We start from the raw sequence: 143,770 nt of genomic DNA on the forward strand, positions 1-143,770 counted from the left end.
CCGCCGACCTTTCGATCGGCAAGCCCTAGGCGCTGAGGCTTTTACCCACAGCGCCACCCACGTCCCCTGAGAGCATCCTAAGTAAAGGTAAAGGTACCCCTGCCCGTACGTCCCCTGAGAGCATCCTAAGCTTACTCAATTGTCCTAATATCCATAGATTTGTATGGGGCAAAAGCAACACTCTGAAAGCAAGAAACATACTTCCTTTGCTTCTGATGCAGGTGTGGTAGCACACCATCCAAAGACAAGGGTGGGGAATTTGTCACCCATCACAGGTTACGGACTCCAACTCCCATCAGCCAGCATGGCCAATGATCAGGGATGGCGGGAGTTGTAGTGTAGCAACTTCTGGAGAGTCATATCTGGTCCCGCACACCTGCTTTTGGAGGAGATATTCCCTCCATTGCATCTGATCACTACGAGGGCTTTGGTGTTGAACTAAGAACAAGCGCCAAAGGATGCTTTTTCCCTTCTCCCAACCTCTTTCTGTTTTCATGCAATGTCTTTCAGAATGCAAGCCTGAGAGCAGGGCCTGTTGACTAAACCCTAGTAAGCTGATTTGGGAGCTTTTGCCGGAGCTGAAGGGGAGGTGGGCTGAGAAGGCCCTAAATCGGGGGGGGGGGGTGTGTGCTGGCCAGGGTGATGCCCCTCAGATACTGCGGACTCCCATCACCCCTCGGACCACACGGCAGCTGGGACTCATAGACATGGGGAATCCGAAACATCTGGTGGGCACCACCTTGGCTACGCCTGCTTTAAATTACATATATCATATACATTATGGGAAACAGGAAAGGGAGGAACGTCTCATTTAAGATGGTGCTTGCTTACTGCAGGGTTTTAAAAAAATTCATAATATGCTGCATATGCATTAAATTAATCTGTTGCTGATGATCAGAGGCACCCTTTCAATGCAAAGTTTCAAAATCGAGGAATCTGAAACGCTGCATTCCCCCAAAGGCGCCGTATGCACTCCTACACGTATCAATGCAAGTCTCTCTCTCTTCCACTCGCAGCAACTTTTCCTGGGATTTGGCCGCAGCGAGCAAATCCTCGGAGCCCCTCCTCCAAGCGACCCATCGATTAACTTGCACCTCGTCCTCGGAAGGAGCCGGTGCTAAGCTTTCTCCCGCCCCCGAGAAGCCGGGCTTGTGTGTCTGTGTGTGTCCCCCCCCCCCGCTCTGCCTCTCCCCTCCCCCGCCCTCCCCCGCCTTGTGACACGCACATTGTGCGAGTGTGTGGAGAGGGCTCTTCCCTCGCCATCCTCTCTCTCTCTCTGCTGCTGTTGCTGCTGCAGTAGTCATGGCTGCGGACGGGGTGAACGAGCGATCGCCGCTGCTGTCAGCCCCCAGCTCGGGCAACGTGACGCCGACGGCCCCGCCGTATTTCCCGGACAGCAGCCCAAGAGGTAAAAAACGGCGAGTGGGGGGGGGGGCAGCGTCGCCCCACCTTGCTGCCCGCACCCTAATCTCCAGGTTCCCTTTTCTACCCCCGAGAGGGAGTTTTATTATTATTATTAATTAATACGTATCATTATTTGCATGCACGTTTGCCCCCCAAACTCCCTCTCGCCCCGGTGCCAACTTGGGCTACTGGGGCGGGGGGGGGAGGGGAGGAAGGAAGAGATGGGCTTGTGCGGGTGCAGCTCTGGTTCGCTGCTGGGGGGGGGGGTTCGGGACCCGCCTCTGGGGTTTCGTACCATTGCAGGGGTCCCCCCTTTCTTTCCCTGCATATTCAAGGAAAGAGGGGGATTTTCTTGGGGTGGTGGAGGAATGAGTTTGCAATGTGTGTAGCTGCGTGTCTTTTCTCTGTGTGTCCCTCCCCTCCATCAGCCATGAGGATACATGGTTAATGGCAAGGAAAGAATCGATCACGCAGGCTTCCGCACTCTTCGCGAGTTGAGTGGGGGGCTTTCCCCCCCTCTCTTTTGCTTTTAAGGTGTGCGGGGGAAGGAGCGGGGGAGGCAGGGCAGGCATCGGCGGCCCACGTGGCTCTTGCGTCCTTGAGTGAAGGTTTTCCAAGAGCCTTTCATTCAGTCAGTCCGTATTGCTCCCCGCCTCTCCAGTTCTGCTGATTCAGGGGGCTCTTCCCTAAAGGACAAGGTCAGGCACACCAGAGACGACTTTTGAGGCTTGGGGGGGCCTCGATCTTTGATATAACATGTAGATATTCTCTCTCCAGCCTGCTCCCCAGCCTCCGCCTTTCTTGATTAAATAAAAACACACGCCCATCTCGGAGTTAGTAGGGAGAGGGCTGGCTTACAATGTGAGAGATGAGACGTGATAATGCATCTCAATACATTTTATTAAAGATTATGCAAGTATCAAAAAGGCTCCACAAAACTGGGATGTGGGCTATGTGTGGTTTCTGATAGAGATTTAGCAAGCTGAATCTGACACCTGTGCCCTTTGACCTGGAAGTGCTTGCTTCCCTTCTTTAGGTACATGGGGCTTGCCTGATTCTCATTTGCACTCTACATATGCCCATGAAACTCATTTTGATCACCACTCTGCATGTTTCAGTGTGGAGATCAGCTGTTGAAAATAGGTTCTGACGTGCAAGGATTTCCCTTTCCTTCTCTCTTTATCTCACCCTTGCCCTTCCACTTTTTATGATGGTGTGTGTTGGTGATTGCGATGTGGTTGAATAGATGGTTTAAATCACAGCTGACATTTATTTGCATAACTTGATGGCTAGCTGTATCCTTAAGAGTGGTGAATAGGGAGTAGGATTCGTTTAGGCCTCACCAAATGATATGTCAACAGCAAGGGTTAAGGACCTAGTAGATCCAGGCCTCTGATTCTGCCTGTTATTTACTGCCATGTCAGGGATGGGGAATCTAAGGCCCTCCAGACATTGTTAGACCATAGCTCCCATCATCCCTTACCACTCTCCAAGCTGACTAGGGCAGATGGGAACTGTAGTCCAACAACAACTGGATGGCCAAAGAGTCCTCAGCCCTAATAAGTGTCTCTTAAGCTCTGTAACAACAGCTAAAGTTATGTTGTTTGGTAGGCTCTTGTTTGAATGGTGCTTTGTGATTATTATTATTTAGTTGTAAGGCAGACTTGGAGCAGAATGAGTATAATGTTTGAAAATACATGCAACTGCTTAATGAGATTAAGGGGTTAAACCAAAATACACAGTTAAATTCAGGTACTGTAGCCAGCAGGGTGGATTGATTTGCAATCAAACTTCAGTCATAAATCATCAAGAAAAACTGCCACTTTCAAGTTGTTGATTTTAAATTAAGGCTCCCATCTGCACTATGCATTTAAATCATTTGGCTTTCTCCAAAGAATCCTGGGAACTGTTAAGGATGCTGGAAGTTTTTTTGGAGATCCTTATTCTTCTCTCATTTTCCAGAGTTCCCTGGGAAGGGGGAAAGATTGTTAACCCACTCTGGCCCTTGTAGCTCTGTGAAGGCAACAGGGGTCTCCTAACAATTTTCAGCACCCTTAACAAACTACAGTTCCCAGGATTTTAGAAGGGAAGTCATGCTTTAAATGGGCATTGGATGTGTTTTGATTATGTGTGGATCTGCCCTGAATGGGCTAATCTAACCAATTGCAACATTTCAATTTACTACAGAAACTGTATCCGAAACATGCTTCTTAGGCATTAAAACACTCTAGTAACTAGCGAGTAACCCTATTGAACACAGTGGGGCTTGTCTCTGAGGAAATGCACATAGGTTTGTGGTGTATTACCCCATATAGGATTAGGGTTTTCCTATTTTGGTGGAGAAACAGTTGTAACATGTTGTGATACCCATCAGAATCCCAAATCCCTTTCTCTGCTCCCTCAGTAAAAAAAGAAAAGAAAAAACTGCAAACTAGTTGAGACTCGACCAGGACACATGTTACTCATGGATAATTCGGGAGGTGAGGGCAAGTGAGGAAAGGGAAGGCCCTTAATCAGAAGCTTGCAAAACTTCTCAGAATCCCTAGAAGAAGGTTGTAGAACCCTGGGTGCAAAATACAGATATAAGAGAATGTACTTTTTTGTATTGCTCCTTCCTTTTCTTATTTAATTTAATTTCCACTCTGCCTCCCTGATCTCATTCACATCACATCAACAAAAAGCAGCTAACAATCCAAACCTTTTGCTCATTGCAGCTCATGTGGTTTTGCTCATGTGTTCCTATCTACTTAAGAGGCAGATGAAGCCCCACATTTCTAACAGAAGCAAGGACTGGTAGTTTTTGGTCAGAGCATTTTTCAGTGGTACCTCGGGTTAAGCACTTAATTCGTTTTGGAGGTCCGAACTTAACCTGAAACTGTTCTTAACCTGAAGCACCACTTTAGCTAATGGGGCCTCCTGCTGCTGCCGCGCCACCGGAGCACGATTTCTGTTCTCATCCTGAAGCAACGTTCTTAACCTGAAGTACTAGTTCTGGGTTAGCGGAGTCTGTAACCTGAAGCGTATGTAACCCGAGGTACCACTGTACTGTCAAGAGATAAAATGGGAACATCCTTTGTTGTATGGATATAGAGAATATATTTATATCATTTGAAAATGGAGCACACCGAAGAGTTTGTGTAGGTAAAGAACATGGACATATGGCAGATTATGTAGGTGAGCACTGTGGATGTTCTTTCTAGTGATACATTGGAACGGGACATAGCTCAGTGGTAGAGCATCTAATGTGCATACTGAAGGTCTCAGTTTCAATCCTTGACATTTCCAGTTAGGGCCTGGAGAAGTGAACCCCTCGAGAGCCACTGCCAATCAGTGTTGACCAGTAGTTTCCAATTATCTAAGTGCAGGCGCCGGGAAACAAACGAATAAACTATAACCTGAAATGGCGAGAGAGAGCTGGAAAGTCCTTGAGGCTCAAAAGGAGACCCTCTCCAAAGCCCGAAGAGGACGCCAGTGAGTCAAAATTACAGAAAAGAAGACTCCCAAGGACTCCAAAATTGCATGCAGGAGCTCTCGCTGTTACCCAGATCTATTGAATTCAGTGGGGCTTACTCCTGGGTAAGTGGAGTTAGGATTGCAGCCTACGATGGCAGCCTTCACCACAGCTTGAGATAGCAAAATTCCATATTTTTCACCATGAGCTATGTGAAAATGCCGTTCCTCAGCTTCACTAGATGACCTCAGGTTCTAATATTATGAAAGGGGGAGAGAAGAAAACATCTTATCTATTTACTTTTTCCACACCAGGCATAATTTTTTAATGTTTCTGTAATATTTCCTCATAGGAGAGATTATTCAGGCCCCTGATCATTTTGCTTGCCCTTTTTTTTAATCAAGCCCATAATAAGGAAATAGGACATGGCCTCTTGATATAGCATATGACCTCCTAGTGCCTTGTTTCAAATGCTTGACCTCAAACATATATTTTTCCATGAATATTTATTTTCACAGGAAAGCGCCTTTGTGTTTGATTGAAGGCCTGAGATTCAGTTAAGAGATGATGACTGCTGAGCCATGTATTAACGCCACAAGAGCAAGCCGACATGAGCCTGGGCTCACCCAATTCCCTCTCCTCTGCCCTTGTGGCTGGGAAGTGGGCTTCAGCCAAGTCTGGTTTTCCCTTTTAATGAATCCCACCTTAGCGTTGCATGGTTATCACAAACCTGGTTTGAAACAAACTGGCTAGTTTAATAAGGCAGCATCACAAGCCACAGCTTGACGTTGGCTTGTTATGAAACATGGCAGAGTTTGTTTTAAACCAGTATCCCTGGTTCAAGCATAACCCTAAACTGGGATTTTAGCAAAAGTGAAAGTAACTCCGCTGAAATCCACCTTGTGTCTGCATGGAAGGAGGGAGCATACAAGCTCGATGCTTTGCTCAGGCTTGGCAACATAATGTGGTGTATACAGACTTCACCAGCAGTACTGATAAGAGAAAACAGTATTCAGATTTCATGTAATTTAGGCTGCAGTCCTAACGCCATTTACCTAGGAATAAGCCCCAATGAAGTAAACCTACTTCTGAGTAGACGTGGTTAGAACTGCATTTTCCCCCTAATGAGAGATGTAGAATATATAAAGTTTTTTTAAAATAAATAAGGTTTAAGTCACCTAAAACATGCATTTAAAATGATGACCTTCAAAATATTTTTAGGAACCCCGGTGTCAAGTACAAAGAAAATCCTGTGGAACATAATAGCACTCCAACTAAATGAGGCTGTAAACCTGGAGAATGTGATCTGGCAGCAACACAAAAGTGAACCTTCCCTATAATAATAATAATAATTTATTATTTATACCCCGCCCATCTGGCTGGGCCTCCCCAGCCACTCTGGGCGGCTTCCATAAAAACCAAAAATACAATAAAATATCACATGTTAAAAACTTCCCTGAACAGGGCTGCCTTAAGATGTCTCTTGAATGTCAGGTAGTTATTTATCACTTTGACATCTGCTGGAAGGGCGTTCCACAGGGTGGGCGCCACTACCGAGAAGGCCCTCTGCCTGGTTCCCTGTAGCTTTGCTTCTCGTAATGAGGGAACCGCCAGAAGGCCCTCGGCGCTGGACCTCAGTGTCCGGGCAGAATGATGGGGGTGGAGACGCTCCTTCAGGTATACTGGACCGAGGCCGTTTAGGGCTTTAAAGGTCAGCACCAACACTTTGAATTGTGCTCGGAAACGTACTGGGAGCCAATGCAAGTCTTTCAAGACCGGTGTTATATGGTCTCGGCGGCCGCTCCCAGTCACCAGTCTAGCTGCCGCATTCTGGATTAGTTGTAGTTTCCAAGTCACCTTCAAAGGTAGCCCCACGTAGAGTGCATTGCAGTAGTCCAAGCGGGAGATAACCAGAGCATGCACCACTCTGGCGAGACAGTCCGCAGGCAGATAGGGTCTCAGCCTACGTACCAGATGGAGCTGGTAAACAGCTGCCCTGGACACGGATTTGACCTGTGCCTCCATGGACAGCTGTGAGTCCAAAATGACTCCCAGGCTGCGCACCTGGTCCTTCAGGGGCACAGTTACCCCATTCAGGACCAGGGAATCCTCCACACCTGCCCGCCTCCTGTCCCCCAAAAACAGTACTTCTGTCTTGTCAGGATTCAACCTCAATCTGTTAGCCGCCATCCATCCTCCAACCGCCTCCAGACACTCACACAGGACCTTCACCGCCTTCACTGGTTCTGATTTAAAAGAGAGGTAGAGCTGGGTATCATCCGCATACTGATGAACACCCAGCCCAAACCTCCTGATGATCTCTCCCAGCGGCTGCATGTAAATGTTGAAAAGCATGGGGGAGAGGACAGAACCCTGAGGCACCCCACAAGTGAGAGCCCAGGGGTCTGAACACTCATCCCCCACCACCACTTTCTGAACACGGCCCAGGAGGAAGGAGCGGAACCACTGTATAACAGTGCCCCCAGCTCCCAGCCCCTCAAGACGGTCCAGAAGGATGCTATGGTCGATGGTATCAAACGCCGCTGAGAGATCCAGCAGAACTAGGAAACAGCTCTCACCTTTGTCCCTAGCCCGCCGGAGATCATCAACCAGTGCGACCAAGGCAGTTTCAGTCCCATGATGAGGCCTGAATCCCGACTGGAAGGGATCCAAATGGTCCGCTTCTTCCAGGCGTGCCTGGAGTTGTTCGGCAACCGCTCGCTCAATCACCTTGCCCAGGAATGGAAGATTTGAGACTGGGCGATAGTTGGCCATCGTGGCCGCATCTAAAGATGGTTTTTTAAGAAGCGGTTTAATAACCGCCTCTTTCAGCGGGTCTGGGAAGGCTCCCTCACGGAGGGAAGCATTCACCACCCCACGAAGCCCATTGCCCAGTCCTTCCCGGCTAGCTTTTATAAGCCAGGATGGGCAAGGATCCAGGAGACAGGTGGTTGGTTTCACTCGTCCAAGCAGCCTGTCCACATCCTCGGAGGTAACAGATTGGAATTGATCCCACTCAACTTGACTAGACAGAACTCTAGCACTCTCCCGCCCTGGCCCTGCTCCCACGGTGGAGTCTACTTCTTCCCGAATCTGAGCGATTTTATCTGCAAAAAACTTTGCAAAATCATTGCAGGAGAACATGTGGCCCATACTGGGCCCCGATGTTGCAGGTGGTTCCGCTAAATTGTGAACCACCTGAAAAAGTCTCCTGCTGCTGTTTTCTGCAGATGCAATAGAGGCGGCGAAGAAATTCTTCTTCGCCGTCGCTATCGCCACTTGGTAGGCTCGACGTTGAGCTCTAACCTGTGTCCGGTCAGATTCGGAATGAGTTCTCCGCCACCGGCGCTCTAGCCGTCTCAACGATTGTTTCATTGCCCTCAGATCCGTGGAAAACCACGGGGCTGTCCGGGCTCCATGCAATCGGAGAGGGCGCTTCGGAGCCAAACAGTCAATAGCCCTGGTTAACTCCACATTCCAGCGGGCCACCAGGGAATCAGCTGAAAGGCCATCAACATGGGATAAAGCATCCCCTACCACTCTCTGGAAACCATTTGGATCCATTAAGTGGCGGGGGCGGACCATCCGAATTGGTCCCACCTCCCTGCAGAGGGGATGGGTCGCAGAGAAGTCCAGTTGCACCAGGAAGTGATCTGACCATGGCACTTCTTTCGTTTCGCTTTTACTTAGTGTCAGATCACCAACATCCATAGAGGTAAACACCAGGTCCAAGGCATGTCCACGGCTATGGGTTGGGCCAGACTTATTCAGGGACAGCCCCATGGAGGCCATGCTTTCCACGAAGTCCCGAGCGGCCCCTTGTAAGGTCGTGTCGGCATGGATGTTAAAATCCCCTAGGACGACCAAGCTAGGTGTCTCCAGGAGAACATCCGCCACGACCTGAAGCAGCTCGGGCAGGGAATCCTTGGTGCAGCGGGGAGGTCGGTACACCAAAAGGAATCCTGTACTGCCCCTATTGCCCAACTTCCAGAACATGCACTCAGAAAACTGGGTCTTCCCAACAGGACGCCTGGTGCAAACTAATGACTTCCTAAAAATCACTGCAACCCCCCCTCCCCGCCCACATGACCTGGGTTGCTGTGCGTAAGAGAAACCTGGTGGACAAGCAGCGGCAAGGACAGGCCCATCTGCTTCATCCAACCAGGTCTCTGTTATACATGCCAGGTCAAATCCTCCATCCATGATCAAGTCATGGATGGCAGTGGTCTTATGAATCATTGACCTGGCATTGCACAGCAGCACCTTCAGGTCATGTGGGTATCCCTTGCTGATTCTAGTATCCATCCGGTCAGGACCAGACCCGGAGGCAGGGATAGTCCTCAGACAACGACTAAACCTGCCTCCTCTGTAATGATAGGGTCTGGTCTTAGCGTAACTCCTCCTCCTACCCGTGATCACTGAGATCGGTTGTCCCAGTGCATCCCGCCCTGTGGAACATGCCCCAGCCATTTTATGGGCTGGGGCCCACTCCCCGGCAGCCCTGAACCCTCCCCCTAAAAACAAAATAACACCTTAAACAAACAAACAAAACCAATAAAACAATACAAACGAAAAATGTAGAAATTACAAAAACATCAAAATAATAATAATAATAAAAAATTCCCCAGGCCCAACCAACATCCATCCCACCCCCACCCCGCACATACAAAAAATCCAAAGAATTAAAAAACAAACAAAAAAAACACATTTTAAAAACACTCTGTGCCTCTCCGGCAGTAACAACTGTCCTGGTGAGGCCTGTCAGGCCCCGCCCTGGGCCAGATGGTAAGTGGCAGGAAGGAGCAGGGCCCTCAAGCACTCACTCAGGGAGTCTTCCTGGGCAGCAGGCCGCAAGCCGCACGCAGTCCTTATGAGGCTTCAGGCCCCGCCCCAGGCCAGATGGTAAGTGGCAAGAGCAGGACCCTCAAGCACTCACTCAGGGAGTCTTCCTGGGCAGCAGGCCGCAAGCAGCACGCAGTCCTTATGAGGCCCCAGGCCCCGCCCCAGGCCAGATGGTAAGTGGCAGGAAGGAGCAGGGCCCTCAAGCACTCACTCAGGGAGTCTTCCTGGGCAGCAGGCCACAAGCCGCACGCAGTCCTTATGAGGCCCCAGGCCCCGCCCCAGGCCAGATGGTAAGTGGCAGGAAGGAGCAGGGCCCTCAAGCACTCACTCAGGGAGTCTTCCTGGGCAGCGGCAGCAAGCAGCACGCAGTCCTTATGAGGCCCCAGGCCCCGCCCCAGGCCAGATGGTAAGTGGCAAGAGCAGGGCCCTCAAGCACTCACTCAGGGAGTCTTCCTGGGCAGCAGGCCGCAAGCAGCACGCAGTCCTTATGAGGCCCCAGGCCCCGCCCCAGGCCAGATGGTAAGTGGCAGGAAGGAGCAGGGCCCTCAAGCACTCACTCAGGGAGTCTTCCTGGGCAGCAGGCCGCAAGCCGCATGCAGTCCTTATGAGGCCCCAGGCCCCGCCCCAGGCCAGATGGTAAGTGGCAGGAAGGAGCAGGGCCCTCAAGCACTCACTCAGGGAGTCTTCCTGGGCAGCAGGCCGCAAGCCGCATGCGGTGCCAACTTCTGGAATGCTCTCCTTTGTGTGATTTGGGAGTGCACCCAAATTTCATTAAAAACTCATTTGTTTGTTCAGGCATTCTCTGACTAGTACATTGATTCTGCTACACTATACCATTAATGATACACATAACACTGTTTTTTTTAAAAAAGTGAGATGGTTTTAATGCAGTTTTGTTTCTATCTCTGTAAACTGCTTTGAGATTTAATTGTAATGACAAGCTGTATATATATATAAAAACCTATCTAAAGAAATAACCCTCACAATCTTCAACAGATAGGAAAGATGAAAGCCACACTTAGTTCATTATTTGGCTGCATATTTGGCAAGCAAGTACTTGTGGTGTGATCAAGCCAAAGTGAAGTACTTGAAAAACTACATGTGCTGAAATCTGGGCAGCTTGAAAAGTGCTAAATGTTAGCTGGATAATGCCCTTAGTGATTTCAGACAACAAGACAAGAAAACACATACACATAAGCTTCCTTCTCACTAGGAAGCACATGAATACATTTTTAATACTTAGCATTTAAATAAATATAGGACAGTAGCATTCAGTGTTAACAGGACATTCCCGAGCAAAGAAGTGTGTGTTGGTAAACACTGGACACTAACATACTTCTTGTGGGAAATTGCTGTCAAACATAACTATGCATGAGTGCTAGTTAGTGCATGAAAGGGTTAAGACCAGAGAGGTCTGTTCCTAGACTCAGCTAGGTAACATCCCCTTACCTCTGTGAGGGAGGAAGTGAAGCTGCTTCTCTTCTTTTCTGTCACTCTCTTCCAGCCATGTAACCAATCAGGACGGATGTGTCTGAACTAGCTCCAGATTTCAGACCAAATGTCTGAAACTATATTCAGTATTTTGTATTCCTTGTTTCTTCATGGAATAACACATGAACCAGATATTTGGATTTAGTAAGTAAAGCTTTTTAACTTACTCAACAGTGTGTGCGCTCTGATCATTGCTAGATAGGTAAAGAGAGGGGGCAAGAATTGTAAGCAGACTAACAGGGATATGCGAAAGGGTTTAACAACCTATATCCCATGCTATGCTGCTGGTTAACTCTGAGAGTGTATCTAACATTGTTGAGGGATCTCTCACACTCTTAGAGTGTGTAAAGTCCCATGTTTTGAATCTAGGCATCCAGCTGATACTTTTGTTAATTACTCACATGTGGGTGAGATCTTTTTCCACCTCCACATTTCTGACATATAATTACAAAGCAGCTCTTTGCTTTGGCATGAACACGAACACTAGATTCTACAGTCCAGTATCTCTTCATCTTCTAATAGTTGTCCTTTTAGGAAATGAGTTTAATGTACGTTTTTATGTTGTGAACCTATTTCAGATTTTCTTCACGCTAAGCAGTGTAACAGATATTTTAAATAAATAAAAGTTATTGCCAACTTTAGAAATGGATTCCCAAATTAATGAACTTAAATGTGTGAATAAAGGATAAGAAATGATAAACAATGAAATTGGTCAGAGCATATGCACAAAACAAGGACCGTGGTGCAGAGATAATAGTGAAATGTGATATAGTCACTGTGAGACAGTGATGACCATCCTCCAGGGATTCTCTTGTCTGTAAAAGCTTATACACAGCCATGCTGGTCTAGTGAATTTGTGGGTTACAGGGAAAAAGCCTTCCTCATTAATATCAATGACAGGGGTGGAGTTTTGCATGGATAATGAAGTGAACATGTGGTGCTGCCATTGATAATAAAGTGAGGAAGTCTGAGCACATGGTGTGGAGGTTCCTTCTGTGCAACGAGATGATAAATCTTTAGATCTGAGAATTGATGAGGAACGTGTGACATCTCAGATGTTGGACGTCCACATGGATCTGTGCCTTGAATCAAAGTATTTGTGGTGCTGACAAGAACTATGTGGTTTTTACTGGACAGCCTACCAGTGTAATACTTTATCTGATGGTGCATATTTTGGCTTCCCATGTAAAATCATGCCAATTCAAGAAGATCCATTTTAAGACTACTGGATCTGACTTCTACCCAGATATCATGGATAAGTAACAAGTGTCCGTGTGTGCATGTGTGTGTGCTTTCTGACCATCAAGAAAGGGGAGTGAGATTCAGGAGATGGGGGAAATACACAACCAGAGAGGGTGGTGCCCATAGCACAATCTCAAATTCCAAATGTGTTCACTTCACTGGCCTAAAAAGTGGCAGTCCCAGCTGGCCTTACTGCTTTTGGCACTCATACAAATCCGCCACTTAAAATCAGGTGGAGGACTGCTTGCCCCCTGCCCATGTCCTGTGTTGTTCTGAGGGTCCCCCAACCCTCTGGAGTGGATTTCTGTGGTGCACAAGACACAGTGGGACAGGAGAGGTAAGAAGTGTCCATTGCATGAGTGAAAATCTGCTCAGTAAAGTTAAGATCCAAGTCAGTAGCTGTTCCAAAGAGCTTTATAACTTGACAACATATTTGAACCTGTCCCTGCTACCTGCCCAGAGCTCCATCCATTACAACATCATATAGAATGGGGCTAGCTTCCAGTTTCCCCAGCTGAAGACTAGGTGTAGGATGCTAGGGGTGTTCTGTATTTAATAAATTCATGTAAATCGTGCACGAGGTACTGAAGTTTGTCTTGATTTATGTACAATTTTAAAAGCAAGCCTAAGTGACTAGCTGAAAGACTTATTGCGAAATAGGGCTCTGCAGCCTTTTTTTTTTTTTTATAAATTTTTTATTGCGTTTCTTTCCATAGTTTTATAGGTTACAAACAAATAACATAATTGCAAGAAACAAATTTTCCCTTTTTTTAACAACAAAAACAAACAAAAACAACTTGGACTTCCCCACCCCTTCCGATTCTGCGTTATTTAAATTAACAATGTCAGCATTTTGTTACCTTATTTCATGCCTTATTGTAACTTTCAAATGTTATGTACCCAGATTCGATATATTGTATCTCAGTTTCAATGCCTTTAAAATAAACATAACATGTTCGATTCAAATTGTCTCCTTTTCTCTTTTATCACTTATTTTACAATTTACTTAATCATGATTGCTAAAGCATAACTTTTCCTAATCATGCACTATCTTAAGATTCATACAGCTTGTAGTATTTTTGCAAATAGTCTTTAAATTTTTTCCAGTCCTCCTCAATTGTTTCTTTATCCAGATCTCGGATTCTGCCGGTCAGTTCAGCTATCTCCATGTAGTCCATCAACTGCTTCTGCCATTCCTCCAGCGTGGGCAAATCTTGTGTCTTCCAGCTCTTAGCAATGAGTATTCTTGCTGCTGTGCTAGCATACATAAACAAGGTTCTGTCTTTCTTTGGCATTTTCTGGTCTACCATGCCCAGCAGGAAGGCCTCTGGTTTCTTGGGAAAGGTATACCTAAATACCTTTTTCAATTCATTATAAATCATTTCCCAGAAGGTCTTCACTTTTGGGCAGGTCCACCAGAGATGGAAGAAAGTCCCCTCTGCTTCCTTACACTTCCAACATTTATTGTCAGACAGGTGATGTATCTTAGCTAACTTGACTGGGGTCATGTACCACCGGTATATCATTTTCATAATGTTTTCCTTCAAGGCACTACATGCCGTGAATTTCATTCCGGTGTTCCATAACCTCTCCCAGTCTTCAAACATAATATTATGTCCAACATCCTGTGCCCATTTTATCATAGCAGATTTAACTAACTCGTCCTGTGTGTTCCACATAAGCAGCAAGTTATACATTCTAGATAGAATCTTGGTCTTTGGTTCTAACAATTCTGTCTCTAGTTTCGATTTCTCCTCCTGGAAACCAACTTTTTTATCCATTTTAAAAACCTCTTGCATTTGAGCATAATGTAACCAATCTCGCACCTTGTTTTTTAGTTTATCCTGGCTCTGCAACTTCCAACTGTCTCCAATTTTTTCAATTAATTCCCAATATTTCGGCCAGTAGGCCTCCATATTGGGTCTTTTTCGAGCCTTGGCCTCCACCGGTGACAGCCACCTCGGTGTTTTACTCTCTAATAAGTCTTTGTATTTCGTCCAGACTGCAAAAATTGCTTTTCTGACAATATGGCTTTTAAACAATTTGTGAACTTTAGCCTTGTCATACCATAGGTATGCGTGCCAGCCAAAAGCATTATCAAAACCTTCCAGATCTAGGACATCAGTGTTTTCTAGCAAAAACCAATCTTTCAACCAGCAGAAGGCTGCAGCTTCATAGTACAACCTCAAGTCCGGCAGGGCAAACCCCCCTCTTTCTTTTGAGTCTGTTAATATTTTATACTTTATTCGGGGCTTTTTGCCCTGCCAGACAAACCTAGATATATCCTTCTGCCATTTTCCAAAACATTCCACTCTGTCCACGATCTGTAGGGTTTGAAACAAAAATAACATTTTCGGCAGCACATTCATTTTTATTGCTGCAATCCTTCCCAACAAGGAAAGTTTCAATCTTGACCAAATTTCTAGATCCTTCTTAACTTCCGACCAACATTTTTCATAGTTGTCCTTAAATAAATTCAAATTTTTGGAAGACAAATAGATCCCTAGGTATTTCACTTTTTTTACCACATTCAGTTCTGTTTCTCTCTGAAACCCCTCTGTTTCTGTAAGTGTCAAATTCTTGGTCAAAACCTTGGTTTTTTGCTTGTTCAACTTAAATCCCGCCACCCGACCAAACTCAGATATAAGTTCAAGAGCTCTTTTTGTACTGGATTCTGGCTCCTGCAGTGTCAAAACTAGATCATCTGCAAAAGCTTTCAATTTGTATTGTTTCACTCCGACCTCTATCCCTTGTACCAACCGGTCCTTCCTTATCATATTCAATAGCACCTCCAGCACTGAAATAAATAAAAGAGGGGATAGAGGGCACCCTTGTCGTGTCCCTTTTTCAATTTTAAACTCCTCCGTCACCACATTGTTCACTATTAATTTAGCCTTTTGCTCTGAATAACTTGCTCGTAACCCATTTTCAAACCCCCGCCCCACTCCCATCCCTTCCAAGTTTTTCTTCATGAACCTCCAAGATATATTGTCAAATGCTTTCTCCGCATCAATAAAAATTAACACCGCCCTTGTGTTCATGTTGGTTTGTAAAAGTTCCAAAATATCAATGATGTTTCTGGTATTCTCATATAAATGTCTACCAGGGAGAAAGCCTGCTTGGTCTTTGTGAATTACTTCATTTAAAACTTTTTTAAGTCTACTTGCCAAAATGTCTGCAAATATTTTGTAATCCACATTCAGGAGTGAGATGGGGCGGTAGTTCTTGAGCTGAGTCTTTTCAGATTCTGTCTTAGGTATCAATGTGATGAAGGCTTCTTTCCACGTTTCTGGTGCCCTCTTCCCATCCAAAATCTGGTTGCATACCTCCAACAAAGGTTGTATCAAATAATCCTTCAAAGTCTTGTAGTATTTGGAGGTAAGCCCGTCCGGGCCTGGAGATTTGCCTAGTTGCATGTTCTGAATGGCACCTTCAATTTCCTGAGTAGTTATTATAGAGTTCAAGATTGATCTTTTATCTTGAGTTATTTTTGATAGTCCATTTATCTTTAAAAATTGATCTATCTCAGATTCTTTCTGAGGCCCCTGTGTATAGAGTTCTTTGAAATATCTGTGGAAGCACTTCCTAATTTCTTCTGGTTTCTGTACCATCCTTCCTTCAATCTCTAGATTTGTTATCGTATTTAGCTTTTGTCTTTTTTTCAGCTGCCAGGCTAGCAGCTTTCCACATTTGTTTGCTGATTCAAAAGATCTTTGCTTCATCTGTTTTATTTTCCATTCAATCTCCTGGTTAATCAATTTTGAATATTCTGCTTGATGGAATTTAATTTCTCTCAGCAGCTCCTTTGACTTTGGTTTGGTTCTCAATTTTTCCTCTCCCTGGTGTATTTTCTCCAATATTTTATCTTTCTTTCCATTCCAGAGCTTCTTCTTAATTGTATTCTGTTGTATCAGAAACCCTCTCATAACAGCTTTGCTTGCGTCCCAGATTGTTCTTTTTTCTACTGTAGTGTTCAAATTTATCTCAAAGTAGTCCTTTAGTGTTTTTTGGGCCTTTTTCACAATCTCTTGATCTCTTAGTAGTGTGTCATTCATTCTCCATCTGAAGGAACCGGGTTGAGTTAGTCTGAGTTCTATTTTCAGAGCGTTGTGGTCGGAGCATGTTTTTGGGCAGATTTCCACCTTTTTGGTCTTGGGTGCCAGCCCCCTGGAGGTCCAGATTTGGTCGATCCTTGACCAGGACTTGCTCAGTTAATACAAAGCAACTGTGCCACATGGTTAACTGTACACAAAAGAGACACTTCAAAACAAATTATACTGAAGACAGAATCTGTGGGATCAGTTGAGGAGTGTTCTCATTTTTCAAAAACGAAAAGCTTACAAATGCTTTCCTCGCCTAGATGTCAACACTTGTGTCAAGGCTGTGGTTTCTCTGTAGCCATTTCGAATTCTCCTGAGCAGTGAATGCATCTAGTGGCCTTGATTGCAGGAGCCTTGTCTCTGTGTGTCCTGATAATAAGATTGCTAATTATTTTAATGGAAGCCTGTCAGAGCTGGCATACAGATGCTAACCTGTTTCATTCCGGTATCTCCTTTTCAAAATGCCGCTGTTAGTGTAATGAGTTCTGCCTTGTCAGAAGAATGAGATTGTCCACATGCATTTTCTTTCAGCAGAGATCCTGCTGATAGTGATGTGTCTTCCTGCAGCTGAGCATACCTGTGTACTTCATAAGTCAGTGGAGAATAGGTGGCGATAATGGAGAACTAGTGATAACTATCTATGGCCACCAGATAGTAACAGGTAGACCATGCTATGTTTTATGCTAATTTAATATTTTAATTGTTGGCATTTACATCTGCCACATTTTACCCCTTTAATCAAAATGGGAATCTATAGTATCCCACTCATGTGATTCCACCTAATCAAGGACCACTTACTCTTGTTATTGCTGATGAAATTGACACTCTGGTGTGGTTCCTGCCTGGGTAGAATTTTGGAATACTATTCTTGAAAACACTGGGTTTTTCTGAACATAAATCAAAGAAGAATATAGGTGTTTTGTATCTTCCATCCTTGGCTTCATATTTGACCAAGGATGAAAATGTGCACCCATTATTTAATTGGATCTAAGATAAAAAGAAGATGAGTTTTGGCTTTACTTCTTGCTTGACCTAATTATCTCCTACCTCCCCTTTTAAAAGAGTGGCTGATTGACGTCGATAAGCAGCTATAAATCTCTCCATGTTCGTGCCAATGGTATGAATCAAACTTTATTACTTCAAGGACGCTGGAAAGGCTTGTAGCTTGTAAAACTAACAAGACTTACTGGAAATAACCAGAAAACAGGGAACAAAAGGAAGAGTTTTATGCACATTTCATCCCTGCCAGTATATTCTCTATTGAATAATACATCGACCCATCTTTATGTCTCAGGTTACTGGCAAATCTTGATTTATGTTCCAGGAAGTGTTTGAAACAGTGGCAGGATCCTTTACTAACCTAGCTTCTACTTCTGTTTACTTGTCTGGCCTAATAAACTCCTGAAGTGCTACTAACTTGGTGTTGGAGATCCTCTAAAATGCATGTTTTACAAGGTTCTTGTAAGCTTGTGCTGACCTTTTGCCCAGTTCACAATGCACCTTGCTTGACTAAGCTAAATGCCACTGTTGCCTCCACTACTGCTGAAGGAAACCAGGTTTCCTTGTATCGTAACATGTAAGACCTGGTTCACATGTTATACTTACCATGACCACATGGATGCGCTGGCTCCTGGAGAGGAACTTGCACCTGTCTACTTTGGCCTCTCTGGGCTTTTTAGCTCTGCTCAGTGAGGCAGCTATGCCATGTCTGGCTTAGCATGTTGTCCGAACTGCGGATCATGGTGATGCTCTCTTCTTAATCATGATCTGCAGCCAAGGTCTGTCCTATGGTTATACAGTAGGTCATGGTTAAGTAGGAGAGATCTTAAGCATGATCACAGGCAGGTGGGAGAAGATGGCAGGGCAAAGAGGGTGAGGCATTGTCTGTTTGCCTTCACTCACCTGTGTTTCCCAGTTTGATGGGCCTGCAACAGCCTCTCCCCTTGAGCCAGAAAGCAAAAAGACTCCTTCCTCCCTGTCAGCCTGGATAGCTCAGTTGGTTAGAGTATGGTGCTGATAATGCCAAGGTTGGAAGTTCAACCCCTGTATGGGGCAGCTGCATATTCCTGCATGGCAGGGGGTTGGACTAGATGATCCACAGGTTCCCTTCCAGCCCCATGATTCCATGACTTGTGCAGAAATGTCTTTGAGAACAGCTGCCACTGTTGCCCCTTGGCTCAAGTTAGGAATTGCCTGGCGGAAACTTTTTGGACTATATTTGGATTCTTCAAGACATCAAGTGCTGGAGAAGTTTTGAACATATTTTGACGAATGTAGCTCTTCCCCCTATTTTACACAATCTGCAATATGCCATAAATTGCTCAGGTGGATTTCTTTAGGCTTTAATACTATCAGAGGTCAACATACTTTTCTGATAACTTTTATTGGCCCTATTCTGTAGAAAAGGGCACCTGGGAATCCAAGCCAAGGTGAAGAATACTTTCTTCAGCCTTCTCCAGCTGGCACATCTTTGGGTCTCTCTATGCCAATTTTGGTGACTTGCAAAAATAGTTGTTGGTAAACACAGTCACTGAGTATAGGCAGATACTTTTGATGTCTCACATAAGAGACACTTTTCTGTGCATGCAGAATTTAGATTTCTGAGAAATGTAGTGTCCTCTTGATGAAGGAGGGGCTGTAGCTTAGTGGTAGAATTCGGTCTCAGATTAAATCTCTGACCTATCCAGTTACATTTTTAAAAGCATTTTAGTAGAGATGGGAAAGATCTCTGCCTAAGTCCCTGGAGAGCTGCTTTGAATCAGAGCAGAGACAATACTTAGCCTGCTGTTCCAATGGCTTTGCTAATATAGTCCCTGTCCTTTATGAAAAATATCCATATGCAGGAAAGACTCAAGTGCTGAAACCAGAACAGAGCATGAACATGAAGAAATGTATACAGTCAGCTGTGGTGCATGTACCTGATGAAGTAAACTATAGTTCACAAAAGCTTATGCCATGTCAACATGTTAGTTTTTTAAGGTGCCACAAAACTTTGTTGTGCTTGAGACTATCTGTGACACGTTGGTAGGAGGGCACAGAGGTTAAGTTTCCCTACCTTTATCTGCTGGTACAATTAGCTCCAATCTGTACAGGGAGAACTAGAGTGCATCTTTCAAGTGATGTATGAAAATAACTTGAGTTTTCTGTTCTCGGGTTGGATGCTACCAGTTAAGTTATAGTTCGATTCATGTGGATATCATGTCAGTTGCTGGAGAAGCAGTTATAACATCCCATGATACCTTCAGCAGAAGCTGCCAAAGACTCATCAAAGCTGTTCATTGTGAGAACATCTCCTTTCCGAAAGCCCTTGTGTTGTGCTTATTGATGCTGTTCCTCATTTTAGACCTTAATCTGTGGTAAATATGTAGTCCGTATAATTATTAAGCATTGGCAGTGTACCTGACACTATACAGAACTTTGAAAGGACATAGAGGGCTTATAGTTGACCTGTGCATCTTCCTGAAGGGTTGGTCTGATGGTCTGGGTGTATGACTGACCTTTCCTAGCAAGGTGCTGTATTATAATCAATTGCTCCGCTTTCTGTTCCTTGTGATTTACACCGTAGACAAATCTTCACAAATGCATTTGAAGCTGGCAAGCGAATTCTCCAGAAGGTAAAGGACCTGTTTTTGCAAAGGAGGTTAGACCAAAGGTTTTGTAGGAGAAGTGAAAAGTCAGTTATGTTTGGGGAAAACGTTGCATAGGGCAGAGGGATGAGGGGCTTTAAACTGTTGCATAAAGTAAGAAGGAAGGGCTGTTTGGGAATCAGTGAAGCTTGTAAGGAGGGTTAGCAAGGAAGGCTTGGAAGACTATTTTTGGTATAAGAAGAAGCAAATATATGTCTGGAAAGCAGGCACTGGAGTGAATGAGAGGCACAGTTGGCAGAGCCCTGGGGAGGAAGGAGACGTCAAGGGTCTTGGACAGAACCGCACACAAAGCCTACTAACAGGAACATTTTGTACTGTGGGCAGTTCATACCCCACCCAATCTCATTTCACTTTTAAGTTGTATACCACCTTTCTCTATTACTATTAACAAGCACCGGTTTACAACGACAAAATATGCAACGAAGATCACACACCTTACAATAATCTGATCCAATACAAAAAGCTCATAATAAAAACATAACCTTAACATAAACTCCACTGGGAGGACTCACCAAACAGGCTTTGCTCTTGTGTCCATGATTATCTGCGGGGTCTGGATGGACTTTGCAGGTCAGGTTGGAGCTCCAGGAACACACAATTCACTTGTAGCCCTACAGAAAGGAAAAACTCTGGTGTACTGAAACCCTTGCATGCCCTCTGATTTTCCTCAAGCTCAGTTGTAAACTTATATTTTACTCATTGTTCTTCTATTTTTTAAAATTTATTTATTGATATCGTGATACATATATGAAATATTTACTTAGTATTGTTCTATATATTTGGTGGGGTGGTGGTGGTGATGATGGCAAGCATTATAAAATCTAGGCTTCTTTTTCTAATTTCCTATCAGAGTTTACAACGCTATGTTGCATCACAGGTTTGTTTGTTTTTATTAACCATTTTTTATATTAAGAACAGAATTAATGTTTGCCTCCTATACCTAGCCCTTCAGTAGTCCAACTGCCTCCCTGCTTGTAACTGTTTACAGTATTGCAGAAATGCTTGCAGTGTTACTGGAGCTGTTCTGTCACATCATATTGCTTTCCAGCTTAGTGATGGGATGTCCTTGCAGCTCCTGTATTCTCATGCCCTAGTTTTGTAACCACATGTGGTGTGCAACTTGGTGGAGAAAAAGAAGCTGCTTCAGCCATTCAAGTAAATGGATGGTACCGTAATAATATATCTTTGTGATGCAAGGAGTTGGAAATGCAGTGAGAAATGCTCAGGAGTTTATTCCTGACAGCATATTCAAATGCTCAGAAAAAGGACATAGTTCACTCCTCCTGGGACAGTATGAGTTCAGAATGGAAGATCATACACTAGCTTTTTTTGTTACCTGTGATTATTTTTGTGGAAGAGCCATATTTATTTTACCTAAAAAATCTTTGTTTTATTCTCAATTGGGGTACAAGCCAGGAGGAAAAAAAACCAACATGTTTGCATTTCTTCTTCTCAGATTTAGCTCAGGAGAGAGCAAGGGAGCACTTTGGTACCATGACATGCCTTCAACAAGGCTATTTGATTTCCGAACTGCCATTTAATTTGAGAGCTGGGAGGAAGAGTTCGAAATTTAAATAGGAGATGAATTAATCATCTGTGAGATGTTGCTCATTCTGCCTTAAGAGTAATTTGGCTTAGTCTGCTCGCTTCCGCCTTGCACTTCCTTTTGCCGAGATTGATAGGGAACTGAGAGGACTACTTTAGTCTCTGTTGTACTTTATCTCAAGTGAAACAATGTCTTGATTTCAGCAGTTGTCTGTTCCTTGATTAAAAGGTATTGTTTGGCACAATGGACAAGTGGGTTATCTGCAAGGTTGGTGTTATCTATTAGTTTAATGTTGCCTGTGCAACTGCATGTTGGACGCTCAGGACAGACCAAAGGAAGTACGTACTTAACACAGCACAGTTAAACTATGGAACTCACTAGCACAAGAAGTAGTCATGGCCACCAACGCGAATGCCTTTAAAAGGGGTTTACACAAATTTGCAGAAAATAAGGTTATCAGTGGCTGATAGCTTGTAAAGAAGTGTTGAAAGTGTTATTGCACTCCTATCCTGCTTACAGGGACGCGGGTGGCGCTGTGGGTAAAAGCCTCAGTGCCTAGGACTTGCCGATCGAAAGGTCGGCGGTTCGAATCCCCGTGGCGGGGTGCGCTCCCGTTGCTCGGTCCCAGAGCCTGCCAACCTAGCAGTTCGAAAGCACCCCCGGGTGCAATTAGATAAATAGGGACCGCTTACTGGCGGGAAGGTAAACGGCGTTTCCATGTGCTGTGCTGGCTCGCCAGATGCAGCTTTGTCACGCTGGCCACGTGACCCGGAAGTGTCTCTGGACAGCGCTGGCCCCCGGCCTCTTAAGTGAGATGGGCGCACAACCCTAGAGTCGGACACGACTGGCCCGTACGGGCAGGGGTACCTTTACCTTTTATCCTGCTTACCGACTTCCCACAGACATTTAGGTGGACACTGAGTGTAGGAAGCAGATGCTGAACTTGTTGGGCTTAAGAGTCTGATCCAGCAGTGCTCTTCTTACATTCTTATGATGCTTTGCCTTTCATTTTATTGCTAGGATTATTCTCCAACCCTTTCACGTGTTTGCTTATTCTGATGCATTTTACTTTACATCCTTTCCTTGCAGCAGAACTCCCGCCACCGTATACCGCCATTGCCAGCCCAGATGCCAGTGGCATTCCTGTAATAAACTGCCGTGTGTGCCAGTCATTAATCAATTTGGAAGGGAAGCTTCACCAGCATGTTGTCAAATGCACAGATTGCAATGAAGCTACGGTAAATGACTTTGCGGGCTTCTCGCTCTCGTGACATGTTTTATTATGCCCTTTCACAATAGAAGAGACTCACATCGATGTGACTGCTCAGCAGCTGAGAATTAGCATGCAGTATGAGGATCATTTGGATGCAAGGAAAGCCACTTTGAGTAGAAAACAGTAACCAGATGCTGATGTGACTAATTCATAGACGCTACATTTATGGAGATAGTAGTTCCCATGGCCTATGATTAAGTCCTGATTGAGTAGCTTCTCTATTTGCAGTCCAGTCCAGGTGTGGTCAGTTTCTGTATTCTGCAGCGCTTTATGCAGATCATATAGTTTGCCAAACCACCATTTTAAGAGCGTAAAATCCTGACTGCCTACTATTATCACTAAAATGTAAGAGAAAGAAAAAAGAGCATCTTCCACTCGCTCGTATTAACAATAAAAAATAATTCATCAATCCTGGCTTAAACATGCACATTAATATAAGCAGTCCATATGTCCAAATAGATAGCCAAACAAGAATGACAATTAGAAGATGCACTTTCAGATACAGAAAGGGAAGTGAGATCTTTGGACCGCTGGGTAATAGATGGTGGGCCTCTCTTTTTTTCTACTGTGTGTGTGTGATGGTGGGAATTAAAATTAAATTTTAAGTTAATTAAAATTAACTTGCTTACATTTCTATCTTTAAAAACAAAAAACCTGGATATAATGGAAATATAAAAACATTAAAATAAATGCACCCAGTCCATAAACTTTCTGTACTAACACATAACTGGCTAATGCTGGTCCAGCCCTTTGACACGGCAATATTTGATGCACTTGTTCTGTTGGGGCAAGGATTTAGACTTGTGCAACAAAACTCCCTCTCCCCCTCATCCTGTGCACAGCCTCCCCAAATCTGCTCCAGAGGGTTGGGGAAAACCCCAGAGCAGATTTAGTGGGAGGCATGTATGCAGGGAAGTTCTGTTCAACAAGCATAAATCCTTCCTGTAATGGAGATATTTAGAACAGCTTTGGATGCAATCCATAATGCTTATGTGTAATTTATGCTCATGTGGCTGGGATGTGCAACAAAAATCTTTATTACTGTTTCTGAAGTTTGCTATAGATTTTTATTGGTTATTTTATTGCTTTTGTTTTGTCCAGCACTTCCTTTAACCTGTAGTTAAAGTAGTATTGGTATGTAGGGATATATATGCGTGTGTAACAACTGTTTTCATGTGATTTGCACCTAATAGTACCATAAACAGCTTGTGGAGTCCAAACATCATCCTGTGCTCTGTCCATCCCCAGTGGCATGCTGCCTGTGGTTTATTTTTTAAACATAGAAGTACATTTTAAAAAAAATTTCATGCAGTCTGTTTTTCTTTTCTTAGCAGAATACTGTAATGTCCTGCATGCTAGCTATTGCCCTAACACTTCCCTCCCACTGTTGCAGTTTTTCTATTGGCTTTTTAAACTGGATTGTTCATATCCCATACCCTCTTCCACCTTGACTAATATTCATCACATTTCTGTTTTTTCCTCTCCCTAACACTGAAAAGGCTCAATAAGTGGTGGAATCCTCCCTTTGGCCCCCTCTATTTCAGCCTTGTAAAATCTATCATTTCTGCACATTTAGTTTTTGCTTAGTCTCAAGATTGCACTCAACACTAAAGAGTGAATGAAGAACAAAAAGAAAGTAAAAGCAATGTAAAAAGTGCTCTAACAAATAGGTGCTGGCACAGACCTACCTTAAATTATTTGAAATATCACCATGCTAGAATCAGTTGCTGTGCCTTGAATATCCATGTAGTCTTCCACCTTGAGTTTTAACTTTTCTGTTGGTCTGTTTAATCACTGTAGAATATTTTTCTTTTGACAGTCAGTACATTATATATGTAATTGCTTTTTCTTGTTTTGTGTAGCCAATCAAAAACCCTCCTTCAGGGAAAAAGTATGTTAGATGTCCGTGTAATTGTCTGCTTATCTGTAAGGATACGTCACGGAGGATAGGATGTCCAAGACCCAACTGGTAAGGGCAAACCAAATTATAATTTGCTTTTTCTCTTTGGTTTTTCACACACACAAAATGGTCTGACTATTGTGATATAAATAGTATAAAGAATAAAAAAAGAATATTGCCTCTGGCTATTTCTCTGTTTAATGTTTCACATAAATTTGTGGCTGCTAACCTCTGCAGAACTAAATCAATCTTTACCAAGGACGAAGAAGAAAAATAACTTCTGCTTCTACTGTGCTAGAGATCATGGGAAAGACAGAAAGATGGATGCCTCTTGCACAAGATAAAAGGCAAAAACATCATATTTTATTTTAGGAATGGAACAAGTAAAGAAGTGGCTGCAAAGGAACCACTGGGTGCATTTAAACCACACACCCAATGGTTTCTTAGCTGGTGGGGCTTGCATTTGGCACATTTTTTTATTTTGTACCAATTGCATGCCCTGCTGGGATTGTCTCACTGAGGAAACTTATGAAATTAAGGTCTGCAATTGGCACCAGTTGCACTGATTGTCACTGGCTGCAGCTGCTGCTGGGATTCACTGCACTCCAGAGTGCCTGGCCAGGAGCCCGCCCCCCTCTGTAGCCAGTCCCTGCCACCCTGGAGGTGGCTGTCAGTGCTGATCAGCTGATTGGCCCTGACTGCTGCACCTGCTGAGATTGTTTGCAGGGGTGTTTTTTGCAGACCAGCTAGGTACTTCTGTGGGAAACTGCTAGATACACAGCTATTACAGTATCGTGACTGCCTAACAACTACAAATAACCCATCTTTTCTCCAGTAAACACTTCTTATGTACTGAATGTAGTCAGATTGATTTAATGCTAATTTTATTCTTTATAACACAGAAGTAATAAGACCTCTCTTTGTAATAGGCAGTAATGGTGCAAGTCTATGAATGTTTGTTCAGAAATAATTTTCAATCTATTCAGTAGAGTTTTGGTCCCAAATGTTTAGTATTGCAGTAAATCAAAATGAAGAAGTATAGGAAAGAGGAGGGTAGTTCAGTATATCCAGGAGAAACACAGTCAGCCAATGTATTAGTGCACACTGCTGTTTTATGAAATGCCTAGTCCTATATTGTGTTGGTATAGGAGCAGCAGAATGTAGGATGTATGCTAGGAGCCCCAGTTCAGAACTGTGTAACACCTTACTCCCTACTTCCAGTAGTAGGAGCCTCTGTCGCTTCCTGCGCCAAGGACTGCACTAGTTATTGATGTGACACACTGATGACATTTGGGGAAACAGTGGGGCTCTGTGCTGCCCCAAAGTACCCATTTGCCTCTACAAATAATGCATCCAAGCACTTGAGAAAGGGTTCAGTCAAGGAGTAGAATGGTGGCTTATCTGTGTAATGTGGCCATTCAAGTTACCAGGTGGTAGGGTTGCTTGAGAAAGACTGGCTTCAAGGCAATGTATTCAACTTAGATATCAGTGCCTTGTGAGCAGGGTGATATATTTGAGGACTAATGCATAAAGTATGCATCTCTACAACAAAGGTTTGTATTGTAACCTTTTCAGTTTTGCCTTATCTGTTTTGCATCTTAAAATGTTGCTTGGGGTTTGATGCTAGAACAGGCCCATTTTAGGTGGGCCAAATCGGAACAAGCTTTCATTGTTGAAGATATATGGCTAGGGAATACCCTTTTTTCTGTGCTGTATACAATGACATGATGGGTTTACTTTTCTCCATACAGTAGGCGAATCATTAATCTTGGTCCAGTTATGTTGATTCCAGAGGAGCAGCCAGCACAGCCTGCAATTCCTGTTCAGCCAGAAGGCACTAGAGTGGTGTGTGGGCACTGCGGAAATACATTCCTGGTAAGTAGAGTCCAAATACCTTATATGAGAGGCATCACTATTTGCCCTCAAAGAACCAACTCATTTTTGTCAAGCATTGGCTTTGTAACTCCCTTAGGATATTCAGCCTATGTTTTAGTTTTCTCTTCTGCCAGTTGCCAGAGCTGGTCTCAATGCCTGGGGTGGTTCCCTAATAAAATGTTAGCTTTTCATCTAAGAATATGGTTTTCTTCTGTCTAGATGGAGATGTTCAACATTGGCATGTTCAGTTAAAATAATTAGGCTGCAGATAACGTAAAAGTCCTCTCCATAAGCTACTGGCGGTCAGTGTAGACTATAATGGGCTATTAGATGGACAAATAGTTTGACATGGTTTAAGATCTCTTCTGATGTTAAGACTTTAAACAACTTCCTTAATCATGCCATGTTTTGTTTCTGGTAACTTTCTTCAGTTGCCCTTTCCTCTTGAGACCATTCTCTGCTGAAAACATTGCAGACAAAAGGGGGTGATCTTGATCAATGCTTGAAGTTGGAGGAAAAAGGAAGTGGGGTGGTTTTGATTTCTATTAGACCAAACTTAAATTTAGCCTGTTTTCCATTAACTATCTTTAACTACATAAGCTGTCTGCTAACAGGTTTGAATTAGTGCAGTCACACTTCGATAACTTACTAATTATTTCCATCATTACCATGAAAAGAACAGAGTTGCTATAAAGGAAGTTAACACCATAAATGTATATGGCACAATATTAGGCATCACAATGCATAATATTAGGTGTGACGTACCATCAAAAAGTTTGTATTATGGAAATAAAGGTAAAGGTAAAGGTACCCCTGCCCGTACGGGCCAGTCTTGACAGACTCTAGGGTTGTGCGCCCATCTCACTCAAGAGGCTGAGGGCCAGCGCTGTCCGGAGACACTTCCGGGTCACGTGGCCAGTGTGACAAAGCTGCATCTGGCGAGCCAGTGCAGCACACGGAAACGCTGTTTACCTTCCCGCCAGTAAGCGGTCCCTATTTATCTACTTGCACCCGGAGGTGCTTTCAAACTGCTAGGTTGGCAGGCGCTGGGACCGAGCAACGGGAGCGCACCCCGCCGCGGGGATTCGAACCGCCGACCTTTCGATCGGCAAGCCCTAGGCGCTGAGGCTTTTACCCACAGCGCCACCCGCGTATTTATGGAAATACCTGCACTTAAATGCCGCAGAGGCAGGGCAAGAACTGTAGTCTGCATGATGATGTCCCTTACCCAACCATTGTTATATATTAATTGTCTGCATATGACATTAAGTGTAGGTATGCTGGGCATCGTTTGCCCAAAACAGCCTGGCACGCCTAATTCAGCCCATGGACTGAAGGTTGCCCATCACTGGTTTAATGTGAATAAGCTGTATGCTGCTCAGAAGTTCCTGTAGCACTCCTCTCTTGCTCCAGCTGCTAACACACCACAGGCAAAACAAATTAAGACTCTGGCTACCATGTTGTCTCAGCCCAGATTTGTGAAGCTGAAAGTTGGAAGATTCAGGACAAACAGAAGGAGGTGCTTCTTATACACTGCATAGTTAAGCTATGGCATTTGCTCTTCCAAGGTGTAAGTAAGGATGGCCAACAATGTGAAATGCTTTAAATCGGGATTAGACAAATTCATGGAGCTAAAGACTATTGTTGTATACTACCTCCAGGATCTGGGGAAGTGTGCTTCTGTATACCAGTTGGCAAAAATCAGATGGTGATATTGCTGTTGCACTCAGGTATAGCTTGTGGTCTTCCCATTGGTTGGCCACAGTGAAACAGGATGTGGGACTAAATAGGCCTTTGGTATGATTCAGCAGAGTTCTTATATCGTTCTATTGGTGCTAGTAGCAGGTTCAGTAGGGGGTTTTTTTCATTGGGACTGCAGTTTTGAGTGAGAAGGTCCTGATCTTAGCCAGAGGCCACATGGTTTTTTAAATAAACATACCAATTGGAGGATGAAGAACTGCTAAGGAGTACCAACAATATAATCCTAGGGGGTGCATGTGTCTAGTTTCGAAGGAAGAGTAATAGCTGCATTAGTGACATGAAAGTGCTACTGCCATTTATAAACAGAGCGTATAGTACGTCAGACATCCTAGTAAGCAGCAAGTCATGGGAAATCGTTTTGTAAGGAAATCCCAAACCACAGAGTGTGGGGATACTGCTTGCAAAAGGGCATCCCAGTGACGGAAGGAAATGAGAAATAAAAACTAAGTGAAGCATGAGAAGTAAAATCTTGTGCTGTGATTCCCAGTGACATTTAACACGAAGCAAAATAAACAGTTTTCATACTGGCATTTTTTCAGCACTTCCTTCCTTATTTATTACAGTGGATGGAACTGAGATTCAACACTTTGGCAAAGTGCCCACATTGCAAAAAAATGTAAGTTTCAACAAGTGCTTCTACTAATGTTGTTATTTTGGGGGATATATGTATTTGAAATATAATCCCTCAGTCATTGAACAAAACATGTCTAAATGCTGATAATGAATGTCAATGCACCCTTCTCTTGTCATTTTTAATTTTCCTTAGTCAAAAACTATTGAAAATTATTACTGAATTGGAAATGCTTGGATACAGAGAGAAACAGTTGCTGAAAGAAATATTAATTTCCTATTTAGCATGAAATGGTATTTTTAAAACCACAGTTTTGGAGCAAGTATATGAAGAGCAAATAAGTTTTTCTTTGTTGATATGAAAAATATACATGCTACTTTCTTTAGTGCAGCAATTTTAGTGCAGAAACAATAATAAAAAGCAATTTATTACCTGTTTTGATTATTGTTGTGATGGTCATTTTGATAATGCTTACAGATTAACCTGATAGACGTTCTTACTGGAACACTTCTTGACGATGAATAATAGGCTTAGAACAAAAAACAAAACAAAACAGTATCAGTAAGAGAACAGCCTTCCTGGAACAGTAGCAATGACATCTAATAGTGCTACTAAAATGAGTGAATAGTTTGCACTGTATCATTCTTGCAATTGAAAAGCTCTGAAAGAAATTTTGCTTAATTTTCATGATGCTACAGAGACTAAATTGTCGTGTGCACATTTTAAAATGAAGCTATATTACAACTTTCTAACTATAATTCAGAACAGGAATTGCATCCAGATTCCTACGGTACTTTAGTGATGTGGTAGGCTTGTGGTGGTATGAAACCTCTTGCCATACTGACAGAAGAGTGGTGAAACACAGGGTAGGGAAGTAGTGGCCAGACAGCATCTGTGAGCCCAGTCCAGGTTGAACGGGTACATGGCTGAGCACGAGTGGGTGTGCGCACGAGGGTAAGAGAGGGGAGAGGGTGGGGAGCTGATGGGGTTTTTGGACTGAAGGGTGACATGAAATGATAACATGGGAAGAGGACTAAGGCACAGGAAAGACTTGGAAAATCCTTGGTTCAGGTATATCTTGTGCGAGGTGAATGCTCTACCTCCTTCCACATTTTGAAGCCATTTAAGTGAGGGAGGAACAAAAAATGAGGGAGGGAAGTGAAGAGTCTCAAGATAGTTCTTGATAACTGGGCTTGCTGCAGAACTTTCTGTACTTGGTATAGATACGTAATTTTAACCACGCTGGAGGTGCAAAATAGTTCAAACAACATGACATGTATAAAGTTTTGTACATGACAATAAGCTGTGTGCAGAAAACAAAAGTGACCTATGAAGCTCATCTAAATAAAACTACAGAATTTTCAAATCACCTTCAAATCACAGTTTTATTCATCTTAGTTCAGTAAGGACCAATGGAAAGCCCCGGGCACCAAGGTACAAGCCACATTAAGTAGTATCCAGGGGACTTCATCTTTTAGTTTGAATACTTTGAAATTACTTATTGTAGTAAAGCTGCATAAACCAGGCAATTAAAAAGCATTCCAGGAATATTAAAAAATAATAATAAGTCACACGCTAGGCATATGAGCCCATTCTGGCCTTTTAGTGGAGTGTTTGAGCACTTGAACAATCACATGACAGCTTACAGATATATTTTTTTGTAAGCAATGTTGCTGCTGCTATGAATTTAATTGGGACATCTGTAGCCTTCCTTGCTCCAGAATGTGGTGTAACTTTGAAATCCAGATTGAGATTAGACTCTAACAAGCTTAAACTCATAACTTCCATCAGGGGGGATGTAGAACGTATACCCTTTAATGAATCCTTTATAAAAAGTCAAAACTGTTTTGTTTGTTTTTTTAATTCTCGCTGCGGCATACTGTTTGTTTGCAGTTCTTCTGTTGGATGTGCACTTCCACGAAGACGGTGTTGTGCATATATTACAATTGGAATGATATTTATCTTCATTGGAGTTGGATTAACTGTGAGTAATCTAAATTAAATCAGTAATGGTATCCTGCAGTTGAACAGAGCTAGTGGTATTGTTGTAATGGTGCAAAAAATTGGGACTCTTTGCTTGTGTGTCCTAAAGGAATTCATAAGCTAGTGTGTATCAAAATGTTTTTTATAAGCCTCATTCCTACATTTCATATTATCATGCATGGCATCGTAATGCTGCAAAATAATCTCAGAATAAAAATGGAAAACTTTTCTGTGTCATTGGGAAAGGCCCCTAGTGTGACCCAAACTACACACTGCAACAGCTGACCCATGTTTTTCCCCAGTGGTATTCCCCAGTCAAATTTAAATTGGATCCGGTGTTGTGGTTTAAAGCAGGGATGGGTAGCTTTACTGCATGTCAGCTGAGCAGCTCAACAAAGCCCACTGCCCCTCTGTGTCATTTCTGCAGATTGAGGTACTCACCCTGATTTAAAGTGTCAAAGGGTATTGAAGCACAATTGGGGGAAAGATAGCAGGGGCAAGGATTTTGTCTTGTACATTCCACACACAGCTCAAGGAACATGTGGTGATGGTGGATCTATGCTCAAATACCTGGCTTTATCACCATTGTATGTAGTTTGGGGCTATCTCTATATCCTCAGTCTGTCCAGATGGGTATCCCTTTCCTTGCCCACATTGCCAGGAGGGAGATATTGAATAGCTTTCAACATATGTAGTCATTGGAGATTAAAATAACCTTTCTTTGGTTTAGATAACTTCTGCTGTGATTTGTACACACAGATGCTCATGCCCTTGGTGATGTCAATCTAAACAAAGAAAGTGCAGCCAGTGTGTTGAATGCAGAAAAAATGTGGTTCCTGGCTTCCTTAAATTCTATTCTGATCACGAAAAGGATCAATAGCTATAGAGTTACAGTTATGTCCATTTTCATCTTATTTGTGCCTTGTTGCATGAATTCTTCCATGATACTTGGAACTGTAGTAGGAACTTGCTGCACTGATGTAGACTGGAGTTTTATACACACTTAACATAGGAGCATGTCCGCCTGAACTTAGAAAACAAGCATATGCAAGATTGGACTGCAGATGTGCATGGAAGTACTTCTTTACACCTGGGAAGCTGTGACCTAACTGTGAAAGGGCAACGTCCCCCGAAAGGTTTTATGGTAACTTTATAGTGCACTGTTCCCAAATGAACAAAGTTACATAAGAAAACATATATTGACCCAAGAGGTGATTCCCCACATTGTCTACTATGCATGCAAATATGCTCCCTCAGCCTGAAGTGAGATGAGCGCCAAATCCCATAGTTGCCTTTGACTGGACTCAACAGTCCAGGGGTCCTTTACCTTTTACCTATATATTTTATGAATGGCATTTAACCCATTGAAGACAGCAGCAGGAGGGGGTAATTGCTATATTGCAAAGCTCTGTTAAAGGCAAGGCTTTGAGGCAAAAACTGTAGCAGGAATAGCAGAGTTCCTCAAAAAAGGGAGCTGGAATATTAGATTCTTACCCCCCCCACCAAAGTTTTTCCTTTTTAAGAAGAGCAAGTATATTCCAAAACAATAAATGTAAGTTGTAAAATATAGCTTTAAAATGGTAACTTTTAATGTCCAATTTATTATTTTATTTCACAATTAAAATACAAAATTTGTGGTGATCAGGGTTGCATTTATTGTTACACTAAATATGATGGCAAGTATGCCTCCAGCAAACTTGTAGAATTGTTTATGGTGTAATTATTATGGACATCTCAGTAAGTTTGACTAATCCTATACCCTATACAGTACTTCAATTGTTTAGAATGTAATTGGTGTTCTGTGTCTTTTGGAAAACAGCATGTTCTTTTGGGTAAAAACTAAAAAAAAATCCTGATAACTTACTGAGTATGAAATGCAAAATAACTTCTCTCTATGGCAATAGATTTCTGATGTGCTAATAGGAAAAGGCTGTGTCCCAAACAAGTTAACTCAGAACAGATTGCAATTGCTTCAGAAACCTATAAGGTTGTGTTATTTTTTCCTTTAAGTATTAATTTTATACCAATTGTTAATGCTTCACCTTAAAGATTTAAATGATACTTATTAATTGGTGTTCTTTTTATTTTTAACAGGTTGGTACGCAAGATTTTGCCAGAAACTTTCATGCCACTTATGTTTCTTGGGCTATTGCTTACCTCTTAGGCTTGGTCTGCCTAATTCGAGCCTGCTACTGGGGAGCCATAAAAGTCAGTTATCCAGAACACAGTTTTGCATAGACTCCTTATGCTTTCTTATAGAAAATGGAGATTTCTAGAGGGTCTGATAATATGAACTGAGTAACTTAAATATTTTTCCTTTTAATATTTCCATTCTGTTACAGATAGTTATAAGGCTGGGGATCCTTTAAGAACAAATGTTCATTGCACTACATTATATGCAAATAATTTGTTTTGCTGCTAGATTCCCAACCTCTGAATACTAAAGCTTTGTTTACACTATCATACATCTGTCTTAAAAGTACTGTTGAATTCAATTCCAACTACAGTATTCTTTTACTATGTTAAACAGTCTGTGCCATTTGAGATGAGTATGTAAAAGCAAGGTGTTTGAGTTTCTACAATTGCTTCACATTTGTATGTACACTTACAAACTGTATCAAAGCAGCCTGCTTTAAAATTTTAAGCAATAAGCATTTTGCTTTAACTGCTTACTGTAACTTCTACTTAAGAACAAAGTGATCTTACTAAGTGTGCATCATTTTGAAGAATGGAGCTTTTGCTAGGGTGTCACCATTTGTAAACACAGTATGCTTTCAAATTTCCAAGTCAAGGTGTAATATTTTGGTAGTCCATCTTAAGAAAAATGTTAATTTAAACACAATTAAAATTCAGCTTGGATAATTTTTTCTTTAATTTCTTTCAAGGACCCTGGCACTTAATATTTTTTATCTTTTTACAGGCAAAGCCATGATTGGATTAATGGAACTTAATTGCTAGCAATTTGTATGAGTTCCTTTACAGGGTCTAAGTAAGGGAAGCATTTGATATGACTTGTTTTATAAATTTAGATGACTATAGGGTGATGTTGGGTTACCTCTCAGTTTGCTTGGATTGTGGTTTATTTTCCATAATAGGAAAATAATTTTCCAGTCACTGCAAAGGGAAATATAGCTTTACACTAACTAATAGGAAATGAAATAGAGTAAACAGTTACTCTGATCATTCCATAGATGTATAGCTGGTTAGTATAACACTGAAAACTAGTTGAACAATACAACAACTAAAGATGATTTTCTTGAGGTCACAAATAAATTATGGGGACCAGTTATTGCACTGCCCATCTTTGAAGTTTTACACAAAGTGTTTTTTAAAATTCTGAAGGAATACCCTGAGCCCTTTAGATTAAAGTAGTCCTTAGATAATGGGAGTTGAGGTTAGATAAATGTGAATGTTCCAGGGTTGTGCATAATATTTTCAATGATCTATATTCCTGTTTGGGGGCAAAGTGATGCTTGGGTGAGGATTTGGAGCACAATAAATGTATCCTTCAAACTGTAAATGAAAGTCTTTGTATAATGTTAAATGTACAAAAGCAGTAGCTCAGGATTACCATGTACCTTTTAAAATACACTAATAAAGATTATTATTCAAAGCTATTAATTTTGGATTCTCATTGGGGAACCTCTGTGGTGGATTCATTGAACTTGTAAGCCAGTAGCCAGTGATTTGGGATTCATAGGAAAGACACTGTGAAGAACAAGAGGGGGTAATCTTTCTTCCATGGGGTACAGTGACTAATCCCATGAGGCAGGATAGTTTAATCCATTAATCACCAATGCAGGCCCTCGGAAGTAAATCACATTCAATTCAATGGGGCTTACTCCTAGGTTAGTTTGGTTATGATGGCCACTTAAACACAAGCAAGTCTTTTTCACTGCAACATTTTAGTTCATATATTTGTATTTTATACAGGAAATGGTAATAGGTGTGTCTTGATGAAACAATGCTCTTATAAGAGCCCACTACTCTAGTGCACTGTATATGCTGCTTTCTGTGAAGGCTGCTCAGAAACTTCAGCTACTACTACATGCTGAGGTTTTTTCTGGGAGCAGTTGAAGGTCTTTTTCATTTACCCAGGTCTTTCAGTGACATTTTTTTAAAAAAGTTTTGCTTTATATGTATTATTCCTGGAGAGAGTGCTGTTGCATTTCTATTTTTGATCTTTTAAAAATAATACTACGCACTAAGTGGGTCTAGATGTCATAAGATTTAAAATCAACACATCAAGTTTTTTGAAACAAAAATAACAACAATGCTTTGTTTTGACCAAAGATACAAAGAAATAACATCACCAAAAATTTGTTTATTGTGACCAGAATAACAACTGAAAGGAACTTGGGGATGTTAAGGAAAAGGACATTCTAAAAGTAGGTTTCATCTGGAATACCTCCAAGACCTTCGTAAAATGAAGAAACATTATCAACCTTGAGGCTTGAAATGAAAAATCTATAAGGGCAATGGAACAGCCAGTTGTAAAATTGGCACTGTATTATAGTATTTCAACCTTATGATAAGACTATTTTCTCATTGCCAAAGTCATAATGGACTTCAGGTTTTTTTTTTGTAAAATCTTTTAAGTTCTCAAGTGCATGTGTGAAATAAGCAAGGTTACACTATGAAGAAAATGTAGACCACCAGAGTTTCTGTGATATTTTCATCATGAAAGGCCTCTCTCTCATAGCTGGTGGGCACTGAAGGTTAACTGTATATAAGACAGTTTATGATTTAAGAATTAAGGACCCTGAAGGGACCATAAAAGCCCTTGAATAATAGCATAGGGTCAGAGTGTAGCTTGCTGCCAATGATATACACTGAGCAGAATGTGAAGGAGTTTACAGAAAGGTACAGATCATCTAGACCAGGGGTCTGCAACCATTAAGACAAAAAGAGCCACTTGGACCCGTTTCCAAAGAAAAAACAACAACTGGGAGCCGCAAAACCATTGCGACATTTAAAACAAATATATCTCAGGATCTGACAGCGGGTGGGAAGGTGACGTCGGGACGGTGCGTGACTAATGCACGCACCGCCCCCATGCGACATCACAGCCAGTACAGCGCCCGCCACAGTGAGGAGTGTCGGGGCGCACAATGCGCCTCCTCCCCTCGCTAGTATCCGCCCCGGAGCCGCGGCAAAGATGTAAAAGAGCCACATGCGGCTCCGGAGCCGCGGGTTGCAGACCCCTGATCTAGACCAATCCCCTGCAATTCAGGAATCACAGCTAAACAATTCCCGAGAAATGGCCATCCAAGCTCTGTTTCTTCCCCTGGACGAAAGCAACAATGCGTGAGACCAAGGCCATATAACGGAATATGTAAAAATTTCTAAAAACAGAAGATGGCAACTCTTTTCATACAAAAGATTCCAGGTTCAATCCCTTTTATTTCCACTTAATTGATTTGTGACAACAGGTGTTGAGAAAGATGCCTGCTGTGGAGCCTGGAGTTACTGCCAGCACACAGTATTGTCCAAAACAGACAATGGACTGGTTTTGCTAAAGCACTTAAAAGGAAAAGCATAACCTGGAAAAGTTGGGGTCAAAAACTCCAGTCTAAGTTGTTTCATGTAAGTTTAATCCATATGCAGCTTCATCCTGACCTGAATTTAAATGTCTAATAAAAACGTATCTTCATTTTCATTGCTTTAAGCATTTTTTTCAACCTTTTCATTCCCCATCCTTTCTACATTTAGTCTCCAACAGTGCAATCACACTGTGGTCATTAAGGCACAATGTACGTGTGCATAGGCTTGCAGCTCCAAACCAATACGCACTTACCTGAGAGTAAGTCCCACAAAACTAAACAAAATTCCATTGTTAGGTTGTAATCCTATGCACGCTTACCTGAGCAGAAGATCCATTGAATTCTACAGGATTTATGCATACATAAGCTCAAGCAGCAAAATGGGAAACATGACTCCACCCACTTTCCATTCTATACAGTAGATGTGTACCATAGTTCTACACATTAGCTAAGAACTGCTTGAGCAGGGCAATGGTCTCTATCTTGTTCAGCACTCTGTTACTTTACTTATTTCATAAATTTTATATACTGCTCAATTCTCACATTGGCCAAACAGAAACCACAGGCGGGACCTGAGCACAGCACCCAAGTCCTACCCAGTGGGATTGATTCATAAGCAACTTCAGCCCCAGTAGCTCCTGAAATAGATTTCAGGACTGTGCCCTTCTTCATGCGCCTTGTCCAGGAGAAACCCAGAAGTCGGCAACACCAGAACACGCCTTTTTAGTGGTGGCTACCCATTTGTGGAAAGGGACACGGGTGGCGCTGTGGGTTAAACCACAGAGCCTAGGACTTGCCGATCAGAAGGTCGGCGGTTTGAATCCCCGCAACGGGGTGAGCTCTCGTTGCTCCGTCCCAGCTCCTGCCAACCTAGCAGTTCGAAAGCATCTCAAAGTGCAAGTAGATAAATAGGTACCGCTCCGGCGGAAAGGTGAACGGCGTTTCCGTGCGCTGCTCTGGTTCGCCAGAAGCGGCTTAGTCATGCTGGCCACATGACCTGGAAGCTGTACGCCAATAAGGCAACTCCAGAGTCGGTCACAACTGGACCTAATGGTCAGGGGCACCTTTACCTTTACCCATTTGTGGAATGTTCTCACCACTATCTTTAGGAGCTCAACAGGACACTGTGACAGAAACCAGAGCGCACGGAGACGCCGTTTACCTTCCTGCCGCAGCGGTACCTCAATAAATAAAGACTGAGGGCACATAACAAAATTAATGACACTGTTAGGATGTGGGACCTAGCAGCAATGTGCTTTGACAAGAGGTATACTCTGCAAAAGCAAAACAACCGAGACGGGACTGCTCAAGTTAGAACTTGGCCCGGACAGGCTCTTCCTAGAATCAGAGCCGGAAGGGACCCCGTGGGTCATCTAGTCCAACCCCCTGCAATGCAGAAATCTCAGCTAAAGCATCCATGACAGAAGGCCATCGCATCCAACCTCTGCTTCAAAACCTTCAAGGCGTCCACAACCAAATGTCGAGCAGTTCCTTACCAGTTCCAACTCCAGGATGCTCCAAAAATAATAATGGGGGAGACACCCCCCCTTCAGAAAACAAAAATCCACCTAGGTCCAGAGATTGAAGGCGCGCCTTTCCCTTCCAGCCAAGTCTGTCAACCCCGAGTGGCGCGAGCGACCGAGCACGTGACGCCAACGGCCTCCGCCGCCTGCACAGCGCAGGCGCGAGAGCGCGCGCCGGCTTCGGAATGCTTAGCCGCACGCGGGGAGACCGTTAGTTGCTTAGCCAGAGGAGAGGGTTCCGGCCCTGGCTCCACCCACTTTCACAGGCGGCCCCGCCCACTTCGCGCTTCTAAAAGTGTGAAGGCGGCGACGGGTGGGCCTTGTCAGTTGTGGTTGGAGCGGGACTGCGAAAACTGCCGAGGCTTTAATTCGCCGGAGTTCGCGGTAAATGGTAAGGAGGTGATATTTGGAGAGGGAGGAGAAGCAGTCGTTTGTTCGCCAAGGTGGAAATGGGGAGCGTCCCTCGCAAGGGGAGTTCGTTGTCATGGGAGAGCGAGGCCTGTAAGCCGCCTTGAGTCCCCTGAGGGGGAAAGGCGGGGTATAAATATTTAAAATCAAAACGAAACAAGCACTAACTCTTAAGAGCCTCAGAAAGATGGAGGAAAAGCGAAATTTTATGGAGGCCTGAAAACGCGACCCCACCACCCCGGGTTCACCATATCGGTTTTCCATTTCAGTATTTAGCCCCCTGCCCCGTCGAGGCTGCCCTTGGACTCTTTCCTTTTAAGCGGTCTCCTGAATCTCAGAGATTTTTTAAATTTAAATTTATTTATTTATTTTGGAGTTCTGGTGTGTGGATGCAACCAAAGCGGGACTCCGCCCCTCGCACTTCTTTGCCAAGGCGCCTTTTAAAAAAAGAATATTTATTGGTATTGTTTCGAATATAGCAGACGGTGTTGTTATAGCTAACGGGCAAATAGGTCGCTGAAAATTAAATCTGTCACTTTAAAGTTCAGCAGCATACTGTCCGGGGAGTTTTTACTGGGACCCAAGCCTAGGTCCAAGACCATTTGGTTTCTCTGAACGGTCCAGCAGGAAATAGGGGCAGTGTATCTAATATATGTGTGTGCTTTCTTTTGATGTGATGGGTTAGGAAGCGGATAGGGTGGCCATGTGGTTAAATCATTTGAGTAAATTAATCATATCTGATTTGATTAGGTAAAGCTACATATGTTTGTATACCAAAACCAATAATCCCGAATTCCTTATTTTCTCATAATGCACACAGGTATTGCACCTGACACCCTCACTCTTTGTCAGTACTTGTATTTTTTTTAAAAAAAACAACAACCCTGAAAAGAAACATGCTGCCCAGGCACAAGAATGATTCCCATGCCTAGTGATGTAGGTTGTCTGGAAAATCTTGAATTGGAAGGGTTTCCATTAATTTATGAAATGGAAACTTCCCCCAGAAAAGCACTGGAAAACATCACTGCCCATGTTACATTTTAGACACAGAAAGTTGTAAAATGTATTTGTATTAAGGCAGCGGCGTAGCGTGGGTTGTCAGCACCCGGGGCAAGGCAAGTAATTTGCGCCCCCTAACCCGTGGATTTGTGCCCCCTAACCTGTGGATTTGCGCCCCCTAACCCATGGATTTGCCCTAACCCCAGATGTTGCGCCCGGTGCGGCCGGCCCCCCCTGCATCCCCCACGCTACGCCACTGTATTAATGTACTTTTAATCTTTGCTGGAAGCCTCCCAGAGTGGCTGGGGAAACCTAGCCAGATGGGCAGGGTACAAATAATAAATTATTATTAAATTATTATTATTATTAAAAGTGGAGGAGTTGTCTACCTGGTTCATTATGACAGTAGCAATCTGCAGTATCTGACTGCTGCTTTTAGAATTTTGCTTTCAAACAGACAAATCCAAAAGTAAGGTAAAGGTAAAGGTACCCCTGCCCGTACGGGCCAGTCTTGACAGACTCTGGGGTTGTGCGCCCATCTCACTCTAGAGGCCGGGGGCCAGCGCTGTCCGGAGACACTTCCGGGTCACGTGGCCAGCATGGCAAAGCTGCATCTGGCGAGCCAGAGCCGCACACGGAAACGCCGTTTACCTTCCCACCAGTAAGCGGTCCCTATTTATCTACTTGCACCCGGGGGTGCTTTCGAACTGCTAGGTTGGCAGGCGCTGGGACCGAGCAGCGGGAGCGCACCCCGCCGCGGGAATTCGAACCGCCGACCTTTCGATCGGCAAGCCCTAGGCGCTCAGGCTTTTACCCACAGCGCCACCCGCGTCCCTAAACCCAAAAGTAGCTGAGGTCTATTTAGGTTGGGAGAAAAAGTAATTACCATATTCAGTTATAATAATCATTATTTCATGATACCTCTGACTGCTAAGACATGTTCAAATACATGTAACTAAAGCTTATAGATTCATAAATGTGCAAAGGAAGTAGTTTCTTCTTTTACAAAATATTTTAAAAGGCTAAAAACCAAAATGGAAGATAGTATCCAGCAACAGCTGACTTTGATGATTAGGGTTTATTTAACTTGCACATATCCATTGGCATTCTCAAGGCCAATAAAATCACTACATGCCTACTTAGGATACAACAAAGTAAAAGTTCACAAAGGCATCACAAATCACATTTTCAGAAGCGCATTGTACAAGGTATGGACAACTTATCAACCCTTATTGGAACTGTATACACCATGGTGACTATCACCATTAGAAGCCTTCTCAGTCAAAAAAGTAAATACTGTATAACACGAAATTGGGCAACGTACCGCCAATTAGTAAGAGAAGAACAAGGCCAACCAAAGCTGAAAACATTCAAAGAAATAAGGCACCATCTCACAGACTGGCTTCAATATCACCAATGTTTTTTCCTCGGATAAAAAATTCGGCTTTGGGAAGGGAGAATCAAAGTTGCAAAAAGTATTATTAGGAAATAATAAAAAATTATTATCTAAAGTATACAATCTATTATTAGAGCAGGACTTAAAAGATAAATAAAAGAAGCACAGATCAAATGGGCTCAAGATATCGGACATGTAATACAATTAGACCAGTGAGAAAGGTTATTGAAAATTGATAGAAGATTCACTGCCTGCTATTCTGTAAAAGAGAATATCATGAAGATGTTCTATAGGTGGCATATGACTCCTAAATATGTATAAAATATATAAGATCAAATCCAATCTTTGTTGGAAATGCATGAAAGTAGAGGGTACTATAATGCACCTTTGGTGGGGCTGCAAAAAAGTAAAAAAAAAAATCTGGGGCTGCATCCACGATGAACTAAAAAAGATGCTCAGGATATCTTTAGGGGGGAAAAACGAGTCATTCTTACTGAGTAGTAGGATATGAGATACCACAAGACAGGGGAAAAATATTTTATGCAACTGCAGCAGCCAGGTTACTCCTTGCAAAGAACTGGAAAGGAAATTATATATCCACAGAAGAGAATTGGCTATCTAAATTAACAGAATTTATAGAACTGGCAAAATTAACTGTGGCAATAAGATATCAAACACATCAGAAATTAAGGTCACAATGGTTATGGTTCGAAGAGTATATGAGTAAACACTGCTCTAAAGATAACATGCTGATATGTTTAGACTAAGCTCGTAAAGCCATCTTGATAATATAATATAATAGTATACTAAAAGAAATAATGTAGTGATACATGATTTGCAATGTAAATAAGAACTTGAATGAAAAAACGACAAGCACTGGTGGAGGGAAGTCACAAAGGTGTATTTTCATCCACCTATTTTATGTACTTATTTCTTACCTTAACTTTTTTCTTTCATTTTTCTTTTCCTTTTTTCCTTTTTTATTGTTATTACGATGATATTATGGTTGTAAATGTATGTGTATTAATATTTGTATGAATGTCTAATAAAATAAAATAAAATAAAATAATTTTGAAAAAATCACTGTAGAAAACAAATACATTAAAACTGCAGTCCTGTACTTGTTTACCTAGGAACAAGTCCCACTGAACTAAATCAGGCATACTTCTGAATAAACATGTTTAGGATTGCACTGTAAATCAATTTACAATGACATAAAAAATATGACGCCTATGATGATGTCCGCTTTGGTGCCTCCCTCAAGAAAATAGCCGTAAACATTCAAAGACATTCATAGTTCATAATATGCTAATAGTAGATTGGGAAATAGTTTACTGTTTTAGCCATAGTGAACATTCCCAATCAAATCAGGATTAATAGGCCACTACTCTTGCTTGACTAAACCATTTCTGGCAAACCAGAGCAGCGCATGGAAATGCCGTTTACCTTCCTGCCGGAGCTTCCCTTTACCTTTTACTCTTGCTTATTAAACAAGAGAGGCTAAACCTGTTATATATTTAGTTGAAAGATACAGCTGCTAAGTTCACGTTTAGGGTGTTACTGAAATATTGCATAACATTAGGAATTATTAGGAATTTAGCTTCTTTTTGTTCTTTTTAAGGATGAGACAAGAAAGTTCAAAGATAGGGAACAGGGTTAAGAGTTTGGTGTGCGATGCTAGAGAGTGTGCTACAGCAGGTGGACAGCCTTAAAGTTGCAAGGCTGCTAAATGCATGTTAAGCTTCTTAATTTCTGGATGTTCTATAGTTATCTGCATGTACATGTACCTTGTCTTTTACAGTATGGCTCCTCAAAGTGTTTAAAATAATGGAAACAAAAGGAATGATTGGTAAGCCCCTCCAGCCAGCAAGACCTGCACGCCATCTCTCGTCCCATGGTAAGCATCTTGATGATTTTGGAGTGCATACTTGGAAATAGAGTACCAAACTATATGTAATTTGCTGTTGCATGATGTGGTTCTTAAATATTAAATAGCAATTAGAGGAGAGATCAGAATAAAGGGAGGGAATTTTAAGCCTTTCCTTCTGTGCCACAGTCCTAACAATAGTGTCTCTCTCTCTCTCTCTCTCTCTCTCTCTCTCTCTCTCTCTCTGTGTGTGTGTGTGTGTGTGTGAGAGAGAGAGAGAGAGAGAGAGTGAGTGAGAGGGGGGGGATGAATTTCTGAAGTTCTTTTAGATGAGGTAAAGAAGTAGAAAGATGGGCATCAAGGTTGAGAACTCAGGGAAGCTGCCATTGTCACCAGTGGCATTTATAATAGTTTAACCTTAAGAGATAGCATTACTAGTTTTTATGTGCCCATATGTATTTACTGCATTTATCTATTATCATTATGCCAAGACACTATTACAAATAGTACAAAATATTCTCTGACTGATATCTAGAGCTGATGGCACTAGCTGTTTTGGCATTTAATCGCAGCCCTCCATTACAAGTCATGCAAAGCAAGGTTCTTCTGAATATTCCCTGAGATAAAGTTCCATTAGATATAGTGGGGCTAAATTCTGAGCAGACATCTACAGAACTATGCTGTAAAAATAACCAACCCGCCCCGCTTATATTTTTGCCATATTCATTGACAACATTACCATCCTCTGTTATACATACATAAAGTTATATTATATTTCTTTACTCTCCACATTTGGTCTGTTGGCAAGTAATGCTGCTTTTCTCTTAATAACACTGCAGAGAAATACAGCCCTTCCTCTCTGTTCCGTTCGTGAAAACTCTGGTTCATTTCCTGGTCACTCCTTGCATTTACTACTGCAACTGTCCCATTTCTGGCAAAATAAAAAATAAAATCCTAACTTCACCAAGGGGTTCTGACCAGGAAAGAAATCTTGGCTATGGCGGATAGCTTAATGAATGAAAATGTCAAACCAGTGTACAGCAGCTTTGGGGGAAAAAGTGAATGATATGTTGGGGGTTATAAAGGAATTGAAAATATTACTATGTCTTTATACAAATTGTGGTGCAACCACACTTGGAATATTGTGCACACTTCTGGTGTCCACACTTCAAGGATATTGTAGAGCTGAAAAGGGTTCTGAAATGAGCAACCAAAATTATCAAGGGACTGGAGAAACTCCCCTAAGAGGAAAGCAAATAACATTTGAGTCTTTTTAGTTTAGGAAAAAGGAGTAATTGGAGATGTGATATAAGATTATGCATGATGTAGAGAAAGTGGATGGGGATAATTTTTTTCTCCATTTCTCAATACTAGAACCCAGTCATTCAATAGAGCTGAATGGAAGATTCAGAAGAGACAAAAAGTATTTCTTCACATTGTGCATAGTTAAGCTAGGGAGTTTACTCTCATCAGATGTGATACAGACTTGGATAGCTTTTAACAGGAATTGGATAAGTTCAAGCAAGACAAGGCTATCAACACATAGTAGTAATGATGGCTATATTGCCTCTAGCATCAGAAACAATATGCCTCTGAATACCAGTTGCTGTGGAACATGACTGGAGAAAATACTGTTTCATTCATGTCATGCTTCTGAGCTTTCAAAATACAACCCCCCCCCCAAATTTTGCTTGGCTTTTAGTTAAGAATTAAGTTTATCTCCCCTATTTTTATCTTAAATTGTTTTATCCTGTTCTTAGTTCTGTGGTAATAATTTTAGTGATTTGCTTTTATATTTTATGTAAGCCTATATGAATTTTTATTTTAAAGAACTGCTTTGAATTTATTACTTTTAGAAAGCACAATATAAATTTCTTCATAAATAAAAAAGCCAAAGTCCACTATGGCACTGCCATCTTATCTGTCTCTTCATATAAATTAATATTTCCCTGTCCTTCACAATTGCCCTTTCTCCCTTGTTGCTCCTTTTGTCTTGATACAACCGTAATTTTGTCACCTTACTTCAGATTTCTCCTCAAAACCCACCTTTTCTGTAAAGCATTTTTCATAACCCTTTAATCTTCGTACTCTGTTTGAACAAGTAACCAAAATGCATTCAAGTTCTTCCATTGTTTACTCCTGCCTTAATTTCTGTTACCTTACTAGTGGCGAAACATGATCAGCTGTGCTGTATTTTATATTGTAAGCTTGAGATATTTACAAATCATCATGTACATTGATGGTTTCATGTATGTTTCGTATGGACTAAATATTACACTTGCTCTGGATTCAGGGTGTTTAATTTTTGAAGTTGGATTAGAGCAAGAAAGTGTAGTTCAATTTACTAACAAAGAAGTAAACATATTAAATTATTTCTACAACATCCTTTCCCACAGTATCAGCAACCACTTTCACTTTCCAGACAAAGTTTCCATGCAACCCTTCTGTACGTTTGCATAATGAAATTAGTTCGGTAAGTATTCATCCAGTATGCAAAATAAATAGTATTCACTATATTCTGGGCTACTACAAATATCCCAATTGAGCTTTGATATAACTAGATAACAACTGTGTCTCAACTTCAGTTTTCAATTTGGGAGATGGGAATAATGATGTGCCTTGAGATTATAAAGCTGAATGAAATAATGATTTTTACAGTAATATGGTGGGGTGGTGGTGGTGATTTTGGTAGCTGTGCCTACAGAATCAGTAGTAAATAGTTCCATTTACACTCAGTAGTCTAATCCTTGAAATCTCCCCCAGCCTTTCCTATCCTGGTACCCTCTAGAGATGTTTTGGATTCCCATCAGTCGGAGGTAATACTACAAATGGTCATGGGTGATGAGAGTTGCAGACCTAAGCATCTAAAATGCACTAGGTTGCAGAAGGTTGTCTACTCTGTATTTCTCTGGAAATTAATTGGGCTTGTATAAAGCAGTTTGAGACCTGATATTTAAGCAATTGTGTCAAGGAACCCATTTAGATGAAGCATGACCATTGACACAGTCAAGCATAGAAAGGCTCATGGGTCAATAGATATGACTCCATTACAAGATAGAAAATGTTAATACTAACTTCCTCATTTTCATTTAAGTGGCATGCCTGTTAAAGTATCTGTGCCAATATCACATGTAGTGACTGCATACGTACCATTTTTGTGTTTGTTTGAGATAGTGAAGCAGTGTAAATCTGAATTTTGTGGTCTTGGTAGGCAGGCAGATACTGTGCATAACAGTTAAGGACACATTTTTTGTGGTAGGGGTATGTTTTGATTTTGTGATGGACTTAAATATTAACAAAATAAATGTGCTATATTTTGTAGTACCTTAAATGCTAGCAATTTTACTGTGGTCTGAATTTTCACGGGCTAGCTTCCACTTTATTGGGTGCATGAAGTTTAATGGCTATGTGTACACAAAGACACACACACTAATTATATAAGCATCAAACAGCACTTCAGACAAGCTTGCTCTGGTCTCTTTCAGGATTCATTTATACACACCTACACCTTGTATCTGGGTGGCGCTGTGGGTTAAACCACAGAGCCTAGGACTTGCTGATCAGAAGGTTGGCGGTTTGAATACCTGCAATGGGGTGAGCTCCCGTTGCTCGGTCCCTGCTCCTGTCAACCTAGCAGTTCGAAAGCACGTCAAAGTGCAAGTAGATAAATAGGTACCGTTCTGGCAGGAAGATAAATGGCATTTCCGTGCGCTGCTCTGGTTCACCAGAAGTGGCTTGGTCATGCTGGCCACATGACCCGGAAGCTGTACGCCGGCTCCCTCGGCCAATAAAGCAAAATGAGCGCCACAACCCCAGAGTCGGTCACGACTGGACCTAATGGTCAGATGTCCCTTTACCTTTACACCTTGTTTGCAGTGTGGGTGTAAAACTGAGGTTATAGGACAGGCTTCCTCAACCTCAGCCCTCCAGATGTTTTTGGCCTACAACTCCCATGATCCCTAGCTAGCAGGACCAGTGGTCAGGGATGATGAGAATTGTAGTCTCAAAACATCTGGAGGGCCAAGGTTGGAGAAGCCTGTTATAGAGCAATACAGAAAGTACCAACAGTGATTATTATGTTATTAACAGTGGCTACTTACAAAATAGCTGCTGATCATTCAGAATACAGCGATATTATTATTAGTATTTATTAGATCTGTTAGTTATGTTTGTTAGGTATGCAAGCAACTTAAATCACATTTAAAACATAAATATCAATACATTATGCAATAAAAACAGAAAAACAACCCCCTCAAACAGCCCCAGGAAGCTTTGACAGTGCACGAGTAACAAAATGACATCATCTTAGTCTATCAAAAGCTTGGGAAAAAATGGTATATCTTAATTGGTGCTGAAAATACTGCTTGGGGGACCCAAGCAGTAAAGAGGTTTATAGGTCAAAACCAGCACTTTGAATTGGGCTTTGGTATCTCTGCTTTGGATGCTACCTGACACATGTAGTTTGCTGATGGTACCTTTGTCCCTATTCAAGCCACAAGTGATGACAATTAACATCTTGATAAATTGTAATACAGCATTTTCACATTAGTCTCCCTTGAAACTTCTTTTCTTCAAGGTTACAGGGGTCTGGTAGGTTGAGTTTCCGCAAATAGTTTTTGAGTCTTGCCATTTCTGGTGTCAAATTTGCATCAGTTTATTATTCTATTTTAAAATCTGGCCTATTAGTCCATAATTTGGGAAACAATGACATAGAACTGAGCACAAAATTCAAACTGCTGCTGTCCCCACCCTCTGAGCCACTGCTGGCTGTAATAAGCAGTTCAGCCGTTTTCAGAGATTAAATAATCAGTAGGAAATGTTAGTAGCTGGCATAATCTATGTCAACTGTCTTTTTCTTTTCTTTTTCTGGCTTTGTCTCTGCACCAGCACTTTGTGACTGGTGGGCATCAGTAAATTTCAGCCCAAGCAGTAGAAGGTTTGAGAACCCCTGTTTTCTGGAGGCTGCAGAAATGCATTGCAGGCAGATTGAACATTGGAAGATGCGAAGGTGAAAGAACCTTTTGATGCTGGCGCTAGTTCCAGTAATAATTTTGCAGGGTGGACAAGTGGGCAGACTTTGCATCTCGGTTTGCCACATGGCTTGTTCCTCTGTCCATGTTACATGACATATTGCTGGTGAGTAGCTGTTTTAGGTTGGGTGGCTGTCTGTAAACAAGTACAGGTCTACCACCCAAGGCCTGTGAGAAAGTGTGACAGTCTTACTTTCTACATCTCATTTCCCTTTTGCAGCTACTTACACACATATGTGTGACACTTCATGCTTCTGGTGACATGGACTGCAGTCCATGAAAATTTATGCCATAATAAAGTCGTTAATCTTTAAGTTCTACAAGATTCATTGGTTTTGCAACCACAAATCCTGCTACTGTTACTCTGAATTTCCCCCCAATTAATAGAATTAAGCATTCATCATAATAGAATTATGTATTCATCACTATATTTGCATGAACAGCTAAGATGAATTCTAGACTGCAGTAAAACATCAGTATTTTATTCTTTGTTTTTAGATGTGCAAGTCTAATGGAATGCTGGTTTTAAATGACAGTCTGATTCCTACACTGTCAGAGCAGCATAAACCTGAAGTTGCAAAAGGTAAACATTGTGAGTAGAAGTACTGAACTATACTAATAAACTGGAGGTGTATGGACTATTGAAAAGCCAATTTTTAAATTTGGGACATGTCTTGATGGGCCTTTTTACATTGTTTCAGGATTGAGTAAGAGGCTTCAGGCAGTCATTGAGGAAACATGCAATGATCTTTGCATATTTACACAAAGTTTACCTCAGATTGCAATGTTAGTCTTGTTCTATTATTTAAAGTTTATAAAACTTTGGAATTGATTTGACTGAGTAAAATGGAGATTTACTTGTGTTCAAGAGCTCCTTCAGTACACAAAGCTCATTGCAAGACAGAGGTAAATGAGCTAAACTAGGTTTCAACTGGTTGACATTTCTTGTCCCTTCTCCATATTACTAATGCTATAGAACTCTCAGCTTTAAAACTATGTATAAATGGGTATCCCATAGTCTGTAGAAATCCCAATCTATTACAGTGCAGCTTTCACAAATGCTCACTTGCCAGTGAGGTAAGAATCATAAATACTATAAAAATAGTTTAATTTATAATTTTCACGAGCTGTTTCATGCATGTATGTACTCTTCAGCACAATACTTAACATTTAAAATTTGCATTGACAGAGAGAATAACATATAGTAGAGATTTCCTCTTGAAGCTTTCAAAGGTTTCACTTGCACAAAAGAAACCAGAATTTCTTCCCGATCATCCCATTGTACTTGAAAAACCAGTAAGTGTTTGAAAGTATTTAAGTAGCTTGTTTTGTGTTAAAAGGAGTACAGATTAATTAATTGGTGGAGCTTGCTGTTGGTATCTAGTGCTGCAGTCATAGAAGGGGAATTATCTTACCAAGTGCTTTTTTTCTAAAAAAATGTTTAGGGGTACTCTCATTTTCCTACTCCTAATGAAATACTGCCCCTCAATGAGGCCAAACTTAGATTCACAAAATGTTTAGGTATGTGTATCCCTGCGTTCCCCCAGAAAAAAAGCACTGATCTTACCCCTCTTCCCACTATATCCCCCAACACTCCTGAATAGCTTCTCAAGTGTCCAGGGACAGCACAAAATGCCTGAGATGTGGAGCAAGGGGGTAATTAGATAGGGGCAGTATTTGAATAGAGCTCTTCTTATGCAAGCTGCCTTCACTCGGTTACCCCCTCCTAGCCACTATCACCCAGCAGGAGGCTACAGCAGGAGAATGGGGGTGGGCTATACCCTTTGTACAAGCGTTCTTGCTTGAGCAACCTAGTATCTTCCATTTATGCAAGCTCCTTCCAAATTACTGCTCAAGGAATAGTTCCTACTAATATGTTGCACACGTGGGAATTCTGAGTTTTTCAGAGCATCAATTATGATAAGGTAAATATTGTATAATCTGTTGAGATGTTCTTGTGTTTCAATACTTTCCCAGTAACTCAAGTCATTCCCATAATCTGACATGAATACAAGAACTATAGGTATGACACAGTAAAGTGGGGTGTGGCTGGGAGTTTTTCAGAGAGCTGCTGTAGGGGAATGCTATAAAAATCTTTAAACGTTTCTGGGTTTAAAGAGCAATCTGGAGGGTATGGGAAGGGCCTTACAAGATTACAAGTAGAGAAACTGACTCAAATTAATGGATATACTCGGAAGAGCTTGTGTTCTCTTATTTCCTGGTTCTGTTATCCATTTATTATTTTATGTCAAGGGAGCGGGACTGGACCTGGTTGGTGGGCCAAATCCAGAGTTCTCCCACCTTCTGTGGACCACTTAGACAGCTGAATTGCCCTACCAACTTATACTCTGTTGTCAGCTTTGAACTCAAGGCTTGCAGAGTGCAACAAGTGTGTGCTTGATTCTTTTCCTTTTGGTAATTTGGTACTTTTTGAATTCAGCACTATTATTATAGCATCACATTCTGCACATACGTCACAAGCAATACACAAAATATATTAAAACAGCCAAAGAACAATTAAATAAGAGCACAGAAACTGATAGCAGGTGAATTTAAAAACAAACAGCAATACAAAGTATTGTTGCTGCAGGGAATCCTGAAAAAAATGCTCCAAAATTGAAAGAAACCGAATTTTACAAGTGTGCTTCTGTTTCTCCCGTTTCAGTTGGCACTGTTGGTTTACCTGTCTCAAGCCTGATGTTACATGGCATTTGGTGATGGGCAGGTGGGGGTGGTTTTGACTAAACCATGTCATGGGCTAAATGGGGAGGCGTGTGAGCTGCAGGTTCCCTTCTGTAGTTTTACGCATATATGTGTGCTCCCAGCTTTTTAAATACTTGCTCAGAGTCTAGTCCTGAGCTGTGATTGCCCTTAAGCTTGCTTAAATATCTATTGTGAATATTCTTCATTAACTAAATTTGGTGGTGGGACATTTTGTCTTGTAGAAAAACTATTTACTACCTACTGCAAGCAACAATAGGCCTTTCTGAAGATGAGGAATGTGTCTTTTTCACCACTAAAAATTAAGGGAAATGGGATCTGTAATGCCAATAGACTGTAATCAAAATTTATCTTTTACAGTTGGTGTACCCATCAGTTCATTTCGGAAGTAAAGCTGTTTTCAACAGAAAACTTATGTGAAAACTTCAAGTTTTGTATGACTTAAACCAATAGTTCATTGAGCTTTTGTAGTTATAAAGGAGAGAACTGCTAAAATGAGGCAAAACCACTGTCACTTTTCAAATTTGGAAATGTTGCCTATGACACCATAGCTGTGATTCCCGAAGGACTGAAGTTCACTTGATCACTTTTGCTGCAACTGATTAGATATGTGCAATGGTGAGGAAGGCTATTCTCATTGGTCGGCTACTATAAACTACTGACTCCTCATGGCTACATACACCTTACAGTAAGCCTTCAAACCACCATCACATAGTAAACATTCCTCTGTATCAACCCTTAGTGAATGTTAAGTACGCTGTGTATTATATATGTATATCTAAAATACTGGCTAGTCTTTTATAAAAGCACATACTTAAATCTCTTCCATTGAAATCATTGGGACTTGACTTTGGTTGGATTGTGCCATTTTTTTTCTAGTGTTATAACATTTCTGATGTATTTATAAATAGTAGCGGTATGTTTTAATAATTTTATCGTGACCTGTCCTTTTCCCTCTCTGCCTTTCACCTTATCTTTTTCCATCAATCACTGTAACTCTTCCTAAATAAACTAGATTGATTCAGGGTGGTGTGGATTTTAAACTGTGTAGAGTTAATTATGTGACTGTAAGCCACTGATCTTATTGTCTTAACTTTAGTCATCAGTATACAAAACAGTCCTACTTGGGAGTAGACCTGTTGAAATGAATCAACTTAAGTCCATTTATTTTAGTGGGTCTGTTGAGTAGGACTAAAGCTTGATAACCACTCTCTATAACCAAGTGATATCTTTCTAGGTTAACGGTAGCTGTTGCTAGCAGCTATAGCTCTGTGGCACCAGGCAGTGGAATTATATAAAGGCTAAGTCCTATCCTGCTTTTTGTACTAAAAATATAGTAGTTTGTTCTGCTAGACATATCTCACTTTGATTGCCAACCTATCTGCTGCTGACATTGTAGACAGATATACAAATAATGGTTACTTGCAACTTGTGCGGGGTTCTGTTCTAGGGAATGCGCGTAAAGCCAAAATTGTGTATAGTCAGAACAACCTCTTGAACTGCCCCCATGTGAGCATCCCTACCACTCCAAAGCCAGTGCAGCAAATGGACTTTGCCTCCAACACAAGGTGGAGAGCTTTTAAGCTCTCTGCTTTCCTTACTGGGCTGTGTTCCTTAAATGGACATCCTTGTCATAAACATTGTTACAGGTAACTTAAGCGATTTCAACTTTGCTACCAGTCAGTTGAAATTACACAAATGAAATGCACTGAAGGTGGACAGCTAAATTCGCTCTCATTTGTGACTTGACCTATCATTGTTGGAAGTAAGACTGGTAAATGGCCTGTGTTTCTGATCTTTTCCGAAGGCTGCAAACAGGTTTTAAAACTGAGCTAATCCTTGTGTGTGGGTTAGGAGTGTAGAGATGGAATAGCACTTTCTTCCATGGACAAAGTTTTTCTTGAAAATCTTTTGGCTGTGCATGGGCTTACAGCGAAGCTTTCCATTTTTTGGTAATAAAGAGTAAGCTTGACTTAACAGAGTAGCAGCAGCAGCAGCAGCTAAATATGAGCTGTTACTATAAATGAAAAACTTGTGTTAATCCAGGAGTCTTGTTTCCCATTTAGTTCACGTATATAGAATAGCTTAGTATCCATGTTGGGCTGACTTCAGTGCGCACTATGTTATTAAGCAAAAGGCAGCAATGTCCAATGTAAGCATATATATTAAATCTACATCCTGCTTTGTGTCCAAAAATGATTTCTCAAATAGTTACAGATAGTTAAAACACACAATAAAAGCACTATGCACAATAACATAGAGAGCCATATGAAACAAATTAAGATAAATAAATACCATTATATAATTCCATAAAGTAGCAACAAATAACTTGTACAGTACAATGTGGCCCTTTTTAAAAATGGAAGGAATGTTATCTGCTAATTTTAGAGGCTTTATAATAGTTTTTTTTTTTAAGTAATCCAGAACATATGTCATTAATAGGAATTATAGCGAAGCTTCTAGTTGTTGTTGAGGATCCACCAGGAAGCTGAAAAGGAAGTATTCATGCTGATTAGACAATTTTGTATTTCAGCAACTTCTTAAATTGTACTAGCTATTTTGGTTTTTAATGAATGAGTTTATTCTAGCCATTTAACAGTTTGCACAAATGAAAGCACAGCAATATTCAGAGCTTTTCATACGGAATAAGAAGCTTGTAACTAAAGCAAACTACCAAAATGAAAATAAACCTGGACTGTCACTAAATCAGGTACATGTTAACTAAGCTCTGATTGGCAAAAGGAAAAAAGAATTGGGCAACCTTTCTGTAGTAGCAGAAATTTTATCAGCTAACCAGTGAAACACAGTTACAGATAGGTAGCCGTGTTGGTACTTAGTTGGTCTTTAAGGTGCTACTGGAAGGAATTTTTTTTTGTTTTCACAGTGAAACACAGTGATATCTCTACCATGGAATCTGGGGAGAACAGGTGAAATTTTATTATCTCCTCATATGATCACATACACGTACTGTTAAATTGAAACCCAATTTCCAGGTCCCCAGAGCCCTAAGACCAGGAGGGTTCTAATATTGCTTATTATATCACAAAAGGGAACACATGAGGCAGTGTAAAGGGGAATCCAATATGTATTATTTAGAGCACTTAAATAATGACCACCTTTGGTCCCAGTCGGATACCGAATGCCAAAGATGGAATGAGAATAGTGTCATCACATTTTGACTGACATATTGGAGTATTAATGCTTTTGCATTCATTTCACTTAAAGATAAAAATGCCAATAGTGAACAGCCATTGACAATTCTCTATCAATTTCAAAAGGTCTACTCTGATTAGGACTAACATTGGATACAACCCACTATCAATGTTGTTCCCCCTGATAACATTCCCATCACTACTAATGTATGGTATAATGTAACCCAAATAAATGCATATAAGAAAAGCAGTATTCCAGCTACCACAATGTGTATGTAATGTTAGAATTGATCCTGCTCAACATAGCTAATACTTTACATTTAATTTTTTGGGGGTTAATCTTTTAAGATTGCAAGAGCAGGAAAAATGGCCTATCATTTAAACAGATTTTACTTCAACCAAAATTCCTGGTGGTACTAATTTCAGAGCTATATCTGGTAGTCTATATATGTTTTCCCATACATATTTCCTCCTGTAGGACTAATACCAGTTTTTAGGGGAGATTTAAACCAGTTGTTCTTAAACTCCTCACTCAGTGCCATACTCTGAATTGGTTTCAACTGCACCCAATGGCTCCTGGTAAGGTTTTCTGTGGATTTATTAAAAATGGGGAAACCCTGATCACAGGTCTCCCACATTATACGTAGGCCTTGAATAGAAGGCATAATTCTACCTTTTATTCAAGTGACAATTTGAATGGTATTCATATATTATGCCATCAAGCCATTTATGAAGATAAAATATTGCTTATCAAGTTTGGTCTATGTTTTAATTTGTTGGAAGCTTCCTTGAGCGACTGAGGCAACCCAGTCAGATGGGTAGCATATAAATAATAAATTATTATTATTATAACCGTCATACATATGACTTCACTGATTAAAAAGGTAACCTGTTACTCAGAAGCATGTTCCACTCTGATCAATGGTACTTACAGCTGGGAAATTATGCAACCCTATGTACACTTACAAGGGAGCAAGTTCCATTGAATATAGTGAGTCCTACTTCTGAGTAAACATGCATAGGATGTCATTAGTGGGAAATCCCTAAATAGATGCTTCTCTGCTTCTGGAATGGAAAATAGGTGTTGAGGGAAGGCACAGAATGAGGGGGAGAGAACTTTTTCACACAGATAACTATTAACAGGATGATTACCAGGCACTAGCATAGTTGTAATATGTTCTGGAGTTTCCAGGCAATCCACATTACTTCTTTGAAATGTCTTGCTGTAGTTCATCTGCAGGTGGCTATAGAAATAAGAGTGATAACTTCATTTACTCTTTCTCCTTCCTATATCAAATCACAATTTAAAATAAAATTGGATAGGAAGCCCTCTTGGTTTACAAATCTGCAAAGCCTTTATTATATAGTATGAGATTGTTAGATAAAAATGTACTACTGAATTAACCATAAATAATAGTCCAGTTTACAGCCTACACAATCAAAAACCCAACACTGATCCATGTGTCCCTGAGATGTATGCTTGGTGGCCGCTAGAAAGTGTGAATTGAACCAGAATATCTGTTTTTTTATGGAACATTTCTATGTTTTGTTAGAAAATCTCTTCAGGGCTTTAATACATCAGTACATTTATCTTTTTCAAATCTATTTCATGTCATCCTAGTGTGCTTTTGTTTATTTTATGAATACTTCCATCCAAGTGTTCTGAAGGATCAATGCGTTTGGAATGGAAACCTGGTATGCTGCAGAAAAGTATAATAACTAACTGATCAGCCAATTAATATACGTAGGAAACGATCAGGCAATATGCTACTTGTGTCCCCCCCCTTTCCCACCCCCAACTAGGTGGTGCTAATAAATATTTGTTCTGGAAAATCAGGTTTTGTTTCTAGTAACAGTAGTTGTAGATAGCTGATATTTTGAACTATTTATTTATAATTTTGTCCATAATAAGATATACACATGGCATTTTGTGTACCTGTTCCAGACATTGTTCTCCCAGAATTCATAAACGATGAAGCGAGATTCACCAGAAAACCTCTGAATAGAAACACTAATAAAACAACAGAATTAATTTGATAAGTAGATAGCAAAGCCAGTAAGAAGAAGTAATAAGTTTAGTTAAGAAGTAATGAGAACCCTGGCTTCTCACTTTGAGAAGAAGCTGCCGCATGCCTTGGACTTACAAACTCCCAACCTCTTCGGTGGCCACAAGGAGATCGAAAATTGTTTCCTATCTTAAACTGAACCAGAGTTCCCTGTATTGCCCAAACTTGAGAACCTGTGGTTTGTTTTAATAAAAAAATACCCTTATTTTCAGATCATTTTATTCACCTTCAACTGAAATACTGTTAGTGTTTTTTGAAAGAAAAGAGGAGTGAGACACTAAATCCACTCTCTCCCCCCCCCCCCATTCCAAAAAACAAACAAATCCTGATTGGTAGGATTTCAACTTTATAAATAAGTGATTACAGTTCGGGCACCTAGATCTTGGAGGGGAACCCCACAAGCAGCAGCTGTTTGTATTTGGTTTTGTTATCCATCTAGAAATATGTACAGGAAAGCCTCCTGTCGTGCAGTTTGTCCCACAGCTAGAATGATATGCAGATCTTCAGTACTGGAATGATTCATATTCCTACAACTACACTTGTATATAACCTTCCATCCAAGTTCTCTGCAAGGTTTACATAAATGGTAAAATACAATTTGAAATAAAAACACTAAATCTAAAATAAGTCACACAACCAGCTAAAGTCTTTAGGCTTGTTTTCAGCTGTACAAATTAAGACACAAATTGTGTCAAAGCAGAAAGAGACCAGCAGGTGTCACTATGTACATATGGAATACAGTGTGCCAGGAAAAAGGCAACTATCTCTCTGCTATATTCAACAGGTGACTGCAAGTACTGTATGTTAACCTTTTTTCTTTAATGGGTAATTCATTGTTGCTCATAAAACTATTTGGTTTGTTGTAAACATTAGTTTTGCGGTCCATTTTGAGAACCCTGTTAGGTATGGCTTCTTTTTTGGAGCAGATATTTCAGTCCCATTGCAATTAATGGGAGTTTTGAGCTACTAACTTTGGCTGGTGCCAGGTCATAATGTGAGGGGTGCTTATAGAGGGGCGCTAGTTGTCATCCTGATGACTTCTGATGGAATTCTAAGCGGAAACTTACAGCCATCTAAATTTTCTCATCCTCTGGGGGCAGCAAATGTACTCACTGCAGGCATCCGTCCTGAGAAGAGGCCGTGTCCACATACTGCTTCAGAGCAAACCGGAATTGCTCCAGTTCTTCTTCTATTACTGACATCTGACGCTGAACTATCATTATGTGCTGACAAAAATATTAAGACAATATTATTGGTGAATGCATTGCACTCCTGATATCAGAGCATTTTTATCTTGCCATTTGGGTTGGTTGCATACAATAAAATACGGTATGTAAAAATATTTTTATAGGTAAAAAAGAGCAATATAATGCAAAGGGTTTTTCTAAAAAAAGAAGGCTGAATAAAGCAATGATGTAACTGGATCTTCCCTCTAAATGTAATATAAATTGTGTTACTTATGAGGACTTATTGGAACTTGTGTTACTTATGAGGACTTACTTATTGGAACGCTCAGTAAGACAATTTTGCATCCTTACTCATAAGTAAGCCTTACTAAGGCCAGTGGGACTTACTTCCAAATTAGTATGCATAGGATTGCAAATCCTTGTTAAGTAAACCAGAATAGAATATCCAAAACTTTCTTTATGCCTCCATGCAGAGATAACTATTATCCTCATCAATTCATAATCTGGGGGGGTGGGGGTGATACTTACAGATTTAGTGTTTTCTTCAGATACCTCTTCTTCCAGTGGCTCAAGCTTTAGATCCTTGCCAACAGGATGGAGGAGAAATGCAAACAAAAGTACCAGATATTAACTATCCACACAGTCATCCTCTAAATTTGGCTTACAAGCAGCAGAACCATGGCAATTGGCCAATTTTGTCTAACATACCTAAGCTGTTGTTGGAATGTAAGAACAACAGAAAAGTAACCGTGTGCCTTGGGAAATAGATCTAAGAAACAACTTTTATTTTGTAACCGCCTGCCTATTGTCATTGGGATGTGCCACTGCTTTTATATACTCCACATGGATTCAAACTGACCTTCATATACGTAACAAGTAACACATTTCAGCAACGGGAAAAGAAAAATTTTGTAAGTAGATAGGGCAACTAGTTATGGATACTGCCACTGCTGTACTGTGCTGGCTGGGATAGGGAAAGATGCGGTACAAACTGACCAGACATGATTGAGAGTTCCCAACTGTGTCTGCTGCATGGTGGTGAGAGTAGGGAAGAAGGCCCACTTCTCTGCCTCCATCCCATCATCAAGCACCCACCAGCTGAGGAGTTTTTTTGTGATATGCCCTACAACATGCTACTTCAACCCTTGCCCTTCAGTGGCAAAGAGGGCTACCCAGGTAGGTTATTTAGCTCATTTAGTGGATGTTGTATCTACTCTGCTACTGTCAGGGATGGAAGGAGAGTGCGATGCAGTAAGGATATAGATTAATGAAGGACCTTGTGCTCACCTTCTGCTCTAGCCTGTCAATCAGTTTCTGGAGTCTGTTTATTTGGGTCATCCACTGGTTGTCTTCCTCCAGCCAGCCTTTAGGAAACGTAAAGGAGTTTTAAAACACTGTTGAAAACTATGGCTTTCCTTATTCACTTCTTTGTTTTGATGTGCATGTTTTCATCCATGTTAGACTATTCAAAGTACTGTTAATGGATGATGCTCTTCCAAACATCGATAATAGATAGCATTTTCCTACAAATAAGTATTCCACATGACTCAACATTTCTTACTAAATGCAGCTAAGAAATTCTTAAGCCTTTCTTGTCCTGCAGTTTATGGTTACTCCAGTTTATAATTAATTCTGAGGACAGAATCTACGAGGTCAGAGAAGTGACATCCTTCAGGAGTTATTCCAGACTACATAGTTCCTTTTTCTTCCTGGACACTGTGTGGAGATGCAAAGCTTCAGAAGGTGCTAAATATTCAAAATCTCATGCAGAAATGTGCTGCTTAAAAATGGCTGCCCGAGCTTCTTACAGTACCGATACTTTGGTTTACACAAAATGCCTATGCTGTCTTTATGTTTAAAGTACAGTAAGACTCACACAGCAGATGCAGTATTTTCAGATAAGCACGTAGCCAGAAGGGTGGGAAGAGTTCTTAGAAAACGTGGAGGACTGTGATTCATCTTCAAAATGAATGCTATGCAAATAACTCCAAACTTAGAGCGGCTTTTTTCCAGCGGCTTTTTCAACATGCAAAAATGGCCCCCATCCTGGTCCTTCTTATGCACACAAGTCTGATTGAAATTAGCAGTGTCACCTGTGGCAGCTCCTGGTGACAAAATGTTGCTGTAACTGTGATGGGTAAAATCTCTTTTCCCTTTGTAAGATAGTTAGCTGGTAGATAGAGACCTCAGATTGCTCGTGGTAGATAAAACCTGGCACAAGGAAATACCTGTCTGGTTTATGGGGTTTATTGGCATTTTGTTTGTTTTTAAATGGCAACTACAGGAGAATCCAGTCAAAATGGGACTGTGTTATGTGGGGATGGCTTTAACCCTTTATGCCACAGTCCTAATTAACACCCCCTCCCCCAGTAGCTGCTATTGGCTCTGGAAGGGGAAGCTTTCACACTACAACAGACTTTTTTGATTCATGATAAAAACATTTGCACTAGATGAGTGCAAAGGACAGCTACAAAAATTGCTCTGTGTCCTGACTGAGCATGTATAGGAAGGAACACAGCTTGTTCTATAAACAAAAAAAGGGGGTTAGATCAGTGTCCAAAGGCAGCCTTTTTTCTTGTCAAGCTAACCTGCAGCAACAGGGACCCTTGATCTTGCACACCTGTCTTTGAAATGTCTCAATACCCTACCTTGAGCTAGGAGGAAAACCAGTTTGGGAGCTCATTAAACCGCAGAGCCTAGGACTTGCCCATCAGAAGGTCGGCGGTTTGAATCCCTGCGACAGGGTGAGCTCCCATTGCTCAGTCCCAGCTCCTGCCAACCTAGCAGTTTGAAAGCACCTCAAAGTGCAAGTAGATAAATAGGTACTGCTCCAGCAGGAAGGTAAATGGCGTTTTTATGTGCTGCTCTGGTTCGCCAGAAGCGGCTTAGTCATGCTGGCCACATGACCCGGAAGCTGTATGCCGGCTCCCTCGGCCAATAAAGCGAGATGAGCGCCGCAACCCCAGAGTCGGTCACGACTGGACCTAATGGCCAGGGGTCCCTTTACCTTTATTTTAATCATATGCATGATTTCTACAGCCCTTTTAAAACACGAAAGTTTTTCAAGCCCTTTGGCCCTTGCAACAGCCCTTTGAGATTAGTTGGTGACACCTCCACTACAAAAATAGGGAACTGCAGGTAAAGAGAGATCTAAGTGAAGTGGACAGACTGATCAATTATGACTCCAAGTTGCTTATTTTTCTCCACTTGCTTAATTGTATATGCAAAAAGAAGGGCCTGCTTTTGATACTGCTTTGATTTTACCTGTTCCCCATATTCCAATTTAATATTTTCTCTGATAGCTTCTGGCTTTTCTGTTTCCACTGTATTTTTACAGACAGTTTGTTCAACTGGCAAATAAATGTTTAGGGTGGTATATGCAAACTACTGCACATGTCCGCTATATGACAGGAGTTCACACCCAGACTTGTCAGGGCCAACTGAAGTGACAACTTAGGGCCATTCATACCGGTATATCTCAACATTTTGTAAATGTATCCCTTAAAGCACCCAAATCACTCATACATGCATCATCGAAATGTCTTGTATCGGCACTTGGACTTGGCAGGGCGCCTTCTTTTTTGCATTATCCCTCCCAACTGTACACTTGGTGGAATATAAGAATTTGCAGAATTACCTTTTACGGGGATTTAATTTTCATATTAATTTAAATGAAACTTGCTATTTTACTTTATATGACTTGTTCTTGGTGGTTACAACTTGTAAAGCACAGAAAAGGGAAAGTGGGATACTTCTCTTAAATAACATTACCTTGGTTAAAAAGAGGGCTGACTGGAGAAAAACTGCTGTTCCTTTGGAGTCTTCGACTTGAACGTCTTCCCAGCTGCTTAACTGCAAGCACCTCTGGCTTTGCTGGCCTTTGTCTTACAAATAAACATATTTATATATGCATAAATCAATTGGATTAATGAAACTGTCTCTCTATTCTGAGCATGTTTCCAGTCCTCTTCACACATACAAACACCACATACTAGGAGCTGCCGAGTCACAGAATGCAAACACTCTGACTGCAGAGGGTCTCACAAATTTGGCATTCACCACAGAGCCTAGAACATAACCTTGAGTGAAATCTAGGGAAAGGAAGATTTGGGGTGGCTGCCGATCCAGGTAACTGGAAAGCAGCACGGCCTTGGGGAGAAAGGGGGAGTCGTTCACCTATCAGAATGAAATAAACATCCCTACAGTAAAGGTGTGCATCTGGTTCATACCAAAGCTCAAATTCTGAACTGATGCAAGCTGCTTTTTTCCTGAGGTGACATATGGCTTCAGTGGCTGAGGGGCAATATGATTCCATGGAGCTTCCTCTGCCATCAGAGAAGAAGATCCAACTCTAGAGGGCTTGCCACTGTGGCCATGGAAAACTCTCCCACCATTGCTATTCCAACAGCAGTGAAGCCAGGAATGGGGTGTTGCCCCATGGGGCATGTCCTTCACTGTTCAGAGAAGGAGTGGCTGCAGGGACCTCCTCCCTGCCAGAAAGTATAGTCTGCTCTTGCTGTCATTTGCCCTAGGATTGCAGAAACCATGAGGGGATTGGCTCCATCCACTGGGCAAGGGAAGAAGAGCCACCAACTCCTATTCAAGCAAGAACGGCAGTGAGGGAAGCTCAGCCTAACTATCCATAACTGTTTAGCACTTTGTTCAGGCCCTGAAGGACTCAACTTTCCCACCCCACCCCACTCCCTTTATGTAGTTTGCAAGTCTGACAGCAGGGCCTGTTTTTCTCTCTCTTACTGGTGTGAGCTGCTTGGGGAGGCAACAGTTATCTGAAAAGCAAGCTAAAAGTATGGCAAACAGCTAAGGAAATGTCCAGGGAAGCCATGCCCCCACCCCCACCCCCAAGATGCTAAAGCAACTCCATCTCCAGAGTTGGAGTAGGTAGTTCTCACCCACTGGCTACAATGGGAGGAAAAAATTATAGGAGAATAATGTGGCTACCTTCCTTCCCTGGCTGCTGTGAGCTTGCAAGGCTCTGGATGTGGCAGTTGACCCACTGGAAATGCAAACACGTACCTTCCCCAGTAGGTAAGATTGCTCTTGAAAAAAACATTGCTTGGGTGGAATTCAACTGAGTTTTACTGAGAGTCGACCCAATGAAATGAATGTCAACTGAGTCTACTCTGAGTAAAACCTAGTTTAATACCACCCCATGGGATCGCCATTCACTGGAAGGATGATTTGAGTGCAAGGGCACTCTCCTCTCCTGTGGTTTCCAGCAACTGGTATTCAGAAACATTACTGCCTCTGTGGAGACAGAGCCATAGCCATCATGGCTGGTAACATTTGATAGTCGTCCTCCATGAATTTTTCTAAATTTGCCTATTATGTTTTTCCATCCACGAAACATTTCTCTAGTGCTTTGCAGCCTCCCTGGGTGCCAGTACTTCCTGATCTGAAAAAGCCTCATGGAAGAAATTACATCTTCCCCAGGGTTATGAATGATGTAAGGCAGGCTTCCTCAACCTCTGCCCTCCAGATGTTTTGAGACTACAATTCCCATCATCCCTGACCACTGGTCCTGCTAGCTAGGGATCATGGCAGTTGTAGGCCAAAAACATCTGGAGGGCCAAGATTGAGGAAGCCTGATTTAAGGGCACCCAGGAAGGCTGCCCAGTGTTGACTGCTACTGAGATGATTTCTAGAATAAGAGAGGGGAGGGAGATGTTCATTCACAAACACGCCTTGACCACTTGAAAAGTAAGTTAAGCAAGCTTTGATAATTTTGCAACAAAAACTGTTTTCTCATTCCTAGATGGAAACTAGCTGGGGGGGAAACAAGGGATATATTTTCAGCACAGGACTTGTTTCTGCAATCGCAAGGTAATAGGAGCACACAGCATTACTCAGTTGCAACCTCTCCCTGGAACAATTCCTGATACATTTCCACAGGGGTGGGGGAGTGGTTGAAATCTCACTTATCTTGACGGGTTTGTTCCTCTGTGGTTTCCATGGCGCACTCCAGGGAATTGTGGAGCGACTGTAGCTGATTCACAGTTTCTTTCAGCAAAAAGCGAGTCACAAACTGTTCCAACTTGGAAGCCTCCTGATAATTCTACAGAAAGGAAATAGACACTAGCAGAAAGGGAAAGTGTAATATTTCCCACTTTTGCAGCTTTCCTCCTAAACATCAGCTGCACACAGTCTGTATTCTGTGGTCTCATAAGAAGACAGCATGTGCTCATAATGTAATTCTAAAGCAATTTCTATAGTATTTTTTCCAAAAAAGAAAAAGAAATCACAGGACAGGAAACAGGGCAGTAATTCCTACACTGCTGAGACAGAAGTTCTACTGTGGATCAAGGAATACCTGAGTTAAATTGTTAGCAGGTCCTGTGAGCCCAAACTATCCCCACCTACACAGGAGGCTGCCTTCTGCATCTCTACAGTTCCCTACTCAATCTCTTTCCGGTTGAGCTGGATTATTCTGCCCAATCCTGACCAAAATTAGCCCCCCAAAATTATTATTTGCCCTTGGATGGAAACTGCTATTTCTGCCAATTGCTTGGCAGGATTTCCTTCTGGGATGAATAGCCATTTTACAATGTGTGTGATTTTCTCAGGACCAAGCATGGTTAAGTCTCACATGATTCTCATTCTCTCCCTTCTCCATCATTTCCTCCTGTTATTTCAGAGGAAAAGCTTGAGACATTAAATACACTTCTAACATAATGCTTAGTTTGGCACTCAAACACACTCCAGCAATTAACCTACAGGCATCAGAAATCATAGCTGGGAGTGGTGAGGGAGGCAATATTGTTTGCTATAATTATTACTTTTTATAGCAAGAGTAACAAAAGAAAAGAGGGGAAGGAAAACAAAAAAGAGAAAAGGAAACAAACTCACATTAATAATACAATGATCATCAGTGCACCCATTTCATTTTAAACATTTAAGTCCTGATAATCAAATGAAATTGGTGTTTATGAGAAATATGTTCAAAGTGTAGCAAGGCCAGAAAGGGCCTTGGACCATTGCATAATAGATGTTTATATCCTCCCAAGCTTGAAGTATAAGCCTCTTGGGGACTATCGGGGCATGCAAAACCCACTTTTGTCCTGCCATTAGTTCCCATACCACAGGTATGGGATAATTTAGAAGTACATGGACAACTGTAAATGCCAAGGATTTCGCTAAAGGACATTATACAGTCCCAAGGCATGGTCTGAAGGATCAAGATGCAGCAGCACAGCTGTAGTTGTGGGTTAAAGATTTAAACACAAAGGGAAGCATTTAAACTATAGAATACACTGCCATTAGAGTACAGAATCCATCTGTTGTGCAGGAGCTCCCAATGAACCCTAACTGTGCAACCTGAATTGCCCTGCGTGTGACTGAATCCTACCTGAAAATAGCAACCGTCTGGAAGCATCCTAAGACAGAAACACATGCTGTTCCCGCTAGGACATCAAACGGTTATTGAAATCCCAGCTGTGAAGCCGTCCCATGTACCACCCATGCTAATTATGCACCTGAAGACATTAAAGTTGCCAGCGACATTAATCAAGCCTGCGATACCACAATTCATAATAGCTGCTACTTTTAAAGCTAAAGGGTGCGGGGAAGCCTGGCAGGACAGATTGTCTGGGACTCCCTTTGGCGCCGCTCTGAAGCTGGCACCAGCTCCGCGTGAAAAACATTTGCGGTGGCCTCTCAAAAGTGACAGGACGCGTTTGTACCAGCAAGGCGACTTTCCGCCTCCCCCTAAATCGTTCGACATGGCTCCTCTAATTGGATTAAAGCTGCCAAAGTATCCAGCAGGGCTAATTCCATCGCTGGAAGCTTTGATTCTTTGTGACACCACGCCAGGACCATCCACAGTAATGTTGCCGTAATGGGAATTGAAATTCATATTCTCTGGCAGATACTCAAAATGGCTGCCTTTGAAGAGAAGTATCCTTTGTTGACAAATGGACAACATATTGGCAAAGGGGTCCTCGGAAGATCTGCCTCGCCTGCGAGCGGTTTGGTGACATAAAAGAGGCTTCAGTGACGCATGATCAAAGGATGTTCAAATCTATAAAACATTACAGGTGTCTAACCTGCAACAAGAATTCTGATGAGTAGTTTGGGGATATGCTAGGTTAGCTTTCACTAGCTTGGGATACCCTCCCGATGTATTACAATGATAATAATAATACCTTTATTGTCAATGTACAACCTGTGTACAATGAAATGTATTCCCCCACTACCGGTTGGGAATGATATGAGTTGTAACCCAAAATATTTGAAGGGCACCAGTTTGGCAAAGGCTGTGCTAACTAACTGCAGGGGGGTGCGTTATTTAGGTCTCGGTGCCACCGTACCCCTCAAAGGGCAGGTAAAGAGGCAAAAAGGGTTTGCAGGCACCCCCGACCAGGTGATTGGCAGCACCTGCAAATCTATGGGTACAGCACTTTGCAATAACCGTCAATCAGTTGATGGTTGGAGTTCTCATAGTGGAACACAAGGAATGCTGAGGCTTCCATTATACTCTGTGTGTATATTTGTAAATAAAGGAAATATTATGAAATCAGCAGAGGGATTGAGAACCGAGGAGCAAATGATTACAGGACTTCTTTTTTCTACGACTGTCTAGTAAAGATGCATATAATTGCATTATTCCTTCAGAGAGGCTCGTTTACCTACTCATAAGCACAAGAGGTGGTAGAAGACATGATTTGATTGTTATTGATGCGGTGCGTAAGAATAATTCTTATATTGAAAGAAAGCCTGTGCAATTGCCTATATTGATTCATGTGGGTGAGATCATCATTATGAGAGTTCTGACTATTCACACAAGCTTTCCTCTTGCTATGTTTTGCGTTGATGGATATTTGTTTTTTTCTTTTTGGTGTGTTAAAGTAAACAACAACAATAAAAAAGCTTTCCTCTTGCTAGTTGCAAGATTAAAGCACCAACTTCTCTTGGCTTCTCTTATGTCTAGTGTCATAAAATGCAGGCAAGAAATGAAAGCGAACCCCAGGAGTTCTTGTCTCTTGTGTGGGGGAAAATAACATCGCAAGAAGAAATGTTCACAGCTCCAGATTGCATTCGTGACAGCTCCAGTCCTTTGCTCCTGCTACCTCACTTAGTCTCTTTCCTCTGACCTTAAGGATCTATCATGCTTTTAAATAAATTAAATAGAAGCACAGTGCAACTCTATAGCCTGCACAGTTTCAAACAGCTGCAATAAAATTACTATATTTTAATTTTCTAAATGTTTTTTGGGAAAGCATACATAATATTCTTCCCTGTCTGTGTGTGCAGCGGGTGGATTCTAATGGGAAACTACCTAATTTGCACATCTCAAACCAATACAGGAACGGAAACACAGCTATCATTTGAAATTCACAGTTTTCCAAATTTTGTGATGCAGTTGCCCAGCCAGTGTGACAAAAGCACATATAGTAGGGGAAAGGTGTACACAAAAACGAAGATATTCATGAAAACAACATACAGAAATGCATTGCATTAGCAGAGATTGCTTGCAAAAATGTGTTGTTGTTTTTTTCAAAACTACATACAAAAGTGTGCTTATTGAGGGGGGAAATGCACTAAAATGCTGGCAGATTTTAATGTGGATTTAAAAAGGGGGTGGGTGGGTTCACAAATTGCCATGGAGAAGCAGAGAAATGAATTTTACCACTAGGGGGGAAATGACAAAACAAAAAATGTAACAGATTTGTCTGTCCCCAGTCGTTCTTGGCATACAGATGCCCAGTGGTTCAACCCTGGCTTCTCCATTTTGTTTTCTTTAAAAATGAATCTCAAGGTTTCGAGAGACTTTCATCCGAGGAGCCAGCGGCAGTATCAGGTGCCGTAGGCAGTATGGAGACATATAGCCAATGGTCTCATTCAGTTTCCTTTTTGCCACAACAAACAAACAAATAACATTATTCCATTTTTCAGGTAAGCCACACAAAATAGTTTACAGGAAAACCATTACATCACCAGTAAATAATGATGTTTTCCCTACTCACTAAAGCCTCCTCCAAACAGGCCTACCGGTTCCCATCTGATTTCCTTAGTTTACAACCAAATACTGAAAATGGCTGCCAAGAAAAACTTGCTCCCAATTATAGTTATGGGAAAGGGGGGGGGGCTTTTCCACTAAGTCACAGGTGTCAGGTGTGATTCCTGGCTGCTGCCTGCTCTTTCCAAACTGCAAAAGGGGCTGGAGTGGTGACGAGAGGATGGAAACAGTTCTCAGCCTGCCTCAGCTATTCTGGATGCTGTTGCTGGTTCTCAAAACAGTAAAATGTTTGATGTGAATAAAGGTAAAGGTACCCCTGCCCGAAGGCCAGTCGTGTCCGACTCTAGGGTTGTGCGCCCATCTCACTTAAGAGGCCGGGGGCCAGCGCTGTCCGGAGACACTTCCGGGTCACGTGGCCAGCGTGACGAAGCTGCTCTGGCGAGCCAGCACCAGCGCAGCATACAGAAACGCCGTTTACCTTCCCACTATAAAGCGGTACCTATTTATCTACTTGCACTTAAGGGTGCTTTCAAACTGCTAGGTGGGCAGGAGCTGGGACCGAAAGACGGGAGCTCACCCCGCCGCGGGGATTCAAACCGCCGACCATACGATCGTCAAGTCCTAGGCACTGTGGTTTTACCCACAGCGCCACCCGCGTCCCTTGCTTGATGTGAATAGCTGCCCGCAAAACAAGGAACAGCACCACATTCCAATAATAGCAAAAGGTTAAGAAATAGGAGTAGCTTCCTTCATTCTGCTTGCTAAGCATTCTGGCATCTCTTTATTTACTTTTTTTAGGGCTGCTTTATTTCAAAAAGTAAAAACCAGGACACCCCAAAAGTTGTTGAACCTTTTTTTTTTTTTTAGGAAAGCACTGAAATGGCTGAGCTTTAATGTAGTTTAATGGTGAATTTTGGACATAATAGAGATGTAAAAGATTTGGATTATCATAAAAGATGCAGAAGGAAATGATTAACAATAGGAGCCACCAAAGGGAGGAGGGAAGTCCAGGAGATTCTTTGGAATCTTGTTTTTATGTTGTATGTTGGATATGTAATTGTGAAACTTTAATCTGAAAACCAAATAAATAAAATAAATAAAACAATAAATAATGAAATAATGAAATTGTTAAGCTTGTTTTTCAAAAATGCCAAAAAACAACAACAAACCCCACAATTTTTTCAGTTGAATTGCCTAAGACAAAGCGCCACATTTCGGAAATTCTCCCCGCACATCAATTCTGCCTTTGAAATCCCAGGAGAATCCGGACGTAGGGCAGCCCTATATTTTTAGGACCCACCTAATTTCTGTGCTTGTGTTTTTAACAGTGTTGAGCATTGTGTTTTAATTGTTGGCACCTGCCCTGGGATCTTACAGCAAAGGAAGGGTAAATAATAATAATAATGATGATGATAAATATAAATACTTTCAGTTTTGGTAAGTTAGACAGAAAGATAGCTAAAAACAGTTCTTCCGATTTCCACTTTGATCAGGCAAATTGTAACCTGACAAATGCAAGGAAAACCCTCCCCAAACCAATTGTTAATCTGGTCACAGTCCTATTTTGCAGCAGAAGTGACTCATAGCAGCTCATCTCCAGGAGCGAAGTAATGGGATTTATATGCCACATTTCTTCTCATTTCTTCCTCTCCCCAGACACTCCACTATAAATACACAGGGCTTTCACTCTCTGCATTTTGCCTGTTCTGCCTCAGTGACACAACAACAAGGCATCAGCCAAACATGTTTTTGTAAGGGTATCTTTTGTATTCAAGTCCCATCCTTCAAAAATAAAAGGGGGGTGAGGACAAAGGGTAGACTTCAAGGCATTTTTAATCCACGCATTACTATTTCTTGTTCTCTCTCCCAGTGACATAACATGAACAACTAGGATCCCTGCTCGATTAAGAAGCTGGATCTTCTAAGGTTCTTAATTGCTCAGGGAGCAGATAGCAGGATTTCCTTTGCAGACATTTAAGCCCAGGTATTGCTGCAGGTATGGCAACACACTCGGTGATGTTATAACTGAGTAATAAAATCAATGGGGACGCGGGTGGCGCTGTGGGTAAAAGCCTCAGCGCCTAGGGCTTGCCGATCGAAAGGTCGGCGGTTCGAATCCCCGCGGCGGGGTGCGCTCCCGTTGTTCGGACCCAGCGCCTGCCAACCTAGCAGTTCGAAAGCACCCCCGGGTGCAAGTAGATAGATAGCGACCGCTTACCAGCGGGAAGGTAAACGGCGTTTCCGTGTGCGGCTCTGGCTCGCCAGAGCAGCGATGTCACGCTGGCCACGTGACCCGGAAGTGTCTCCGGACAGCGCTGGCCCCCGGCCTCTTGAGTGAGATGGGCGCACAACCCTAGAGTCTGTCAAGACTGGCCCGTAAGGGCAGGGCTACCTTTACCTTTAATAAAATCAGTAAGGGATATAAAAGGATATACATTGTTTTATTACCATTGGGGGGGGGGGGCAGAGCTCTTTGAACAAGGCAATGGTAGTTTTATTCCCTACCTGAGCTCAGGTTTTTGCTGTTTCCAACCAATACTGACCTGGTGTTCACTGACCACATTGTTTGTCCATTCATTCTCTCTTTCCCCCCCCCCTCTCTCTCTCTCTCTCTCTCTCTCTCTCTCAAACCCCCTCACCCCTCACGTACTTGGTTACCCTGGATACCAAAGATGAATGATTTATCCAGGGACCCAGTTCAGAAATTCTCCTCAAGTAAAAAACACCAACTGACCAAGGCCTCTATGGCTTTGGAGAGTCTTGTTTTCCGAAGGAAGAGATCTAAAATTCTTTGTTGATCTGCCTCTAAGTTGCACTGCTGAAGTCTTCTGCTGCACAACGAGATTTACATTTGTTTCCAGGGCACCCTTGGGAAACAGCAAGCCAATCGCCCGGAAAAGTGTGCCCCGTGTTTGATCTTGCAAGATGCTGGGTGTAGGTGTGTTGCATCGCTAAAGACCTAGGGGCAATTGGGTCCTGCTTCTCAACAATCAAATTGCGTGACCTAGGCAGTCAATAACAGGAATATAGGGAATTGCTTGATACAGAGTCAGACCAGTGGTCTATCTAGTTCCATAGTGTCTGATGCACAGACTGGCAGTAGGTCTCAGACAGGGGTCTTTCCCAGCCCCATTCTGGGAATGTCATGGATTGAAGGTAGGCACTTTTGCGGGTGGCGCTGTGGTCTAAACCACTGGGCCCCTTGGGCTTGCCGATCAGAAGGTTGGCGGTTCGAATCCCCGCAACGGGGTGAGCTCCCGTTGCTCTGTCCCAGCTCCTACCAACCTAGCAGTTCGAAAGCACACCAGTGCAAGTAGATAAATAGTTATCACTGCGGTGGGAAAGTAAACAGTGTTTCCGCACACTCTGGTTTCCGTCACGGTATTCCAATGCACCAGAAGCAGTTTAGTCATGCTGGCCACATGACCCAGAAAGCTGTCTGTGGACAAACACCGGCTCCCTCAGCCTGAAAGCGAGATGAGTGTCACACCCCATAGTCGCCTTTGACGGGACTTAACCGTCCAGGGGCCCTTTACCTTTACCATTTTTCTACCTTACTTTTGCATGCAGTGCATGTGCCTTACCACTGAAAAACAGAAATGGGTGTTCTGGCAGATCTTTCTAGGAGATAAATGTTTGGAAAACAACCTAAAGTTGCCATCCATATCCTTTGACATTCCAATGTAATTTCAAATACTTTCTGGATATTACCTTGCTGAATTACATCAAAGGTTCATCTCTAGCCAATAACCAGGCAGATGTATAGAATTCCAAAAAGAGGACAAGATGGACATGCTTAATATATCACAGCTAGTTGTAAAAACCTCATCTGTTGCCACCCGCTAATTTGATACAGTTCTTCGGATGCACTGGCTAAAAACATCTCTCATTTTTACAAATCGAATCATTGACCAAACTTATGAAAACAGTTGTCTACATATGGATTTATCAATAACTCTGCAAATGGGTGAAGAAAACGCCTGGGAAAATCCGACAACAATCTAGAACCCCTCCTCTAGATCAGTGTAATTTGCAACATGCTCTTGGCATCAAAACAGGACATTCATGGTGGGGTTTATTCTGTTTTAGTTTGTGCTGTGATGCTTCTGGAGGGGCTATTGTGCAACAAAAGGGGGACAAAAATTAACCAGAACCTTTGCGGCATAAAAAAGTTACGGGATTTGAACAGGATGTTATGGGATATGCACTGATTGAAATTGAAGCCTCCCAAAACCTTTGCAGGCATGAAGAGTATTGAAATTGAAAGTGTGTGTGTCCCCTCAATAGACTCATCCCTTTACTAGGGACTGAGCCTTTAGGGTGGCCTGTGGAACTCCCTACCAATAGGAATCACCCTTGCCTTCTTCTTTTTTGAAGTCTTCTGAAAACTGTGTTGTTTAGACAGGCTTCGGCAATATGATTTTGTTCTTTTTAACCAACCAGTAATTACTGATGTTTTAAACTGATATTATTATAATCTTGCATGTTGTACACCACCATATTATAATACAGTGGTACCTTGGTTCTTGAACATAATCCATTCCGAAAGTCTGACTCCCAAAATGTTTAAAAACCAAGGCACAGCTTCCGATTGGCTGCAGGAGCGTCCTGCACTCAAGCAGAAGCCATGTCGGACGTTCAGCTTCCGAGAAACATTTGGAAACCGGAACACTTACTTCTGATTTGTTTGTCAACTAAGCCTTTCAAGAACCAAGGTTCCACTGTATTATGAAAGTGCGGGTGATAGATAGATAGATAGATAGATAGATAGATAGATAGATAGATAGATGATAGAGACAGACAGACAGACAGACAGATAGATAAATAGACAGATCTTAAGTGTTGCAGAAGAACAGGAATAAAACTTCCTCCTACTTTCTTTGTGGAGTCCATTGCCTTCAGTATGGATAGATTGAGGTCTTCCAAAGCAGACAGCACATTTTCATACTCTCCCAAGTGTTGGGAAAAATATTCTAAAAAAAAAAAAAAAAACAGAAATTCACAGCTCAAGCAAAGGAAGAAAGATCAAGGAATTATTTTAATTTTTTAATATATTTTTAAAAATAGGAATCAAATACCGGTACATATATAGAGAGAACAAGAAGAATAAGGATCTAAACTCCGGTAGAAGGCTCCTTTCCCATTAGAATGGGGGGTTAGTTTGCTAACAGCCTGATGCTTTATGACACATGGTACAGCTTCTGGCTATGCTGTGCTATATTTTGACTTCTATGTACGCAATCAGAAAGGTATAATAGATTGTTGCAGCAAAGGGGACATGAAAAGGAAAGCAGCACAAAAAATGGGCAAAAATGTCAAGAAAGAGCATGAACCTCCTCAAGTAAGAACGTCAGATTCTAACACCAGCCCTAGCAAGTGGCTATTGAGATGGTACTATAGAACCCTCTTTGTGTAGATACATTACATACACACGTAATTCAGAAACTGTGACAAAAGGAAATAATCACGGGGTGAACATCATTCTAGGGCTTCTTGTAAGGCGTCTGAAATACCTCACACAATATCACATGACCCTCGCCTTTTTATCAACTCTCAAAGCAAGATGTAAGGAGGCTCACAAAGCATAGGAAATCACAGACAGCTTCCCTAGGGAGTCTCCCCCTCAAAGACTGGGGGGGGGGGATCTTGGCAGAGAATCTACACATTAAACAATCCAGTGTTGGGGGAGTGGGGAGATTGGAGAAAAGGGGCAGGATCACTTAAAGGCAGCATTTGCCTTATTCCCCCCCCCCAAACAAAAGAGGGATACATTTTAAGTTGATATCCTAGAGAGGGGGAGAAGAAATTTAGAATAAAAGACATACAAGAGGTGCATGTAATTCTGCACATTTATCTAGTCTCATTAGTGGTAATGGTTTATTGATTACCTTCCCTAAGAGTTCTGCACAGCTGCATTTTACATAATTAGCTGGTGTGATTAAAAAGGAGCCACTTTGGCTACAGAGCTCTTTTGTTTAGCTCCACCTGTCCATGACACATCCAGAACGGAAGGGTTTGGGAGTAAAAATTAACTTACCGAAAAGCTCTTCTGTGTCAAGGTTGCTGTAAAAAGAAGAAGATCATAAAACGAGTGCTGTAATTGCTATTGTGTGCATCTTGTTGCTGTTTAATTGTTAAGCCCAACCACCCTTGAGGCGACATTTATTTATTTATATAAACATTTTATACCATTTCATATAGTAAAAAACTTCTAAGTAGTCTACTTGAAACAATTTTTTAAAAAAACCAATCAAAACCTTTCCATAAAATTACCTAAAAATCTGATTGGAAGAGAACAGGATATTGCAAACAAAACTGTGACAATAAAATAAAATAAAAAAATTACAAATCAATGAGAGCTTGGTCATTATTGTAGTCCCTTGAATAATCCATGGGAAGGCATTCCAGAGGGCGAGGTCTCCTTCCATGTTGTCTCTTCGGGATATCTTAAAAATTGGCTTGGTCCGAAATGGGGAAGGTGGCCCCAAGTTCTCCAGGCCTTAAATGTCAACCACAAAACCCTGAACTTGGCTTGGTAACTAAGAGGCAGCCAATGCAGATCTTTCAACATTGGCATAAATCTGGTACCCACTTTGCATCCTAAGCAGCTACCACTTCCAAACCAGGCTCAAGGGTAGCTCCACAAACAGTGCATTACAGTAGTCCAATTGGGAGACTACCACTGTATGGACCACTATGGCAAGGCTAATGGAAAGCTCACCACTTCTGAGGTGTTCCATGCAACAGCAAGGTCATCCAGAAGTTATTTAACACTCTGCACTTCACTGGCACATTTGAGTATGTTGTAGTTCATAAGCTGTAGCCCGCGTTTTTGCCTGGAAAAGTTCAGTGAGCCAGTGCACACATCAGAGCATCAAGTATAAATATCATGATTAGCTTTTAAGTGGAGGGTGGGAATTTTTCCTGAGCCAGTACTTAATTCCTGCCATTTGGAGGTGCAAAGATTCCATTCTGCATGGATGTTGCATTGTCCGACTCGTAAGTTTGTTCTCTCCAATTGAGTGCTTGTATTGAGATGTAGCTCAGTTGTTTTCCGTGCCTTCGTAACAAATGCACGAAATGAAATTCACTACAGAATGGAGCAGTTGTGAATAACAAATCATGATGACAATGATTGTCATCGTTTCCCTCAACAGATCCATCCACAAACCTGGAACACAATTTGCTTCCTTGCGTAGGAGAATTATTCAAGTCAGAGAATGGCTGTGCAGCTGGGAACACAGGCACCAGATCAGTTTATTCAACTCTCTGAATGGTGCTCATAAGAGCCGTCAGCAACTCACAAGATGCTGTTGTGAGGAACATAAAGGGCAAACTTTTGAACAGGGATTATAGTGTTGTGGGGTATTGTAAACTTGTAGATTGAGCACCATTTTGTTGGGCCCTGTTGGGATAAGGCTTGGCAGGCCCTGGAGGAAGAAGAGGAAGAAATGGGGACTAAATGGTGGGAACCTGGTAGGAGGAGGAGAAGGCATCTCTCCTCTTTCTGTCCCAACTCCAGTCACTTTAGAAAGGGGAGCAGGGATGCTGTCTCTCTGACCTTCCTGCAGAGAGGAGAATTTCACTGGAAGCAGAGGAAGGCCAAAGAGGAAGCAGCAGTAACTAAACATGAGGGCATTGTCACCAAGAAGCAGGGGCCGCCTTCACAGATAAGAGCAGGCCCCCCTGCCCCAACACAGAATGCACTTGCTATCTCAGCATTCCTGCAAAGTGAGAGAGTGAGCATGCCAAGCCTCACCTTTAGATCTTGGCGGGAGGAGCGGGAAAACTTGTTGGGACACCCTTGTCATTTCCAGCTAGTTCTAAACCTCTTCCCCTGCTCCCAAACTGAATCCTGAGCATCATGTCTGCTGGTGAGCCTGTACCGATACTGGCTGAATAAAGATCTCTTTCTTACTTCCAAATAAGTGTATTTGTTTTGAGTAGGAGTTGGAACGCTATGCAGCTTCAAGGGGACCTTGCATGGACACATTGCCACCTCCATCTCACCCCCACCCCCAATGCATGTGATATATGCATACGTATTAATATGGTACCCATGAATCAATAATTCTTCTACTAAGATAAATTCACTTGTCCCCACCCCCAATTATACACCAAATATTAAATGCATCAGTGTGCCCTTGCCTGTGCCCTATTTGCATTCAACATACAGCTGTATGTGGAAAGGTACCTCCTGAAGATGCTATGCTTATGTGAGTAAGTCAACACTGCATGCAGGGTCAGCAACAGCCCTGCTTTCCTCGCCATGCATTTGCTATGTGAGCCCTGATCCCCACCACACAGATATGTGATAGCTCAAGCAAAGGGGAAATCAGTAGTTCCTGGGTTCCAAGTTGACAAGGAACCTTGGAGATGGACCAAGTTATGGATTTCAGTACCATGGTTAGTGATCCTGCAGCTGAGGCAGAACATACAAGTTGCCTCAGCGGTGACCTGGAGCAACTGCCCTATATTTATGGCTTGAGCTAGGTGTTAATTGACTAGAGGCCTCAGCCCATTCATGCTGTTATCAGGCAAGTTAAAGGTCCAGAACGTTCTTCTGTAGCCATTGGCTTGTTCTAGGCTCCAGGGTTTTAAGCTGTGAGGATATCTCCTGATCCTCAGTCTGCCAGCAGAAGTGTGGCAGTGAGGAATAGAGGAGTGGAGGAAACCAAGAATGATTGTCAGCTGCCATATTTCAATCAGCTACCACACAATGATATTCCTGAGACTTCAGGAATGAGAATGCAACCTTTTCTTCTTTTTTTACAAGTTTTTGGCATCTCCTCATTTTGTAGCGTTGCTGAATGCTCCCGTCTTTTTCCCTGACACCATTTCCCTGAGGATCCCATTATTAAAACAATTCCTAGGCAGGCGCAGGAGCAAGAACATTTGCTTCTGTAACGAGGTTTTTCAAACTGCACTCTCGCTATCTATTAACTGTTAGAAGAACGCTTCCTCAACAGAAGTCTAAGTTCAAAACGATTTCAATGACAATTATTCCGGTGTTTTAGAAAATACTGACCACCTAAAAATGTGCCCACATGAAGCACCCAAATTTATAGTTCAGTCCTTCCTAACAAGCCAATGCGACGGCAGACCACCCCTACAACAGGACCTCTGAAGCAAATGGCAAGTAACTTGGAGAAAGTAGGTGTGTGTGAATATGCGTGACCAAAAGGGGAATAAATTTCCAGAGACTGACAGAAATTATATTCCCACTTTAGGAAATGTTGGACATAGCTTACTGAGGAGGCATATGAAATGTCCCTGGGGAGGAGTGAGATTGCTTCCAGATTGTCAGTATTTTACAGGGAAAATTCAAGCACAAATTGGAACTCTGGGTTATGTGATTAAAGCACTCTTGCAACAAATAGATTTTACTCTTCTTTTTAGTGGTGTGTTTTTGTTTTTTTTTTGCTGTTAGGAAAGTGATAGGGAAACACACTGAAAAGTGTGAGATGAACCAATGATTAATGGGAAGCTGTGTAAACACTGCACCAGCAAATCAAGATGAATGATAATTTGTCATCACGTCTCTGCAAACAAGTCAGAATTGGTGCTCAATAAAGATTGGATATAGTCCAGCGCAATGTGGGGCTGAAACACATGACCCTGAGATTAGGATTCTCATGTTGTACTAACTGAGCTATTCCAGCATTGCTATTCTGTAGGCATGCTGGACCTGGAACCTCCCCGAACCCAAATTGATTTGATGCTGGCTTCACTCTTGTCAATCACAACTCTTCCGGAACACATCTTAAAAACTGTCCACTTGAGCACATGCTTTGCCTGGAGGATCTATGCCGCCTCTCCTAAATTATGGACCTCATGCATCCCCCCAGCACGCTGAAGGACGCCTTGCACTATGGAAGTTGCTGGAACTAAGAATGATGCAATTTTATCCACCTGGAAACTAGTCTCGAGACATCTGGATATGCTTTTCGTAATTTGCTCTTTGGGCAGTGACAACACAATGTGAAGACTATTGCTCATGTCACTGCTTTTAAGACGTACACATTTAACTTTTTAATGGAGATACTATGAACTGAATGCATTTGCTTGCAACAAATTCCAGGGAGTAACTATGGATTTACTGCTGCCGTTTATAAGATGATGCTGTTTGCAACAAAGCAGCAGAAGTAGCAGCCTATCATCAGGCTGACTGGCTGGATACAGTTAAAAAAACAACAATTGAAACGTAACATTATAGAACAAGTCCTCCTTTCTTTATCTATCTTTAGAACCCTGGTATTCTCCTGCCTGTTATCCTAATGAGCACTTAAGCCAACACAACAGGAAAATAACAATGATAAGCTTTGGATTTAACATTTCTGGGGATTTAGGCAACAAGCTATTAACAAATAAATAAAAAATAGGACTCATACAGTTATTATCACATTGCCCTCAGAGTCTGGGGAAAACCTAAGATCCTCAAAGCAGAAGCGCTGCCTTGGGGGAATAAATTTGACCGTACAACTAATGTGCAAACACCGTGCATCTTATGTAGTGTGAACGGTTCATCTGCAAAGATCCTCACATTACCTCTAGAACTAGCTGGAAGACTATTAAACAGACCTCGGGGAGCTCTTACAGCTTAATGCATGCCTGAGGCCACCTGGCACGTTCCGCCAGAGGCATCCAGCCTCCCCCTCTAGCAGTTTACAGGCATTCTAGGTGTGCTAAATGAACACATATTGGGGCATATGGGCAGTGCCGGATTCATGTATAAGCTAAACAAGCTATAGCTTAGGGCGCCAGTCTCTTGGGGGCCCCCCAAAAATTTAAAGGAAAAAACCACTGGATGTACATTTCCAAAATATAAGATAAAAAACAAATAAAATAAAATCTACACACAGCAACCGTGTTTTGTGTTGTGTAGGCTCCTATTTGTTATGTGCAAATGGCTTTCAACACCTGTTAGGTCCATAAATTACCATATAGCATATATTCAAGACAAAAAAACAGTGAGAATTTGTTGTTGACAAAGAACAGCTGGACATATAAAGAGCCCCACTACCTTCAGTAACTTAGGGCCTCATCAAACCTAAATCTGGCCATGCAAATGGGTATTAAATGGAATATCTGTAGATAGGTCATGTGCAAATCTAAGGTGCCGTCCACATTTACGCTTGCCCAGGGGAAACTGCTGTTTACTGCTAAAATGGAATGAGGTATGTCGGGTTTTCTGCAGTTTGTTCTGACTGAGTGGTAAACAGCGGGTTTTCCTGGGAAGTGCGGTGGGGCAAACGGAAAACCACGCAGACCCATGCCTAGAAAGCACAGGACAAGCAGAAGTGTGGACAACCCCCCAAACACAAGAGAATTTGGATTACGTGGAGAGTGCTGTCCAGTTATGCAGCTGTAAGCACGAGTGCTGTTTGCTGACATTCTAATGAATATGTGCCGTTTGGGAGTATGGTAGCCATTTGCAATTCATCATCAAAAGAAAAAGGGGATACATAAAATTCACATACAGTGGTACCTCGGGGGTTACAGACGCTTCAGGTTACATACGCTTCAGGTTACAGACTCCGCTAACCCAGAAATAGTGCTTCAGGTTAAGAACTTGGCTTCAGGATGAGAACAGGAATCGTGCTCCGGCGGTGCAGCGGCAGCAGGATGCCCCATTAGCTAAAGTGCTGCTTCAGGTTAAGAACAGTTTCAGGTTAAGAACGGACCTCTGGAACGAATTAAGTACTTAACCCGAGGTACCACTGTATTCTCTCAAATTTCAGCAGCGCCCTGCACAACACTAAAATTCAGCACTCCCCCTGCCCCTCGCACTCTGTTCTACAGCATTGTTTTGGCACCCCATGCAGTGGGGCACCCAGTGTGATCACACTGGTCACATTACCCTAAAACTGACTCTGGTGTAAGGGTGCACATTTTAAAGTAATGCCTATAATTTGGAGAGAGATACAATACACCTCGCCATAGTAAAGAAGCACACCCTCCAACATTTCTTAAGTAAAAATAGGGATATCTTATTCAACAATAATAATTTTACTATTTATACCCTAGCCATCTGACTGGGTTGCCCCAGCCACTCTGAGAGGCTTCCATGATATATAAAAACACAATAAGCATTAAAAAGCTTCCCTACACAGGGCTGTCTTCAGATGGCTTGGGGTCACATTTTACTATTTATACTCTCCAACATTCCTCTGATGAAAATAGGGACGCTGGTGGCGCTGTGGGTTAAACCACAGAGCCTTGGGCTTGCCGATCAGAAGGTTGGCAGTTCGAATCCTCACGACAGGGTGAGCTCCCGTTGTTCGGTCCCAGCTCCTGCCAACCTAGCAGTTCGAAAGCATGCAGTGCAAGTAGATAAATAGGTTCTGCTCCGGCGGGAAGATAAACGGCTGTGCGCTGCTCTGGTTTGCCAGAAGCGGCTTGGTCATGCTGGCCACATGACCCGGAAGCTGTCTGTGGACAAACAGACTCCCTCGGCCAGTAAAGCGAGATGAGCGCCGCAACCCCAGAGTCGTCCGTGACTGGACCTAATGGTCAGGGGTCCCTTTACCTTTACCATACCTGCCAATATTTCTCCGCTGAAAATTGGGACGTTCTGGGATCAAATCAGAAACTGGGATGCCTTCTGTAAATCTGGGACTGTCCCTGGAAAATAGGGACACTTTGAGAGTCTGGGGCAGCCTGTGAGCAGGTGACCTGTGTTTTCGTGTGTGTGCTGGGGCTGCTGTCCACCCACTAACTGGTGGTGAGGAACCTCATAGCCCCGTGCTCCCCTTCTTTATCCTCAAACCAGATTTGGACCAGATAGAGCACTCCTTCAAACAGAGGGCTGTCCCCCTAGAGAAAAACCTGTTGGCATGATGAGACAACAGTGACACCTCCCTCTCTCCCATTCACTGAATGCACAGGGCTATGGTGTGGTGGTTGAAATGTCAAAACTCCTCGCCATGTGTAGAGAGGACCCATCCTGTGAGTTTACAAACTAGTCCTTTTTCTGATAGGGTAAAAACAGTCCCCCGCTGTTTCACAAAGGAAAGATGGGGTGGCAAGGTTCAAGGCCACAGCTGGTGTTAATCAGAGTAATCAGTAAAGCTTGGTAAAGGTAGCTGCAGATTTGATGCAAGGCCTCCATACACCAGCTGAGCCCAGAGCCTCTAATTGTCATTTTGAATCATCTTAAAGCGGAATTTTGAGCCCTGTTCCAGCAAACGGCAGGGCGGAACCTGAGGGTCGATCTTCCCGATTTGCATATTCTTCGCTTTCGCCTTTCACTGGGCTACAGATAAGATATACCAGCAGAGCAGCTCTTTTGCTTCTGTCTAAAGCTCAGAATCGACTTCTGCAGCAGCTCTAAATATTAAGTAGGCAATTATTTCTTTTAGCTCATGATTGAACATGTTCTCCTCTGAACTGTAACACAGATATTCAAGGTGCAATTGGCATGACTTTCCCAGTAACTGCATCACGACATACTGTGGTATAAATAATGCTGTGTTCTAAACTGCAACCCACTCTGGGACCTTAAGAGTGGCGGGTGGATCATAAATCAAAGGAATAATGTAAGAATGCAGTTTCTGGGGAAATCATACACCAATGCAAGGCAGAGGAGCCAAGCCAGAAGAAAAGGGAGCAAACCTGGTTGGCTTCAGAAGGAAGAAAGAAAATGATATACAGGCGCAACGTACACAGGTTAATACATTAGCAGGGTTTTAAGAATACTTGTCATTTTATTATGAAGGGACAATAAGTAATTCAAATGGTTAAAATTTTACAATGGACATGTAGTATCTTGATATACAATGGAACCAAGGAAGGGAATAGGGGGAAGTCAATTTGTTCTGTTTGGATTCTTTTTTTATTATTGTTTGTTTTATTTTTGTTACTTCTGGAAAATTAATAAAATGTTATTTTAAAAATGCTTCCTAATATTAATGACGTAGCCCAGTTCTATGCATGTTTACTCAGCAGCAAACCCCACAGAGTTCAAGGGGACTTTCCCCAAGTAAGTATACAGGACTGAGGCTCTTTGCAATCACTGGTCAAAGTGATGTATTATCATTTGCATTGAACAAACTGGAAATCAAGAATGACCAATAGCAACTTGCCCAAGGCTACTCACTGAGACATAGGCTATGATGGCACCTGAACTCACATCTCCTAGGCTCAGGCTCAACATCCTATCCAGAAAAACTGGCCTTTCTAATCAAAGACACTAAGGATCAGCCTGGAGATGTGCGACATTCTAAGCACTGAGCTATGGTCATGCCTCTTTTCAAGCAGATGTAGAATATGGATGGGGAACCTGTAATATTCCTAAGTGGGTCCCTATTCACATGGTTGCACACCTTCCATGCACCACAGGAGAACAGCAGAATGCCTACTTTATAAAACTGGAACTACCTCTGAGGCCAGCTTACATAGAACAGGCAGAGGGCTGAAACACAAATAATATACAGGGTCATGGTGCTCTACCATTGAGATATGATGAGCCTTCCTTCTCAAAAGAGGCAAAATAAATAATAATAATATATTTATACCCCGCCCATCTGACTGGGTTTCCCCAGCCAATCTGGGCAGCTCCCCCCAAAAAATGATGATGATGATGTGATAAAACACCAAACATTAAAAAATTCCTTAAACAGGGCTGCCTTCAGATGTCTTCTAAAAGTCAGATAGTTGTTTATTTCCTTGACATCTGATGGAAGGGCGTTCCACAGGGTGGGCACCACTACCAAGAAGGCCCTCTGCCTAGTTCCCTGTAACCTCATTTCTTGCAGTGAGGGAACCGCCAGAAGGCCCTCGGAGCTGGATCTCAGTGTCCAGGCTGAACATTGGGGGTGGAAAAAAACAAACTGGGAGTTACAAGGGAGATGAATTACCCATTTATTGTTATTTTTGTAGCATCTTGTTTAGAAACACAGAATGCAGGCCATGGGCACCAAACAGGGTATATATAGGCTGCTGTTCCATGGCATTTCATATGCTATTCGTAAAGCTGCAGTTTTCCCAGGAAAATTCATATTGCACAACCATACTGCCTTTCTAAAGGCTGCCCATATGACTTTTAAATAACGTTACCCACTCTGTATTGTGCGTGTCGATGGTGTGAAACAACTCGTGCAGTTCCTCTCTGCTCAGGATTCCGTCAGCGAAGTAAGCTTTGAATTCATCAAAGGACAGTTTGCCATCATCTGAAATCAAAGACGCAGAAGGAAAATTGGTTGCACAGATGGCTGGTTTTTCCCTTGAAAATCAAATTGATTCTAGGAAGGTGTTTCTTTAAACAACAACAAGTTTTCTCATTTTTAATCTCTGCGTAGAGCTGAGCTCTAATACTAAAAGGGGAAAAAGAGGAAGCAAGAGTGTTAACAAAACCAATGATCAATAGATAGCACAACAGCAGGCTACTTCATGCCTTTCCTTAGGGAAACACTTTGGTTTTGTTTGTTTTTTTAATGTATTTTTATTAAAGATTTTCTTGATTTACAAAAGTATGTGCAATGTCTCTCTCTCGTATTTTTCCTATGTAACATTTTTACAAATCACTTTCATTTGTTGAGACATTAGGGAGAAAAGGGGGAAAGGGGTGGGGTCGGGTGGCGATGTTTCTATTTTACTTACTATACGTAGGGTTCAGCGTTGCTTGTGCAGGTTTTCTGCTGTTCACTTGTGTTCCTTTGGTGGTGAGAGAGGTTGGGGTTGGCCTAGGGTGTGGTTGTTCATTTGTGGTTGGCTGTGGTGGTCTTCGTTTTCGTGTGTGAGTGGGGTGGGTGGGTGTTTTGGTTCAAGTTAGCCATATTGATTTGTATGCTGTTGGTGGATTTTTGTCATTGTCTTGTTGGGCTGTGTATGTGATAAAGGGGAGCCATACTGTGTATGTGATAAAGTGAAGGCATCTTCTTCTATTTGTCCCCGTATCAGTTTCAGTTTATTGGTTAATTTTTCTAGTAAGGCTGTTTCCAATATTATCTAAGCATCAGTGTTTGGTATCTTGGTGGCATCAGAAAGAAGGCAGAAATATAAGCAGCCTGAGGCTGGAATTGAAATGTGGGTGTTTAAAAAGCAATATATCAAAGTTAGCCCCAAACTGGAGATTTTTGTTTGAGGATACACCCACTTCATGTCAATCCAGCCAAGACTAGTGATGAATCTTAGTGAAATGTTTTACCCAAAGCTTCAAACTTGTTAACATCTGTCATCACCAAGGGCCGATCTTCTCAAGGCTGGAACCCCCACCACTCTGGTAATATTTGAATGGTGCCAATTCTCATGTACAACTATTCCCAGGACAATGCAGAGCTGGTGCATGAACTTCTCACCCGACACACTGCTATTCCCACATGATTTAAATGGGACCTGAACACAGGAAAGCAGAAACCCCACCTGTAACTGGAGGGGAGGGTATGAACCTGGCCTGGTGGGCGCTGGGCCATCAGTCCTTCCTTGCCCCCAGAATCTGGTCAACCAAAACTCCTGGACCTGGGTCGCCAAATTGTTATAAGAAAAAAAAACTGCTCCTTTTACCTTATGGGGTATCCAAGAGCCTGTATAGCAGGGGTCGGCAAGGTTTACCGGCCATGAGACGGATCACTCCCACAGAGATTGTCCATGGGCTGGACTGGTGCAGCACAACGCTGGAAATTGCATCTGCGCATGTCCGCAGCGCTGGAAATTGCTTCTGCACATGCCCATATGCCAAAAATCGTGCCTGTGCAGAAGCAATTTTCGGCGTCTGGACATGTGCAGACGCCATTTCCAGTATCTGCATGTGCACAGAGTGACACCACTCGGCGAGTCCCCGTGCTGTGCCACTTTAGTGAGCGGGCGGCTTGGTTCGGGGTAGCTTGTGGGCCACATCCGGCCCATGGGCTGCACGTTGCCGACCCCTGCTGTATAGAGTCATTATGTAGGTTCCCTATCAGCAGAAGAAAATAACAGAGGCCAACCAGAGAATATTGAGAAGCAAAGCAGCTAGTAAGCCTGATCTTTATTAAATTGTTTCAACAGGGTGCTCACACCCCTATGCAGGAGGGAGGAGGAACCCAGAATATTGGTGTGCAAACTCTTATATAGACTTTTGAAATTCCCACCCTGTGGCTCAAGGCCACCCCCCTATACATCATATATACATCACTGAAGGGGCGGTCTACAGCAGAAATCCTGTTTCATAACAGAACCACACGTAAAAAAAGTTACGTGAGGAAGAAGAAAACCGTTTCCGTCTGTCGCTACAGGAAGTGTGCTGCAAAGCTGCTATTATTTGAAGGAGTGTGGTCATACTGGTTCATACTTTGCTGGGGATGTCTAAGCATGCCAGAGTTGCAGAACATGGCTGCCGATTCCTCCACATTAGACCCCAGATATCTCCCAATGTGTGCTGCTTCTTCATGATTTTTAACCCAACAACTTTGGTTTCCTGCACAATTGTGCAAAACAGTGGACTGATTTCTGGAGGTTATATGCAAGGTTGAGGGTGTGCACAGCCCTGTGGTTCCTACACGATTACAAGTTAAAAACCAACCCGAAGGGGTGCTAATTACTGAGTTGGCTTTTTAAACAACAGAGCCCAAACTTGCACAAAGTCAAGCACGGTATCTTCCTAAGCTTGTCTGTAGCAATGCAAGATATGAAAAGATATAAAAATTACATGCCAATATTAAGCACAGTAACATAGCTAAGGGATAATAAACACGAGCTGCTAAATATAATGGCACAATACTTTTGCTTTCTCTTCTCTTCTTTTTTTGGCAGAACAGTCTTAAACATCAAATTCAGAATCTAAATGTGCCTGTCATTTGACATCAAATGTGAAACACTGACTGAATGGCAAGAATAAATTTGCCTTGATAAATATGTGATTTTGTAAGTAGCTTGACTTCTACATCCTCCAGGCAACAAGTTCGCTCAGCTCTTAACATACTACTGCATGCCACCCCTTTGAGTGAAGCGAGATTCCAGGGGTACTAGGCATGCTTTACACAGGGTCTGTGGTTCCTTTTTGACAATTAGGCACAGCAGAGACTACAGTGCCTTTCTGATATATGGTTGTGTGTGTGTGTGTGTGTGTGTGTGTGTGTGTGTGTGTTAAGTTGTAGGGTCGCACCACAGTCTCAGCAAGAATTGGGTGGCTCCCCAGACTTGGCTACCAGTCCCCGGAGGTCTGGCAGAGTTTCCAAGTGCCCAACTTATTTAAAGGACTATGTTGTTGGACATGTAACACTGTTGGTCTAAGTATGTGGAAGTATGTGAAATGTAACCGATATGCTTTTGTGCCTAATTGAACCATTACGTGTAGTGCTGCATATAAGGAAACCATTACGATTGTAACTAATGCCTTATCGCGGTGGGGAGGGGTGTTATGTACTGAAGTTCTCACCCTGGGCCAGCAGGGGGATACTGTAGATAGTTATGCAAATGAAGGATCGAAAGTGACGTTCAGTGATTGGATAGTTTTTATGCAAATGAAGGATCGAAAGTGATTCAGCTCAGTGATTCAGCTCAGTTCAGACGGTGGCCACATCTGGCTGTGCTCTGATGTCCATCGATCTCATCCTCGTCACCAGTGTTAAGTTGTGGGTGAACATATCAGACGACACAGCGATTCTTCAAACAGCTCTTGTTTATTCAGAGGCCAGAACAGAACTGAACTGAAGGGCTCAGTCAGCCTGCTTATATAGAGCTCCAGTACAACGTTACTGTAGCAACTTTCTAAAACTATCCAATCACTGAATGTCACTTTCGATCCTTCATTTGCATAAAAACTATCCAATCACTGAACGTCACTTTCGATCCTTCATTTGCATAACTATCTACAGTATCCCCCTGCTGGCCCAGGGTGAGAACTTCAGTACATAACAATACACACACACACACACACACACACACACACACACACACCTGAATCTTTCAACGGAGAAAGTTCAGCACATCAATATCCCAAAGAGGGTTCTGTCCCTCTCATTTGCACAGCACTGCTTCCAAAAACTGACACCAGCATCTCTCACCAGCACATTGTTTCTTAATGGCAAACTGCCATTCTAAAACTCCAGTCCTCCCTCTAAAACTATGGTACTGCCTTTAAAACTACGTCCTTCTGTTCAGGGATGAAGGAAACCCATCCATTTGCAAATGAGATTTGCCTTGTTGTCCTTTGACTTGCCAGTGGCTCAATACCCCAAAGAAAATTAGCTTTCACCCATGTTGATTGCCTAGGATTAAAGGGGGATGGATGGCTGATACTCGATTTAGGAAGATTGCCTAGGTTAATTAACTCTTCATATATGCTTATCCCAGGGGATTAACAGGGGCTAACACACATCTTAAATACACATGAGTCTGGCTATTACTTCCAAGGAAATTAGTTTTGGCACCCCCAAACCTTAATTAAAACCAGTCTCTAAATTTATCAGGAATTTAGGACATCTTGCACCCCCAGATTCATAACAATATTATAATGCTGGATCAAACATTATAAAATGGGCTTCTTAGGAAAACACAGAAATTAACAGCCATGCTTAATGAAGGAGAGAGGTTTAGAGAAGATATTAGTGAATGGAATCTGGTAACGCAATGAAGTTAACTCTTCATTCAAGGAAGCTGAAACAGCGCAAGCCTAGTGATCCTAGAATCCTCTTCCCAGTTAAGTCTTGCTGCAGTGAGGTACAGTTGTACCTTGGAAGTCGAATGGAATCCGTTCCGGAAGTCCGTTCGACTTCCAAAACATTCAGAAACCAAAGCGCGGCTTCCGATTGGCTGCAGGAAGCCGCGTCGGATATTTGGCTTCCAAAAATAGTTCACAAACTGAAACTGTCACTTCCAGGTTTGTGGCGTTTGGGAGCCAAAACGTTCAAGAACTAAGCTGTTTGAAAACCAAGGTACGACTGTAGTTGCAAGGACGGATGGTCCCCTCCTTCTCACTGCTCTCTAATGCTCCTCTTCTTGAGGGTCTTTCCCAAGCAGTCACAGACTGCATCTGCTCACAACCACTCTCTACTTTGCCCTCTTTGTGTGTTCTAGGAGACCAGGAGAGAGGGGAGCCGGTCGCAGCACCATCTCTGTTTCCTCTGCTTCTGTCTCTGAGTCTGAACCGCTCTCTGCCACAGCCTCTTCCTGCTCACTAAACCCTGTTACCTCTTCAGCTTCCAACACCTCCTCCTCCCAGTCTGCTCCCTCTTCTCCCTCTGACCACTTATCCACATCCCACCACCAATCCCCTGGCTCTGAGCCTTCTTCCCCTAAGGGTTCCCCTGCCTAGTGCCTCCAAGTGGTTCTGACTCCAGCCAGTCCATGACAATATGTTTAATGACAAGAGTTCAGAAATGGCAGGCGGTAAGTGGAGGGCGAACTGCTTGTTTGGGGAGGCACTTGTCCCCCAATCCCTTCTGACGCCATCTGTGATGGAAGTGGCAGCCCCTATGATGGTAGTCATCTACAGATTTTTGTAACTCCTGGTGGAAGAAGCTGTTCAAGGCTGCCTAGGCAGGCATGTGGAAGTCAGAGGGGGCATAGTCTCCCTGCCCCCAAATAATAATAATATAATAATAATAATAATTATTTATTATTTATACCCCCCCCATCAGGGTGGGCTTCCCAGCTCTGGGCAGCTTCCAACAAAATATTAAAATACAGTAATGCATCAAACATTAAAAACTTCCCTAAACAGGGTTGCCTTCAGATTTCTTCTAAAAGTCTGGTAGTTGTTCTCTTTGACATCTGGTGGGAGGGCGTTCCACAGGGCGGGTGCCACTACTGAGGAGGCCCTCTGCCTGGTTCCCTGTAACTTGGCTTCTCACAGCGAGGGAACCACCAGAGGGCCCTCGGCGCTGGACCTCAGTGTCCAGGTAGAACGATGGGGTTGGAGATGCTCCTTCAGATCTACTGGACTGAGGCTGCATCATCAAGCACCAAGGCTGCATATTTTATTTTCCAAAGAAGGCTGAAAGCTTCTCCGCACCAGATTTCCTGGCTCTCTTGTAGAAACAGTGAAGTAAAAAACAAAACAAAAAACCATCTCTCAACCCAATTTAGGGCTGTCTCCAGGCTCACAGTGGCCACAAGGGAATAGCCCTCACTCAACCCAACCTTGAACTAAACAACGCCCAGGTGCCACAAGAAGGGCTTCAGCTAGTTTCTCTCAACGATTTTCAAAGTAGAAGAAAGATGCCAATTTTCTGTCCTCTGATCTTTCCAAAAGTTCACATCTTGAAGACAAGACGAACCATGAAATGAAAGCCTTTGCTGAAATCCCATTTTCTTCAGATGAAAAGTTAACCAAATGCAGTATCATTCCCCCTGGCAACATATCTTTTGAGAAATTATTTCACCCACCTTCCTGATCTCACATATTCTCTTCCTAACGTGTTTCATTAGCATTTTCTCAAGTAGTCATAGAAACCTGTTTAGAGCTCTTTGGAGAATAAACTAAACTCTAAAAGGTAATATATATATATATATTGTTTTATATGAGAATGGTGTTTATCTCTGGCAGCTTACCCACCAACAATGTGTTCAGTAAAGGAAGATTATATGGACTTTCCCAATGGGCTGCAGTCTAACACATAAATCCTAACGACAGGGTGTAAAAGTTTTCCTAGGGAAAATAGTAAACTACCTTACATATTGAAGCAGACCAGTAGCTTGATAATACCTACACTGACTGGCAGCAGCTCTCTTGGGTTTCAGGAAGGGGACACTCCCAGCCCTAGCTGGAGAGGCCGGGGATTGAACCTGGGACGTTTTACACTAAGATGTAGCTGCCCAGTTCTTTCTTACAGCAAGGAGCTTAGGACCCAAGGCCCAAGTAGCTATTCTGGCAATGGTTCCACCCAGATCCATCATATTAAAACAATTCAATGCTTCAACAGAATTAAAACAAACAAACCCTCTCTTACACTGTACACAATTTGACAAGGGTGTTATTAAACCAGATCCATGCATCAAAACTTTAGATACTCTTTGGGGTAAATATAAACATAAATTAAGTCAGGGACTCTCAATTCTGGCATCATTTTCCTATAACAAAAAATGGAGGAAGAGGTTCCATTGGGTAATAATAATTTATGGAAAATGCATGGGATCATAGAACTTAAGGAAAATCTACCAACTGAGTTGGCTCAGAGGACACATCCACTTCAGAAAGACTTTTGGGGAGGGTTGGGGGGAAGGGAGTGTTGGGGGTTGGTCACAGTTCTTTTTTGCACCATATAAACTCTCTACACATCATGTATTCTCAGTCAACTATGCTGTGCCTTTCCTCAGTTCTTAATTATTGTCTGCCTTTTAGGAATGCAGTTAGAAGGAAATGTAAACACTGCACAGATGTTTCTATGCAGGACCCAGTTTCTATTTGCAATGCAAGATTTCTGCTTATTTCTTGTATTGTGAAAGGGGGAGTAGCAGATCTGGAAGTCAAAACTGAACTTATTGAGGTTACCATATTAAAGCTCTTGGCCCACCCGTTCTGGGACTTTCAACTATAACTAGCACTTAGGTAAGGATAAAGGGGACCCCTGACCATTACGTCCAGTCATGACCAACTCTGGGGTTGCGACGCTCATCTCACTTTATTGGCCGAGGGAGCCAATGTACAGCTTCCGGGTCATGTGGCCAGCATGACTAAGCCGCTTCTGGCGAACCAGAGCAGCACACGGAAACGCCGTTTACCTTCCTGCTGGAGCGGTACCTACTTATCTACTTGGACTTTGACATGCTTTCGAACTGCTAGGTTGGCAGGAGCAGGGACTGAGCAACGGGAGCTCACCCCGTCACGGGGATTCGAACCGCCGACCTCCTGATCAGCAAGTCCTAGGCTCTGTGGTTTAACCCACAGCGACACCCACATCCCTTAACTAGCACTTAGCATTAGGTAAATTAAAGCAACTACCTTAGGTTGTGGATGCTAAGGTGAGGAATGTCACTGAGGTGCTAAAAGATGCAGTGTGTCGTGTGGCCTGCCTGGTTCTCTCAGGTGCAGTGAAAGATGCTGTCCTATTATTGCCATAGTTGAAGAAAGCATCTTTCTAGAGAGCAACTCTGTTCCCTGCATCTCTTTTAGTCCCAGTCTGAACTGCTCGCCTTTCCACAGACACAAAATTAGTACATTAGGACCTCCAACCTTTATCACCTATGGCAACAAATCACTTGTACTTGTCCACCTATTTTGCATAACAAAACCAGATCTGTTTTGCACATTTGACCAGTCAAACAGTCCTTCTACTGTCCAGAAAGCAGTCTTCCAGTGACGGAAAAACAAGAACCAATCTGTCTTGCCACCAGCATCCCACAGATAAAACCATCAATGCCACTGTGTGCTACCAGTACTACAGAAAGCCCATTTCAGAGCACTCTATAATCCAATGCAAAGAGTCAAACTAAATATCCCAATGGAATCCCTTAGTGCTTTAACACTACATTTCTCTGAAAATAAAGAAGTAATTGGACTTACCATTTTTATCTGCTCTTCTCAGTACCTGCAAAGAAATAAAAATCAGGCTTAGTACATTATACTGATGGCACCTCTCCCCGAACCTCCAAATGATTGCTCCCAGTGGGTTCGTGTAGATCAAGGCCCAAAGACCTCCTTGGTAAACTGGATAATAGCTGTTCCAACCCAAAGATTATAGTGATTACAGTATCTCAGTACAGGTAATATTTCTGGAGGCAACGTTTTCTGTTGGATAAGGGATGGTGAATGTGTTCCAAAGTGCATCCATGCTAAGTGGGGAGTCATTCTCAGTCATGCACAAATTAGCAACTGCATGGAATATGGCTACCAACTTGTACTGGTGGCCACCAACCAAAGATAGCTTGGGAATATTTTGCTCAATGTGAGGCTTGAACCCACGACCATGAAAATAAAAGTCTTGTGTTCTACTGGCTGAACTATCCCAACGGTATTTAGCACATGATATAATCAACATACAATAGTATTTATTATTTAGCAGGATCTGACCATGAATTGTGTATGGGATTCAACATCTGATGCTTGTCAAAACCTTGTAACCCAACAAAAAAACACTATTTTAAAGGCTTGTTTTCCCTCTGCCAGGCTTAGGACAGCAGCCGCTGCAGCTGAATGTACCTGATGTAATCTTATACCGTCTTAATTTACCAGCTTCTTGTGCACAGGATTTCCCCCTAGATGCCTGATAAATGCCAGCCATCCTTTCTCTACATGCTTACAATATTAATTAAGTTGGCATCTCTGATTGACGAGCTGGACTGGTTCTGTTGCAGATTTTGGTCTCATTTTTGTGCTTCTCTAGATTCACTTTGTTTCTTACAATGTCTCCTTTTTACATAAATAATTTTTGAGATTAAATTTTAATTAAATTTTAATTTTAATTATATTTTTAAATTTAATATTTTTTTCAAAAAAATGCATTTATATTCTTTTGTGTGACCTTTGAGGACCTTTTTGGGTGGAAAATTGATCTATACAATTTAATATCTATCGTATCGCATCATATCACAGACAGCCTATCCAAGTACTAAATGAGATACAGTATAGATGTCCTTCCATTTTCCATGGCAATCAATTAATATTCGAAACCAGTCTGGCTGTCCATAAGAAAGTTACCCAATTAGTAATTTGAAGTTTTTAATTTCCATTCATATGTCTTTAGCCACTGAAATTAATGAGCACAACTTAGTTTAACCCACATTTATTTTTATTTATTTTTACAAAAGAAAAACGTTAATGCGTTAGAGGAAAATAGTATAATTTTGCCTCCTACAGATGTGTGGATTGCATTTTTTACTTTGATTTGCTCTCCCCATTTGACAGGCTAACTTGCTTCTCTTTCTGTGGCTGCAATCCTACCCACACTTACCTGGGAGTAAGCCTCACTCAAATGCAGTCTTACTTCTGAGTTGATACGAATAAGGTTAGGATTGTGCGATGAGCCCCCCCCCCCAATTCTTATTTTTCTATACAAGTGTATCAGAACGCCACTTTCTAAGCTGCCTTATCACCATGCATACTAAAAACAGTAATAAAAAAACCCTCCAAGGAAATTATGCATTGAAGATTCCCGCAATGCCCATCGACGCTATCACAGATCTTTCTTTTTACTACGGGAGTACTATACATATTCGGTAGCAACCTTGAGTAGCAACCGAGCAGCAAAACGTTTTTTTTCACCTCCCCATTTATCCTATCAATTTCGGAGGCGTCAGAACAACACAAGATGTGGATGCCTATGATCCCATTCTCCAGTGCTTTTGTAAAGTTTTTTTTTTTAGTTTTAGTCTGAGGGAGGGGTGTTGTGCCATTTCTCAACCCCACATTCAAAAACTAGGAACGTAACGAGGAAGAGAAGAAAGGACTTTGTGTTGAGACACCGCGCCTGCGATTTGCCTCCTGCATGGCTCAAATTTGGGGGTGCTCATGGCATCTAAAATGTTGGGGATCAAGATGTTTTAAAAACCCAAAACCATGTTCCAGCATGGTCCCCTGAGAGCTGCCGGACTCTTTTCACCCTGTTGGGTGGCTCATAAATCTAATCATCATCATCATCGCTGCATGATAGGCAAACATTCAACAGGTGAAGCTTGCCTCCTCGGTCCGCAGATGCAGCGAGCGGCGGAAGCTTCACCTGTGGCTCGTTTGCAGCTCTCGGAGGCGCAGGTAGGAGCCTGGTGGGGAACAGGTGGCCATCCCCCCACCCAAACCCCCCTCCATGCTCCCTTCCAGGGAAAACTTTCTAATTTAGATGCATCCATCTAAATCCAGAAGATGCTGAAGCTTGGGGGGGGGGGTGTGGAAAGGGGAGATCACCAACCAAGCAAGCGCAACAGCTACAACCCAGAGTGACAGGCGCCCTGCTTACGTCGAGAAAGATGGAGAGTCCTTTGGTCATGGTCAAGGCAGCGCGGAAATCTTCGCAGGCGTCCGCGGTGGAGGGAGACGTTTCCGCGCTACCATCCGCCGCGCCGTCCATGTTGCCGGCTGCCGCGGCGAAAGTGGCGGAGGGCTGGGCTGGGCTGGGTGGGAGCGGCAGGCGCTGGCGGCTCCTCCCTCCGGGCCAAAGGTCCCCCCCCCCCGGTCTTTGGGGGCGTCCGGGCCGGGTCGCTGTCTCCGCTGCTCCGCCCTCGACGGCCAGAGGAGCGAAACCAAGGCGCGCTCTCGCTCGCAGCCGTCGGCTTCCCCTCCTCCTTTCCTCCCCTCCGCCTTTGGGGAACTCGGCTGCCTGCTGCTGAATCGCCGCCCAGCGCGTTCTGAACCTTATTCGGTGAAGCAGCCGCGAACGCCTGCGTTCCTGAGCATGTGCAGAGTGCCTTTTCCTAGGGAGCTGTGCAGCAGCGGCGCGCAATGCCGCTGCTCGGCGGACGTGGCAGATTTCGGAGGTCTCCTTAGCGTTTCCTTAGCAGGATTCGCCCACCCAGGCCAGGATCCTGTTTCCTGCAGCAGCCAATCAGGTGCTTTTGGGAACTCCACAGGTGGGGCTTGAAGGCAGAAATTGCTAGTCGGAGATATACTACCTCCGATCATGGGGCTCCTTAAAGGCTATGTTCACATTAGAAGCTTAAAACGTAGCCATTCCCGCCCCGCCCGACTCAGCTGCATTTTAAGCCAAATTTGCATGGTGTGTTCACATCAGTGTGAGAAGGGGCAAGAATGTTTTCCTTCCCCAACTCGTGGGATCTTTTTGGTTCTCTCTCCCTTGCAATCCCTCTACCAAAAAAATACTCATGAAGCTGCCCTCTGCATATGTGAGACAGCTGTTCTTGTGTTTACATTGGTGCTAACTCCACATCCAGTTTTCTGTATTGTTCTTGTGCAAGAGTGTGTAAGCTGCCTTGGTTGGTAGAATGATGAAGTGCAACATCGTCATCATCAAAGTATTGCTTCATACCTTTACATTTCAGGGCAGAGTCCCAGAACTGACAACAGATGCTAAGACACATGGCATGTACACACGGTGCGATGATGTGTATTCATTGCTAGGTGCAGGTGCCTTTTTGAGGTGCTGTGCACACAACATCATCCCCGTGTCATCCCTGTCCAACACTGCTTGCCGATCTGTTATGTACTGAGTTGAATAGGCTCCAGAATGCAGCAGGCTGATTGGTCCACAGGAGCCACCCAATCCAGCTCCAGGTGGAAATCACCATCGCACACTAGTGTGAAAGCATGCCCACCCGTGTTCTTCTCAGACAATATGGAAAGTAGCTGCCACTTTGGGTGACATTATCACTGTGGTGCAGTGGGTCAGTGCATCTGGCTGTTAACCGGAAGGTTGGTGGTTTGAGCCCACCCAGGGATGGCTGTGAACAGGATCCCTGCATTGCAGGTGGTGGGATCAGATGGAACTCAGGTGCTCTTCCAACTCTACTATCATTCTATGAGTCTACGATCACGAGACTCATTGCAAACAAAAGAGACTCTGTGTACAAAAGTGCACTGTGCAGAAAAGGACCCCTGTGTGTTTCAAAGGCTATATATGTGTACAGTGGTACCCCAGGTTACATACGCTTCAGGTTACATACGCTTCAGGTTACACACTCCACTAACCCAGAAATAGTGTTTCAGGTTAAGAACTTTGCTTCAGGATAAGAAGAGAAATCGGGGTCCAGCGGCGCGGCGGCAGCAGGAGGTCCCATTAGCTAAAGTGGTGCTTCAGGTTAAGAACAGTTTCAGGTTAAGAACGGACCTCCGGGACGAATTAAGTACTTAACCCAAGGTACCACTGTACACAGCCTTAGGCTGCAAACCGTACAAGGTAAAGGTAAAGGGACCCCTGACCATTAGGTCCAGTCGTGACTGACTCTGGGGTTGCGGCGCTCACCTCGCTTTACTGGCTGAGGGAGCTGGCATAGAGTTTAACCCACAGCGTGTGGGTCCCTTAACTGTGTCCCTTCGCAAACCGTACAAACTAGGGAGTAATTGCCATTGAAGTACTCAGCGGGACAAACCTGCTTAGGATTGCTCCATTAACCTTGGCACAGATTGTGCGACACGTCTCTTTAGCCGCACAAAATGAATCTATCGCCTAACATCTACAAAGGCAGAGGGTAGGAGGGATCAAAAAGGGTTTCCTGCCGGAGATTTCTGTTCCGGCCAACTAAAAACATGTGCAGCACAGCGAGGGTTGAAACAAATGCACAAGGAACAAAGGAAAATGAGAACGGCCTCGCTGTGTCCACAAGATTAAATTTTAAGTGGTAGAAAAACCCATCTTTGACTGGATGTTGAGGACAGTGCCATCAAGTAGGATGCCCAGATACAAAGGTGGACTGCAGTCCTGAATCATTTACAACTGACATGGCAAAGAGAATTTTCTCACCCTGCATGACAAGCTGTAAACTGCCCAAACAACTCCTTGTATTAGTATCACTGCTGAAGTCTTTGCCATCGGTGTACCTTGTGCTTTAAAGGGTGGCATATGCAAAAGACAGACTCCTTCCATTCAATGTAAAATATAAAGGTCCAGGGGAGGTCCATAGTTCAGTGGCAAAGCCTTTGCTTTGCATGCAGAAGTTCCCTACCTGAAACCCCCAGAGAGCCACTGCCAGTCAATGTAGACTGAGATAGAGCGCCTTCTGGTGGTTCCCTCGCTGCGAGAAGCCAAGTTACAGGGAACCAGGTAGAGGGCCTTCTCAGTAGTGGCACCCGCCCTGTGGAACACCCTCCCACCAGATGTCAAAGAGAAAAACAACTACAGTGGTACCTTGGGTTACAGACGCTTCAGGTTACAGACTCCACTAACCCAGATGTAGTACCTCAGGTTAAGAACTTTGCTTCAGGATGAGAACAGAAATCGTCTGGCGGTGGCGCAGCAGCAGCGGAAGGCCCCATTAGCTAGTGGTACCTCAGGTTAAGAACAGTTTCAGGTTAAGAACGGACCTCCAGAACGAATTAAGTCCTTAACCCGAGGTACCACTGTACCAGACTTTTAGAAGACATCTGAAGGCAGCCCTGTTTAGGGAAGCTTTTAATGTTTAATAGACTATTGCATTTTAATATTTTGTTGGAAGCTGCCCAGAGTGGCTGGGGAAACCCAACCAGATTGGCGTGGTATAAATAAATTATTATTATTATTATTATTATTATTATTATTATTATTGAGTGGACTTAGCACAAGGCAGTTTCCACTATTTCAATATTTTTCATGCCTGACTTGTGTGTGATCTTCATTAGCAAACTCCCCCCCTCCCCTTATAGGGCTTCTATAAAAGAAATCCACAGGCATGTGCACATTTTCAGTCAAAATAATCAGACGGTAAAAGCAACAATGATGCAATTCTCATTTTCTGTAATGGGATGCTTTAAAAGCTCCTGTTGCCCACTTGTTGACAGTCAAAACACGAACGAGTGCTATGGCGCCCTCTCGGGGAATGATGCTGTATGGCAGTTTAAGACAGTAAAAATAGTTGACGCACGGAATATTTTCCATGGTTATGCAGGATCTCTTTGAGACAGAAAATAATTGTGTTGCATTTTTTTCCCCTTTTGCTAGGAATAAACATGTGTGTAAAAACTTTGTACATCCAAACTAGACAAAATTCCTTTGTGGGAATTCAGTCCAGGGCAAAAGTAAAAGTAGCCCTGTTAGCCCATAAGGCGTGGGGGAATCAAAATCCGTGTTAGGGCAAAACCTTTATTAGGCCCCCTAGAGTGTCACAAAACAGTGTGCAAGCTTTGGAGTTCTCAAGAACTCTTCATCAGGGTAGATGGTAAACAAAGCAGGGATTTGGCAGTGAGTGGACAAAAGAAGTTGGTAGTTGGTGAAGTTCACAAAGACTGCATCTGATCACAAGGTGAAATGTAAGAGGAGGTAGGTAAAGGTAAAGGAACCCCTGACCATTAGGTCCAGTCATGGCCGACTCTGGGGTTGCAGCACTCATCTAGCTTTATTGGCCGAGGGAGCCGGCGTTCAGCTTCCGGGTCATGTGGCCAGCATGACTAAGCTGGTTCTGGAGAACCAGAGCAGTGCACGGAAATGCTGTTTACCTTCCCGCCAGAGTGGTACCTATTTATCTACTTGCAGTTTTTGGCATGCTTTCGAACTGCTAGGTTGGCAGGAGCAGGGACCGAGCAATGGGAGCTCACCCCATCGCGGGGATTCGAACCGCCAACCTTCTGATCAGCAAGTCCTAGGCTCTGTGGTTTAACCCACAGTGCCAAAAAGAAGAAGGTGTGTTTGGTGCTCTGCAGGTTTCAGATTGCACCTTCCACCTGCAAACTACTCATGCCCCCATCTTACACTGTTCAGGAATTAGGAGTGACCCCTCACCCCCCATGGGTGCAGGGGAGCTTCAGGGACAGGGGAGAAGTGGGACAAGCTTCCTTCTGTTTGCACTTCTCAGGGTCCAACTCAGGCTGTTGGACTGGATGCCAAAATGGGCGAAAAAGGAAAGATGTCAGGCCTTGCTGCCTCACCACATGCTGGTGGTGTTGTGGTTTAAACCACCGAGCCTCTTGGAATTGCTGATCAGAAGGTCAGCGGTTTGAATCCCCACGACAGGGTGAGCTCCCGTTGCTCTGTCCCAGCTCCTGCCAACCTAGCAGTTCGAAAGCACATCAAAGTGCAAGTAGATAAATAGGTACTGCTGTGGCAGGAAGGTAAATGGCGTTTCTGTGTGCTCTGGTTTCCATCACGATGTTCCATTGCTCCAGAAGCGGTTTAGTCATGCTGGCCACATGACCCGGAAAGCTGTCTGTGGGCAAACGCCAGCTCCCTTGGCCTGAAAGTGAGATGAGCGCCACACCCCATAGTTGCCTTTGACTGGACTTAACTGTCCATGGGTCCTTTACCATACAAATCCATACAATGCCAATTGTTTTCATCTGAAATAATCTTTCAGTACTAGGCCTGGCTTTGTAGAATAAAACCATTTGTACTATAGAATTCAGCCATATGAGAGTATGTGGGGAATTTTATTTTATGAGAGAGAGAGAGAGAGAGAGAGAGAGAGAGAGAGAGAGAGAGAATCTAATTTGCCTCGTCTTTCTTCTACAGCTTGTCAGGTTATTAAGTTTTCATTTAGAAAAAGAAGAATACTGTACCAAGATATTCAGACTGTACAAATTATTTGCAGCAAGAAGTGGGCAGCCAGCATGTAATGATTTTGTGCTTCCAGCCGGAAAAAAAATCACTAACATTGAACTGAACATGAAATTGGCTGTTTCATAACTAAAGTACTATCTAGAGTTAAGTGGCGTTCTTTGAAAGAGTCCCTTTTAGCTGAGCAGATTTAAACAATCTCCATCTCTAATGAGGCAACCACATCATTTTTTAATGGGTAGTGGTTCATGCTCTCCTTAAATGATTGAAAAATGCACTGCATAATGGTCACATCAAAAACATCATTATGGATCAGATCCTTTTTCTAGCCCTGGGCTGGGCGGAAATGTGCAGAACTTGCAATGGAAGATGAGACTGAAAGAGCATCCTGTTCATAAACTAACCGCTTGTTCCGATATTCTTTCCACAGACAAAAACAGAAAGCAGAGGCTTTGCCAAGCTATCAAGCTATCAAGGAGCACACTGGACTTAGGCTGCACTTAATCTTAACTGTCGGGGATTGGTTCACATATGCATGAACATCATGTGACCTCTCACAATAACAAAAAGAAACTGTATAGTCAATATGAATGAGGTAATAGGACTGAAGTAGGCTGCTTTATTTTGTTAGAAACCATGCTTGTTCTCTAAGCAAGGAAGAGGGGAACAACAGGCAACAATTGAAAAGTGTTGTATATGAGGGGATGGGGAGAGAGCAGAGGAAACCCTCTTCCCAAATGGCACCTGCCTGAGTGAAAGACTAGAGAACAGGGCCAGCCCTACCATTAGACAGGGTGAAGCAGCTGCTGTGGACAGGAAATTCTGGGGGGCTGTGAGTGGTGGTGTAGTGTTGCTGCACACAGCGGTATGTGCTTCCTGCCCTTCACCTCCTAAGAGAGCCCACTGCCCTCAGGGGCTGCCACACATCCAGGATTTCAAAGGAGGCACTTGGTCCTGGATTTTAGGCAAGTTAGTTGAAAAAGCTCAACCTAAAAAAAGTCCACAATTCCACCCCCCCCCCAAAAAAGCTCAACAGCTTTTGTGGTGTCCTGGTTTTTACTTTTTGAAATATGGCAACCCTAGTTTCCAGTCTGGTCTTGTATGTGCTATTAAGTTGTGGGTGGACATAGCAGTCGACACAGATATTTCTCTAAGTGGTTCTTTATAGCAAGCTGCAACTGAACTGAACTACAAACAGCTCAGCCGGCCTGCTTTTATAGGCAGCCGGCTGTCAACACTGTAACAACAACAACCCAGGGTTTCCCGCCTAAATTAACATAAGTGGACCTGAGTGAAAACTTTATACACAATACCCCTGGTGGCCAGGGTGATAGCTTCAATACATAACATGTACAATGTGGTGTGTGTACGTGTGTGTGTGTGTGTGTGTGTGTGTGTGTGTACATGTGTGTGAACCACCTTGTCCTTTGCCTCGGGCAGCAAAATGGCTTGGGCAAGACCCGAGAAGAGGAAATGGGAGAAGGTGTTCAGCCCCACCATCCAGGGAAGATGACCCTCACACAAGGCACTTCCAAGGAGGCTCTATAGCTACAATGCTACAGCTTTCATTGGGAGTAAACCACAATAAAATCAGTGTGTCTTACTTCTTATTTGCCAGAACTATTGGGTGTTAGGCAGATGTAGATTTGTGTGAATAGAATAGAAATAACAGCACAATCCTATGCATGTCTACTCTAACATTCTCTTGAATTCAGTAGGACTTACTCCCAGGTAATTATGTATAGGAATACAGTCTAGGTGGTAGTGACTAGTTGAGTGACAGCCAAGCACCCATTTTGCTATGTTTCAAGGGATTTATAAATTTCCACTCTGCAGAGAGACCCATTTTCCTGTATTTTCTATTCTGCTCTGGATGTGTTACAGCAACGTCCTAACCATGCCTACTCAGAAATAAGTCATTTTGAATTCATTAGGGATTACTCTCAGGTAAGTGTGGTTGGTCTCACAGCACTTACGTAGACAACATTTGCTAATTTTCTATTACATGTTCAAAGCTTTTTAATTTAGTCAAATCTACTATCACTTCTTCAGCATGCCCTCTGCTGGTTTGAAGAGAGAATTGTCTGAATTGTCTGAAAAAGACAAATTTACCGGTAGTTTGTGAATTTACTCAGTTCACAGTGCTGTAATTTTCATTAGAGAGTCTTCTGGCATCCTAATGACTTACAGATTTATATCACCATAAATATGCTTTTTTTGCAGCAATAATTTAACATGGCTTACCCCTCTAGAATTTGTCACCAGTTCCATATAAATGAACAGCTTGCTATTTTCTGAGTTATACCACCGAGAAAATTTTGCATTGGCTTATCTGAAAGTAGCATTATTAAACTGCATTATGCGGCCAATAATTGTTTAATCAAGAAATGCATCATTGTGTTAAGGATCTTACACATTTAAAAAGTGGAATATTTTGTTTCCCAATGAGTTATTTAAAACCTGTAATTGGATCATATATAAACATTTGGTCCATGGGGTCATGAAGAGTCAGACACGACTAAACAACAACACAACAACATAAACATTTTACATTTCTGTTCCTTGAGTTATTAGAAAATAGGAAAGTAATCTGAATTGATTTATGTCACTACTTGTTTTTAAGTGAGGAAGCATCAAATGTTCACCTCCCACTAATCTAAAACTATAGGGTTCCAAGAGATCTTTAGCATCAAATAAATCAGAACATGTAATACTGTATGCCTTTGGGGTGTGGACCCTGGCAGCAGATCCCAAAGTCAATCATTCTTCCCCCTTGTTGCTGATGTAGATCTTCCGTCACCTCTTCTTCCCTAGCAGGGAGGAAGCCACCATTTTGGGGTGCCAAATTCTCTTGGGCTTGCTTTGGGTGTGGTGTATGGGTCCTTTCCTCATCCAGTCAGACTGAACATCAAAGCAGGCCAAGAGCATAGCTGTCAACCTTCCCTTTTTTTGAGGGAAATTCCCTTATTCCTGCACCGTTTCCCGCTGTTTCCTGCTGCTATCCTGGATTGTTAGATATCCCGTAGACTGACCCCGGGACAGGTGAGACTGCTGATCCCTTATTTTCAAATCTGAATGTTGACAGCTATGCAAGAGAGGGTAGATACAGGCCACATCACACCATCCTTTCTTTACTCTTAAAGGTAAAGGGACCCCTGACCATTAGGTCCAGTCGTGACCGACTCTGGGGTTGTGGCACTCATCTTGCTTTATTGACCGAGGGAGCCGGCATACAGCTTCTGGGTCATGTGGCCAGCATGACTAAGCCGCTTCTGGCAAACCAGAGCTATGCACGGAAACGCCGTTTACCTTCCCACCGGAGCGGTAACTATTTATCTACTTGCACTTTGACGGGCTTTCGAACTGCTTGGTGGGCAGGAGCAGGAACCAAGCAACAGGAGCTCACCCTGTCGTGGGGATTTGAACCGCCAACCTTCTGATCGGCAAATCCTAGGCTCTGTGGTTTAACCCACAGCGAAAACTAAACCCCACTGTTGGACACTGGATGGTTCAACCAACAGGTAGAATGACATTAATGTACCTACAGCTAGGGATAGATTTGCATGTCCATTTCGGTTTGCTAAGTTTCTCATTTTTTTCCCAATCTTGAATTCATTTCTCCACTCTTGATCAGCAATTTGTGATTTTTCAAAAATCCTCATGAAAATTTGCCGATATAGTAGTACCTCCGGTTACCTAACCCTCTGGTTATGTAAACTTCAGGATGCGAAAGCTGCAAACCTGGAAGTATTTGACCGGGTTTCGCCACGCGCATATGCACAGAAGTGGTCCTCAGGTTGCGGAAACCTTGGGATCCAGCCGGACCTGCAGAACAGATCCCGTCTGCAACCGGAGGTACCACTGTAGTGTGAATCTCCTGATATTTTTGTTGGCAATTTTGCCTATGCGCATTTTTGCAAAGCAGTGTCCCTTAAGATAATGTATTTTTGTATGTTATTGCCACTTTTATGCACACTTTACCCTAGTATATGCATTTTTGTACACATTACTCGGCTGAAGAACTGCATTGCAAAATCTGGAGAAGTGTGAGTTTCAAAGGATGAGTGTGTTGCAGTTTGTGTTTGGTGCAGAGAATGAAAATATGGTAGCTTTCCATTTAAATGCAAACTTAACTGACTTTATCCACCATCCCTACTTACAGCAATATCAGAAAGTTATCTGAATAATAACCTCATAGGATACTTATACTTATACTAAGTCAGCCTATTGACCCATCTAGTATTTTCTACATTTCAGGCTTTCAGATGGGACTTTTCCCCGGCCTCTTTCTGGAGATTTCAGGGAAGATTTCAGGGAAGATTTAAGGCTTGCAAAGCAGGTGCCCTAGCACTTGACAATATGTTTGGTCCTCCTTAAAATCCCTCAAGGTCTTCTGCAAACATTTATTTCACAAGCTTTCTCTCCCCATTCAAAGGTCTGTGATCAGAAGGTCAGTGGTTCGAATCCCTGCGACGGAGTGAGCTCCCGTTGCTCTGTCCCTGCTCCTGCCAACCTAGCAGTTCGGAAGCATGTCAAAGTGCAAGTAGATAAATAGGTACCGCTCCGACGGGAAGGTAAACGGCGTTTCCGTGCGCTGCTCTGGTTCGCCAGAAGAGGCTTAGTCATGCTGGCCACATGACCCGGAAGCTGTACGCCGGCTCCCTCGGCCAATAAAGCGAGATGAGTGCCGCAACCCCAGAGTCGGCCATGGAGACAGTGCAGACTGTGGTGTCTTTATGATAGAAGGATAATTTATCTTGCTTCTCCTATAGCCACAGCCTTGGATTCCACCAGAAATCAGGCATGGCCGTGTCTCTCAGCTGCTCATTTGCCTCTGGCACAGTGCCATATCCTTTGTTACCTTAAAAGCTCATACTTTGGGAGCCATTATCAAGAAACTTGTCTGGCTGTTCCAGCAATTATTCCTTGTTGGATCCAGGAATTAGAAGGGACTCAGGTATGCAGCGTCCCCTCCCTCCCTCCCTCCCTCCCTCCCCCCCCCTCTCTCTCTCTCACACACACACACTCTGTGAGTGTGTGCATGTAACAATATATTGGCTCAAATAGGGGAAATAAATAACTTCACGTGAAAACTTCCCATGGAACAGACACAGGAAATTGCAAAAATCAAATAGTAGTAATAAATCTGGAGCCTCAGCATGGTTTTATGATATCCAAACATTATTAACATGGAACATATTGGTGTAATCAAAGATGAGTCACTTGAGAAAGGAATAAAGGAGAATCTGGCAACTACAATCATATTCACCTTAATTACAAGGTTGTGTGGGTGTTAGGTTCAAAGGATATGTGAAATTGAAGGTAATGAAAGACCAGGCTGTCTTCATTATCTGTGTTTTCACATGATACACCAACGGCAGGTGTACAAGTCACCTTTTTATAGGTGTGGACAAGAGAAACAGTGACTAGGGTGAGGCCACACAAACCAATGGCAAAAGTGGGAGCCATAAATTCATTTTATGTAATTGAATTCCTCTTCCCAAAGACTCAGGGCACATAAAAGCTTGTCAAATATTTCTAGCTGGATGTCTGATTGCCATTCTGAAGTGTGTCCAAAAAAGCTTTCCTGAAAAGCTTTCTTTTCAATATACATTAACATCACCATTCACCCTTGGCTTTATATTTGATTTATCCTTTTTTCCCTTCCCACATGCAGCTCTGGGTTCATTAACATGTAATCTAATTTCATAGTTTAGTGATACATCTCTCAGCCTTGTGCTCATGAGCTTCTTCCACCTACGTCTGCATGTACATTTTTAATCCCTTACTTCCGCTTTCATGGAAACCATAGTTTGCCATTACATCTGATTCAGCGATCTGGAGGAATTATGCAACCACAGTTTACTGGTTCACACGTAAGGGCAAACTATGGTGCAGGTCTGGCAGCAGCATCCAACATTGTGAAATTCACTGGGTGGCCTTGTGCAAGTCACAAACGCTTAGCATAACCCACTTCACCGGACAGCTGAGTGGTACAAATCAGGTATCCTATAGCAAACATCCTCAGCTGAATCTCAGGAAAGCATTGGGGGATTCACACAGACTAAAAGAAAGACTTGTAGGTTCCAACCCACCCCCTCCAGGTTTTCCCATGCAGTCTTCACAATACAGTAATTACTTTGAAAGACCTCACTGTTAAAATAAGCATTGTTGATTTTGATATCGTAATATATCTTTATTGAACAGATTTTGTACACTGCTTAATTGTAAAAATCGTCTAAGCAGTTTACATAAAATATACAGTGGTACCTCGGGTTAAGTACTTAATTCGTTCCGGAGGTCCGTTCTTAACCTGAAACTGTTCTTAACCTGAAGCACTACTTTAGCTAATGGGGCCTCCCACTGCTGCTGCGCTGCTGGATCACGATTTCTGTTCTCATCCTGAAGCAAAGTTCTTAACCCGAGGTACTATTTCTGGGTTAGCGGAGTCTGTAACCTGAAGAGACTGTAACCTGAAGCGTTTGTAAGTACTACTGAACATTTAAACTGTCAATTGAAAGCAGAAGTTAAAAACAAGTTGATCTAAAAGCCCATCTTTCAGTTTCCTTATCCCTAATGAATTCTGCATTCCTGTTAGAATGAGTTACATAAAGTTTCATTTCTGATCTGAAGGTATGTTTGCCTCTTGAATCTTTCCCCCCCATTCTTCCTGGAATTGTGTACATGTTCAGAGAAGTGAATGCCTAGCCTTCACCTCTCTGCAGTCAATGCACTGCATACTTCTGCCCATTCTGGTCTTTGGCCAAGCCGATCTCTTTGAATTAACTTCTCTGTCCTTTTCCTTAACAGCTGTTGCTGCTATCACTTTACTGTCAGCTGAGGAACAGGGAGGAACAATGTTTTTCTAGGACTAGGACAGATGCCATTCCATTCTAGAGACAGGGAAGCTCCTTAAATCCCTTCGTGGAAAATCAGTGTTTTTGCTTTCAGCTGACATTAGATTGCATTTGGACTTTATCCAGACTGAGCTTCACATTTTTTCTTTTCTTTTTTTTTAAAAAATCTGTTATGTCAAGTCCTTCTTGACATTGTTTGTACCCAGGTACTGAGGCTCAGGTGGTAGGATAATGTACTGTCACATGATGAAACTCATTTCTTGCTAGAGTGATTTTCCCTCCTAGTCCCCTGAAGGAGACTTACTAGACAAATATTAATGGCTAATCTAAGGTTACAAGTGACCTTTTTTTGGGGGGGGGGGAATGGTGGGAGAGCGAACAGAGCTAGAATGACTAGAATACATACTAAGAATTGAGCAGAACAAAAAAGCAAAAGCCCATCTTGTCCAACATCCTCTTCTCACAGTGGCCAGCCTCCTGCCTATGAAAAACCTGCAAGCAGGATTACCAATGTTACTGGGACTATGTACGTTCATAAAACATGTTCAGACCCTGCAGAGCAGATGCTTATGGTGCCTATTGGCCTTCTGGAATGGGGGTTATTTTCAGAGATCATTCCCTTCTTCATACAATAGCCTATCACAAAGCAAAGCAGCTGCCTTGTGAAGGACAAGGTGCACAGCCTCGGAGTCATTTTGGACTCACAGCTGTCCATGGAGGCACAGGTCAATTCTGTGTCCAGGGCAACCATCTACCAGCTCCATCTGGTATGCAGGCTGAGAGCCTACTTGCCTCTGTCTTGCCAGAGTGGTGCATGCTCTAGTTATCTCTTGCTTGGACTACTGCAACATGCTCTACGTGGAGCTACCTTTGAAGGTGACCCGGAAACTACAACTAATCCAGAATGCAGCAGCTAGACTGGTGACTGGGAGTGGCCACTGAGACCATATAACACTGGTTCTGAAAGACCTACATTGGCTCCCAGTATGTTTCCGAGCACAATTCAAAGTGTTGGTGCTGACCTTTAAAGCCCTAAACGGCCTCAGTCCAGTTTACCTGAAGGAGCGTCTCCACCCCCATCATTCAACCCGGACACTGAGGTCCAGCTCCGAGGGCCTTCTGGTGGTTCCCTCCCTGAGAGAAGTGAGGTTACAGGGAACCAGGCAGAGGGCCTTCTTGGTACTGGCGCCCACCCTGTGGAATGCCCTCCCATCAGATGTCAAGGAAATAAACAACTATCTGACTTTTAGATGACATCTGAAAGCAGCCCTGTTTAGGGAAGTTTTGAATGTCTGATGTTTTATCGTGTTTTTAATATTCTGTTGGGAGCTGCCCAGAGTGACTGGGGAAAACCAGCCAGTTGGGCAGGGGATAAATTATTATTATTATTATTATTATTATTATTATTATTATTATTATTCTCAATAGGGAAGGATGAGAAGTGGGGAAATGGGCAGGCTGAAAGAATGATAAAATCTGAGGAATCCTCACAGAGAAACAGGTTAAATCCTCACAGAAACAGGTTAAATGATTTCTAAAAGGTTGGGAAAAGCTGACCTAGGCCGATAAATTTATATAGCTCTGCCATATAAATGTCCACATTAACATGTATAGAAGCATTGCATCTGCACATGTGGGAAACTCTATGCAGATCTCCTTCTCGGGTTCAGGGCAATTGTGTGCTGTCAACACACATTGCTGTCTAGGAGCAGAATCCTGGTGGCAATCTTAAGTTGGAGGAAGGGCTTTTGATCCAGTGGATGCTTCTACTCATGGAAGAGGAGGGAAGGCGATGTTTGCAGATCCCTCCTCCCTCTCCATGTCACCTGCCTGCTTGTTCTGGAGGGTCCCCCAACTCTCTTCAGTTGATTTTCAGAGGAGGAGGAATGAGCAAAAACTGTCTCCTGGCCTTTTTCATTAGCTGGATCAAAGCCCTTCTGGGAATGCAAGGGCAGCAATTGGAATGCACCCTGAGGAAACAGTGCAATACCTTATTCAGAAGGTTATTATTATGGCCATCATCATTATGACAAAGTAATGCCCATCCTTCACCCCCAGGTCCCAAGGTGGGTTGCAACAATTAAAGCTCAATATTAAAAAAAACCATGTTAGAGCTTGATAAATTCCTCCTTCCCCTCCTTGTCACTTTCCACTCATGAATAAATTCCATCTTAGAGCTTGATAACCTGTGACACAGCCCTTCCACTGCACAGTCACCACAGCTGTGTATTAAAGAGTGGCTAAATATATTTTTAGCTGTATAGCACATTTGTGTGTGTTTTTCCTGAACTGATATAGCAGATGCATCTTTTTAAAAGAAAAAATGTCTCCTAATTTTAGTGCATTAAAAAAAAAAATGTTCAGGGGCATGGAAAAGAAGCACCAACTCGACCTGCTAGAGAAATTGTACCTAAAAACACCAGATTTTCCAAAGGAATAGTGAAACTGGAGAAGAAAAGGGTTGCAGTGACGCAATACTCCACATTGATTTCTGTGGGATTTAAGCAGCTGAACTGTGCACAGGACTGCAAACATAACAGCTACCATTAATGCTATTTAATTCAGCAGCTCGGTGTCTCATGTCTTTGTAAATTGCCAGGGCTGAACGGAGTCTCTTCTACACTCTTGATTACCTGTGAGGAGTGGAAAAAGCACATTTTCCAAGCATTTAACTTTGAGAAACGGGTGGATTAGGAAAAGAAGCTTAACTCAAAACAAGGAGGTTGGGGAAAGGAACTGTGGCTTGGAAAAAACAAATGCCACATTGCACTGCAATTAACAGGAAAAGCTCTTCCAAGTATCAACAAAGCAGGGAAATGAAGAAATTAATTGGTTGTCTTTAGAGTGGTGTGGAATTAGAGGAGAGGATGAGCCAGTATTAGTGAAATTACACAACAGATTAATACTTGGCTCTACAAATGAAATGGGTGGATGCAGCATTTCTTCAGATAGGAATCAGGTTTTGAAGGAGGCTGTTACAAGCAGTATGAAAGAAATATGATTCTTATTTAGGTAAAGGTAAAGGGACCCCTGACCATTAAGTCCAGTCGTGACCGACTCTGGGGTTGCGGCGCTTATCTTGCTTTATTGGCCGAGGGAGCCGGCGTACAGCTTCCGGTCATGTGGCCAGCCTGACTAAGCTGCTTCTGGCTAAACTGCACTGTCTCTCAGTCCAAGAAAACCGAACTCATGGACTCTCACACTGCTTAGAGATCGGGGTGGCATGCAAAAACACACACACTATGCACACAACCATGCACACACACACTAGCTGAGCATAAGACGGGAAGCTTGCAACATTAACATTTCAGCAGGCTCCCTTCCTCCCCAGGGCTCTACAAGAACCATAGAATATAGGTGGATTTAGGGCAGCATGACGAATTCCACTGTATTGGATGCCAAGCCTAACGGAAGCTGCAGGGTATCACAACAATGATTTGAGCAGAATGGAAGGCAAGAGGCAGTGGGGGTGTGTGCTGAATTTTGGCCTTGCACAAGGCGCCACTGAAATTTGAAACACTAAAGCCTGCCCCTGCATAGAATTATTCCAACAAGCAAGTTTCAGACCCAGTTCTAGCACTGGCAGGCTATTCTTCTCCAGGGGTGGGGAACCCTCCAACCTGCCAGGGATCCAGTTTGGCCTTCAAGGCCATTTCCCCCAAATCTGTCAAACAGCTGACATCGCTCCAGTGGGAAGGTGATGCCAGCTGATGGGTGAGGTTAAATTCTGAGTAGGCTGTGCCTCCATTTCCCCACAGGGAACCGCTGTCTGCTGCCTAAGCAGCAGGATTTAACCTGGTTAAATTCTGCTCCGATCCCTTCAGAAAAGCAGGACTCATGAGCTGAAAGATCAATCTTCCTTGGTGCTCCTTTGTCAGTGTGTTCCCTGCAGGGGATTGTACTGGCAAAGCAGACGCTAGTAGAAGGCAGACCAAGATACCCCTCCAGCTGGGGGTGAGAAGAAGGCACGTCTTCTCTCTTTCACATTCCTGAAGTGTCTTCAGCTATTTAGCTTCTGTAGCAACCCATTGCCCTGACATACATTTCAAAGCGGAAACATAACATGGTCTGGCTTATTTGCTTAACACAAATGAAAGTGTTTCAGTCTTCTTCTTTTTTGTAAACAGACCCCCATTTTATCAACATTTATCAACAACATGGGTTGTTGGTGGGGTGGGGGGTGATCCAGAGGTCCTATGCCCTGGGTCATTTGTTCTGGGTCTTAGATCTCCTGCCCCTGCCCCTTTTAATCATTTGGGGCTGTGCCCTGTGTCTTTTAGGTCTGAGGTTCCCCACCCCTAAGCTAAGAGATGGGTGGCAATTTGTATGAAGGTGTGATACCCATGAATCTATGTTGACATGAATCTATGAGATAGTTTGAGTTTCAATTGAAATAAAAATTGTAAGCGAGATTAGCATGTGCATTAATTGCAGCATAGGTCTTCGAGGAGTCTCACCTGCATGGTTCTTGCTCCTGATGCTTCCTTCCATTCTGCATAGCTTCTGAAAGAGCTGATATGCATGCAATTGTATGTATAAAGGCTCAGCGTGCACAACTCAGGACTTCATACTGCCTCTTGTTATCTTCCTTAATGCAAACAAAAAATATCCCTTAAGCGTTTGACCCTATGGCTACACCATGCTCGGTTTCGTATTTAGTTTCAATTTCTTGTTATGGTTTTATACAATTTGACTTTAGGCAAATTATATACCTTATATTTATTTGTATTATATAATGTTCTGATCTAGCATTCCCAAACTTGGTGTCCTCCAGTTGTGTTGTTGTTTAGTCGTTTAGTCGTGTCCGACTCTTCATGACCCCATGGACCAGAGCATGCCAGGCACCCCTGTCTTCCACTGCCTCCCGCAGTTTGGTCAAACTCATGTTTGTCGCTTCAAGAACACTGTCCAACCATCTCGTCCTCTGTCGTCCCCTTCTCCTTGTGCCCTCCATCTTTCCCAACATCAGGGTCTTTTCCAGGGAGTCTTCTCTTCTCATGAGGTGGCCAAAGTATTGGAGCCTCAGCTTCACGATCTGTCCTTCCAGTGAGCACCCAAGGCTAATTTCCTTAAGAATGGATGTGTTTGATCTTCTTGCAGTCCATGGGACTCTCAAGAGTCTCCTCCAGCACCATAATTCAAAAGCATCAATTCTTTGGCGATCAGTCTTCTTTATGGTCCAGCTCTCCAGTTGTATTGGGCTACAATTTCCATCAACTCCAATGATAGGATCTGGATGTTTCTTGAAAAACAAACAAACCTGCCCTCATGTTGTTTTTTTAAAAAATGTTCTACAATGGGGAAGTTGTGAGCTGGGTCCACTAACTATTCTTTTTGTTCACTGATAAGCCTAAAGTTTAGACAGATCACACCAAAAAAATTGCACACACGGTCAAATCTAAACCCCAGCTGTCTGCCTTATGCATCATATATATATATAATCACAATTATACAAAGCTTTACAGCAACTGCTGCAAAAGTAATTTGCTTTAACATGCGAACAATGAAATAGCTTCTCCAAGTGCAAAGAGAAAAGTAGAAAATTATTGCTTGTCTTACAAATCTTCTAAACCACCAAGATTCTGGACATACTTCAGAGTTCTTCCTTTGTAAACAGCTTTTGTCCCTAAGCAACAGGGACTAACAGCAGCAAACGGCAGACTTGCAGCTTGAAGGACGTTGCCATTATAAAAAGTGACAGGAGACCAGAAATACTATTCAACTCCCCAGCAAAAAAAAAAAAAAAAGATTTCACTTTCCCTCTTCTGTCTCTTCAGTGAGTCCACCCTACTGGCCTAACCCAACTCATTCATGGGTGTTTCACTTTCTTCCATGTAAGTGCTGTTAAAATTGTACCCTTATAAATCAACTTTGGATTTGATTCACTGCTTCTGTGTGCAACATCATGCGGACTGCACCGTGAGCCATTTAGTATTGCTGAGAGACATACTCTCGGCAGGATCTGCTGCATGTACTTTTTCTTAAGTTATCCACTTGAGTGGAAAAAATAGAACACCCTGTAGCGTATAGCCCAGACTAAATTCTCCAGTAGTGAAAATACTGTAATAATAATACAGAGGGTGGGGGAGGGAGCGATTCAAGAGTTCTCTAGTTCAGTTCTTTACTCAGAGACACCCAGATCATTAGTGATTGTCCTCATCAACTTCTCTATAAGCGGCAATTACATGCCATATCCAGACAATTGACCAATACAGTACAGCCTATGATAATATCCAAATCACAGCATACAGGAGAATCATAGCTTAGTCTGTGGATGGAAGCAGGATTTTTTTTAATGAACTACCAGCTAGACCTTCCTAATTCCAAGGTCAGCAATAAACTGGACCATAAGCAAATGATGAGGGCACAGCACTGCCTTATCTCAGGCCCCAAACAGACAACACGGGAGATTTGTCAACAAGATCTCACACTTTAAAAACAACACAGCAGCTGCCCCATCTGATCGGCAGGACTGTTGGTGATGCAGTAACCGCCTACCCATGTCATTCCCACAACTCAACTCCCAATGCCCCACCTCACCCAAGCTGCTATCTGCCTGAAATGCGAAACACAGAATCATAGAATTGGAAGGGAGCCATAGGTCATCTAGTCCAACCCCCTGCAAGGCAGGAATCTCAGCTAAAGCAACCAGGACATGCAGGTTTCATACTTTCAGAGTGGTAGCTAGCAAGGTGGGTGTAATGTAAGAAACCCACTAGCACCTTAAAGATTACGGATATGATCCTAACCCCTTATGTGGGAGTAAGCCCCATTGAATTCAGTATTTACATCTTGGTAGACATGGTTAGATTGATCCAGGCCCTCTCAGAGATCCATAGAGGCCCAGGCTACTCCAAGCCATAATAAACCCTGTCCTGGGCCTATTGTTGTTCAGCGTCTTTATAAATGACTTGGATGAAGGAATTGAGGGGATGCTCATCAAATCTGCAGATGACACCAAACTGGGAGGGGTAGCTAATGCCGCAGAAGACAGAGTCAGAATTCAAAATGACCTTAACAGATTGGAGGTACGACTGTACCACTCTATTCTGCCTTCGTTAGACCACACTTGGAATACTGTGTCCAATTCTGGGCACCACAATTTAAGAAGGATGTTGACAAGCTGGAATGTGTGCAGAGGAGGGCAACCAAGATGATCAAGGGTCTGGAAACTAAGCCTTATGAGGAGCACTTGAAGGAGCTGGGAAAGAGAAGACTGAGAAGAGATATGATAGCCATCTTCAAATATCTTAAGGGCTGTCACATGGAGGAGGGAGCATGCCTGTTTTCTCCTGCTCTAAAGGGTAGGACTCGAACCAATGGCTTCAAGTTGCAAGAAAGGAGATTCCGACTAAACATTTGGATAAACTTTCTGACAGTAAGAACTGTTCAGCAGTGGAACAGACTCCCACAAGAGGTGGTGGACTCTCCTTCCTTGGAGGTTTTTAAGCAGAGGTTGGATGGCCATCTATCATGGATGCTTTAGCTGAGATTCCTGCATTGCAGGGGGTTGGACTAGATGACCCTTGGGGTCCCTTCCAACTAAGATTCTATGATTTTATGAAACATAAAAAAATGCAAAAACAAAATGAGGCACCACAAAAGAGTAAGTGGTTTGTCTATATATATCAGGTGATCTGAGAGGACGTGTTCATCCTGGTATAATATGGTGCCAAGAGAACAGATGCATATTTATTAATATGAGCATTTTAAACTTTAATATGACAACAGCTGTAACAGTTAACAAAGAAATTATCTTCTTTGCTTAAATGGACAGCTCCAAGCTGAGGAACAAGTTGTGAAACTTACCAGACATCAAAACATTAACAAACGTCTAAATAGGAGGCCACCTTTGAGCTTGAGTCAAAAGGCCCGCTGCCTCCGCCCCCCCCATTGGTCTAGGATTGTGCAGTTTTTTTAACTTTTGTGGGCAAAAGTCCACTTCATCAGATGCAGCATACACGTTTGTGAAGAGAACAAAAAGAGAAGTAAACAGTGGAAACAAATGTCACAACATGCAAAAAATACAGTTCAACTGAAATTTGAGCAGCTTCCGCAGGAGAGTTAAACACTCCACACCTGGCATCACTACCTCCGATGGCTGATTGGGGGAGTTTGGTGCCCACCATTCAAAACATGGGGCTCAGTTTCTTCCTTGCAACAGAATCCTCTGAAATCTATGGGCTTCAGCAGGCCTAACCCTGCATAGTATCTCAGTGGGCAGGTGACAGGTGCTAGGGGGTAAGTTGGTGACAGGGGGCTGGGATTGACTCTGTGCCATGTGTGCACAGCCCATGTACAAAATATGTAAATACCCGCATAAGCAGCCTGCATGTAATAATGTATATATAACATGCGAAGCAAGTATCCTGGACATTCTGCGTGAAATTCCCAGGAATGCAGAGGCTCACGCACAGCTGTGTACATGGGAGGGGGCAGTGCTGTAAAAAAAAGCATGATTTGTGTGGGTGCCAACTTGAATAAACTATTGGGAGGGGGAACATGCTTTGCATAATCGATCACAAGGCGTAGTGGACGCACACTATTTGAATGACAATGCCCACCAATTTTTCGGGGGGGGGGGTAGGGGAGCGGCCCCCTGAAATATTTTATTGAGAGGAGCGGGCACCAAAGGGAGCATAAGAGTTGGCTCCACTCGTGACGAGGACGCCCTTTCACGCGTTTGCGTGGCAGCACCCGTGTTCTGCGCGTGAAACTCGTTTAGGACCGTGAGGTGGGATGAGGTGACGATTCGTGAGGGCGAGGCTCTGTGTGGAAAGCGAAGCCTCCGTTCAGCGGCTGCTTTTCGTCAGGGGGTGCGTTGGTTTGTTCTCTCTGAGGGGGACATATTCGTGAGGGGTTTCCTTTAATGTGTGGAGATAACGTATCTGCGTGAGGCGGAGGCGGCGGAGGCCCGCGCCCCTCCCCCTCGCCCAGCGCCGCCCACCGGCCTCTTCTCTCCCGCTGCCACATCGTCCGGCGGCGGCAGCGCCGTCTCCTCCTCCCTCACGCGGGCGGCCGCCTCCGCGCGGAGGCTCCCCCACCGCCGCCGCGGCTGGAGCCCAGAGCGGGGCGGTGCTTCCACGAAGAAGGCGACCGGGTGGCGCGGCCTTGAAGAGAGCCGGCGGGAAATGGAGCCCTGCTGCCGCTCCCTGGGACGCCTGCTCCGCCAAGGCCGCAGTTGCCGAGCCCGCCCGTTCCCCGTTTAAAAGCTCTCCCGCCCGCCTCGCAAGCCTCGCTTCTCCTCGGCGGTGGCGGCGCCGGAGATGAGCGAGCGGCCGCCGCCTCCTCCTCCTGCGCCTGCGAAGCCGGGAAGAAGGCGAAGCAGCCGGCCGCTCTGGTCGCCGTAGACGCCGCCGCCGAAGCAGCCGCCGCCGCCGCCCGGGCGATGTGGAGCTTGGGCGCGACGGCGCTGCAGCTGCTCTCGCGGGCGGCCAAGCACGCCTTCGCCCAGGGAGCCCGGCAGGACCTGAACCGCTGGCTGCCCCGGCAGGGAGCGGCGACGGCGGCGGAGCCGGGCGAGGCGCCGGGCCGCGGAGGAGCCTCCGAGGGGCTGTTTTGGGGAGAGCAGAACGGGCTGCACCATTACCCGTCGCCGTCGCCTCCGCACCACCACCCTTCCGTGGAGCCGTCGGTGGAGATCCTGCTGTGCCAGCTGCCCGAAGTGGGTCCCGGCTTGTCCGAGGGCAGGACGTGGCGGTGCTCGGGCTGCCTGCTGGGCACCTGCTGGTGCAAGAGCTGCCTGAGCGCGTGCTTCTTGGCGGCGCTGTGCTTCGCCTCGCTCGCCCTGGTGCGCCAGTACCTGCGGGACCTGATGCTGTGGGCCGAGAGCCTGGACAGCCTGGCCGGCGTGCTGCTCTTCACCGTGGGCTTCATCGTGGTGTCCTTCCCGTGCGGCTGGGGCTACATCCTGCTCAACGTGGCCGCCGGCTACCTCTACGGCTTCGTGCTGGGCATGGGCCTCATGGTGCTGGGGGTCCTCATCGGCACCTTCATCTCCCATGTGGTCTGCAGGAAGCTGCTGGCGGAATGGGTGCTGGCCAGGATCCAGGGCAGCGAGAAGCTCGCCGCTGTCATCCGCGTGGTGGAGGGAGGAAGTGGCCTCAAGGTGGTGGCTCTGGCCAGGCTCACCCCGATACCCTTCGGGCTCCAAAACGCCGTCTTCTCGGTGAGTAGCTCTTTGCAAGAAGCTCGGGGGTGCCCGAAGGGATGCTCTTTGGTCTCAGATGCCTGGCTTCTAAAGGGCATTAATACAGAATAGAAAGCACTAGAGAGCCATTTGGCAATAGAACATATATTCTGCCGAATCTAGGTTTTGTGTTCAAATTGTCGATGGGGAGAATGCAAATGATATTGAAAAGCATTGCTTGTGGAGATGGGCTTGGACATTCAGAACTGTTTGAAAGATTTTTGGTTTTTCTCCATGGGAGTGGTTTTGAAAAGTTTGCCATGGAAGCATTTAATATATGGGAACCATAAGTCTGTGCTGATTATCCAGGAAAGATAAGTAAGGGCCAAATATACTTGAATGTATATAATGGTAATCCAACCTTCTCTTGTAGATCTGATCTGAAGCAGAGGTGCAGAGGCAAAATGATTCTTAAATCTTTGCCTGCATCAAATGTCATCTTTTCCCCGCTTCTTGCAGGATTATAAAAGCCTAACTTTTAAAACACATAGGGAAAGCTATTTATGGTGCAATCCTAAACTCATTGAACACAATGAGATTTGGAAAACATGCATAGGATTGTTCTATTAGAGCAGGAAAAGGTTGAAGCATCCTTACCTGCTGCTGCCTCCACTGTTGATTAGCCCCACAGGCAGCAGTGTTTTATTAGGTCTCTTGGGCTACAATCAACCATTACGCACATTTGAGTGCAACTTGTACTTTGGTCTGAGTAGGATAGTAAATTCCAGCTGCCTCTTTCAGCTTTTCTGAAAAGTCTTCATGGCTTTGAAATTTCCACATAACTTCAAAAATTCCTTAAATGGAATTCCAAAATAATTCTTAAGGAGAATACTCCTGCATCAGAAAAAACTCCCATTTCCTTCTAACATCAAAAGAAAACTCTGTTAGAAGGAAATAAAGGTTCCATAAAATTATAGGGGCCAATTCTGTTCTTCAAATTTATGTGGTACCAAAGCATTACTGTTTTTCAAACTTGTGTCAACAATCCTCTTGATATTTAAAACAGGGCGGGTTAATTTCACATTTTCCTATAAGAAAGTTTTGGTACTGTTGAGTTGGGATTCTTGGAAAAAGCATGTGTCTATCTTTGTACAATTTTAAAGCTACAGGAGAGAACTTGCAGCTAACCCTTTCTTGAATGTTATAAATATTTTAATCATGTGACTTGATAAAAAAACTTATGTGTGCCTTACTATCTGTAAATAGGTGATCATAATAGGTTTGGTTTTTTGGGGCTGGGAAATCTTAACCATACTTTGTAGTTTGCTCTTATTATAATTCCCTCCCCCATAACATGCAGAAAGAACATACAACTACGTAGATCAGCAGCAGTGCTATGCTTCCCCCAGAGTGTAAATATATCTTTGAAAAAATCCAGCTTACTAGAGTGACTCTTCAGTGATATTATTAGTGATAAAGGGGAAAAGCAAGTGTTTTAAAACACCAACAGTTTGAATTAGGGATAGCTCAGTTGGTAGAGCAGGAGAGACTTAATCTCAGGGTTGTGGGTTCAAACCCCATGTTGGCCAAAATATTCCTTCATTGCAGGATGTTGGACTAGATGACCCTCGTGGTCCCTTCCAACTCTACAATTCTATGATTCTGCATTTGTCACATTACCAATGTGTACCAAGGTACACATTACCTTACCAATGCAGTCTTATGCATGCCTACTCAGATGTAAGCCCCACTGAGTTCATTGGGGTTTACTTCCAGGTAATACTGTGTAGGGTTGAGGTATGCAAACTTTAAAAAAAAGTTGGAGTTGACTATCTGGTAACTGAGTTTATTTTTTAGTACTTTTTAGAGGTTTAGTAAACCTTGTGAGTTTACTTTTTAGTAAGTGTGCTTAGAATTGCATCTTCAGTTACTTACTTTGGGATTACTGCTATGATGCTGAGCTTATGTGTTCTTCAGTTTGTGTTTATCCTTATTCTGTGATGCCCTCTTAGATAGTCTCCCAGCTCTTTGACAGCTGCTTCTGAGTAAACAGCTCTTGTGAGATGACTACAACATTTAAAGGACTGAACCATGTGGGCAGATGCTGATCGTATTGGTGTCTCCAAGGAATTGGTTCACGTCTGTGCAGTTCAGTCACTTAAACACTCTCCCAACCCTGTGGGAGCTGTTTACAGATAAGTGGCTTTCACAGTACCAGAAGATTGCCTAAAGGTGCCTGTGTGTTGCTCCTTAAAACGTGCTGTGCATTAGTGCACCTGCAACATTTTAATTTGAGCCAGCGATCCTTTTTGGAGCAAGCGCCCCAAAGTGTAACTCAATAACAGTAGATCATAAAGGAGTATGAGACTGTGTGCATTCTTTGATAACGATATCACAGTGGTACTCCTAAGAGATAATAATGAAATTCAACAAAGAGTCTTGTGGCACCTTAAAGGCTTTTATTATGGCATGACCTTTGGTGCATCCATCTGGTGACATGGGTTCTGCTCCACAAAAGTTTTTGCCATAATCAGTTTGCTGGTCTTTAAATAACTACTCTTTGCTTTTTGCTTCAGCGGACTAACAAGCCCACCCTTTTGAAAATTGCTATAATGAAATCTAGTAATACTACAAATGGATGAACCATGGAAGACATTAAATCACATCTGTAACTCATTTCTGGAAAATCATATTTCAGTATGCTACATACATAGGGACATCTGGATTCTGTAATTTAGTATGACATCTGGAACTCAGTCCTTTCTGTTACTTTTTTCATTGTTTTAGTACCTGTGTGAAATTAATACTCTTTGATATGTGTAATATTTCATATACTTTTGGTATGTGTAATATTTCATTATACCTTCATGGTCTATCTTTTATGATGGTTTTTCAACTTCTTTATTATTTTCGGGATATTCTGTCCTAGTTGTGGCCACTTTTCACAAAATAAGGATATAACATAAATGGTGCAACATGTTAGGAGTCTGGTCCTAGCACTTACAATTGCTTTCTTAATGGCATTCTGCATGGGAATTTCAGGAAACCAAGGAACTTTTAAGTAGTCAGAGAAAAAGTAACCTAAAGACTTGTCATTATTAGCACCCGTCTGTCTCAAGAGACAATGGAGTACACCTCTGGGGGTGAAGTCAAATCTCTGGAGAATCACAGCACCTGCTGTGGCTGCAGAGACCAGTAACTTGTTACAGCTGCCTCCCACATTGTTTTTGCTGTATTAACACCTAGTGCTATTAGTGACCTCTCTGGGGCACAAGCCTGAGCAGTGTGTATGGAGGTATGGAGGTCCTGGGCTGCCCAGACAACAAGACTTCCCTCTTAGCCTTGCTGATTTGGTACAAAGGAAAACAAAATATGTTTGGCACCAGCTTGGCTGCAGGAGTTGCTGAAAGGAGGCATATGAGGCTTAGGGACTTCACTGTACCTTTCTCACGAATTGCAATGGCAGCAGAGGTTTAGGATCAGAGTTTTCCTTTTCCCTTTTCTTTCCCGAGTTGACAAGCCCAGTTTGCCCCTCATTTCCCTCGACAGCACATACAGTAACCGCCTTCTTGACCATTGGACCCACTGTTGGTCTCATCCACTCAACCACCGGAGGCTGACTTTGTACATGGGGAGTCCCCAACTCACCAAGAGATTGAGACCCATTGGCTACCCTCACCTGGTTTAGCTGGGATGTGGCTGATGTTGCATGCTGATAGCTTATCAGAGCCACAGGTGAGAGCTGAGTGCAGAGTGGCAGAGTGGGAATGAAAGGTGGAAAAGCTACCTCAGAAGGAGCACAGCATTTCCCCCACCAGAGGTACTACCCTTCCCCTAATACCCCATACACTTCAACTTATAGACTAGTTTCATAGAATTCTTTCATTCTTACATCCAAGTCCTTTATGAATATAAACTGATATGACATGTGTGAATTTGTTCGGTGGGGTGTATACATCAAGCCCTTGAATAATTCTGGAATATCCTAACTGCAACCATCAGGTCATGCTAAACTGTTACAAGAGAGTAGATTCAGAGATTAATTATAATATCAAACAATTTCATTTAGCTTGAAAACATGGTGGTACTTCCATTACTTCTGTTACTTTTGGAAGCTTGCAGAAATTGCTTGTATGTGATTCTAAGTATTCCTTTTAAGATGGAACAGTAAAAACTGCGTGGAAGTACTCTAGTACAGGAACAGACTTGGAGTCTGTTAGGAACACTTAGATATCCATGCTGCCCAGTCCTAAAATTATGTACAGTACAGTACAGTAAATTCCAGTATGTTCACTGGGACATAATCCCTCCCTTTTAGGTAGATTAGGATTGCAATTATAAACTAGGTTCCTGGTTGTGAAAGGCAAGCATCTTGAGAGAGCAATTCCTTTTTGAGTGCCTTTAGTTTATCTGTTCTGCAATGCAGTGCAGTGTGCAGGACTGTATATTAATGGATGCTTGATGCATGAAGCTTTTCCTACACAGATAAAAATCCAAGTGCAGAGAATCACACTGCACGCACGAAGGTGAATTTCTCCATGTGATCAATGGCAATAGCCTCCTTATTTGATGATGTAAAAGGTTTGATGATGCTGATGATTTTATTGCAAAGCTTAGGTAGTTGTAAAGCAGTAAAAAAACAACAACACCCAACCCTCTCCCATGTAGGTTGGTCAGTTGATCTGATGCAAGACAAGATTATGTCTTCTGGACCCAACCCCCTATGATTTGACTATTTTGAATGGTAGGCAGCGCACAATCAGTACAACATGTCACTTATTGTGTCCTATTTATAATGCTTGACATCAAAAGTTGGCCTTTTCTCCTCCATTTCTTCCTTTGACATAAAAAGCAAGTGTTAAATCAGTCTGCTTGGTAACAGATCATCAGACAATAAAGCTAAAATCCTGCAACCACTTAACATGGAAGTAAGCCTCATTTAGCTCAGTGGAACGTATTTCTGAGTAGACCAGAATATGCTTGCACTTTAAATGTGGGTATTAACATTTTTCATAAAATTTAAACAATGCTATCTTTACAAAGAAACTATAATTGAAATATAAAAACGGAAAGGAAAGCAGAAAATGTGATCTAAATTTTCAGCTTTCCATGATCAAGTTAATAAACGCTCAGGGCCATGCCAATGCAGTTAAGTTGCTTTCAGGACCATGTGTCCTCTTCTGGCCCATGCACTCAACAGCATGGGTAAAGATCAGTGACTTTAAACAAACATACAAAAGCAAATGATCCTGTATGTAGGTGCAAGTACAGGTGTATTGGGTGATGTTGCATATTTATTAGCTTGATCATGAGTGGGTGTGTATTTGCATTATATTCTCTTTTCCCCCCACAGTTAGAAGCTACTGTGTTTAGTTGCAACCAGGAAAACATTGCACTGATGACTAGGATAACATTTATCCAACGCGTCAGGTCAAAGGTAGTCCTTGACTCTTAGAGTGACAGCATTTCCAGAAAGATAAATAGTATTTGACAGTGAAGTAGTTAGCAGCCCACATGTCTTATCAGATGAACTACTTTTGTAAAAGCATGGCTTATTCCTGAGATGTATATTTTCTCTCTTTCTGAAATATATAAGCAAAAATACAAATATGAGAGGAAAAATTGTACGTAATCTTACGTAAGAGTATCTAGAGAAAATACAGTGGTACCTTGGTTTTTGAACGTCTCCGTTGACGAACATTTTGGTTTTCGAATGCCGTAAACCTGGAAGTAAATGCTTTGGTTTTCAAACACACCTCAGAAGTCGAACATGCCACGCAGCTTCTGCTGAGTGCAAGCTCCTGAGGCCTAGCTGTTGGTTGTTAAGTCCTTGGTTTTTGAACATTTCAGAACCTGAACAGTCTTCCGGGATGGATTACGTTCGAAAACGGAGGTACCACTGTACTCATTCTGCAGGAGAATGTTATAGTAGACATTTCAACACTGAGCAAAAGGGTTCATTCTATTTTATTAACTTTTTAAGAGTTATATATGTCAGACTCACCAAATCATTCATTTTGGTTGTATTCAGAGCCTTTCTCATCCATTTTAATCTTGAAGAGTATCCCCTTTTTAATATCTGTCAATTACAACTTTAGGGCTAATAACAGGTTGTCAATTAATGCATTTTTCAGATGAAAAAGCAAAATAACAAAACTCGAGGTTTTGAATTTATTTATTTGCATTTAAATAACAGTATCACAAATGGATCTAATTTCAGTTTACACCTGGCCATCTGATATATTACATCAATCACTTTCTTCCAAACTTCAACAACTGGAAGGCATTTCCTTCACAACTGCATGAAGCTGACACCTGATGATTGACATCTGCATCATTTATTATAAGTTCCATAAATATTGTTGACTTTATGTGGGTGAAGAACTATTTGCATAATGATTTATATTGTGTTTCAGATTTAAGCAATATGAGAAGGATCTGATAGACTGAAAAATAGATGGCAGTTACCTTTTTTAAATCATTGGCCCCCTGACCTTCATCAGTTGAAGTTTAAGGACATTCACACACTTTCACTGGGCACAATAAGCAAATATTTTTGTGTGTAATTTTGAGCTGATTCAAAAGGTGTTTCATGAATGAGGCTGTTTGCTTGTCTGGTTATAATACTTATATTCAATTTGATAGATCCAAGAAGTTCTCAAAGCAGCTTACAAAATATTTTTATGATATGATTGCATTCAATGATAGTTTTAGGAAGAGAATTAATATAGCATCCATATGATGCTAGGTTATTTTGGAAGCATTTCCTTTCTTCATCCGTGGTCTTCCCTGCTGTTGCCAGGTAGCAATCCCACTGAGGATCTCTGAGGCAAAGGAACTAAGGCTCAGCAGCTGGACCTCACTCAGCCCATGATGGAGGCAAGTCTTGATCAAATCAAGTAGCTATTGTCTTCCTTCTTCAAAATCTACCTTGAAGAAAGACTACAACTACTTCCTCCTACCTTGAAGAAAGACTTTCTTAATACCAACTGTATGTAACATTTGGTAGTCACTTGTTTTGGGCTCTATCCTAATCCTTATTCTAAGGAGCTCAGGGAAGATGATAGTATTGTTGAAATGAAGAGAGACAGAATTCCCTATCCCCAGGATGCATGAGCTAGAGAGGAGGGTGGGTGGTGGTGGTGGTGAGGTAAAATCAATTAGAAATTATGGTAATCCTGTCTTTAATAAAAAAAGAAATCTGAATTTTAATACAAACATGTTGAAAGGCACAACATTTATTACTATGTGTGTCCCTTGGTCCCAGGTAATTATATTTTCCACCTACATGTTCACTTCTTATATTATAAATATTTATGATGCTACCAGGCAAAAAGCCTAGGCATTTGTTTTTCATATCATAGAGGAATACAGTTTTGTGAGGTAGCTACTACAGCCAGCAACCATTTTAGGCACAGCCAATTGATATGCAGTTGCCGACACGCAGGTCCTTTTGGACCCAGAAGAAGGCGGAAGGAGGTGGCCGATGTGCTGGGGGGCCAGAATGGAACCCCCACGTGAAATGGTTGCCACCTGCATCTGCAAAATTCTAGGCCCTTGGTACCGTCTGATCTTAGTCACAGTTATGTAGAAGTAAGCCTCACTTTGTTCAGTGGGACTTACTTCCTTATAACCGATTAAAGGACTACAACCTTAGCCTTCAAGTAAGTGGTCTTGCTTAATATTCTTGTATGTCTACAGCAAAAGCCAAAAAGACATAATTATGTTTCATAAATCTGTGGTGCTCAAGGTTTTGAATTATGCTCCTAGATTACATAAAGATAGATAAAAACCATGTTTTAATTGTTAAAGTAACCCGTTAGTACACATATATTTAGGAAGGGTATGAATTTCAAAATGAGGAACTTAATAGAAGTTAATTTTTCTAATCGGTCTTTTTTCTTTTTCTTGGTAACTTAAATCAAAATAGATAACTAAATTAAGACTAGTCTGCTCTACTTGCAAAGCAGTGTGAGAAATAAATAAAAAAGAATAAATATCTGATTAGCCCTTTGTCTCTCAACCAAGAAAGTAACTTCCTTCAACTGTCCAGAATTTGTGGTTTGTTTCTTAGTGGATCACTATGGTGTGTGGTCTCCAAACTTAGATGTTCTGCATTCCCCCCACCCCCAAAAAAGGTGTTGAGATGAAAATCTTATCTGGATCCCTCTGAGGTCTAAATTGCACGTGATGTTAAGGGCATTGCTTGCTGTGTCCTTTGGGGTTCTTTTATTTGCTAGTAAGTGTGTGTACACATGTGTCTGGGACTCAAGGCGGCTTTGCATAGATAAAATAGAAAAAGCTAAAAACAGAAAAGACAGTAATTAAAATAATTTAAGATAGATCCATTAAAAACACAGGCAACAATAAAAGCCTGTTGGAATAGAAACATCTTCACCTTCCGGCGGAAGGGCAGCAAGGAGAGAGCCTGTCCACCTTGTCTAGGAAGGGAGTTCTGAGATCTTGGAGCAGTCACCAAGAAGGCCCTCTCTCATGTCCAGAGCTAAGAGCCTGGGCAGGTTCATATGAGGGAATGGGGGTCTTTCAGGTAGCTTGAGGTTGGAGTGGCATCTCAGTGACAGACTCTGCTCCCATTGCACACAAGTTTGTTTGAACATCTGTCTTCTGTCGAGTCGGACTGTTGCTTCAACACTGACTGGCAGCAGCTATCCAGGACAGGAGTCTATCCCAGCCTTACTTGGAGGTGCTGGGGATTGCTGAATATAAAGCATGTGCTCTGCCACTGAGCTGCAACCTTTTACCCAAACTTTCTGTAAGGATTTGGGTGCCTATGATTTTATGGGCCAGGGGTGGAGTCTGCTGACCCATTCGTATCCCTCCTCCCGCCATGTAAACCCTGGTTAAAATGCCTATAAAGATTTTTAAAACAATCTTGTAAATTGAGTTCTTCCAGGTTTCTCTCTTTCCCCCTACATTACAGTTTTTTTAAAAAAGGTTCTGATGTAAAAATAGATATGCAAATGGTTTTATCAAATATGGGTGCCCTAATTTTATTTAAGCATAAAACAGTGTTTATTTTCTATATTTGAAAAACGTATGGTGACTTTAGATTGGATTTAACTTCATCTTGCTAATGAGTTCACTAGACATGCCTCTTTCCTACTGTATAATACTTAGTCCTGAGCCATTTTAGGATGAAAGAAGAAGCAAAGATCATGATCTGTGCAGATAACATCTTACCAGTAGCCTGGGTACATTACAGGCTGAACAAGTTTACTGTCGAGAGGTATTCATCTAATCCTTGTGATTGTTTCAGAGTACGGTCAAATTTAATGAGTGCCCTACTTAGTATATCTGGTTTCTAATTTAATATTTAAAAGGCAGAGAAAGTACTAGTTGCATCCTCCTGGCAATAAAGTAGGTCTCCCTAGTGTAAGCTTTCGTAATGTCCCAGATTTCAACAGAATTACAAAAGTTATCAGAAAGTGCCTTTTGGATATATAACGCTGGTAAGTTTATTCACATACCTGTCAATAAAATTTGCTGTAAAACTTCTGCCTAAGTTGAATTCATGCTACTAGTGCAAATACTTTATTGGACTTAGAAGTACTGTAATAAAGTGCCTAAAATTGTGAAGTAATTTGTTCACTACTCAAGTGTTTCAGCTGATCACCTTACTGGAGTGCTAAAATGTATTTGATTACTCATGTCATAGCTTCATTTTGAAGAGATATTGTTAAAATACCAACACTATTCTAAAATAGTGGCTACAGGCTATGTTGTGAATCCCCCCCCCCCTAATCATCATTCTAATGCTACATAATGTAATGGTACATAATGCTAAAATGAATAGAATATCATTTTAACGCGCCTTATAGTGTATGCTGGGAAGGACTGTTTTCGTTAAAACTTTAGAAGCTGTTTGGGTCTTCGTATTGCTTGACATAGGAGTATGTTTTAGACCAGCCATGTTGTACTTCAGGCCCCTGCACCTAAATAGGCCTGTGAAGTGGATTTGAAAAAAACCTACCATGTCCAACTGTTCCATCACCTGACATTCATATGACATCAGGTGCTGTAGTGGTGGTGTCTCTGTGCCTAATTCCAAAAGGAAAATTGGGAGCGCACTATAGGTGCACTTCTGATTCTTTCATTCCAGTGACTGCTTCAGTTTGGCACTTTAAAAATTGGTGCTAGATTCAAGTGGAAAAGAAGAATTCGGAGGGCATTTAGAGTACATTCCTGATTCTTCTTTTGCATCCAGGGTTTAAATTTGAATCACCTGATGTCATATGATGACAGATGATTGACTGGTGGGTGGCCTTGCTCACCTGTCAAAGTTGCCTGTGGGTGGGCCAGTAGAGGGTCCGGTTTGTCAGCTGCATCAAGTTTCCCTGAAGCTTCAGCTGTTGGAGAATGCAGCACCCCTGATGTTGACAAGTGATAAACAGGCCAATTCTTCATCAGCTTTACTGGCTACCTATTGGCTTCTAGGAACAATTTAAATTGCTGGTGTTGACCTTTTAGAGCAGGCTTCCTCAAACTTGGCCCTCCAGATGTTTTGAGACTACAATTCCCATCATCCCTGACCACTGGTCCTGCTAGCTAGGGATCATGGGAGTTGTAGAGATAGATTAGGTAGTTCCTTGTGGCCCTCTTTTTCAGTCCCTGTGTGGAATGATTGGTAGAAATAGAGCAGTGTATTTTTTATTGTTTCTACTCGTTGTTGAATTGTTCTACTATTCAAATAACATTTGTAAGTATAAGTGGTTTTATCAGATATTTTATGTTCCCTTGGAAAACACTGTTGTTAGGTGGCTGACAAGTCTATAAAACAAATAGAAAAGGTAAAGGTACCCCTGACTGTTAGGTCCAGTCACGGACGACTCTGGGCTCTATAGGCCGAGGGAGCTGGCGTTTGTCCGCAGACAGATTCCGGGTCATGTGGCCAGCATGACTAAGCCTCTTATGGCAAACTAGACTAGAGCAGCTCACGGAAACGCTGTTTACCTTCCTGCCGGAGCAGTACCTATTTATCTACTTGCACTCTGACGTGCTTTCGAACTGGCAAGGTGGGCAGGAGCTGGGACTGAACAATGGGAGCTCACCCCGTCGCGGGGATTCGAACCGCCAACCTTCTGATCAGCAAGCCCTAGGCTCTGTGGTTTAGACCACAGCACCACCTGCGTCCCTTCAAACAAATAGAATTAAACTACAAATTATAAACTGTATTTCTAAATATGTGGAAAAGCCTACCAGCAGTTGGGCTATTAAATATGACATACTAGATTACTTTCAGAACCTCAACACTGTTGGCAGTATGTGTCGTCACAGGACTCTGGTATGAGTTTCTTTGAATGTTTCTTTGTCTTCCTGTGGGCAAGCTCCTACTTGGAATGTATTACCAAAGGTAACTTATAAATACATTCATATTTTAAAATATAATGTGTTTGTCATACTGAATTTATAAATACTTGGCTATATATCAAAGGAGCCACACCCTGGGAATGGCTTCAACTGGCTGGCTAAACCAGGTGAGGGTTGCTGATGGGTCTCAAACCCTTGGTGAGTTAGGGACTTCTGCATGCAAAGACAGGCTCTGGCAGATTGAGCAGATGAGACCAATAGTGGGTCCAACAGTCAAGAAGGCAATTTCTGCACATGCTGTAGGGAAATGAGGGGCATATGGGCCTTGTCAACCTGGGAAGGATAACAGTTGCTTGCAGGATATCTTTGGGAGAAGTAAAAGCTAATGAATAAACCCTGCAGAAATCTGGTGTGGAGTCCCTAAAGCGGTTGAATGGCGTCTTGTATGCCCCCTTCTGGCAACTCCTGCAGCCAAGCTGGTATTAAACATATTGTTCTGCTTTCCTTTGGACCACATCAGCCAGGCTGAGGGGGGGGAAGCCCAGCACCTCCATACACAGTGCCCAGGCTTGTGCCCCAAAGAGGTTACTTCAGTGCTGCTAATGCAGGGTTTGACTTCACCTCTGGAGGTGCACTCCATTGTCTCAAGGCAGCCGGATGCCGACAAAAATAGCAAAAACCTGTCATAATCTCCAGTTCTGTTTGAAAGTTATTTGTTGTTTATCCACTATTTCACTAAGGGGTTCAAGGCAATATACATGATCCCTTCCCACCTTTTTTAATCCTTATGTCTTCTCAATACTAGTGGAGCACCCTCTGTCATTACAGTGGTACCTCTGGATACGAACGGGATCTGTTCTGGAGCCCCGTTTGCATCCTGAAGTAAACGCAACTGCACGTCCGTGGGTCGTGATTCGCCGCTTCCGCGCATACGTGTGACATCATTTTGACCGTCTGCGCGAGTGACAAAACCCGGAAGTAATGCGTTCCGTTACTTCCGGGTCGTCGCAGAGCGCAACCCGAAAGCGCTCAACCTGAAGCAACTTCAACCCGAGGTATGACTATATATCACAATAACTCAAAATTATAAAAGATTATGGTTATTTTCCATAATCCTCATCTTGCGTACTTTATTGTAAAACTTGCATTTTTGTTGTACAAAAATTTGGGGCAAGCAGTGTGATGTCTGCAGAAAGAGGTTCAAATGAAATATAGAACAGGAGCATCACTCTGGACTGTGATGCAGAAATATAGTCATAAATGACTTCTTAAGAACACTACAATGTTTTGAGAAAAAGTTGCCAATTTATTTCCGAATCTAGATCTGATGAAACACCCTTAAAAAGAAAACAAAAGGAATCTGGTATGAACTGCAGAGTTCTGCCATTGCAGGAATTGTAGTAAATGGCATATCCTACTTGAACTGTATAGTCAAAAGCTATACAAAAAAGTTGGAAAAGAGAGATTTAACTGGAAGAACTAATAGGTGTTTTTTCATAAATGTATTCGGTGGAATTTTCCATGTAGCTACTTATTTACTCCCTGATTTGGACCTTTTCCTGAAATAAGTTATGCATCTAGTAATCCAAAACGATTGTAATATTATTTTAACTTTCACTTTTAGCATTCATAAAGAATTTTTGAAATCCTTAAGCCAATTAAAATATGTAAAAATATTTTCCCAGTAGACTTATGTAGCTTCATAGATGTTATCATGGATTTTGTACTTCAAAATAAATTTTAATTACTTTATGTTCAAATATGAACACTATGGTTGTACTTTTAGGTGTATTGAAATAAGTGGTTCCTGTTAGCCTTGGGGCTGGTGATGGTGTTTTGGGGAGATTTAGAGCATGTAACTAATCAAGAGAATTCCTTTTTTCAGGTTACATTTTATGCCTTCTTTTTTATTTAGATAACGGATCTTTCATTACCAAACTATCTGATGGCTTCTTCCATTGGATTGCTTCCAACTCAACTCTTAAACTCCTATCTGGGCACCACCTTGCGCACTATGGAGGATGTCATTGCAGAACAAAGTGTTAGTGGCTACTTCATTTTTAGTTTACAGGTAAGCCATTTTTTAGTCCTTACTCAAAAAATTCATTTTTATAGCCTTTTGTCTCATTGCGGTATGTGTTTAAAGAAAAGTAAGTCCTACTGTGTTAATGGTATTCACTCCCAGGTAATCTGCATGGTTAATATTGCCTTGGATCGTAAGGCTCCTTTTATTTATATTACACTGTAGTTCAGTTCTCTTTGAAAGCCATCCAAGTTGGTGGCCCATCACACTGTCTTGTGGGGGCGAGTTTTGTAGTTTGAGTATACAGTAGAATCTCTACTTACAACCGCCTCCACTTGCGGACGTTCCAAGTTGCGACTGCCGCAAACCCGGAAGTAACTGGTGGGTTTGCTGCCGTATGTTCGTGCATGCACAGGAGCAGGCAATCGCCACCCGCGCCTGCGCACAACGGCGCCTCTCTCAGCGACCCGTTTCGCCATAAGGACGGGCCTCCAGAACGGATTGTGGTCGTGAGTAGAGGTTCCACTGTATGTTGTGTGAAGAAGTACTTTTATTTTGTCTGTCCTGACTCTCTCCGCATTTAGCTTCATTGAATAGCCTCGGGTCATATGATATGAGAGGAGGAGAAAAACTCCTTCCCTCCACTTTCTCTGCACTGCACATATGGGAACGTGACATTCTTTTTAACGCAGTCGCTGCTAGCGTGACCTATAAAGCCTATTTAAAAGTTCACCTTTCTCCCACACTTTGAATCTTTCCCTTGTGCTTATTACTGCTGTTGAAAATATTTTTTAAAAGCACTATCACTTCTGTTTCTTTCACAGATTGTAATAAGTATAGGCCTCATGTTTTATGTTGTCCACCGGGCTCAAGTGGAATTGAATGCAGCCATAGTCGCATGTGAAATGGAAATGAAGACATCACTTGTTAAAAGCAGTCTACCAAGCAACAGCAACTCCTCCTTTTGCAGCAAGAGGACGCTTGCATTTTCTGGAGGAGGAATCAACATTGTATGAGTCCCGCCCCCCTCCTCCTGAAGTATTATATTAACTTTCTTTGTGAATCTGGACAACCTAACATATTGCCTAGACATCTCTAAAAGACTTAAATCCCGAACAGTGGAGGATCTCAAACAACCTTGGTGGTTTTTAGATTGCAAAATGGGTGGCTTTTTGTAAGGTGGCTTAAGTGACTGTAAATATAGATGTAAGTCTGGCTGCACCTTTCGTCATTATTATACGTGTCATGGCCTGTAGTCTGCACTTTAGGTTTGTTTTGTGTTTCTTTTTTCAAACGGAGAAAAAATACCCTTGAAGCAAATATTTTTTTCCTTTCTGCTTAGCGTTATTTATAAGGCTGACTAATAATCTACAGTAGATCTTCAATGCTGGCGAATGAGTGTAAAGTATGCAACTCCATGTACAGTACTCTTGAATGTGCTTAGCTTTCAAAGTATTTCCAGAAAGCAGTATGTTCTTCTCTCACGAGCAAGAGGGCAATCCAGCAAAGGGAAGGTTCTGCTTCTTAGGGCTGGGAAGGCAAAACTCTAGTACTTTCTGAAAAGGACAGCTCTCTCCCTCCCAGTATCCAGTCATTTCCTGTCTGCGACAGGTCACAGGGTTTCTCCACAGTTCTTTTGGGGACCTGCTAAAAAAGGAAAGTGCGGGAGCATTTTTGCTATTTGGGGACTATTTGGCTCCCTTACCTTGCTTTTTTTTAATTTCTTGCGGGGCCAGGGGGAGAACACATTATATAAATATTTGGCTGAATGTATTTTTGTAAGCCACTGAAATATTGTGGAGCCATTCATAATTTTTCACGTAAGTTTAAATCCTACATTGTGGGACTGAAGTGCTCTTATATAACGTTTTGAGTTACACTGTGTAATATGCAAAGTAAAAGAGAAACTACAAAGAACTTAATATGATTGTGGCCAATAGCAGTCTGAGGGAGAACTTGTAGGTGAAATACAAGTCTTTGACCTGGTTTTATCATCCTCGTTAGTGACGAAAAGGGCTCTTCCATTACAAACGCATTTCTAGCTAGCTAGAGTTTGGGGGGGTGTAAATTGGCTTCGCTTTGTACTGAGCACCATAAGACTTGCAAAGCAGGAGGAACTAAATCTCTCTGAAAATACTATGGTACTAAACAAATAACGTGGCCTTTATTTTATGGGGAAGACCTTTTGGTTTTTCTTTAATAAAAGCTTTAAAAATCAACACAGTTCCTCCCTAATACTTTCCTCTGGTCATCAAATGATGCTCTTCTGGTATGTTTTGTGCAGTACATTGGTACTTGTACCAGTGAAATGCTGTGAAGATTGCATGTGCCCCTTCTTCTTCTTTGCATGTGTGAAACATTTGCAAAAATTGGGAAAAACAGGTTTTCCATCTTAAAAAAAAAAATGACTAGAAAAGGGCAGAAATGTCTTTCAAGGCTCAGGAATCCGTAAATGTTTTTAAAAGAATATATTTCATATGATGTGATGGACTCTCCACAGAAGGATCGCCAAGTCTCTTCTTCGTGGGTTTGAACAGACTGAAATAATCTTGTGTGTGTCAGTTCCATAATTCTTTACAGATACATATTTGTATACTCTCAAAAATGCTTCATAGAAGTTGGAACCAGCACAAAACTACTTTGAACTCAAATAACCTTATTTTTTTTGTCTTAATTAGTTTCTTGTCAACAATAAAGTACAATTTGGGCTGTTACAATTTTGTGTTAACTTATTGCCCCTCCCTTTCTTTTTTGTATGTGTGCCACCTGGATGCAATCAGTTTTGGGTTGTTGTTTTTTTGCCAGTTATGTGTAAACTACCATCTGTAGAAAACAAGGGCCACAGTCTAAAACCATATGTCCATTAGCTTTGGTGTTTGGTTGTGGCAAATTGCTTTCAGGGTTATAGTTAGTCCGGAATAGTTTGCTATTGAGAATATACCATACTTCTTTTTGGTACAGTAATTGCACAGTTCCAATATGTCCCCAGTCACCTTGAAATGGTGACCATACATCTTAGCAACATTTCCTTTCTTGAATCCATTGACATTTCTGGAACTACTTGCAAGCAACTGTTTTTTTTTGGGGGGGGATTTAGCGTTCTCCTACACCTGCATTAGTTCGTCCCTTTTGAAAACTGACAGTTCGGTTACTATTTAAGGGCACTGTTTGACATTGAAAGATTGCTGATCCCTTTGTTACCAAGGGTTTTTATTTGAAAAGTAACTCCAGTAAGCAAAGTAACCTGGATGTCATCCCACTTAAGACTTTACCAATACATGTATTTTGTGGACTCCTTTGATGACAACAATAAAGAAGACTTTGCAAAGCTGCATTCTCAAGTGCTTTTAGTTCCATTGTGTTTTGCAACCAAATTAACTTCACTGTGTAAACATTTTAAAACAATAATCTCCTTAAAGTTTCTGCTTTTGGCGTGATAACTTGTGTACAAGTTAATAGAAAATATGCATAAAAGTTTTTTTCTTTTCTTTTTGTATCTTGCCAATCATTTTATACAATAAATTCACTCTTTATTCTGCTTGTGTAGATGTGAGCTTTAAGTCTTCTACTGTAGCGTGTGGCTTGGCTCATTTGATAGAGCCACCTATGTACTGAACTGTTACTTTGAAGCAGGCAGCCATCACTGGTAGGAGGCCTCTTGTCTGTTCCTGCTCAATGTCGGCATTGGCTCCCTTTGTATGTTAGTACATGGAGGATCTTATATAGACTTAGAACACAGGAAGGTCTTTATAGTCGAGCATCCTGTTCTTTTGTGGCCAACTGTATGCCTATCAGAAGTCCATAAGCAGGGCTGCTTAAAATAGAGGCGAAAACTTGGCATGAATACCACTATTTTAACCTAGCCTTCTCATCAAAATGATTCTTTTTTGTGATTTTTTTCCCAGATGACCCATTCTTTACTTCTGTTTCTTTATTTTACTTCAATGTTACTCTTGTGTTTTTTGCATCCTGCTCTGTTTTAATGGCCGCATCGAAATTTTGCGTGTTATCCAAATACTTTCCATGCACGTTAAGAAAAAAATTGTGTGATGTCTGGAATTTCTGGAATGTTATAAACCTTTTTGCATCAAGCCAGTTGCTTTCTTGGAATATTTTAACACCTCTTTCATGCCAAGTCTTATAATCTCATCAAGACCTGGCGTGTGTGTTGGGGTAGGGGCGTCGGTGCAGTTGAGTGAGAGAATGGGCGTGTTCTCAGTACATGTATGTGCCCCCCCCCCGTCCCATGTGACAGTGAGGGAGAAATTCCCCAGCCCTGTCCTAAAGCCAAATAAGCCTTGTGGAAAATACCTAGGGGCTTCACAGAACCACTGACACCAACCTGTATCGTCACACATAAAGCAGGGGCCTGGTCTGTGTCAGTTCTAAAATTGTGAATGTGTTTTACATATGATGCACCGAACGTGACTTTTGTCGTTGGAGCACAAAGCATCTCCCAAGATCAAGCCTTTGCAGATGTTTTCAGTGCAGACATTGCAGGCTAAAAATATCGTCAGATGTTTTTTAAACAGTATAGTGTGCAATAGACAGCTGTTTTGCTTGTAGCATGGATCTTCAGACTGTCCAGTTCTAAAGAGATCGGATCGATTATGATAAGTACCTGAAGATTATGAAGTTCATTCTTGCCGTTTCCTGTAAAACTGAAATACTTCTGAGGACAGCAATGTTACTTGTTTCCATATCTCATTTTAAGCAGCTGATTCAGCGTTACTGTACCTCGCAACATGATGTGCGAAGGCTAGAAAAATTACTGAACACCCCCTCCCCCATTTTTTGCTTGAAGCCTTTTTGGTTTTTTCCTGAAAAATGAAAAAAAAAATGGATTATGAAATATTTTCTTTTAGAATGGTGAATGAAATATTTAAGGTAGGAAGGCAAGGTGTATGGAAAACAAGAGGAGACATACTTTTCAGTATAAATAATAATTTGTTTTACCATAATGTTGCTGGTTTCTGTTTTTGTTTTTGTCATAAACCAGCAAAACCAAAGAGTTGCTAGGCTCCTTATACAGTAGTTCAACAACTTGTAGCTCCATTTGTGACAACAACTTTAAAGGCAATTCGCAATTATTGTCTGAACTACTTTTAGATATGATAATTCTGTGTTGAACCGAGGTATACATAATGCATTTTCCTGAAGTAACAAACCACTCTGAGAATTTTCTTTCTTTATTTGCAATTGAGTGGCTAATGAAATTTTATGAAATAAATAAATTGACTTTCAATATGTAAAGACTGTGAAAAAAAGTTTGCACCCCCCCCATTTTTCTGAAGCTTTCTTTTCCCCCCAGAAATTTTACATGTCTACTCCCAGGCCAACATATTATTTTTCTGTATAAAGGAGATCTGTGGCATGCAGTTTCTGAGCTGTTTGAATTCTGCATTGTTAATATCTAGAGCTATACTGACAGTGGCGGATTTAGAAAATGAGAAGCAGAGAGTGAAAGACTTGGCTGGGAAAACTTGCATGGGAGGCTGCTCTTGATCTTTCAGTCTGAAGACAGCCAGCAAGACTCTGAATACCTGATGTGTCTCTGCTCTATTGATCTATTTTGCATAGCTCACCTAAAGGACGGCCACAAAATCTTTCAGGCACAGAGGGAATTGCTGAATTGCTGCCTATAAACCTACCGGAGTTCTTTCCTTTCAAACCACACTCAATTTCGGCTCTCACTACTCTGTAAATTAGGTAGCTATACCGATTCCCCCCCCGTAATCTTCCAATTATAAGTTAATATCCTGTCCTTGATTTGGGGAATTTATCGGGAATACAAAAATTAGCTTTCTTGTGGATAACTCCACAAATGAGTTCCTATCACCACACAGGCGCTAGACAGACATACAAGAGGAGTTGTACTTGAATGCCTGAAGGAGCTTTCTTGGGGTCAGTAAGAATTAGCTGCTACTGTTGGCTGGGGTGATAGCTCCATCACCCCACCCTCCTGCGAGGCTAGCAGCCAACCTATTTGCTTAGCTGGGGGTGCAGAGAGGAGAGAGAGTTATGAAGTGTTTATATGCAGTTCAAACAACAAGATAGATTGCGTGGTCAATGGCCCAGTATGGTGCGTCGTGTGTGGGCACGCTGCATTTGCTCTCATCCTTGGGTTTTATTTTCACTGATTTTGGTCAAATGCCTTGAATGAAAAGGCCCTAATAATCACAGAACTTGAACCTTGTACCATTTGCCAGTGTTGCCCGGGGCAATTACTGTATTTTTTGCTCTATAAGACTCACCTTTTCCCTCCTAAAAAGTAAGGGGAAATGTGTGTGCATCTTATGGAGTGAATGCAGGCTGCGCAGCTATCCCAGAAGCCAGAACAGCAAGAGGGATTGCTGCTTTCACTGCGCAGCGATCCCTCTTGCTGTTCTGGCTTCTGAGATTCAGAATATTTTTTTTCTTGTTTTCCTCCTCCCAAAACTAGGTGCGTCTTGTGGTCTGGTGCATCTTATAGAGCGAAAAATACGGTATTACCCTCTCAGAAGGGCTTCTGAATGTAGAAAGTTTTAGTGACTGTTTCTCTCTCACACTGTTCTGTGTGATCTCTGTGCAGTCATATGCCTTGGAGAGCAGCATTTCAGAAACTTCAAAAGCTCAGAAAAGCCTGCAGCCTCTGCCCCTGAGAAGGGGAACTCTGTGAAAGCTCTGGATCTATATGTGGCTCAAGGCCTTCTCTTCATTTTCTTTTCCATCACCGCCTGTATAGCATGATAGGAAACTTCCTTTAGAGCTTCAGAATATTTCTCGTAATCCTTGAAAGACTTTTTCACCTTGGCTTTAATCTGTTTTCATCTCCACTGAAGAAAAAAACTTCATCTTTAAACCAACCAACCAAAAGGATATAGGCGAAATGAGACACAAAGCATTTCCTTTCATTATTTTTTTTGGGAAAAATCCTTCACTATTATCTTTTTTTTTTTTTTAACGGGAAATTTCTGCAGATGCTATGTTTGATGTGTGGAGAAGGTTTTCTGTGCCTGACAGATATGACTGATGTTTTCCTGCACCCCACAGGTTCATATCGTCAGTTTCCACCCACACTGTTTGAGCTTCCTTGAGCAAAGAACGTCAAGACTAGGCCATGTGTGGCTCTCTCTGGATTTGGGCATGAAATTTTGAGTCGATACCCCTGCCTCTGTACTGATGCCCCTGTCCAATGGTGCTCTTGTAGTAGCCTTCAAGGGCACTGGCACTTTCTGGCCTCATCTGATTTTGACCATGACCACCTGGCACAGGAGATTGGGGAATGCATCAAAATGCCACAGTGGCCTTGGTGGTGCCTAGAACGCTGCCAGTTCAGATATTTTATGGGTTTAATCTTTCTATTCCCACAACATTGCTAGAGGGGATTAAGCCGACATGCAATTCCTTCAGGAAACTGACCTGGACAAGCCCTGAATCTGTCTGAGGCGGCCCCATTTCAGTTCTTGATTCAGGATTCATCTAAATCTTTTCCACACACTTAACATATGTGTATGTGCACACACTTTCAACGATTTGTGTAGCAAGTGGTCAAGCAGTTTGCTTTCAGGTGTATATTATTAGGAATTGCATGTCCGCTATGCGTATCCTGCCACGATATTGGTGTCGGGCAGTCATGCTGGAGGTGCTGTCAATGTAATCTCTTCATTGCATTGGTTGACCTTCCTGGAAGTTTTTTTGTGGGTTGAACCTTGTTCAGATCAGTCTTCCAGGTTCATTTAAGTATTCAAAGGTCTCCTTTGAGCCTTCACATCCTGGGTATCTTGACAACAAAGTCAAATCTCAGTCTCTTTCAGAGAATCAGAGAATTGTAGAGCCCCCTGAAGTGCAGGAATCTTGCCCAACGTGGAGCTCAAACCCACAACCCTGAGATTAAGAGTCTCATGCTCTACCAACTGAGCTACCAGTGACTAAAACCAGTCTTTGCAAACACTCTTTAAGGGGGTCCCATTGCTTGATTTGCACAATGGTGCTATGGGTTCCTCCCATGCAGCTTGTGCCAAATGAGAGGAAAACTTGCCTGTAAAGGTAAAGGTACCCCTGCCCGTACGGGCCAGTCTTGCCAGACTCTGGGGTTGTGCGCTCATCTCACTCTATAGGCCGGGGGCCAGCGCTGTCCGGAGACACTTCCGGGTCACGTGGCCAGCGTGACAAGCTGCATCTGGCGAGCCAGAGCCGCACACGGAACGCCGTTTACCTTCCCGTTTACCTTCCCGTTTACCTTCCCGGGGGTGCTTTCGAACTGCTAGGTTGGCAGGCGCTGGGACCGAGCAGCGGGAGCGCACCCCGCCGCGGGGATTCGAACTGCCGACCTTTCAATCGGCAAGCCCTAGGCGCTGAGGCTTTTACCCACAGCGCCACCCGCGTCCAAATTGGTCATTTTACCCACAGCCGCCACCCACCTCCAAATTGGTCATTTTGCTAATCTCCCATATACGTGTCTGAGCAGAGATTACAAAGAAGAAAGGCAGGTTGCTTATCTGTTGGTTTTTGTTGTTCCAAAGGGCCATCTGTGTAGTCAACAGGCAACCCATCCTACTTCCTTGTTGCTGGCCTACCTTTTGATTTGGTCTTGTGTACAAATAACCAGATAGAGATCCTTGGAGCCAACCTTGAGCCATGCAATGACTTGGATGAAGGCCCTCCTAGCTCTAGTTTCCAAAACGCTGTTCCGTGACTGCACAGATGTTCGCTCAGCTCAGAGAACAACAGCTACACCTCAGGAGCATGCCATTCCGTGTAGCTCTGCTATTATGGGATGCACTCCCTGCTGAAAGATGAGACTCCTGTTCTGTATTGGCATTCTGCTGGCTTTTGAAGATGCATCTGTTTACACAAGTACTTCCTTGAGCTCTCGGCCTGAGTCTCCTGCTTTAATAGCTGTATTGTTTTAATGGGATTTGTTTTCTTGTGTATTTTTTTTATTATCATTGATGTTTAGATTTTAATGTTTGCATAGCTGGTTTTTATACCACTTAGAAGTTTATTTTGGCACCAAGTGGCATATAAATAAATGATTGGATGCGAGAACCCTCCTTTGAAAGTTTACTTTGTAAAGTATGCCAATTGCTGAAAGTAATCAGGGCCTCTTAGGCTAAAAAGCCTCTACCTTTGGGACTCATTAGGAAGCTCCTGTTAATAAACACATATACACAATCAAGTTTTCACTTTGACCCAGCAGAATTTTTTTTGTAGTGAATCACTATAACCTGCTTAAGCATGTAAATTATTATCGAAAATGTATAACATACTACTAGAATGGGACACGAAAGAGGAAGAAATAAAGGGGGTAATGACAAGATGGGCAATGGATCTGGGTTACAATAAAGAGTATGATAAATGGTCAAAGTTATGGTCTAGCGGAATGAAATTTACGGCATGTGTAGCACTTAGGGAGAACTTAGAAAAGATGATGTATAGGTGGTACATCACACCAGCAAAGTTAGGGAAGATGTACAAAGTTAGGGAAGATGTACAAAACAGGAAACAAGAATTGCTGGAAGTGTAAGACAAAAGAGGGTAATTTCTTCCACATGTGGTGGACATGCGAAGAAATGAAGAACTATTGGGAACTTATTTACAATGAGATAAAAAAAATATTTAAATATACATTTCCTAAACGGCCGGAAGCATTCCTATTGGGAATTGTGGGGGACGAGATTAAAAAAGAGGATAAAGTGTTATTCCAATATGCCACGACTGCAGCTAGACTGTTAATTGCCCAAAATTGGAAGAGTCAAAGTACCCCATCAATTGAAGAGTGGCAAACAAAACTTTTTGAATATGTAAACCTAGCAAAATTGACGCAAAAGATTAGGAACCAAAAGAATGCAAGGTTTGTGAATGATTGGAACAAATTTATGACCTATATTGAAGGGAAACACAGAAATTTAAGGACTGTAGCGGGTTTGATATAAATCTCAAGATGTGTTAATTATTTAATAAAACAACTGCTGGAAAGACAAACCATAGATATTAAGAAGCCTGAAAGCAGGAGGGAAGGAGGTCAGTGGGGAGATGAAGAGAGAGGTGGAATATTAAGGTTTTAAAGAAGCAAAGGAGAAGAGTAAGACCTGAACTGGAGATCGGTTACTTATTGCTTATTTGTTCACTTATCATTTTCTTTTTTTTATGTTACTTCTGTGTAACGAAGGTCTCGCTGTTTGGTCGTCTTTTTTATGTATTAATTTTTGGTTGTGTATATAAATCAAATAAAGAGAATTAAAAAAAAAAAAAACCTGCTTAAGCATCCCTGTATTTAAGACTGGACTGGTGAGCCAGTGGCCCTCCAGATGTTATTGAACTCAAACTCCCATCAGCCCCAGGCAGCATGGCTGAACGGCCAGGGGTGATGGGATTTGTAGTCTGGCAACATTTAGAGAGCCACAGTTCCTCCATATCCTTGATCCTAAGAGATGAGTAACACATGCATCTGTGTCGTTCAGCTTCAGATCAAAACGTTTTTCTGTTTTTTGAGGTGATGCCAGTGACACATAACAACCTCCGTCTAAAATGCTTGATCTGTAATGTTTCTTTGACACGTGAAAGTCATCGCTGGATAATCAAGGGATGCAATGAAATTGCCTTCAAGTTCTTCGTTATGTTGAAAGTCTTTAAAGATTAAAAGCGTTTGATATCCTCTCCTGACATCAGAGAGGGGAAACACCGCTTGTGATCACTGTTAGAACTTTACTCACACTTCCTTTGTACACAAATTAGTTGCTTTCACAGGAATTAAGAATTGGTTCTGCTGTATCAGAGTTAAGAGTTCATTTACTCCAGTTCTCTGCTTCCAACAGTGGACAGCCACGCTTTACTATTCATTCCATGACAGGGTACATGCCCTGTCAGTATCGGGACTCTGTTGGACTTGTCATTGGCTCATGTGCATTAAAAGCTCCACATTCCTTGCCTTCAAAAATGCCTTCTGAACTAGCATCTATCACCACATATTGTGATCATAAGTTGCCACTTCCTTTTGACTCTGCATCTTCCCTCGTTCAGCTGTACTGGAATAGGTCTGAGTTCTAGCATGTGTGTTTATGCAGGGAGTATTCCTTATTTGCTCTCCCAACATCACTCACAATGTACAACATCGATCATGCCCACCTCAATTGTGCTGTTAAAAATCTGAAGCATATTTTCTCTGAAGTATCCTACTGAATTCAGTGGGCCTTACTCCCACAACAGTATACACAGGCATGCAACCCTACAGTGCAGTCTTTTACTTCTTTTCAAAAGAGAATGTCTATAGCACAGGGTGAGCACACATGTGGAAATCAAAGAGACTGCCATGGGCATTTCACAGAAGAAAAACTGGTAGTGCCATACCCTCCCACATTTCTCAGATGAGAATCGGGACGTCCCATTCCATAATGATGATTTTACTATTTATAACCCTCACATCTTACTGGGTTGCCCCAGCCACGTCCAACATATACAGAGAAATAATAAACATTTAAAAACTTCCCTATGCAGGATTGCCTTCAGACGGTTCGGGGAATGGACAACTCCATACCCTTCAACATTTCCTCAATGAAAATAGGGACATCCTAAGGAACAGTGGGACATTCTAGGATCAAATCAGAAACTGGGACACCTTCTCTAAATCAGGGATGTTCTTGGAAAATAGGGACACTTGGAGGGTCTGTAATGCTTAAAGGCCCCCCCCCCCCATTCCAACAACAGACAACACATACTGCAAAACAAATACAATGGTACCTTGGGTTAAGAACTTAATTTGTTCTGTAGGTCCGTTCTTAACCTGAAACTGTTCTTAACCTGAGGTACCACTTTAGTTAATGGGGCCTCCCGCTGCTGTCGCGCTGCCACCACGCGATTTCTGTTCTCATCCTAAGGCAAAGTTCTTAACCCGAGGTACTACTGTATTTCTGGGTTAGCGAAGTCTGTAACCTGAGGTACCACTGTAGACAAAAAGAGAGGCAACACCCTCCCGCAAAGAGGCAATTCTCCTAAAAACAAAAATTCAAGGAAGGCATGTCTGGAAGGGGTGGATTTTGGCCTTTCAAATTTCAGCAGCACCCTGTGTGATGCCAAAATTCAGAGCTCTCCCGCCTCCCAGCTTCCACTTGGCTCAATTTGTTATATTGTAGTTGTGGCACTCCCTGGGATCAGTGCCCAGTGTGGCAGAACCGGTCACATTGCCCTAAATCTACCTCTGTACCTAAGAGCAGTAGTTTAGCCTTTCAGAGCAACCCTAAATATATGTCTGCTCAGAAGTAAGGCCTGTTGAATTCAGTGGGGATTACTCCCAGGCAAGTGAGGTTAGGTTTACAGCCCTAAATTTTATTTTATCTAAGCTGAGAAAACCCTGCCCTATTTAGCTTTCTAACATAATTTTTGAAATGGAAACGAAACGGCACTTGTCACAGGCTGCCATAAACAGCCTTCAAACAGAGGGAATGTGTGCAAAACAATATACTCTTGTATCCAAAAGTTAGCCATGGGTTCTGTGTCACGTGTCTCTTCCAAGAGAGCTGTGCTATTTTGATAGCATGTTAAGCTGGCAAAACTGTGGCTCCCTATTTAGCTGGCTGTACGTAGCTTTTTTTTAAAAAAATAAAACAACAACACAGATGTTCTGAAGTTGTAAGTGGCAGCTTAAGCTGCAAACTATTTAAATGATGTGCTAAATATAACCACCCTAGTGAGCGTAATTTAATTTTGCTCAACCAAATCTTAAAGCGCTCAGCTTTTAGAAATCAGGAAGTGGAATAAGGTCAGTGGCTTGATTACTTCCTATGTCTCACATGAGCTCCAGTGCAGACTTATTTAGTGGGAGAAAACTAAAACTTCAATTTTTTTCCAAGGGGTTATTCAAAACAATGTCTTTAAAAGCCTATCACCCCAGTGTAGTAATTTCTATGTGTACAGGCAGATAGGGAGCGAGTCTTATATAAAACTCTTGCTCATTTTAACGGAAAAACAGACCTATGTTCACATTCCCTTACGTATATGTTTGAATTCCAGTTTTGGAGTATAATTTTTAGCCATTTTACCCAGTCTGTCCTACTCTCTTATAGGGTAAACAAATTTCTGAAATTAGCTTCTGTTGTCCCGTAGGAAATGAATTCCACTCATGGGTTCAGAAGGACTGCGGTCCGTGAGTTTGGGACAGCCACCGCCAATTCCAGTATCAGGGGTAGGCCACACACCCCAGCTCAGATATGTAATTGATAGCAACAGCTCCCTTGTTGCAGATGAAATGTTTGCCTGAGGCAAAGACCAAGATCTACTCCTCATTCCACACGCAGGCACAAGGGCATAAACGTGGCAGATTGTGTCCTCCCTAAAAGAGGGCACGTGTTGCAGTGAGACCTGGAGACTGACCTCCTGTGTTGTGGGAGGGTTTGATTGGTTAGCGACAACACCTGATTGGTAGATACCTCGATGTTGGGTTCAATCTGGCCAATGGGGTGCAGTCTAAATGGATCAAGGGACCTATATATACCCATGCACGTGACCCAGAGCTTCCTCTTTTGGCTTGTGCATTCAGAACACCCTTCCACCTCTCCCTATTTTTAGGGCATTGTGCGATTGACCTTGCTATGCTGTCGTGTGTCGTCTGTTGTTGGGACAGGGGCACGGCAGGAATTTCCTCACTTGGCTGATTGGCTGTTGCCATTTGGGTTTCGCCTGCCCCGTAGCAAATCGTCACAACTTGTAAGGTTGTGGATAGGCACTGGTTCAGGTGATAGGGATGGGAGAGTGGTCTTGCCATCCCTATGTGAAGGGTATTCTGTTAAAGGAATCCAGGGACTCAACTGGTTTGGTCAACCCCTGAGAGGGGGTTGTGCCCGTGCCTGAGTCCAGGGGGGCATCTGGGTGGTGAACATAGTCTGTTCCCAGCTTTTCGCCTACCCAGGTGTTCATCCTTGGCTGACCTATGCTGGAACCTTTGCTGGGTCAGCGCTGCCTGCGAGGGTGCAGGGAGCTAGTTGAACCAGAGCCTATGCAACCACTCACCTTCTGTAATCAGTAAAGTTGTGGCCTAAATTCTGCCAAAAAAACAAAACTAAAATTTGAATCAAGTGTGAATTTATTTAGGGGGGAGGTCTCTGGGTCTGAACACGCTACAAAGGCATGGGGGAGGCAGGATCCTTGCATATATGGTGGTATATGGCATAAAATGGTTTGTCTAACCTTATGCAGCCTCCTTCCTGCAACACTTTTCTCTACAGTGGGCCTGGCACCACTGTAACCCTTATTTTCAAAGTAACATAAAGAGGGAAAAGCCTTGGCCACCTCATATAGGAAAGAAAGAAAGAAAGAAAGAAAGAAAGAAAGAAAGAAAGAAAGAAGAAAGATCTCTGAATATTTTGGAGACAATTTCCCCACAGGAAAACCTGATAATATTGTACCGTTTTTGTGTGTGGTTGTTACATTTTTTGCAAAAATTAAGACAGCATTTGCTTCAGCACGTCCTAGAATATGAAAAGGGTTTCGCTCGGTGTTGGTACCCTGGTTGTGGAATCTACCAAGAGCTTAGTTGGCACAATCTTTACTGTCATTGAAGCACCAAAGGAAGGCTTTTTAATTCTCCCAGGCCTTTTAAAAAACTCCATTAAAAAAAAAAAGTATTCTGAACTGCTTATTATCTGCTTTTATTCTTCTTAGTTCTGCAAGTTTTTTCCCCCCCCCCAGCTTGAAAGTGGTTCCCAAATCTGCATCTGCACTGGAATTGTTTTTAAATATGTTCTTATTGTTTTATCACTTGCTGTTTGCTGCCTGGGACTCCTTTGGGAGGAAGCAGGGATGTAAATGTGATGGTGATGATGTGTTATTTGATGATATTATGTTTTTAATTGCATTTCATCATTTTCTGCTGTGAGAAGCACAGGGAACAATGTTCTCAGGCAGTTTTGTAAGCAAACCAATGAGATGGAAGACACGAGGCATGTCGAGAAGAAAGAACTAGGGCAGAGGAAAAAGGCAATAAATTACTGTGGCACTTTGTACCGATAAACATTCAGCTTTTCAAATGGTAGGAGACCAAGCTTCATATCTGCTCACATTAATGATGCAACAATGTCTTATTTGTCTCCTGGCTTGGTGGTTTGATCTGAGAAGGCATGCTTCTGAGATACCAGGTGTTTGCTAATAGCTGACTCCTGCACAAAGACTAAGAAGGGAGAACTACAAAAGGAAGCAGGCCAATTAATACTTGTATCTTTCTGTGCTAGTTTTTAATATATAACATTGCAAAATAATGTTGGGATTCCAGACACAAGACTCACAATCAGCCTGGGAATTATGGTTAACAGCTGCAGACAATCTGCAACCAAAGTATTCAGTTATTTGGCTGCTGCTCAGGAATTACATAATGAGGAATTCTAACAAGGTGTAAAACAGTGCCGCAAGTTTCAGTAAGGCAGTCTGGTCAATGAAAACATCTTTCACAAACGTATAAAACGGTAAAGGTAAAGGACCCCTGGATGGTTAAGTCCATTCAAAGGCGACTATGGGGTTGTGGCGC

The 143,770-nt window shown here is 42.6% G+C and overlaps 4 protein-coding genes and 1 long non-coding RNA gene across 12 annotated transcripts; 3 read left to right on the forward strand and 2 right to left on the reverse strand.

The window, feature by feature from the left end:
* The first annotated feature begins 1,189 nt into the window (after nucleotides 1-1,189).
* On the forward strand, nucleotides 1,190-34,703 carry PIP4P2 (phosphatidylinositol-4,5-bisphosphate 4-phosphatase 2). Of its 4 annotated transcripts, none has more exons than XM_028736555.2 (8): nucleotides 1,190-1,408; nucleotides 22,816-22,961; nucleotides 24,859-24,965; nucleotides 26,648-26,771; nucleotides 29,096-29,148; nucleotides 30,997-31,087; nucleotides 32,991-33,073; nucleotides 33,181-34,703. In XM_028736555.2, the coding sequence occupies exons 1-8, from the start codon at nucleotides 1,303-1,305 to the stop codon at nucleotides 33,248-33,250; spliced, it is 780 nt and encodes a 259-aa protein (XP_028592388.2). In that variant the 5' UTR covers nucleotides 1,190-1,302; the 3' UTR covers nucleotides 33,251-34,703. The 4 variants fall into 4 exon arrangements, with proteins under 4 accessions (XP_028592388.2, XP_028592387.2, XP_077788991.1 ...); XM_028736554.2 differs by having other exon boundaries at nucleotides 1,193-1,408; nucleotides 22,813-22,961; XM_028736556.2 differs by lacking the exon at nucleotides 32,991-33,073 and having other exon boundaries at nucleotides 1,196-1,408; nucleotides 22,813-22,961.
* Nucleotides 20,021-38,312, reverse strand: LOC114600441 (uncharacterized). 3 transcript variants are annotated; one of them, XR_003707560.2, is made up of 5 exons: nucleotides 38,198-38,312; nucleotides 29,536-29,632; nucleotides 26,594-26,752; nucleotides 20,690-20,788; nucleotides 20,021-20,153 (listed from the first exon to the last, which is right to left on the reverse strand). It is a non-coding gene; the product is annotated as an uncharacterized LOC114600441 (long non-coding RNA). The 3 variants fall into 3 exon arrangements; XR_003707558.2 differs by having other exon boundaries at nucleotides 38,126-38,274; XR_003707559.2 differs by lacking the exon at nucleotides 26,594-26,752 and having other exon boundaries at nucleotides 38,126-38,274.
* A 60-nt stretch (nucleotides 38,313-38,372) lies between these two features.
* C8H8orf88 (chromosome 8 C8orf88 homolog) lies at nucleotides 38,373-52,505 on the forward strand. Of its 2 annotated transcripts, none has more exons than XM_028736559.2 (6): nucleotides 38,373-38,543; nucleotides 42,757-42,852; nucleotides 45,219-45,295; nucleotides 48,351-48,435; nucleotides 49,042-49,148; nucleotides 50,798-52,505. In XM_028736559.2, exons 2-6 carry the CDS (start codon nucleotides 42,783-42,785, stop codon nucleotides 50,840-50,842), a joined length of 384 nt encoding a protein of 127 aa, XP_028592392.1. In that variant the 5' UTR covers nucleotides 38,373-38,543; nucleotides 42,757-42,782; the 3' UTR covers nucleotides 50,843-52,505. The 2 variants fall into 2 exon arrangements, with proteins under 2 accessions (XP_028592392.1, XP_028592390.1); XM_028736557.2 differs by having other exon boundaries at nucleotides 50,934-52,505.
* Nucleotides 52,506-52,719: 214 nt separating this feature from the next.
* NECAB1 (N-terminal EF-hand calcium binding protein 1) lies at nucleotides 52,720-93,263 on the reverse strand. Of its 2 annotated transcripts, XM_077932863.1 has the most exons (14): nucleotides 92,760-93,263; nucleotides 90,374-90,398; nucleotides 82,013-82,121; nucleotides 79,492-79,575; nucleotides 72,989-73,014; nucleotides 71,827-71,924; nucleotides 62,915-63,051; nucleotides 60,750-60,862; nucleotides 58,266-58,342; nucleotides 57,507-57,560; nucleotides 56,905-57,017; nucleotides 55,662-55,736; nucleotides 54,878-54,969; nucleotides 52,720-53,061 (listed from the first exon to the last, which is right to left on the reverse strand). In XM_077932863.1, the coding sequence occupies exons 1-14, from the start codon at nucleotides 92,868-92,870 to the stop codon at nucleotides 53,033-53,035; spliced, it is 1,143 nt and encodes a 380-aa protein (XP_077788989.1). In that variant the 5' UTR covers nucleotides 92,871-93,263; the 3' UTR covers nucleotides 52,720-53,032. The 2 variants fall into 2 exon arrangements, with proteins under 2 accessions (XP_077788989.1, XP_028592383.2); XM_028736550.2 differs by lacking the exon at nucleotides 79,492-79,575 and having other exon boundaries at nucleotides 92,760-93,260.
* Nucleotides 93,264-113,521: 20,258 nt separating this feature from the next.
* TMEM64 (transmembrane protein 64) lies at nucleotides 113,522-130,991 on the forward strand. The gene is made up of 3 exons (XM_028736560.2): nucleotides 113,522-114,962; nucleotides 128,167-128,322; nucleotides 129,099-130,991. Exons 1-3 carry the CDS (start codon nucleotides 114,183-114,185, stop codon nucleotides 129,288-129,290), a joined length of 1,128 nt encoding a protein of 375 aa, XP_028592393.1. The 5' UTR covers nucleotides 113,522-114,182; the 3' UTR covers nucleotides 129,291-130,991.
* The last annotated feature ends 12,779 nt before the right edge of the window (nucleotides 130,992-143,770 follow it).

The sequence above is a fragment of the Podarcis muralis genome, chromosome 8, assembly GCF_964188315.1.
Source record: "Podarcis muralis chromosome 8, rPodMur119.hap1.1, whole genome shotgun sequence".
Lineage (NCBI taxonomy): Eukaryota > Metazoa > Chordata > Lepidosauria > Squamata > Lacertidae > Podarcis > Podarcis muralis.

Excerpts from the sequence above, each read along its gene's own strand:
- PIP4P2 (XM_028736554.2), top strand. The coding sequence starts at position 1,303 with ATGGCTGCGGACGGGGTGAACGAGCGATCGCCGCTGCTGTCAGCCCCC. Across the intron at positions 24,966-26,647 it reads GGATGTCCAAGACCCAACTG|TAGGCGAATCATTAATCTTG; the intron begins GTAAGGGCAAAC and ends TTCTCCATACAG. Across the intron at positions 26,772-29,095 it reads ACTGCGGAAATACATTCCTG|TGGATGGAACTGAGATTCAA; the intron begins GTAAGTAGAGTC and ends TATTTATTACAG.
- C8H8orf88 (XM_028736557.2), top strand. The coding sequence starts at position 42,783 with ATGGAAACAAAAGGAATGATTGGTAAGCCCCTCCAGCCAGCAAGACCT. Across the intron at positions 48,436-49,041 it reads TAAACCTGAAGTTGCAAAAG|AGAGAATAACATATAGTAGA; the intron begins GTAAACATTGTG and ends TTGCATTGACAG. Across the intron at positions 49,149-50,933 it reads CCATTGTACTTGAAAAACCA|TTGGTGTACCCATCAGTTCA; the intron begins GTAAGTGTTTGA and ends TATCTTTTACAG.
- NECAB1 (XM_077932863.1), bottom strand. The coding sequence starts at position 92,870 with ATGGACGGCGCGGCGGATGGTAGCGCGGAAACGTCTCCCTCCACCGCG. Across the intron at positions 71,925-72,988 it reads TGACACAGAAGAGCTTTTCG|AATATTTTTCCCAACACTTG; the intron begins GTAAGTTAATTT and ends TTTTTTTTTTAG. Across the intron at positions 60,863-62,914 it reads GAACAAACCCGTCAAGATAA|ACAAAGGCCAGCAAAGCCAG; the intron begins GTGAGATTTCAA and ends TTTATTTGTAAG.
- TMEM64 (XM_028736560.2), top strand. The coding sequence starts at position 114,183 with ATGTGGAGCTTGGGCGCGACGGCGCTGCAGCTGCTCTCGCGGGCGGCC. Across the intron at positions 114,963-128,166 it reads TCCAAAACGCCGTCTTCTCG|ATAACGGATCTTTCATTACC; the intron begins GTGAGTAGCTCT and ends TTTTTTATTTAG. Across the intron at positions 128,323-129,098 it reads ACTTCATTTTTAGTTTACAG|ATTGTAATAAGTATAGGCCT; the intron begins GTAAGCCATTTT and ends TTTCTTTCACAG.